The 144,179-nt window shown below is 35.1% G+C and overlaps 5 protein-coding genes across 5 annotated transcripts in view; 3 read left to right on the forward strand and 2 right to left on the reverse strand.

Moving 5' to 3' along the window:
• Nucleotides 1-48,622: 48,622 nt before the first annotated feature.
• Nucleotides 48,623-50,464, reverse strand: LOC132561844 (carnosine synthase 1-like). The gene is made up of 2 exons (XM_060226551.1): nt 50,330-50,464; nt 48,623-49,840 (listed from the first exon to the last, which is right to left on the reverse strand). Exons 1-2 carry the CDS (start codon nt 50,462-50,464, stop codon nt 48,623-48,625), a joined length of 1,353 nt encoding a protein of 450 aa, XP_060082534.1.
• A 29,707-nt stretch (nt 50,465-80,171) lies between these two features.
• Nucleotides 80,172-87,134, forward strand: LOC132561845 (histidine N-alpha-methyltransferase-like). The gene is made up of 6 exons (XM_060226553.1): nt 80,172-80,253; nt 82,285-82,475; nt 82,760-82,898; nt 83,958-84,060; nt 84,786-84,889; nt 87,112-87,134. Exons 1-6 carry the CDS (start codon nt 80,172-80,174, stop codon nt 87,132-87,134), a joined length of 642 nt encoding a protein of 213 aa, XP_060082536.1.
• A 284-nt stretch (nt 87,135-87,418) lies between these two features.
• LOC132561846 (uncharacterized) lies at nt 87,419-94,253 on the forward strand. Its single transcript, XM_060226554.1, has 3 exons — nt 87,419-87,484; nt 92,105-92,281; nt 94,057-94,253. Exons 1-3 carry the CDS (start codon nt 87,469-87,471, stop codon nt 94,251-94,253), a joined length of 390 nt encoding a protein of 129 aa, XP_060082537.1. The 5' UTR covers nt 87,419-87,468.
• Nucleotides 94,254-102,030: 7,777 nt separating this feature from the next.
• LOC132561847 (uncharacterized) lies at nt 102,031-102,495 on the forward strand. Its single transcript, XM_060226555.1, has one exon. The coding sequence runs from the start codon at nt 102,031-102,033 to the stop codon at nt 102,493-102,495; it is 465 nt and encodes a 154-aa protein (XP_060082538.1).
• Nucleotides 102,496-142,111: 39,616 nt separating this feature from the next.
• Nucleotides 142,112-144,179, reverse strand: part of LOC132561848 (uncharacterized) — a gene marked incomplete at its 3' end in the record, with an annotated part of 2,182 nt that continues 114 nt past the window's right edge. The window contains exons 2-5 of the mRNA XM_060226556.1: nt 143,646-143,832; nt 143,051-143,308; nt 142,626-142,797; nt 142,112-142,178 (exon numbers count right to left, since the gene is read on the reverse strand). Of these exons, the coding sequence (XP_060082539.1) occupies nt 142,112-142,178; nt 142,626-142,797; nt 143,051-143,308; nt 143,646-143,832 (684 nt within the window). The remainder of the gene's footprint in view (nt 142,179-142,625; nt 142,798-143,050; nt 143,309-143,645; nt 143,833-144,179) is intronic.

Genomic DNA, 144,179 nt, shown 5'->3' on the forward strand with positions numbered 1-144,179 from the left:
CTTTCATCACTCTGGAAACAAGGAGCCATTATCTCCTCTGATATAAATTTCCGAATTTGCAAAAACGTGGGCCTCATGAACCCTTCCTGGCCAACCTATATCTATCTCTCTAAAGATACAGCTGTGGTCGCAAACACCCTGCAAAATCAAGGAGTAAAACCCTTTCCTGATCAAGTAGTCTCCATGGGAATGCTTAAGAGCTATGATGGGAATATGCGTACCATCAATCGTCCCACCACAGTTTGGGAATCTCCATTATTCCTCATGTCCCTTGATGACTTTCTTCAACTTTTCTCCTTCTGGAAAACACACATATTCTTTGAGCAGATGTCCTATAATGGCCTCGCAAATTTGATGTACGCAATCATGCACGGTAAATTTCGCAACACCAAAGATTTCCAATCGTCCGATATTCTGCTGAAGACGCTAACCTGCCGCGGCCAAAGCATTTTCCAATTTTTCACAAAATTTTAAGAATGTTTCCTTTTTCATTCGAAAATTATCACACCAATCTTCATCCTTAAAGTCATTAAGTACGGTACAGAATCCATGTATTTCTAAACAAGAAAAAATATTTTAACGAATTTGCCTACTTCCCTTTATCAGGCTTCACCACTTCCATCTTACGGGGCTAAGATCCATCATTTATATACATATACATAAAAAAAAATCATGTTCATCTAAATATGTTTTAGGTAAACTTGTGACAACACTCAACATCTCAAAACCGATTATAAAGAATTTACTATTTTACCCCTATTTTACCTTACCCAATCCGCTCCAATAGTTGATTAAAAAGTGATTTTCCTTTATCAATTCTTAAGACTATATATGGACAATGTATATATTCCTACAGAAGGAGTGGGAGTTTAAGGCATTTGTTCAATTTCCGCTGTTGGGTCATCTGCAACAGAGGGATGAGACCAACCTTTTACACAGAACTTAGTATGTGTCTACCTTTATCATTTTAACAATTTTGATGTAAAGTTCTTAACACGAAGAGGACGGATCTTTTTCGAATTCCATAGTAAGGTTAAACTTGTTCACTTGCCGTAGGTTTTTTATTTGATAGTAATAACATAATGATGGCTGACCGGGGACTATATTAGCAATGACTTTCGTTATTCCAAGCACATAGCCAATATTATCAAATTTTAAGATGTAGTCTTCCTTTGTCATTATTCTTGGGAAATACTGATCGACTCTTCTTTAGATTTCAGTTTCACCTATACTAAACATATAAGCATACAAAAAATTAAATAAATAACCTGATTTTCAGGTCAACGTCTCATGGTGACCTGTTCTTATACCCTTCATCTGGCGTCGCGTGTCGTGCGTCCGTAAACAATTTCAACTCCTCAAAAAACCCTGATCCAATTTCAATAAAATTTTGCAGTAAACTTTCCCGGCCTATGATGAACCACAATTGTGAAATATACAGTTCCTTATCCCTAGGGGCCTGCGGGGCGTGCCAAAAGGTGTCAAATTGTTTTCTTCTCAAGACAAAGATATGGTAGAATCAAATACTCTTTATGAAATAAGCATCTTAAGGTTTTTATTACCAAAATTGTGAATGTCATGGCCCTACGATCTCATATTTCCACGTAAGGAGAGGGTAAAGTTCACTTTAGTTAAGATAGGAATCCTACATTTTTGAGCATAGTTTGTTCGATTTCCATAGGGAATATTTCAAACTTGGTTAGGATTATGAGTGAATGGTGACGGCCTGATGGTATGCCCATTTTGATCCTGACTGGCCCACGGGGGCTGATGGGCGGGGCCAAAAGGGGTCAAATTAAAAATCTTCTCAAAACCCAGATATGGTATAATCAAATGCTGTTCATAAATGGAAGTATCTAAAAGTGCTTATGTTACCAAAGTGAGTCTCGCATTCCTTCCTCGGAAGGAATATATATTTTTTTTTTCAATTATTGTAATTTTCATAGGAAAAAATCATTTTTAAGCATAGCGTTTGATTGGATGAATGCATTGACACTTTCTAAAGACAGTGTCTCTATTTCTGTTTCATGACACATGGTAACTATCCTTTAAACTTTATAACCAATATTGCTTATCTCAGGTGACCGTCAAGGTCACCAGATTTCTTGTTTATATGTATGCGTGTCCCTTTCCATAAACAAGTAGCGTAGACTAGAGTCTAGATAAAACATCAAAGTAGGATGAAGTGTAGTTCAAAGTGGTTTACCATGAAAGTGGATATATATCGCACATTAATCATACATTAATGAAAAGTGTTAAGATAGAGTTTGGAGAAATTGTTGTTTTGATGGAGGTCAAGGGTCAAGACTACTACCCGAGTATAGAATCCCTGTATCAAGAAGTATATGAAAAAGGACCCCATAAACTAGTAGCAATAATCGTAAAGCATTAAGAACTGGCCTAGTAAGTCATTCTTGTAGCTCAATATGGCCTACATTTCATCAAGGAAAGACCGCTTTCTCAAGGTGGATCCATATCCTAAGTAGGAAATTCCAGTGACAAGTAGTGCAGGAAACAGACCCTAAACAAGCCTATTCTTTGATGTTAGTCAACTGTCAAAAGACTGATCAGTGACCTGTTATGCTACGCGTCACCATGCCTCACAAAGGAAAACTTCTACCCCTATTATATGCGTGAAAGATCCTAAATAATCTAGCAGACGGCAGGACGGAGCATCAAAGGAAAACATTGTTCCATGACCCCTTGGTTCAGGATAAGAGGAAACTTGAATTCTATTTTTCATGCATTTGTCTAGAAGGCAGCTCAAATATGTGCACTAAATTGTCTGAAAATGTATGCCAACTGAAGGTGAAAATACTACATTCCGGTTCGATAATCTTCGTTATGAAATAGTAATTATGCAGCGTGAACGTGACATGCATATTCATGGGGCGAATATGCGATATAGCAAATCCTTTGGCAATATTTTTTTTTTTCTAAACTAGACACCTGTTAGATATAGTATTTGTTTACTATTCTTTCTTTTTTTATTACACAAGCTTAAAATCAGCAATCGACACTGAACGAAATTTAAAACCATTTGTGTGTCCTTGCGGTTTGAAATAAGTATTACAAGCTTAAATGTAAAACATCAGCTGGAATCTTAAACTTGTTGTGTTGTATATAATCAAAGGGTCATATACAACACTTTTTTGTGGTAATTTGATTTTTTTCTCTTTCAAACAATTTCACAGTACATTGTTAAACACAAATGATAAATAGGGAAGCAGACTTATATCATTGTTTTGGTAATTAAGAAGAGTATATCAACATTTTGTGTGTGATGTACATCCCGACAGAAGCAGAGCTCGTGCAGCCGTTCCACACCGTTAGGTAAACCTTTAAGCAATTGGTTAGATATATTTATTTGATTTCAATTATTTTTATTAGATGCTAAAGGAGACGTGCATAACCAAAACGATATAAATTAACTGATAGTTTAACAAGTTAGTGAAAATTTGCAGATTACAATACCATATTTTGAATAGTGATTCACTCCGCCAAACATTTAATCGTAACAGTTTTGAAAAAAAAAAATCACTCTACAGTTATCGTGTTTAATTTTACATTTGTATTGAAAGGTGATTGGCCCATGTTCCCTTTATACCTTAATGATAGCAAGAAGAGGAACATTTTAAACATTGTTAGCTACATTAGTATATATCAACATGGCGTGTATCAGACATCTATCAATGTATCTCTTTTTTAATATCCATTGGTAGCCACAAAACCTTTACAGACTATTTACTTCTCGTAAGTGCTCATATTTTTAATGTGCGTTAGTGTATTGTATGCTCATAGAAATGACGCATCACCTTGGTCGGCTATTGTTCCGTGTGCAATTGACAACACAAATATTTTTTTACTTGTGAACAGATTAAGATTGAGAAGATAACATTACTGAGCTTTCAGATTTGCTGCAGTGTTTAGTGATATATAAATAAGTTATTATGGCATTATCCTTTTTCAACCACATCAACATACATCTGGTTCCTGTTTACTACCAATCGGGTAAAACAATGCAATACAATAAATATGAATTAAATATAAAATAAAAACCACAAAACAAATAAATAAGTTTGGTAACATAATATGTTTATGGTATAAAACACACATATGTAAATGTAAAATTCAATCCGGCATATCTAGTCAATAAAGGAAGCACCATCGTACAATATCAGAAGTGAAATCAACTTCAGCGCACGGATATTCTATAATAGACCAGACACCAGGATATTATACAACCATGGCTTGTTGTAACAAAGTGATCTGTTCACAAACATCTCTCTGTCTTCGATACCTGCAGAGTAAATACTTTCTTCGAATCTGTTCTGATTAAAGGTTTTGCGGAGTTAATCTGTTCAAAATAGGGTATTGTAATTTTTTACTAATTTGTTAAAATATCAATAAAATTACATCATTTTTATTACGAAAGTCTCCTTCAGCATCGATTAAATAAACGCAACCAACAACTGTTTAACAGTTTATTCAATTCAGTGTGAGACTTACTTCTGTTATTTGGCGGACAAGGCTGTATCTCAACAGTTTTCTGTTAACACAAAACTAGAGTTAGATATCCGTTCATGTCGGTGTGGAACATTTGCACGAGCTCTGCTTCGGTAGGGATGTACGTCGCATACAAAGTGTTGATATACTCTTCCTAATCGTAATGAAAAGATATCAGCTGTGAAATTCTTTTTAAAAAAAGGATCACATTACCAAAAAAGTGTTACATATGACCACTTGATTATATACCACATAACGAATTCGACTTCCAGACTGGAACTATTCCAGTTGACGGTTTACATTTAAACTTGTAATGCTTTTATTCAATCTGGCGCAGAATTGATTTTATATTTCGCTTTGCAATTGTTCGGCGTCGATTGTCGATTTTTAACTTGTGTGATAAAAATATGTAGGACAAAAATTAAACAGACAATAAAATAATTAGATGGCAAAATTATTTATAATATTGAATAATCACCTCAAGAATATGCATGATAATTTTACGCTGTATAACTACTATTTCATTACGACGGTGGAGGAACCAGGATGTAGTATTTTAAAATTCAGTTGATATACATTTTCAATGTTACCTCATTGATTTTTCCAGTTTGCTGAGACTCTTTCCAGATACCGGAGAAAATGTGGTACGAATCCTCTCCCGCGTGCTCGTTACGGCGGCCATTTTCGTCAGTCAGAAAATGAATCACAGCTAAGTATCCCCCAATAAAAGAATATTGTACCATAGTAAACAATAATAAATTTAAGTAAGATATAATAATTATTATTATTGAAAGGATTAATTTGCACTGAGATTCTGACATTTCCTTCTTTAGCACGACACCACAAAAGCTGTTTCTAATCAATCTGTCATTGTTGTCGGAATGACTCCAGTTCATCGTTGTTACAATCATCCTGGAATACCCCGTCATGGATATCACAGGGTCTTGAAAGTAGTCATGAAAAAGAGAACTAATGACTCGGACTTGTTTTATAGTATCGAACTTGAGAGTAAAGTCGGACAGTGTATCAATCACGGTATATGAATGTATGCGTGTTTCTATACTTCTGAGTCATCAATTACAACATGCAGTTAATGTATGTTTTGTTTGACTAACAAGGATGCAATTTTATGCTCGTTTTATTTTTCCTCATGGTCCGTTGCTGTATACCTTATTATCATTTGAGAAAAGGACATTACTTACTTGGATTGACAGTGGTTTACATGTCGGTTGTCATGAATGAAGGAAAATACGCTTGATTTTCAGGAATATCTGGTTTTATTATCCTTGTATTTTTCATGAGTCTCCGTGTATTTTTTTCCTCTGCTTATATTTTGTCCTTGTTTATGGCATTTTTTAACAATTCTGACAATAATACTTAAAAGGTATATCGATTTAAAGTAAGCTTTTGATAAAAGTAGAATGTAAAGTACAGATACGGGTACTTGATGCAGGACAAATCTTTTGTTTCATATCTGAAGTGGTATGTACGATGTAACAATGTTAAAAGAAGATTGTAATAGTCGATCAAACTGTACTAGATTGATGTCATGTTCGCCGTGATTGTTAAATCTCTGCATGATTTTGTAGTCGTTTCAGCTGATTACAAATGTCATGAAAAAGGATCTTGTGCTTTATGTTGCGAAATTAATTCAGTATGCAAGAATTTACATAAGGTACGATTCAGTACACAATTCTAATTTGATACAGTAAAGATAAAGTAATAAATTTAACTCAAATCATCATACTTTTTTCAAGTATCATGAGTAATGACGTTAGATATCAAAGAAATAAAGATAACTTATCGAAATATAGTGCATTGCCCTATATATTAAGAAACGGTTAATTGGCAAGATAAAGTTACACTTTACTTCAAAATACGTATGATTTAACAATAATCTTATGACAAGGAGAATGACATGGCATAACAGGCATGATCGGTTATCAATAATTTTATATGTTCAAGATAAATGTGTATAAACGTGTTGACGAATAAATGTTGATACGATTCAGTACACAATTCTAATTTGATACAGTAAAGATAAAGTAATAAATTAAACTCAAGTCATGATGCTTTTTCAACGTATCATGAGTAACGATCTTAGATATCAATGAAATAAAGATAACTTATCGAAATATAGTGCATTTCCCCATATATCAAGAAACGGTTAATTGGCAAGATAAAGTTACACTTCACTTCAAAATACGTATGATTCAACAATAACATGGCAAAACAGGCATCGGTTATCAATAAAGAACTGTCTAATTTGTTATGCTAAAGACAGATGTGTAGAAACGTGTTTAAGAATAAATGTTTATACTATTTTTGCACCGATGCACGTATTCAGTATAACAAACTATAAATTATATGCACTTACCTATCACAGTTTCCATGAGTTCCAGTGAAACGCCTCCGTCAGCAGCGCCGAACTCTGCTATACTTATCGTTCTGGACTAACCATACTCTGATTTCATCAGATTATCTTGTAAAATGTGATATAACAAAATTGGAAATTACCAGACAGTTGCGTCTTTTATGATATACATGATGTGTATATTATTATAAATATACATATATTTATTGAAATCTTCGGAATAAATTATCTTATTTTTTGTTAAAATAAAATCCTTATTTAGAGTAATACCGAGTTGTACTAACAAATCTTTTTCTTTGGAGTGTGTCACTCAAAATTATTTCTCAGCGATCACATATATGCTCAGTTGGTTTTGCCCACGACGTACTAAGATTTCTAAACATTGATAATTGATCAATCATCATCCATGGTCTTCGGTTATATTATGTGACATAACATAGTTCATTATATTAATGCCTCTACTAGGATTCCAACTCGGTACCCCTGGATTACTATTTTGACGCTTAGCCGATCGAACTAAAGAAATGTTTTATCTATTTTGACGTCCTGCTATCCAACGAACATTTGTTTGTTAAGATTCAGTTCCAATATTACACCATACCGTCGATACTAATATATGTGTGTGGCAGAGACAGCCTGTCCGGGTTTTTCAGATGATATATATATATATATATATATATTATTAATAAACAGTATATTCTGCATTGTAATTAAATTGTAATAGCATGATAATAATGCTGATTGTGCAGTATCGTGGTGTCTAGTACTGTCCTGTGTTATTGTCCAGCTGTCAGCTGTGTAGTGTCATGTGCTTCTGTTTATGTTTGTGTTCTGTGACCTTTACCTGTGTGCTAGTCATGTGACCCTTCCCCTACCTGTCCCACTGCACATGCTGGGCATGAGCATTGGACAGGGGTATCGCAGTGCTGACTGGATAACAGACACCAGGCAGGAGGCCAAGCCATTGATCATCATAGCCATCGTATCATATACATTGTATTCAAGAACACTGTCACAATGATGGAGTTTTCATCTATTTCTGAATAAATATGTATGAACTGAACCTGGCTGAGTTGGTGTCGTAGCGTCCTCTGCCCCAAATCCCATCCCCGTTTCATTGGCGCCCAACGTGGGGCAGAGGCGCTGAAATTTCCTTGAGACGAAATTCACCTACTATTCGACAAAAAGTGTATCATTCAGAAGTGAGTATAATCCTGCAGCACCAACCCTACATCCATAGGTGGAACATTTGTCCAGACAACGCCCCAATATTGTGCGCGCTGTCGTACAACGACTCGGTCACCCGTGACCTGTGAACTGTGTGTTTACATTAGTACCTGTCTACACGTGAGCCACACACAGTACCGGAAGACTACGTCACACCGGAAGTAAATCCAACGAATCGAAAGCAGAATTTCGCTTTGTGAGTAGAGTGTTGTAAACATTGGATTCCAGCAGAGACTCTATTTGTAATTGTTACAGAATATTATAGCTTGGTTTATTACTTAACGGTGACATTGATAATAGTGACTGTAATATATGTATTGAATTTATAGCAACTATTAATTCCTAGATCAGAAAGTTAGAATTTTATGTTGTCGTATTTTCAGGTACTGGTATTTAGCCTATACCGTTAGTACTGTACAGCTATGGGTTTGTAACCTGTTGGTGATTATCAGGCTGGTGTTATATAGGGAAAGTCAGCACATTTCTTTCCTTTTCCCCTAACCATTCATTTATTACTCACAGCCCTTACTATATGTTTACATGTTCAATGTTATATGTTTGTGTTTATTTGTCAGTGTTGAGTGTTATTTGGCTAAGTGTTTAAAGTCATTTTGTTGCAGGTAACTAAACAATTAGTTTATATTGCCAGCAGGAGACTACGCCCAGTCCTGAGACTTGGTATATTGTCCGAACAAGCTTAACTGTTAACTCTACTTTGTAGTCCCAACCCTTGTGCCCCAAACCCACAGTCCAAGGGGAGGTAACTCACTATTGAGGATTGCCCCTCTGGGACCAGGGCAGATAATTTGTGAAAAGATTTGCTTAACTTTTGTGTTTTTGTCATTATTTTTGTTCATTTTGTGATTATTTGACTTATTTTGCAGCAAACTTGACTTGGTTTGGGTCATCTTGTGGCCATTTATTCATGTTTATTTAAGATTTTCCAAATTTTGTCATTATTTTACACTTATTGCTCACCATGGCTCAGGGTGGAGTGAAACAAGATATGGAGGAAACTGAACCTAAGGATCCAGAGTCAGATATTATGAAGGAGTTCTTTGAAAAACTTGGAGTGAAACCAAAGACTAGTAGTAAGGAAGAGTTGGAGTCCTGGATGGCCAACTATGTAAAACAACAAGGTCTACTAGCAGATGAGGAACCTGTACCCTCAGCCAGTGAGGATGATGGATCATACGAGGATCCCAGTGAAGTCCGTCCTCCTGTGCAAGTCCACTTGTCTCGTAAACCTTGGATAGCTAGGTTTACTGGAGCTGACAAGGAAGGTTACGCAGTTTGGCGACACCAACTCCTTAGCCTTGTCCAAGAAAATCATAAGGATCAGGACATCATGGAAGCTTTACGTTCATCTCTCCAAGGTAAAGCCGCGAGTGTCTTCTCCCGGATTAAGGCAGGTGTTCCCATCAAGGACATTCTAAAGAAAATGGACAGTGCATTCGGTGAAATTGATAGCGAGTCCGACCTACTTGCCGAATTTTATGGAGCCAGACAGCGTAAAGACGAGTCTGTTGCTGATTGGGGTTGCAGACTAGAGGGAGTACTTGATTCTGTATAGAAGCAGTGTAACATACCTCACACTCCAGACAAGATGCTGCGAAATATGTTGTGGACTGGACTCCGGCAGGATCTTAAAGATGTATCGGGGTACCTGGTGAATCAAATCAAGAATTTTGATGATCTTCGCATAGCCCTGAGGCGCATTGAGAAGCAACATAATTTACCCTCATCAAGCGTGGATGTACCGAAGGAGTCGTCAGGAAAGAAGCCTGTTCCAGTTAAGTCTGTCCAAGAGGATACCATTACAAAGTTGGAGGCTATGGTCCAGCAGCTCACTGTCGATATGGCCGAGTTGAAGAAGAAAAACTCCAAGCCTGCACGTGAGAGACAGCGAGGAAATCGTTACGACCGACCCTCCAACAACAGGTATAACAACAACAGTAGACAGAGTAACAACCTACGAAGGGGAAACAACAATGGTGGTGGAGCCCAGCGTTATGATAACAGCCATAGAGGGAACCAGGAACAGCAGGAGGAACCCATATGTTGGCGATGCGGACAGGTTGGACACCTCCAGTATGGATGTCACGTTAATGTGGACCATGTACGTCGACCCCAGGATTTTTGAGGAGGGCCTATGAGAAGGGACACTCGGTAGGCCTGTATCGACAACATAGTCCCAATAACTGGTTGGCAATGCTAACGAGACCACTGTTTTTGTGGAAAATATTGCTGTTCCAGCCCTGTTGGACACCGGATCATGTGTATCAACTGTCAGCACAGGGTTTTACCGAGCTAATTTATCTCACCTGGATATTAAGCCATTGGATTGTTTATTAAACATCGAGTGTGCTGATGGAAATTCCTTACCGTATGAAGGATTTATTGAAGTGGATCTTTCCTGGGATGGACAGCCAAATGGAATAACCACACCTTGCCTCATGTTGTTAGTCCCTGACAGCGGGTATAATTCCAGAGTTCCAGTCCTGTTAGGCACCAACGTGCTGAGCAGAATTATGTCCAATTTCCAGACAAAGTACGGAGCCCGCTTCATGCAGATATGTAACTTGAATACGCCATCATTTATCGCGTTTCGTTGCATGACTTTAAGAGAACTGCGGATGGCACGTCATCATCATCGATTAGGACTTGTCAAGAATGCTGAACGTCACAGTGTCACCATGCATCCTAATAGGCAGGTCACCATTACAGGATATGTGGGTAAACACCAGCCGTATCCCCATTCCTGCGCCTTGTTGCAAGCTTGCAAGGACTCGGCATTGGAGCCTGATCACAACATTGCACCGACAGTCATAAACTACAGATACAGAGGGATAGGACCAGTGCAGGTAAGTATCGCCAATGTGTCCCCACATACAGTCACCGTGGCACCTGGAGCTGTCTTGTGTGAAGTTCAACCCGTCAATATTGAACGACTGGAGCACCCGATGGATTCGAGCCCGTGTTCCTCAACTTTGTCAAATGTGGAAATAGCTCATGATAATCTCACCGATGAGGAGTATCAGCAAGGCACCAAGTTGATCGAGTATTTTGATGACATCTTCTCACACGGTGACACGGACATCGGACACAGCACTGCGGTCAAGCATTATATAGAGCTGGCTGATCCAGCACCATTTAAGCAGAAGCATAGACGAATACCCCCCGGCCTCTATGATGAAGTAAGAACTCATCGTCAGACGCTACTGAATAGTGGTATCATTAGGAGGTCTCACAGTCCTTGGGCATCAGCTGTGGTATTAGCCAGGAAGAAAGACAAATCACTCAGGATGTGCATCGACTACAGAGAGTTGAATAAGCGGTCTATACGTGATTCATACGCACTATCCAGAGTGGAGGAGATCTTCGATTGCTTAGCTGGTTCCCGATACTTTTCGATTATCGACATGAAAAGTGGTTATCACCAGGTGGAGGTCGCCGAAAAACACAAGGAGAGAACCGCCTTTACCATCGGCCCACTGGGGATTTATGAGTTCAACCGGCTACCGTTTGGCCTCACAAATAGTTCAGACACCTACCACAGACTTATGGAGGACATTCTAGGAGATTATAACTTGAATATATGTCTCATTTACCTCGACGATGTAATCATTTTCTCGAGGACATACCAGGCACATCTTGAGAGACTAGAGAAGGTATTTGAGAGGATCCGAGAGAGTGGACTGAAGCTTTCACCTAAGAAGTGCAAGTTCTTTAAAGAAGAGGTAGTATATGTAGGACATTCTGTATCAGCAGCTGGTATTAAGCCCGACCCAGCAAAGACAGAGGTGATTAGAACTTGGCCCACACCATCAACACCAGAAGATGTCCAGCGCTTCCTAGGATTTGCTGGCTACTATAGGAAGTTTGTGCAGGGTTTCTCGAAGATTGCGAGGCCACTCTCAGAGTTGATGCCAGTACCAAAACATAAGAAATCCAAGAAGACAAAGAGGAATCAGAACTCTGTGCAGAAGGCCTGGGAATGGGGTGATAGACAGGAATCGGCATTTCAGACCTTAAAGCAGTTGCTTACATCACCACCTATCTTGGGATATGCTGACTACAGTCAACCCTTTGAACTACATACAGATGCATCTTGCGATGGGCTAGGCGCTGTTCTCTACCAGGAGCAGGAAGGGAGGAAGAAGGTCATAACCTATGCCAGTAGAGGTCTCACCAAGGCTGAGAGAAACTACCCTGCACATCGTCTGGAGTTCTTGGCCTTGAAGTGGGCTGTCTCCGAGAAGTTCCGCGGTTATTTGTATGAAGCCCAGAAATTTACAGTCTTGACCGATAACAATCCCTTGACATATGTCCTTTCATCAGCCAAGTTGGATGCCACAGGTCACCGTTGGTTAGCCGCGCTAGCCGCTTACAACTTTGACATCCAGTATAGGCCTGGGATCAACAACAGAGATGCTGACACCTTGTCTCGTTCACCATTGACAGATTCTCGGCCCAGCCTGGAGCACATCTCCGAGGACACCATCAAAGCCATATGTGGATCCATCACTTCAGAACCCATGGTTAACAGCTGTAGCCTGTCCAGTAATGCTGTGGATATCCTGGCAACCTCAGATGAGCATGGCCTGTCTGAGCTTGGCTTCCGCGACTGGCGTAAGCGACAAGAACAGGATCTGATATTAGCACCCTGGATGACAGCCGTGAGGAGAGGGGTCAGACCAAAATGGAAGGATATTCCTCAGACACCAGAGAATGCAGCCCTATTGAAGAACTTTTCATGTCTTCAGTTTAGGCGAGGAGTTCTACACCGCGTCACGATTGTAGATGGTGTGCAGCGTACGCAGCTTGTTCTCCCAAGTAGCTACCAGCAGCGAGCACTTCGGGAGCTGCACTCAGATGCCGGACACCCAGGGAGAGATAGGACTATCAGTTTAGTCAGGGGCCGGTTTTATTGGCCGAATATGTTTACCTGCATAGACAGATGGATAAAGAAATGCCCGAGATGTATCCGGAGGAAAACACCAGTGGATAGAGCCCTCATGGTTAGCATTACATCCAGACAACCCTTGGAACTAGTCTGCATGGACTATTTGACACTAGAGACATCTGTCGGAGGATACCAGCACGTTCTTGTGATAACCGACCATTTCTCACGATACGCACAGGCATTTCCCACCAGGAATCAAACGGCCAAAACCACAGCGGACATCCTATTCAGGAATTTTATGGTCCACTATGGATTTCCCCGGAGACTCCATTCCGACCAGGGCGCGAACTTTGTGGGCAAAGTCATATCGGAGCTTTGTACACTAGCAGGGACTGAGAAGTCAAGGACCTCACCTTACCACCCAATGGGCAACGGTATGACGGAGCGCTTCAACCGCACCCTCTTGGACATGTTAGGCTTCTTGGATGAATATACGAAAAAGGACTGGAAGGCGTACCTGGCACCCCTCGTCCATGCATATAACTGCACCAGACATGAGAGTTCGGGATACACACCATACTTTTTGATGTTTGGAAGAGACCCGAGACTCCCCATAGATGTAGCATTTGACCTGCAGAGGGATGACTCTGATGCAGTTGTACCGATGACAAAGTACGCGAGAGACCTGAAGGATCGTCTGAGACAGTCTTATGAAGCAGCTGCTACAGCCTCACGCAGGACGCAAGGAAATCAGAAGAGCCACTACGACTTGAAAAGCAGAGGAGCATCCATCCAAGAAGGTGATAGAGTTCTAGTCCTGAAATTAACATTTGAGGGGAAACACAAGATCGAAGACAGGTGGGAGGATATTGCTTATCAAGTTATTAGACAACCGAACAGAGACATTCCAGTTTTTGTTGTGGAGAACGAGGCTGATGGTCGTCGGAGGACCCTCCATAGGAATAATCTGCTTCCGATTGGATATCTCCCGACAGAGGATTCAAAGGAAGATCCTAGGCAAAAGCCAAGACCAAAGCCGAGACCACAACCAAGATCTGGACAAAATCCAACACCAGCACCACAGAACACAAACAATAGAGAAGTCTACCACGGAAAATCAAGATGAAGATGAAGATGATGAGAATGAGGATGAGGATATCATCGCATTGGAGGTGACCCCGGTTAAAGAACTTCTCTCGGTGGAGAAGTCTTCATCAGACAGGGGGGAGAATGATAGTGAAGTACTGGTACCAGAAGATCAGCCCGGTGGTGACGACCCCGTGGAAGCTACTGAGGTTGTAGAGAATGAGATTGTCATTCAGACCAATGAGGGAGAGCCGGATTTGGATCCAGCAGGGAGGCCAGACTCTCCTGAAATTGTGTCGAGACCCAGAAGAAACCGCCAACCACCAGCATGGATGAGGACCAACGAGTATGCTTTGGTTCAGCAGGTTGTTGAACCCGAGTGGAAGCAGAAGGCGGCATTCCTGGAGCGGTTGATGAGTGGTGGTAGCTTGGTTAGCAGGGAAACTCTGGACAGAGTAACCAATTGTCTGTTGGATGTCTTGTCAGGTAAACCCAACAGATGATTTATTGGTATTAATAGTTTTTCACTTCTATTTCAGAATCCAGTTGAATTCCGGGACGTCATTCAACCTCGAGGGGGTGCATGTGGCAGAGACAGCCTGTCCGGGTTTTTCAGATGATGATATATATATATATATATATATATATTATTAATAAACAGTATATTTTGCATTGTAATTAAATTGTAATAACATGATAATAATGATAATTGTGCAGTATCGTGGTGTCTAGTACTGTCCTGTGTTATTGTCCAGCTGTCAGCTGTGTAGTGTCATGTGCTTCTGTTTATGTTTGTGTTCTGTGACCTTTACCTGTGTGCTAGTCATGTGACCCTTTCCCTACCTGTCCCACTGCTGGTCATGTGACTCTTTCCCTACCTGTCCCACTGCACATGCTGGGCATGAGCCTTGGACAGGGGTATCGCAGTACTGACTGGATAACAGACACCAGGCAGGAGGCCAAGCCATTGATCATCATAGCTATCGTATCATATACATTGTATTCAAGAACACTGTCACAATGATGGAGTTTTCATCTATTTCTGAATAAATATGTATGAACTGAACCTGGCTGAGTTGGTGTCATAGCGTCCTCTGCCCCAAATCCCATCCCCGTTTCATGTGTGTATCTGTGTGTGTATGTGTGTGTGTGTGTGTGTGTGTGTGTGTGTGTGTGTGTGTGAGCGCGTGTGCGTGTGTTTGTCTGCGTAAAGATATAGTAAATGCTAAAAACATGGTATTGTATGTATATATAATGTATAGTAATATATACCCTTCCTTTCAAACAGGTTTCAAATTTTACACAGTTACTGTCGAACAAATAACATTAACACACTTTTTTTCCATATGCATTTTTGAATATTACATGTCATGTGTCACGTTATAAAATTTTGTCCTACTTACCTACACATTGCAGTATTTGTTTGATCGCAGTCCGTACAACTTTTCTACTATTCTCCATTCCAGATGAGTAGCCATGCTTCCCATTGTATACCACTCCTTGCAGCTCAGTTAAACGTCATGTCTGCTTAATTCAAAACCCCTTCAACACAAATATATTAGAAATACCACTAATAGTTAATAGAACGTCTATGTATTAATCGACGACGAAAATCTGACCAGAATGTTTCATGTTGATTCACTCAAAAGTCCCGATAACTATAATGTCTTAGGTGGATCGAATGGCATGCTATGTCTGTTTGGTAAATTTCACTTTTACAGTAGTCGTTGTTTTCCACCATGATGGCTTTCTGTGTCACCGCTGTGTTTGTAGAACTCTAGGAACATATTTACTGAAATACTGACTAAAATGGGCTATTGCATTATACACCACATATTGTGCAATTTAAATTTGTAAATTTATGTAGTATGTTCCAGATTTTCGTATCATGAGTTTTAAGATTGAATGACATATGCTGGTGAATGACACTTTTCAATAGCTTTTAAAACAAAAATAGAATCGACATACCAAATGAGGAATCGAACTGTTTCATACAGCTGTTTTATCCTGATATACTAAGAATTAAAAGAAACGAACATTCAACTTAATGAAAAATAAGATAACCTTATATGCTTATATGTGAAATGGATTATTTTAAATCAAATATTTGCCCATCTTTATTCAAATTCTTAGACAATTTTAACAAATGATGACTTCTTAGGCCACCCTGAATTAGGGTACGCAAAATATAAATACTAGCCGTTATCAAACCGATACCTTATAATGTGTATGCCCTCCGCAAAAAAAAAACTACACCATCCCAAAATTCTGTGTGACTAGGGATCGTTATTTTGGTTAAGATATAATATCGACGATCGATTGGGTTGAAAGTCCCTACAACGAAACCAACATAGCTTTCAATCAATCTGTATGATAAGCGTGACGATTTCTCTAATGTGAATATTCCATTTCTGGATAGCGATAGGCGGGAGGAGGTCGTCAATGAATTAGAAGCTTGCTTTTCCAGACAGTCTGGTCTTATTCTCTTTGTACTTTTTCAGGAGTCACTGTGTAAATATATCATAGTTTACCCTACTTTTTTAAATTTGAGTTTGTATTATATGTTGACATATCGGTATTTTTCCAAGAAAGCTGCGTGACCTCACCGACACTAAAAATGTCCTTTTTCTCATCTCAGTCATTACAAGATATGTATCACTAATGTGCACTGGAATTATGACTAAATGTTTCCGTGTCTTCAATTGTTCCTACAACTGCATAATTATATTATAAAACGAAACGTGTTGTTCAACTATACAACATTGAAAATAAATACAAACAGTTATTATAGTATACTTCCAAACAGACAAATCATACATGGCTATTATACAATCTCATTGCAATTCTTTATATCAACAGTCCCCTGTGTTTTTTGTTATTTTCGAAATCTAATTTCTAATAATTTCAATTGGAAACAAGACTGATATTTAAGAATGTACTGGTAACGTATATGTCTATTACGAATTGGAAAAATAAAACAACTTTGTACTCGCTGTTGAAAGGAGTAAATGCCCTGCTCGCGATGTAAACTAAAACAGATAATCTTCTGAAAACATGCCCCAGGGAAAGAACAATTAAACAGATATTAAGTTCGTGATTAAAACAGTTTGTCCAATATTGTTTCTTACTACCCGATGATTAGTACCCTTAAGCGCAATGTGCGAACAGAAATGATCTTGTCAAACATTGAAGAACAAAGGGATAAAATGTCGTCCGATATTGTTTTACTTTCTTTCCTCTCCAATCTGCGTATTTTGAAGTATCAGTCGTTGTCGTCCTTGATGAATGAGAACGGTTGTGAAATTACATAAATGCAAACACTGCTGAAACCTGAATCAATTTGAACGTTTCCTTGCCGCTTTTACCTGAAAACATTCATAATTTGATCACGGCCCTGAAATTTGACACCAAATATTAAATGTGGATTCAGCGACATTACTTTTTAAAACATGCAAATTGCAGAAAAACAAACATTTCATGTAATCAGGGGTTGAATTTTCCCTCTTGAGATATTTTAATTTCGTCTTATTTTAAGTCTTATCATCACTCGCATATACATATCTTGTTTCAGACTAAATACAATTCGTTAGTATATAATGTCACTTGTACACGTACAATGAACATCTCAGTCCCCAGCACGGTAACGTATATTTATCTACTAGAAGCTCTCGTGATCATGGATTAGATATCTTTACGGGTAGTAAACGTGTGTGTTATATCTTTTTTCAAATATTCTCAAAGGGCAATTGGAAGATGTAACAATTTTGAAGACTGATCGGAAATGGTAGCTACACCGCCAACATGAAGAGCATGAATGGGCCTAAACAGAAGAAATGCTACATACACCCTTAAATCATTACGGAATGCAATTTTGTTACCGGTCTATTGATGTCATTCCATCTGCCACATCGTTTTTTACCGTAATTTTACCGCCGCAAATGTCCGTTCAAATGTTGCACCAATCACACCAAAACCACGAGCCATAATGGACAAAGTTGATGCTTCTTTTTTGTAAAAAATAATAAAGTGAATTAAGATGGTAATTCTTGGAGAGGGTTACCGTGATTTAGAAAATGCAAGTATATCGTCCCCTAGGGACCAAAGCGTGAGGTATGTCATGGGGAATTTTAGAAGAAGGTTTTACGATTCCTCTCCGCTTATATACTAATTACCTGGTAGTTATTAGATTGCGTAAATTCCACTGACGTATAAAATACATATTGAGATAAACTTTAAATACGCAAATGTACTTTGATTCTCCAGCAATACAGTCTGCCTGTTAAAATCGCCAAATTTACAGAAATAGTTGTGTAGAGTAATTTATATGAATAAAGGTACAGTGGCAACTTGGAGCCAAGGTGCGAACCCATTATGGAATATTGAAAAATTTGTTTTAAACTTTTACTCGGCAATTCAAATCTGAGTCAAATTTTACATGAAAAAACCATGAGAGGTTATCTATATAAATGTAGGTATGGTGAAGATTAAGGACAAAAGAATTAAGCCTTGCACTTCTCCTTCCAACGCAAGATGACATTTCAAATGTCAAATGGAGTCAAATGGAGGAGGATAATGATGATTATTTATATGGGCGATATAGAGACCAGTAGGAGCGCTCTGTATATTACAGGTACATGTAGTTCAGTCCGACAGCACAATATATTCCCGATATATTGTACAAAAGACACAAATGTAATATTTCAATATAAATGATGTATAACCAGATAAGGAAATAGACAACTTCGAACAGCTGTTTCACCATTACATGACTAGTCTGTGATTCCATGAATGATAAATATTGAATAATTCCAAAAGAGATATGCCATGACGACAAAGCATTTTAACAGATGACGATTTCATATGCATAATATTATAGACAGAATTTATCAGAATAGTAATGTCCTTCAATAGCACATATATGTAACACCAATCCTCTCGAACATTAGTATCTTAGTATTAGTATGTTAGTCGATGTTGTTTGCACAAATAGGCATTTAAGGCCAATTATTTATAGGCAAATATATAGCGCCCTTTGTGTGCCAAACATGATAAAAAGTATTTGTTTTTAGGGAAAATGCTACAAAACTATTTTGTTCATGTTTTAAAGAAAGCGTAACATGAACTTTGTGATAATAAAGCGTTTTATATCATGCAATGCAAAGCAAGAAGTCACAGTTTTAAATATAACTGGAACAGGAGATAAACAATTCAATGATTCTGAGAAAGAACAGGCTCGTTTTACATTAAGCGAAATCACATCTTCCTATTGAAGTCCAATCGTAATTATGTGAAAAAAAAATTCAAAACAATATAAAATAGCTTGCCTAAAATTATTTGCAAAGTAATTTAAATTGAATAACAATACTGTTATGCATCTTTTTAAAGATAACGAAACATGCAAAGGGGGAAACTTGCTTTGGATTGACGTTTTGATAAAGATATTTATACCTCCAACTTAAGGTTAAGATCTTTTCCTGTGAAGTGATGTGAACAAAAACATGATGACCAAGGACACCACAGCTTGTGAAGAAAGATGAACTGTTATTCTGTGCGCTTCAGCAATATGGTAGTTTTGATTCAAACTCTTCATACGGATCACGTCTTCATCAACACCAACGTTCTGCCCTTCGGATTGTGAGTTTCTTTTCTGATAATTCTAAAACACTTGGTACACATCCCATATTCGTAATCGTCAGTAAAGTTATTGTGATCTGCTTTATAAGCTTCAAGAAACCAGTTGTGTTCGTGATGTTTTTATATGTCCAACAGATGTCTTTGGCTTTATTGTCTCTCCTGAAGACGGTTGTGCAACCTGCACTTACACATTTACCGTCTGAGTTAGAAATGTAGAAAGTAATGTCAAAAAGAACAATTAATGATATTTGGGTATATAATGTATTGCTGAAAGTTCGGTATAGTAAGTATAATATTTGACAGGTAAATTCATCCAAGAACATGTCGGCATTACTTGTATGCGTGCTAGGGTATATTATTTATTAAAAAAAAAGGCTTATTCCGAAGTGAAGGTTTGGAGTGTAAAAGGGTGTTCTGTTCTGTGCATTATCGTTCACCAAGTCATCTTCTGCATATCATTGTTACTACCAATGTGTGATCACCATATCAATGTCACCACCATTGTGTGATTGCCATATTCTTGTCAAAACCATTGTATCATCACCATGCCATTGCCACCATCATTCAATAATCACCATATCATTGGGCATGCCATCTTTATAAACATAATTCACAAAACTTTAACGGTGGTGTTTGACATCCACTACGCCCATATCAATCATCTTTTATCAAAATCGAGTAATATCTCAATTTTGATCAATGAGAAGCCACCTTTTGCATTAGCATGTTTGTCATGTCAATTAAAATATGCGTTTCCATAGTAACTGGGAAACACCTAATGTATTACTCATTTGATTAGTTGATCATAACCATATAATTGATAAACTGTGTTGAATGACCAAGGAGTAATGGTCATTTACAATTTCCAGAGTAACCAAAATTTCATGGAAACAGTTGTAAGCACAATCACATTTCGTCCTTTATAGTTATATAAAGTTTCATTGGAATCGATTAACCGGGTTACTAGAGTTCAGCAAACAGTATTTGCAGACAGAAACATCACTTGACTCTGCGACAGAACCCGGTGATATTCATTATCAGTTACTAAAACATCTACCAGAGTCATCATAAGCAAAACTTCTTGATATCTTTAATTATATTTTTAGATCAAGTAATGTCATGGAGAATGGCAACTGTGATTCCTATCCCTAAACAGGGTAAATATACAACAGATCCCTCCAGTTACCGCCCAATATCACTTACGAGTTGCGTTTGTAAAACTATAGAGCGTATGATAAATTCAAGATAAATTTGGTTTCTGGAACCCAATCGCATAATATCACCCCTACAAAGCGGATTTAGATCTATGCGAGGTACCAACGATCATTTGGTTAGTCATGAAACCTTTGTGTGTGAGGCTTTCCTAAAGAAGGAGCACTTGGTTGTTGATTTCTTCGATTTTGAAAAGGCTTACGGCACAAAGTGGAAATACGGCATAATAAAAGTTCTGCACGATAGAGGTATTCGAGGTAATATACCAAATTTTATTTCAAATTTTCTATCAGATAGAGTATTTCAAATCCGGAATAGAACGACCCTTTCCGATTTTCCTCAGCAGGAAATGGGAGTACCACAAGGTAGCATTCTCTAGCTTACTTTTTTACTTAAAATTAACAGTATTGTCAAAACATTACCCCATCAATGGAGGGCACTCTTTAAGTCGATAGCTTCATTCCATAATATCGATCAAAGCATATGAATGCCATCGAAAGACAACTACAACAATGTTTGAATCAACTACAAATTTTACAATTAAAACAGATTGTATGCATTTTTGCCAAATTCGGAAACAACACAGCGATCAAATCCGTCTCTCCGTGGTTTATCCATTCCGATTGTTGAGCAAACCAAATTATATTCGACAGGAAATTGTCGTTCCTTCCACATATCAAATACCTTAAAGCCAAATGCCTTAATGTACTGAATATTCTCAAGGAGGTGTCACACTGGTTTGGGAGATGACAGAAAGTATTGCTATGGCGTTATAGATCTCTTATTAGATCAAAATCTGATTACGGTTCTATTGTGTATGGTTATTATTAATATTATCATTATTGTTGCATTATTAACGGCCCGGCAACACATAAAAGATCATTAGGGACATCAACTTTTAAAACAAACCGCGACCCAAAGGGTAAATAAAATCAACCATACCAAAAAGGTAAAAGACAAATGCTAAACATCTTAAATGGTTATATTAACTCAAAATAATGGAATAGTACGTCATAGTATATTATGTAGATCGACATCTTTCAGGTAATGTACACTTTTACAAAAAGAGTTTTTTTTTAAGATGTAACGTTAGAATAAAAAACATTCTCGAGTAGACAGAAGGTTAATGCAGACCAATAAAAAAAATTAACGGTGTTTAATGGTCCATCACATCCTATGCACCGAGGATTATCTTCGCCTTTCAACATATATGACAGTGTAAGGTATATATGATCGATCTGAAGACGGGCAAGGACAACAGCGTCTCGGTGGTTGTCTCTATAGCATGGAGACTATTCACCGAAAATGGGTTTTACAGAGTGCAATTTGTTATTTGTATATTGTTTCCATTCCTCCTGCCACAGAGCTGTTAAAATTTGTTTCTTTTGTGTTTGTTTTGTTTTTATTTTTGTTTTTTGTTTTTGTTTTTGCGCTAATATCGCAACATTGCCAAAATTGATACATATACAGGACCAGGCAATTGGTGACTTAAAAGTGGAATATTGTGTGTAAATGACATTGTCTGATCGAAGTCCGACTTCCCGTGTTCTAACAATAATAATGGAATTATTGTTTCATTATCAATCAATGACAATGAGATAATCTTTTTGTTATAACTGCTACTTCAATTAATTGCATTTCCGTAAGATAAAAACTAAACTTGGGATATTTTCTTTTCATTTTAAGCAACAATTTTACTCTGTTTTCTAAGCATTTTCATTGTGCACAATGAGTTCTTTGCACTACCTGTCGATGAGGAAAGGGGAAACATGATATTGCATACATATACTGACAAATATTTTCATTGCATGAATCGAAAGACGCTTATCCATTTGGGTCATCTGGTTTTTTGTTTCTACATACATACTGCAATAATAATATCGTAGTGTCATGCAGACATCTTTATGTGCGCTAAACATGGTAATATCTGTAGGAATCCTCAACAAATCGCCCTGCTTTCCTCTGTTGACATAAAGACAAAATACAAACATGTTAAAATTATCATTTTGAAAACTCACGTTCGATCAAATTAGGTCAAAATATGAACGGAGATGCCTGGAAAACAATAGAATGAAAAATACCAGGCTCCCCGAAAGAGAAAGCGTCATCTACTGTATCACGTTTATGTAAAGCTTTGTTAATTCTGGTAGTAGTATCACCTTCTCAAACCAGAACGATGTAAACAACAACGGATACATCAGGAAACCTAACAAGTACTAATTGTGTTTATATCGTATAAATAATATAATAAATGAATATATCTTTTTGACAAAATATCGCCATTGTCTTTATTATTATAAGTAAGAAAATTGTGAGAATTATGATACTGGAAAGCAGCACTGCGATATCGAACCTACTATATGTAAATTCGATAGACATTTCTTAATACACAAGAAACGATTCTATTTTAAAGCTTGGCTTGAAGCATTAAAGAAATGTATTATTCATGTTCAAAGATAACAATGCTTTCAAAACAGTGTAACTTAAAATTAATCTATCTCAACTTAGAGAATCGAAAAAAAAAAAAAAAAATCACATGACTCTCCAACAGAACCTGATGATATTCACTATCAGTTCCTAAAACATCTACTATCTTGTCATTATAAAAAAAAACTTCTTGATATTTTTAATTATATTTTTTTAATCGGGAAATGTCCAAAAGTCATGGAAAATAGCAACTGTAATTCCTATCCAAACACAGGGTAAAGCCATGACAGACCCCTCCAGGTACCGCCTAATATCACTGAAGAGTTCCGTTTGTAAAACTCTAGAGCAGATGATAAATTCAAGATTAATTTGGTATCTAGAATACAATCACATAATATCACTTCTACAAAGCGGAATTGGATCTCAGCGATGTAACAACGATCCTTTGGTTAGACTAGTAACCTTTGTGCGCAAGGTTTTTCTAATGAACCGAATTGGAAAAGGCTTATGACAAAACGTGGAAATTTGCCATAATGAAAGATCTCCACGATATCGTACTGGTTGGAGTGCTGATAGAAAAGTTTTGCTTAGACTTTATAGAGCTCCTATTAGATCATAATTAGACTACGACTTCATTGTGAATGGATCTGCCAGAAGAAGGTTTTACGATTCCTCTCCGCTTATATACTAATTACCTGGTAGTTATTAGATTGCGTAAATTCCACTGACGTATAAAATACATATTGAGATAAACATTAAATACGCAAATGTACTTTGATTCTCCAGCAATACAGTCTGCCTGTTAAAATCGCCAAATTTACAGAAATAGTTCTGTGTAGAGTAATTTATATGAATAAAGGTACAGTGGCAACTTGGAGCCAAGGTGCGAACCCATTATGGAAAATTTAAAAATTTGTTTTAAACTTTTACTCGACAATTCAAATCTGAGTCAAATTTTACATGAAAAAACCATGAGAGGTTATCTATATAAATGTAGGTATGGTGAAGATTAAGAACAAAAGAATTAAGCCTTGCACTTCTCCTTCCTACGCAGGATGACATTTCAAATATCAAATGGAGTCAAATGGAGGAGGATAATGATGATTATTTATATGGGCAAAAGACACAAATGTAATATTTCAATACAAATGATGTATAACCAGATAAGGAAATAGACAACTTCGAACAGCTGTTTCACCATTACATGACTAGTCTGTGATTCCATGAATGATAAATATTGAATAATTCCAAAAGAGATATGCCATGACGACAAAGCATTTTAACAGATGAAGATTTCATATGCATAATATTATAGACAGAATTTATCAGAATAGTAATGTCCTTCAATAGCACATATATGTAACACCAATCCTCTCGAACATTAGTATCTTAGTATTAGTATGTTAGTCGATGTTGTTTGCACAAATAGGCATTTAAGACCAATTATTTATAGGCAAATATATAGCGCCCTTTGTGTGCCAAACATGATAAAAAGTATTTGTTTTTAGGGAAAATGCTACAAAACTATTTTGTTCATGTTTTAAAGAAAGCGTAACATGAACTTTATGATAATAAAGCGTTTTCTATCATGCAATGCAAGGCAAGAAGTCACAGTTTTAAATATAACTGGAACAGGAGATAAACAATTCAATGATTCTGAGAAAGAACAGGCTCGTTTTACATTAAGCGAAATCACATCTTCCTATTGAAGTCCAATCGTAATTATGTGAAAAAAAAATTCAAAACATTATAAAATAGTTTGCTTAAAATTACTAATTAGGAGTCTTTTGCAAAGTAATTTAAATTGAATAACAATACTGTTATGCATCTTTTTAAAGATAACGAAACATGCAAAGGGGGGAAATTTGCTTTGGATTGACGTTTTGATAAAGATATTTATACCTCCAACTTAAGGTTAAGATCTTTTCCTGTGAAGTGATGTGAACAAAAACATGATGACCAAGGACACCACAGCTTGTGAAGAAAGATGAACTGGTATTCTGTGCGCTTCAGCAATATGGTAGTTTTGATTCAAACTCTTCATACGGATCACGTCTTCATCAACACCAACGTTCTGCCCTTCGGATTGTGAGTTTCTTTTCTGATAATTCTAAAACACTTGGCACACATCCCATATTCGTAATCGTCAGTGAAGTTATTGTGATCTGCTTTATAAGCTTCAAGAAACCAGTTGTGTTCGTGATGTTTTTATATGTCCAACAGATGTCTTTGGCTTTATTGTCTCTCCTGAAGACGGTCGTGCAACCTGCACTTACACATTTACCGTCTTAGTTAAAAATGTAGAAAGTAATGTCAAAAGAACAATTAATGCTATTTGGGTATATAATGTATTGCTGAAAGATCGGTATAGTAACTATAATATTTGACAGGTAAATCCGTTCAAGAACATGTCGGCATTACTTGTATGCGTGCTAGGGTATATTATTTATTTAAAAAAAGGCTTATTCCGAAGTGAAGGTTTGGAGTGTAAAAGGGTGTTCTGTTCTGTGCACTATCGTTCACCAAGTCATCTTCTGCATATCATTGTTACTACCAATGTGTCATCACCATATCATCGTCACTACCATTGTGTGATCACCATATCAATGTCACCACCATTGTGATTGCCATATTCTTGTCAAAACCATTGTATCATCACCATGCCATTGTCACCATCATTCAATAATCACCATATCATTGGGGATGCCATCTTTATAAACATAATTCACAAAACTTTAACGGTGGTGTTTGACATTCACTACATATCAATTCTTTTATGTGTGTCGAGTAATGTCAATTTTGATCAATGAGAAGTGTGTGTGTGTGTGTGTAGTGACCATCATATCACATAATCACCATATCAAAATCGGTGGTGTTTGGGCCCATATATGCCATCTTTATAAACATAATTCACAAAACTTTAACGGTGGTGTTTGACATTCACTCAATTTTGATCAATGAGAAGCCACCTGTTGCCTTAGCATGTTTGTCATGTCAATTAAAATATGCGTTTCCATAGTAACTGGGAAACACCTAATGTATTACTCATTTAATTAGTTGATCATAACCACATAATTGATAAACTGTGTTGAATGACCAAGGAGTAATGGTCATTTACAATTTCCAGAGTAACCAAAATTTCATGGAAACAGTTGTAAGCACAATCACATTTCGTCCTTTATAGTTATATGAAGTTTCATTGGAATCGATTAACCTGGTTAGTAGAGTTCAGCAAACAGTATTTGCAGACAGAAACATCACTTGACTCTGCAACAGAACCCGGTGATATTCATTATCAGTTCCTAAAACATCTACCAGAGTCATCATAAGCAAAACTTCTTGATATCTTTAATTATATTTTTAGATCAAGTAATGTCATGGAGAATGGCAACTGTGATTCCTATTCCTAAACAGGGTAAATATACAACAGATCCCTCCAGTTACCGCCCAATATCACTTACGAGTTGCGTTTGTAAAACTATAGAGCGTATGATAAATTCAAGATAAATTTGGTTTCTGGAATCCAATCGCATAATATCACCCCTACAAAGCGGATTTAGATCTATGCGAGGTACCAACGATCATTTGGTTAGTCATGAAACCTTTGTGCGTGAGGCTTTCCTAAAGAAGGAGCACTTGGTTGTTGATTTCTTCGATTTTGAAAAGGCTTACGGCACAAAGTGGAAATACGGCATAATAAAAGTTCTGCACGATAGAGGTATTCGAGGTAATATACCAAATTTTATTTCAAATTTTCTATCAGATAGAGTATTTCAAATCCGGAATAGAACGACCCTTTCCGATTTTCCTCAGCAGGAAATGGGAGTACCACAAGGTAGCATTCTCTAGCTTACTTTTTTACTTAAAATTAACAGTATTGTCAAAACATTACCCCATCAATGGAGGGCACTCTTTAAGTCGATAGCTTCATTCCATAATATCGATCAAAGCATATGAATGCCATCGAAAGACAACTACAACAATGTTTGAATCAACTACAAATTTTACAATTAAAACAGATTGTATGCATTTTTGCCAAATTCGGAAACAACACAGCGATCAAATCCGTCTCTCCGTGGTTTATCCATTCCGATTGTTGAGCAAACCAAATTATATTCGACAGGAAATTGTCGTTCCTTCCACATATCAAATACCTTAAAGCCAAATGCCTTAAGGTACTGAATATTCTCAAGGAGGTGTCACACTGGTTTGGGAGATGACAGAAAGTATTGCTATGGCTTTATAGATCTCTTATTAGATCAAAATCTGATTACGGTTCTATTGTGTATGGTTATTATTAATATTATCATTATTGTTGCATTATTAACGGCCCGGCAACACATAAAAGATCATTAGGGACATCAACTTGTAAAACAAACAGCGACCCAAAGGGTAAATAAAATCAACCATACCAAAAAGGTAAAAGACAAATGCTAAACATCTTAAATGGTTATATTAACTCAAAATAATGGAATAGTACGTCATAGTATATTATGTAGATCGACGTCTTTCAGGTAATGTACACTTTTACAAAAAGAGTTTTTTTTTAAGATGTAACGTTAGAATAAAAAACATTCTCGAGTAGACAGAAGGTTAATGCAGACCAATAAAAAAAATTAACGGTGTTTAATGGTCCATCACATCCTATGCACCGAGGATTATCTTCGCCTTTCAACATATATGACAGTGTAAGGTATATATGATCGATCTGAAGACGGGCAAGGACAACAGCGTCTCGGTGGTTGTCTCTATAGCATGGAGACTATTCACCGAAAATGGGTTTTACAGAGTGCAATTTGTTATTTGTATATTGTTTCCATTCCTCCTGCCACAGAGCTGTTAAAATTTGTTTCTTTTGTGTTTGTTTTGTTTTTATTTTTGTTTTTTGTTTTTGTTTTTGCGCTAATATCGCAACATTGCCAAAATTGATACATATACAGGACCAGGCAAGTGGTGACTTAAAAGTGGAATATTGTGTGTAAATGACATTGTCTGATCGAAGTCCGACTTCCCGTGTTCTAACAATAATAATGGAATTATTGTTTCATTATCAATCAATGACAATGAGATAATCTTTTTGTTATAACTGCTACTTCAATTAATTGCATTTCCGTAAGATAAAAACTAAACTTGGGATATTTTCTTTTCATTTTAAGCAACAATTTTACTCTGTTTTCTAAGCATTTTCATTATGCACAATGAGTTCTTTGCACTACCTGTCGATGAGGAAAGGGGAAACATGATATTGCATACATATACTGACAAATATTTTCATTGCATGAATCGAAAGACGCTTATCCATTTGGGTCATCTGGTTTTTTGTTTCTACATACATACTGCAATAATAATATCGTAGTGTCATGCAGACATCTTTATGTGCGCTAAACATGGTAATATCTGTAGGAATCCTCAACAAATCGCCCTGCTTTCCTCTGTTGACATAAAGACAAAATACAAACATGTTAAAATTATCATTTTGAAAACTCACGTTCGATCAAATTAGGTCAAAATATGAACGGAGATGCCTGGAAAACAATAGAATGAAAAATACCAGGCTCCCCGAAAGAGAAAGCGTCATCTACTGTATCACGTTTATGTAAAGCTTTGTTAATTCTGGTAGTAGTATCACCTTCTCAAACCAGAACGATGTAAACAACAACGGATACATCAGGAAACCTAACAAGTACTAATTGTGTTTATATCATATAAATAATATAATAAATGAATATATCTTTTTGACAAAATATCGCCATTGTCTTTATTATTATAAGTAAGAAAATTGTGAGAATTATGATACTGGAAAGCAGCACTGCGATATCGAACCTACTATATGTAAATTCGATAGACATTTCTTAATACACAAGAAACGATTCTATTTTAACAAGTAAAGCTTGGCTTGAAGCATTAAAGAAATGTATTATTCATGTTCAAAGATAACAATGCTTTCAAAACAGTGTAACTTAAAATTAATCTATCTCAACTTAGAGAATCGAAGAAAAAAAATCACATGACTCTCCAACAGAACCTGATGATATTCACTATCAGTTCCTAAAACATCTACTATCTTGTCATTATAAAAAAAAACTTCTTGATATTTTTAATTATATTTTTTAATCGGGAAATGTCCAAAAGTCATGGAAAATAGCAACTGTAATTCCTATCCAAACACAGGGTAAAGCCATGACAGACCCCTCCAGGTACCGCCTAATATCACTGAAGAGTTCCGTTTGTAAAACTCTAGAGCAGATGATAAATTCAAGATTAATTTGGTATCTAGAATACAATCACATAATATCACTTCTACAAAGCGGAATTGGATCTCAGCGATGTAACAACGATCCTTTGGTTAGACTAGTAACCTTTGTGCGCAAGGTTTTTCTAATGAACCGAATTGGAAAAGGCTTATGACAAAACGTGGAAATTTGCCATAATGAAAGATCTCCACGATATCGTACTGGTTGGAGTGCTGATAGAAAAGTTTTGCTTAGACTTTATAGAGCTCCTATTAGATCATAATTAGACTACGATTTCATTGTGAATGGATCTGCCAGAAGAAGGTTTTACGATTCCTCTCCGCTTATATACTAATTACCTGGTAGTTATTAGATTGCGTAAATTCCACTGACGTATAAAATACATATTGAGATAAACATTAAATACGCAAATGTACTTTGATTCTCCAGCAATACAGTCTGCCTGTTAAAATCGCCAAATTTACAGAAATAGTTCTGTGTAGAGTAATTTATATGAATAAAGGTACAGTGGCAACTTGGAGCCAAGGTGCGAACCCATTATGGAAAATTTAAAAATTTGTTTTAAACTTTTACTCGACAATTCAAATCTGAGTCAAATTTTACATGAAAAAACCATGAGAGGTTATCTATATAAATGTAGGTATGGTGAAGATTAAGAACAAAAGAATTAAGCCTTGCACTTCTCCTTCCTACGCAGGATGACATTTCAAATATCAAATGGAGTCAAATGGAGGAGGATAATGATGATTATTTATATGGGCAAAAGACACAAATGTAATATTTCAATACAAATGATGTATAACCAGATAAGGAAATAGACAACTTCGAACAGCTGTTTCACCATTACATGACTAGTCTGTGATTCCATGAATGATAAATATTGAATAATTCCAAAAGAAATATGCCATGACGACAAAGCATTTTAACAGATGAAGATTTCATATGCATAATATTATAGACAGAATTTATCAGAATAGTAATGTCCTTCAATAGCACATATATGTAACACCAATCCTCTCGAACATTAGTATCTTAGTATTAGTATGTTAGTCGATGTTGTTTGCACAAATAGGCATTTAAGACCAATTATTTATAGGCAAATATATAGCGCCCTTTGTGTGCCAAACATGATAAAAAGTATTTGTTTTTAGGGAAAATGCTACAAAACTATTTTGTTCGTGTTTTAAAGAAAGCGTAACATGAACTTTATGATAATAAAGCGTTTTCTATCATGCAATGCAAGGCAAGAAGTCACAGTTTTAAATATAACTGGAACAGGAGATAAACAATTCAATGATTCTGAGAAAGAACAGGCTCGTTTTACATTAAGCGAAATCACATCTTCCTATTGAAGTCCAATCGTAATTATGTGAAAAAAAAATTCAAAACATTATAAAATAGTTTGCTTAAAATTACTAATTAGGAGTCTTTTGCAAAGTAATTTAAATTGAATAACAATACTGTTATGCATCTTTTTAAAGATAACGAAACATGCAAAGGGGGAAAATTTGCTTTGGATTGACGTTTTGATAAAGATATTTATACCTCCAACTTAAGGTTAAGATCTTTTCCTGTGAAGTGATGTGAACAAAAACATGATGACCAAGGACACCACAGCTTGTGAAGAAAGATGAACTGGTATTCTGTGCGCTTCAGCAATATGGTAGTTTTGATTCAAACTCTTCATACGGATCACGTCTTCATCAACACCAACGTTCTGCCCTTCGGATTGTGAGTTTCTTTTCTGATAATTCTAAAACACTTGGCACACATCCCATATTCGTAATCGTCAGTGAAGTTATTGTGATCTGCTTTATAAGCTTCAAGAAACCAGTTGTGTTCGTGATGTTTTTATATGCCCAACAGATGTCTTTGGCTTTATTGTCTCTCCTGAAGAAGGTTGTGCAACCTGCACTTACACATTTACCGTCTTAGTTAGAAATGTAGAAAGTAATGTCAAAAGAACAATTAATGCTATTTGGGTATATAATGTATTGCTGAAAGATCGGTATAGTAACTATAATATTTGACAGGTAAATTCATTCAAGAACATGTCGGCATTACTTGTATGCGTGCTAGGGTATATTATTTATTTAAAAAAAGGCTTATTCCGAAGTGAAGGTTTGGAGTGTAAAAGGGTGTTCTGTTCTGTGCACTATCGTTCACCAAGTCATCTTCTGCATATCATTGTTACTACCAATGTGTCATCACCATATCATCGTCACTACCATTGTGTGATCACCATATCAATGTCACCACCATTGTGATTGCCATATTCTTGTCAAAACCATTGTATCATCACCATGCCATTGCCACCATCATTCAATAATCACCATATCATTGGGGATGCCATCTTTATAAACATAATTCACAAAACTTTAACGGTGGTGTTTGACATTCACTCAATTTTGATCAATGAGAAGCCACCTGTTGCCTTAGCATGTTTGTCATGTCAATTAAAATATGCGTTTCCATAGTAACTGGGAAACACCTAATGTATTACTCATTTAATTAGTTGATCATAACCACATAATTGATAAACTGTGTTGAATGACCAAGGAGTAATGGTCATTTACAATTTCCAGAGTAACCAAAATTTCATGGAAACAGTTGTAAGCACAATCACATTTCGTCCTTTATAGTTATATGAAGTTTCATTGGAATCGATTAACCTGGTTAGTAGAGTTCAGCAAACAGTATTTGCAGACAGAAACATCACTTGACTCTGCAACAGAACCCGGTGATATTCATTATCAGTTACTAAAACATCTACCAGAGTCATCATAAGCAAAACTTCTTGATATCTTTAATTATATTTTTAGATCAAGTAATGTCATGGAGAATGGCAACTGTGATTCCTATTCCTAAACAGGGTAAATATACAACAGATCCCTCCAGTTACCGCCCAATATCACTTACGAGTTGCGTTTGTAAAACTATAGAGCGTATGATAAGTTCAAGATAAATTTGGTTTCTGGAATCCAATCGCATAATATCACCCCTACAAAGCGGATTTAGATCTATGCGAGGTACCAACGATCATTTGGTTAGTCATGAAACCTTTGTGCGTGAGGCTTTCCTAAAGAAGGAGCACTTGGTTGTTGATTTCTTCGATTTTGAAAAGGCTTACGGCACAAAGTGGAAATACGGCATAATAAAAGTTCTGCACGATAGAGGTATTCGAGGTAATATACCAAATTTTATTTCAAATTTTCTATCAGATAGAGTATTTCAAATCCGGAATAGAACGACCCTTTCCGATTTTCCTCAGCAGGAAATGGGAGTACCACAAGGTAGCATTCTCTAGCTTACTTTTTTACTTAAAATTAACAGTATTGTCAAAACATTACCCCATCAATGGAGGGCACTCTTTAAGTCGATAGCTTCATTCCATAATATCGATCAAAGCATATGAATGCCATCGAAAGACAACTACAACAATGTTTGAATCAACTACAAATTTTACAATTAAAACAGATTGTATGCATTTTTGCCAAATTCGGAAACAACACAGCGATCAAATCCGTCTCTCCGTGGTTTATCCATTCCGATTGTTGAGCAAACCAAATTATATTCGACAGGAAATTGTCGTTCCTTCCACATATCAAATACCTTAAAGCCAAATGCCTTAAGGTACTGAATATTCTCAAGGAGGTGTCACACTGGTTTGGGAGATGACAGAAAGTATTGCTATGGCTTTATAGATCTCTTATTAGATCAAAATCTGATTACGGTTCTATTGTGTATGGTTATTATTAATATTATCATTATTGTTGCATTATTAACGGCACGGCAACACATAAAAGATCATTAGGGACATCAACTTGTAAAACAAACAGCGACCCAAAGGGTAAATAAAATCAACCATACCAAAAAGGTAAAAGACAAATGCTAAACATCTTAAATGGTTATATTAACTCAAAATAATGGAATAGTACGTCATAGTATATTATGTAGATCGACATCTTTCAGGTAATGTACACTTTTACAAAAAGAGTTTTTTTTTAAGATGTAACGTTAGAATAAAAAACATTCTCGAGTAGACAGAAGGTTAATGCAGACCAATAAAAAAAATTAACGGTGTTTAATGGTCCATCACATCCTATGCACCGAGGATTATCTTCGCCTTTCAACATATATGACAGTGTAAGGTATATATGATCGATCTGAAGACGGGCAAGGACAACAGCGTCTCGGTGGTTGTCTCTATAGCATGGAGACTATTCACCGAAAATGGGTTTTACAGAGTGCAATTTGTTATTTGTATATTGTTTCCATTCCTCCTGCCACAGAGCTGTTAAAATTTGTTTCTTTTGTGTTTGTTTTGTTTTTATTTTTGTTTTTTGTTTTTGTTTTTGCGCTAATATCGCAACATTGCCAAAATTGATACATATACAGGACCAGGCAATTGGTGACTTAAAAGTGGAATATTGTGTGTAAATGACATTGTCTGATCGAAGTCCGACTTCCCGTGTTCTAACAATAATAATGGAATTATTGTTTCATTATCAATCAATGACAATGAGATAATCTTTTTGTTATAACTGCTACTTCAATTAATTGCATTTCCGTAAGATAAAAACTAAACTTGGGATATTTTCTTTTCATTTTAAGCAACAATTTTACTCTGTTTTCTAAGCATTTTCATTGTGCACAATGAGTTCTTTGCACTACCTGTCGATGAGGAAAGGGGAAACATGATATTGCATACATATACTGACAAATATTTTCATTGCATGAATCGAAAGACGCTTATCCATTTGGGTCATCTGGTTTTTTGTTTCTACATACATACTGCAATAATAATATCGTAGTGTCATGCAGACATCTTTATGTGCGCTAAACATGGTAATATCTGTAGGAATCCTCAACAAATCGCCCTGCTTTCCTCTGTTGACATAAAGACAAAATACAAACATGTTAAAATTATCATTTTGAAAACTCACGTTCGATCAAATTAGGTCAAAATATGAACGGAGATGCCTGGAAAACAATAGAATGAAAAATACCAGGCTCCCCGAAAGAGAAAGCGTCATCTACTGTATCACGTTTATGTAAAGCTTTGTTAATTCTGGTAGTAGTATCACCTTCTCAAACCAGAACGATGTAAACAACAACGGATACATCAGGAAACCTAACAAGTACTAATTGTGTTTATATCGTATAAATAATATAATAAATGAATATATCTTTTTGACAAAATATCGCCATTGTCTTTATTATTATAAGTAAGAAAATTGTGAGAATTATGATACTGGAAAGCAGCACTGCGATATCGAACCTACTATATGTAAATTCGATAGACATTTCTTAATACACAAGAAACGATTCTATTTTAACAAGTAAAGCTTGGCTTGAAGCATTAAAGAAATGTATTATTCATGTTCAAAGATAACAATGCTTTCAAAACAGTGTAACTTAAAATTAATCTATCTCAACTTAGAGAATCGAAAAAAAAAAAAATCACATGACTCTCCAACAGAACCTGATGATATTCACTATCAGTTCCTAAAACATCTACTATCTTGTCATTATAAAAAAAAACTTCTTGATATTTTTAATTATATTTTTTAATCGGGAAATGTCCAAAAGTCATGGAAAATAGCAACTGTAATTCCTATCCAAACACAGGGTAAAGCCATGACAGACCCCTCCAGGTACCGCCTAATATCACTGAAGAGTTCCGTTTGTAAAACTCTAGAGCAGATGATAAATTCAAGATTAATTTGGTATCTAGAATACAATCACATAATATCACTTCTACAAAGCGGAATTGGATCTCAGCGATGTAACAACGATCCTTTGGTTAGACTAGTAACCTTTGTGCGCAAGGTTTTTCTAATGAACCGAATTGGAAAAGGCTTATGACAAAACGTGGAAATTTGCCATAATGAAAGATCTCCACGATATCGTACTGGTTGGAGTGCTGATAGAAAAGTTTTGCTTAGACTTTATAGAGCTCCTATTAGATCATAATTAGACTACGATTTCATTGTGAATGGATCTGCCAGAAGAAGGTTTTACGATTCCTCTCCGCTTATATACTAATTACCTGGTAGTTATTAGATTGCGTAAATTCCACTGACGTATAAAATACATATTGAGATAAACATTAAATACGCAAATGTACTTTGATTCTCCAGCAATACAGTCTGCCTGTTAAAATCGCCAAATTTACAGAAATAGTTCTGTGTAGAGTAATTTATATGAATAAAGGTACAGTGGCAACTTGGAGCCAAGGTGCGAACCCATTATGGAAAATTTAAAAATTTGTTTTAAACTTTTACTCGACAATTCAAATCTGAGTCAAATTTTACATGAAAAAACCATGAGAGGTTATCTATATAAATGTAGGTATGGTGAAGATTAAGAACAAAAGAATTAAGCCTTGCACTTCTCCTTCCTACGCAGGATGACATTTCAAATATCAAATGGAGTCAAATGGAGGAGGATAATGATGATTATTTATATGGGCAAAAGACACAAATGTAATATTTCAATACAAATGATGTATAACCAGATAAGGAAATAGACAACTTCGAACAGCTGTTTCACCATTACATGACTAGTCTGTGATTCCATGAATGATAAATATTGAATAATTCCAAAAGAGATATGCCATGACGACAAAGCATTTTAACAGATGAAGATTTCATATGCATAATATTATAGACAGAATTTATCAGAATAGTAATGTCCTTCAATAGCACATATATGTAACACCAATCCTCTCGAACATTAGTATCTTAGTATTAGTATGTTAGTCGATGTTGTTTGCACAAATAGGCATTTAAGACCAATTATTTATAGGCAAATATATAGCGCCCTTTGTGTGCCAAACATGATAAAAAGTATTTGTTTTTAGGGAAAATGCTACAAAATTATTTTGTTCTTGTTTTAAAGAAAGCGTAACATGAACTTTATGATAATAAAGCGTTTTATATCATGCAATGCAAAGCAAGAAGTCACAGTTTTAAATATAACTGGAACAGGAGATAAACAATTCAATGATTCTGAGAAAGAACAGGCTCGTTTTACATTAAGCGAAATCACATCTTCCTATTGAAGTCCAATCGTAATTATGTGAAAAAAAAATTCAAAACATTATAAAATAGTTTGCTTAAAAAAATTAGTCTTTTGCAAAGTAATTTAAATTGAATAACAATACTGTTATGCATCTTTTTAAAGATAACGAAACATGCAAAGGGGGGAAATTTGCTTTGGATTGACGTTTTGATAAAGATATTTATACCTCCAACTTAAGGTTAAGATCTTTTCCTGTGAAGTGATGTGAACAAAAACATGATGACCAAGGACACCACAGCTTGTGAAGAAAGATGAACTGTTATTCTGTGCGCTTCAGCAATATGGTAGTTTTGATTTAAACTCTTCATACGGATCACGTCTTCATCAACACCAACGTTCTGCCCTTCGGATTGTGAGTTTCTTTTCTGATAATTCTAAAACACTTGGTACACATCCCATATTCGTAATCGTCAGTAAAGTTATTGTGATCTGCTTTATAAGCTTCAAGAAACCAGTTGTGTTCGTGATGTTTTTATATGTCCAACAGATGTCTTTGGCTTTATTGTCTCTCCTGAAGACGGTCGTGCAACCTGCACTTACACATTTACCGTCTTAGTTAAAAATGTAGAAAGTAATGTCAAAAGAACAATTAATGCTATTTGGGTATATAATGTATTGCTGAAAGATCGGTATAGTAACTATAATATTTGACAGGTAAATCCGTTCAAGAACATGTCGGCATTACTTGTATGCGTGCTAGGGTATATTATTTATTTAAAAAAAGGCTTATTCCGAAGTGAAGGTTTGGAGTGTAAAAGGGTGTTCTGTTCTGTGCATTATCGTTCACCAAGTCATCTTCTGCATATCATTGTTACTACCAATGTGTGATCACCATATCAATGTCACCACCATTGTGTAATTGCCATATTCTTGTCAAAACCATTGTATCATCACCATGCCATTGCCACCATCATTCAATAATCACCATATCATTGGGCATGCCATCTTTATAAACATAATTCACAAAACTTTAACGGTGGTGTTTGACATCCACTACGCCCATATCAATCATTCAAAATCGAGTAATATCTCAATTTTGATCAATGAGAAGCCACCTTTTGCCTTAGCATGTTTGTCATGTCAATTAAAATATGCGTTTCCATAGTAACTGGGAAACACCTAATGTATTACTCATTTGATTAGTTGATCATAACCATATAATTGATAAACTGTGTTGAATGACCAAGGAGTAATGGTCATTTACAATTTCCAGAGTAACCAAAATTTCATGGAAACAGTTGTAAGCACAATCACATTTCGTCCTTTATAGTTATATAAAGTTTCATTGGAATCGATTAACCGGGTTACTAGAGTTCAGCAAACAGTATTTGCAGACAGAAACAGCACTTGACTCTGCAACAGAACCCGGTGATATTCATTATCAGTTCCTAAAACATCTACCAGAGTCATCATAAGCAAAACTTCTTGATATCTTTAATTATATTTTTAGATCAAGTAATGTCCCAAAATCATGGAGAATGGCAACTGTGATTCCTATCCCTAAACAGGGTAAATATACAACAGATCCCTCCAGTTACCGCCCAATATCACTTACGAGTTGCGTTTGTAAAACTATAGAGCGGATGATAAATTCAAGATAAATTTGGTTTCTGGAATCCAATCGCATAATATCACCCCTACAAAGCGGATTTAGATCTATGCGAGGTACCAACGATCATTTGGTTAGTCATGAAACCTTTGTGTGTGAGGCTTTCCTAAAGAAGGAGCACTTGGTTGTTGATTTCTTCGATTTTGAAAAGGCTTACGACACAAAGTGGAAATACGGCATAATAAAAATTCTGCACGATAGAGGTATTCGAGGTAATATACCAAATTTTATTTCAAATTTTCTATCAGATAGAGTATTTCAAATCCGGAATAGAACGACCCTTTCCGATTTTCCTCAGCAGGAAATGGGAGTACCACAAGGCAGCATTCTCTAGCTTACTTTTTTACTTAAAATTAACAGTATTGTCAAAACATTACCCCCATCAATGGAGGGCACTCTTTTAAGTCGATAGCTTCATTCCATAATATCGATCAAAGCATATGAATGTCATCGAAAGACAACTACAACAATGTTTGAATCGACTACAAATTTTACAATTAAAACAGATTGTATGCATTTTTGCCAAATTCGGAAACAACACAGCGATCAAATCCGTCTCTCCGTGGTTTATCCATTCCGATTGTTGAGCAAACCAAATTATATTCGACAGGAAATTGTCGTTCCTTCCGCATATCAAATACCATAAAGCCAAATGCCTTAAGGTACTGAATATACTCAAGGAGGTTTCACACTGGTTTGGGAGATGACAGAAAGTATTGCTATGGCTTTATAGATCTCTTATTAGATCAAAATCTGATTACGGTTCTATTGTGTATGGTTATTATTAATATTATCATTATTGTTGCATTATTAACGGCCTGGCAACACATAAAAGATCATTAGGGACATCAACTTGTAAAACAAACAGCGACCAAAAGGGGAAATAAAATCAAACATACCAAAAAGGTAAAAGACAAATGCTAAACACCTTAAATGGTTATATTAACACAAAATAATGAAATGGTACGTCATAGTATATTATGTAGATCGACATCTTTCAGGTAATGTACACTTTTACAAAAAGAGTTTTTTTTAAGATGTAACGTTAGAATAAAAAACATTCTCGAGTAGACAGAAGGTTAATGCAGACCAATAAAACAAATTAACGGTGTTTAATGGTCCATCACATCCTATGCACCGAGGATTATCTTCGCCTTTCAACATATATGACAGTGTAAGGTATATATGATCGATCTGAAGACGGGCAAGGACAACAGCGTCTCGGTGGTTGTCTCTATAGCATGGAGACTATTCACCGAAAATGGGTTTTACAGAGTGCAATTTGTTATTTGTATATTGTTTCCATTCCTCCTGCCACAGAGCCGTTAAAATTTGTTTCTTTTGTGTTTGTTTTGTTTTTGTTTTTGTTTTTTTGTTTTTTTGTTGTTTTTTTTTTTTTGCGCTGATATCGCAACATTGCCAAAATTAATACATATACAGGACCAGGCAAGTGGTGACTTAATAGTGAAATATTGTGTGTAAATGACATTGTCTGATCGAAGTCCGACCTCCCGTGTGCTAACAATAATAATGGAATTATTGTTTCATTATCAATCAATGACAATGAGATAATCTTTTTGTTATAACTGCTACTTCAATTAATTGCATTTCCGTAAGATAAAAACTAAACTTGGGATATTTTCTTTTCATTTTAAGCAACAATTTTACTCTGTTTTCTAAGCATTTTCATTATGCACAATGAGTTCTTTGTACTACCTGTCGATGAGGAAAGGGGAAACATGATATTGCATACATATACTGACAAATATTTTCATTGCATGAATCGAAAGACGCTTATCCATTTGGGTCATCTGGTTTTTTGTTTCTACATACATACTGCAATAATAATATCGTAGTGTCATGCAGACATCTTTATGTGCGCTAAACATGGTAATATCTGTAGGAATCCTCAACAAATCGCCCTGCTTTCCTCTGTTGACATAAAGACAAAATACAAACATGTTAAAATTATCATTTTGAAAACTCAAGTTCGATCAAATTAGGTCAAAATATGAACGGAGATGCCTGGAAAACAATAGAATGAAAAATACCAGGCTCCCCGAAAGAGAAAGCGTCATCTACTGTATCACGTTCATGTAAAGCTTTGTTAATTCTGGTAGTAGTATCACCTTCTCAAACCAGAACGATGTAAACAACAACGGATACATCAGGAAACCTAACAAGTACTAATTGTGTTTATATCGTATAAATAATATAATAAATAAATATATTTTTTTGACAAAATATCGCCATTGTCTTTATTATTATAAGTAAGTAAATTGTGAGAATTATGATACTGGAAAGCAGCACTGCGATATCGAACCTACTATATGTAAATTCGATAGACATTTCTTAATACACAAGAAACGATTCTATTTTAACAAGTAAAGCTTGGCTTGAAGCATTAAAGAAATGTAATATTCATGTTCAAAGATAACAATGCTTTCAAAACAGTGTAACTTAAAATTAATCTATCTCAACTTAGAGAATCGAAAAAAAAATCACATGACTCTGCAACAGAACCTGATGATATTCACTATCAGTTCCTAAAACATCTACTATCTAGTCATTATAAAAAAAACTTCTTGATATTTTTAATTATATTTTTTAATCGGGAAATGTCCAAAAGTCATGGAAAATAGCAACTGTAATTCCTATCCAAACACAGGGTAAAGCCATGACAGAACCCTCCAGGTACCGCCTAATATCACTGAAGAGTTCCGTTTGTAAAACTCTAGAGCAGATGATAAATTCAAGATTAATTTGGTATCTAGAATACAATCACATAATATCACTTCTACAAAGCGGAATTGGATCTCAGCGATGTACCAACGATCCTTTGGTTAGACTAGTAACCTTTGTGCGCAAGGTTTTTCTAATGAACCGAATTGGAAAAGGCTTATGACAAAACGTGGAAATTTGCCATAATGAAAGATCTCCACGATATCGTACTGGTTGGAGTGCTGATAGAAAAGTTTTGCTTAGACTTTAGAGAGCTCCTATTAGATCAAAATTAGACTACGATTTCATTGTGAATGGATCTGCTAGACCTTCCTATCTTAAATTATCAGACACTGTTCATCACCAGGGCTCTAACAGCTTTTAAGACCACACCTACATCAAGCTTCTATGTAGAGGCTAACGAACCATCACTATATAGCCGTGAAAATAAATTAGCGTTGCAGTACACGATTCAGCTAAAAATCAGATCTATCAAATCCTGCCTTCTCACTCGTGTTGTCATATACAACATTGTTTCAAAACCAACTAAAGATCATTCCACCCTTTGATATTCGGATTTCCACCTTTTTTTTTTTAACAAAACGCAAATATTGATTTTGACCAATTTCAGTAATTCGGAACGTTAGAAATTCCACACTGGCTCCTGAATTTTAAAACACAATATTGTCCAGTACCTTCAGGTATCTGTCGTTTTGTTTACCGTGTTCTGTGATAGGAATCATTGTTGACTTTTTCCATGACTTAAAAATCTAAAAATATAATCAAATTATCAAAATGTTTCTCTTATGTTTTAAGAACTGATAGTGAATATCGTCCTGTTGCAGACTCATGTGAATTTTGAGATTTGAATTATGCCATGATCATCAAACATGGCAGGACCACAGTGATTAATATAAAGGGCGATATAGTGACCAGTAGGAGCCAAGGGTCACGGCTAGTTGAGGAAGATTTGGATAGTATTCTCTCTCATATATATAATATAAACTGGCAATCACTTCCAAAAGAATGTTTTATTATTAACGTTTATTTTTGACATTTGATATTTTGTGAAGAACATTTACAATTTCTGTGTATTTTGGTCAAATGAACAATTGGGTTCACTTCCATCTTTCATTGTGGTCATTTTAATTAACATAACTGATCTGTGCATGATAGGAAATTGGAAATACCAAATTGCATTATCAACGGCTTGGAAACTGCATATTCATGAATCACTGACTACTGAACACATTTTTAAAGATAATAAAATTGCATATCACCAGCTGTAAAGGGAAGTCAAAACGTATATACCTATAGTCAAGGTGTGGGTTTGAATTAGTCTATCCCTTCTTGTTTTCTTTTCAGCGCGCGTACAGATAATTGAAAAGCAAAAGCAAAACCTACAGTGATCTTCATATCCCGATCCCTTGTAACAGAGAAAACATGGAAAATAAAATAGTCTAAGTATTGATAATGATATAACACACATGGGCATTAGAATTGTAAAAAGTTTGAAAGACATCGGTTGGACAGTTTTTTTGAGGTATTTCCATCGTATCTCTTGCCGATTGTTTCCTTAACGTTGAAAACGTGTGACTTTTGTATGCATAATTGCATATATATAATCTATCACGATAATAATTTCCTTTAATAGCACAAACCTGTAAGATCAATCATCTGGAACCATAGTATCTTAATGTTGGTCGATGTTGTTTGCACCGAAAGAGTAGAATTCAATCAAAATTTTGAGAGAAAAATGGGGTTTAGAAATGGCCATAGAAGCAAATACAACAGCATGTATGTGCTATTGTAGCCTCTGCAGGTACACAGAGACATTTTATCCATAAAATGGACGGTTTTACCGCGAATTCGTTTAATCATATCCCATACCTTTTTGGTGAATGTAATTTATACCAAGAACATCAAAAGGAGAGAACAAATATAGTCCCGAATATTGTACAAGACATACCAAAGTAATATTCATTTCAATATAAATAATGTAGAATCATATATGGAAATAAAAAAAATACTTCAAACAGCTGTTTCACCATTTTTTGATTCCATGAATAATGGATATTGAATAATTTAAAAATGAAATGTGCAATATCGACAAGACAGTTTCATATGCATAATTTCACATTTGAAATTTATCAGAGTAATAATTCATCTCCTTGAATGGGACATTCATGTAAAAGCAATCCTCTCAAACCTTAGTAGCTTAATGCGGATCGATGTTGTTTGCACCGAAAGAGTAAAATTAAAGTAAAATGTTGAGACAAAAGTTGGATTTCAAATTGGCCAAAGAAGCATATACAATAGTTTATGTTTGCTTTTGGTAGTCGTACATTTGCAAATAGGCATTAAAGACCAAACATAAACAGAAATATAGTGGCCTTTACAAACCAAAAAATGCACAGTTTGTTTAGATAATGTTACCATATCATATAATTAAACATGAAAATGTTGATAATACCATATTTAAATTCATAAAGATGTCATGGATTTTGAGAAAGCGCAATGATTAGGCGAATCTCGTCAAGATATTTTAAAATATATATGCAATGAGGATACAATTTTTAACTTACATCAAGCCCTCTTCCCACAAAATACATAACACACCTAAAATGTACATACAATGACGTACATCTATATATGTTTATTTATGTGAGAATAGGTAGCGATTAGATCTAAATGCATGTATAAAGATGTTGAGTTGGTGAATCTCTCCCGATACATCAGTCAGCCTCTGTTCCATTCGTCCCGTTCATATTATCTTTCTTTGATTTGATTTCTTCTTCCTTTCACGGACCTCCCAACAACCCTCTCCCCTTGGTACCGTTTAGTACTATCCACCACTCTATCCAAGGTAGAAGAGTATTCACGAAATGATTGAAAATAAACCTATCCGAAAATCAATAATATTGTAGTATATAGCCTTTTCATTATAGTAATAGATAATGGCTATGATGATATCATATTAACATAAATTGCCAAGGCATAAAAAGTGGATTATTGGTTCATCGTATGTATTATACCTGTTCGTTTTATAACATTTCAAACTACAGAATGATCTAATATATAGATATTTTGATAAGAACAAAAACTTTTGCCGACTGCAGTCAAAGTATGAATGTAATTGTGTGTCAATTTAGATATGAAGTATTTTTCTTTCATCATTCACGGTTCAGACGTAGAAATCAGCTCATAAACCAAAATATCACTCACGACCAGTTTTTTTTTTAAAAACACAAGATGTGTTTATGAGACACTATGCCTGTGGCTGCAATTTATTTGTGAAACACGTATGTCATCATTGTGCTTTAGTTAACTTCTTGTGGCTTTATGTGGCTTTATATTTCTATATTTATATCTTTTATAAAGTGATAGCCAAGTCGTACTTCCCGACTTTAAATTTTGTGATTTGTGGCGATACTTCATGCATTTAGTTAAAATCTAGCCATAAATCCCAATCCCTTTCGTCTTAAGGCTTCCTCAAACCAATTTCTGCTATATATGTTGTTTCCCAAGAGAGGAGGCAGTCAGTTTATATAGAACTGGTTATTGAATTAATATAATATTTCTGTCCTCTTTTCGTCCATACTGTTAAGACTTTCTACTGCACACATCCCCTGTCTAAGTCATCATGAGATTTGTACATTTGTGTTTTGTTAACAAACTTAAAGAACTACTGTTCGAATATAAAAGTGATTTTCGAGGCAGTTTGATTTAACGGTAATTATTCGATCGCGGATGTAGCAAAAAATCAATCCTCAGTGATTATTTAGATGATATTGATACGTGGTATCAAGATCTCTTCACGCTCTTGTGATTTTTGTCCTACTTATTGCTGATGACGTATATTCAAGATTAATACTTTTCGTTTGTACACCCTTTTGCAATAGTATATGCTTACGTTAAACGCCTCACGCAGTGGCGAGTGGTGTGTCTCGGGCAATAAAGTTCACCCGAATACGGTTAAACACGTGACAGGTCCAGATCCATACTAGCTTGGGCGCCCGTTTTAACACACTTAGTCTTTACATTTTGTTGAAAAATGAGAGTAATACATATGAAATGGACATTAAACAGATTAACGAGATTTATGAATTCACAGTACCTTTCTCGATTTCAATTAATAATGTTGTATTTGTTTTACGTTCTGTGTGTGATGTAATTTAGGTAATATTGTTGCCCCAAAAGAGAAATGAATGTGACAAATTCAATTGTCTGTACGGTTGTGTTTACTTCATATATGTTTTCATATAAGCATCTAACGGACATTTGTGTCTGTTAGCATACAATGGGTGTACCTACTCAGAGGCAACTGTGGACGCAATTTCAATAGCAATCAAAATATAAAAATCACACAAAAGTTTAATACCTATATCTAGCAACATGCAAAACATCAATTTGATTGATCGACCGAAAAGTATTTCAATGCACCGTTGAAGTTAACGTTAATCATGATAATAGAGTACACAAAACCGGAGGAGTAAAGCTTACGAATATAGGCAATACTTATAATTTGTAAGTTCAGTACGTTATAATAAAGTAATAAGTATTTGAAAAATTAAAGTAGAACCCTCAGCCATTCTTTAGAAAGTTATCAGGCTTTGCGAAGAAGACGCAATTCTACATAAGAACCTGCATTTTCCCATAGCAATTAAGAAATATACTGATGACGAAATAATGAAAATAAACGGGTTTCTGGTTGACAACATTTTCGTCGAGTTTCGTGGTAACAGTTTCAAATTCAAATTATCATTTTCGAAATCTTTTTTTTAACTGATGAGTAGACTGTTTGATGCTAAACATATACAAAATGCGAGAAATATTTGATTCAGTCTCTTGGCATTTCATTGAGGAAGTATTTTTTTAACCTTTCGAGTATTTCGAAAAGTGTTCTGCCATAAATCAGGACGATAACGTTTTTTTTTTTTTTTTTTTGTTTTGCTATCAGTATTCAACGCCAAGATGAAACGATTGCCGCATATCTCTTAACACTTTTTGCTTAAGTACCTGTAACAAAAATAAGAAATGACTATATTTGGAGAATTAAGGCAGAAATTATTAATTTTACCTTCAGCTTTTATGCCATATCCCCCAGCTCGGAATGTTCCCATAAATGATTTTAATTTGATGTCCATATCCATCTTTTTTATATAGAAATCTACTTAATCATGCATTTTCATGTTTTTAATGGCATAACAAACAAGAAATTTCCAAAAAAGAGAGGAGTTCGTAATATCAAACGCTAAGTCGATTAAACCTTACGACCACAGAGCACTTGTCCATATGTCAGTTGCTTATATTGAGAGAAAAAAAAAACGATTACATTGAACACGCCAATATTCGAATAAAATATTTCATCTTTTTAAGAAACATTACCATACAGCTCCGTCGTTTTATTTAAAAATGTTCAAATCAATTATTTTCGCCGGCCTCTGTTGTTGTCTCGTTGGTGTTAGACCTTCTGACACTCAAGGCAATATATATGGTTTACCTTTGGTAGGTAAGTCGGTGACTTGTAATGTATATCCTACTGGCGTATCCAGATGACCTCCTAAACCAGTCGCCTGGAAATAAATGTTTTTTTTTTTTTTTTTTGTCGACTATTGGCATTTTTCACCGTCAATGATTTTGCTGCGTGAATGTTAGTGCAAATTTATTGATGTGGGACTGAAAATGCTTTAGCTCTGATCTGATGAATATTGTTGATCTTTTTGTTATTCAACTCATTTGTGATGTCATTAAGTCCTGACAGTTTCTCTGATATATGGCCCTTACATGAATGACACGTTCGCAAACACTTTTTTTCTGGTAATCATAAAGTAGATATGGAGAGATTAATCAGATGTTATATAGAGGTAGTACATAAAAAACATTTTAGGAAAAACTATCATAGACATGAAAGCTATCAAATTTATTTTATTGTTTTAGTACTTTTATCCACAGAAAAATTTATGACGACTATATCATTATTATTGTAAGTATGGTATGCCTTTAATACAAATTATATATTTGGAAATGTTTACCTTGATTATCATTTTTATCACATGCATGATGCCATTACCTTCTGTCAAACATATATATATATATGAATTCAATGTTAAATTTAGACATGTCTATGTGTCATAATGAAAATAAGTATATAAAGTATTAATAGATAGCTGATAGTTGATAGACATGCTTTTGTAAGACTTTATAGAGCTCTCATTAGATCAAAATTCCCTTGTGACCATAAATCAAGCAAAAAGCAAGTTAAAGCCAAATTCATGATATAGTATCAATGTATATATGAATATATCTTCGATATTTCTATTGGTAAGATTGCAGAACAGAAAGATAGTGTGAATGGATAACAGCTCTAATTACTTTGTTTCTTTGAATATATTCAGGGGCGAGGTAGATAGCTCGCGCTACTGCCGAGAATATTGAGGCGTTGTTCGGTAGCCGGCACCCATATGTTTCATCTTGTGTAACCATGGCCGAAGCAAACTTATCATTATTTTTTGAACCATCATTATATCAATGTAGAAATGTTTTATATTTCATCTGCAATTTCGTGAAAGATGAACGAATGGTGTAACTGTCTGTGTCTGTTTTAACCATTTCATGAAGAGGAAAGTCAACTCCAGGTGAATTCAAGAGCCAGGGTGGACTTTCTATCGTTCCATTTGAATGAATTTGGCCAATATCAATAAAAAGCAGGATTTGAAGAATTTGACTTTAGCTGAAAGGTGTATTGCAAAGCCAATTGATTTGGACGGCTATATAGTGATGGCTCGTAAGTTTCTACATATAGCCTTGCTGTAGGTGCGGTCTTAAAAGCTCCGAGAGTGGGCCTGAGGCTTTGGTGATGGACAGTGTCCCATAATTTTAAATATGAAGGTCTAGCAGATCCATACACGATGGAACCGTAGTCTAATTAATTTTGATTTAATAAGAGCTCTATACTGTCATAGCAAGGACAACTTCGTCTCGATGGTTGCCTAGAGAGCCGCGATTGCGTTTCTTTCAAATAGACATTAGGATTTATGTATTATTCTCTCTATTATCATCCAATTCCATAACGATAAAATATTGAATAAAATCAGATCTTATTTTGACATCTTCAGAAATCATGACTATATCGGGAATAACATAATGAATATTGTCGGATGAAAAAAACACGTTGCTTAATCATTGTTTTAGAGTATGTGACTGACTTACGTATGATCATGAAATAATCTAGAACAAAAATAATAAACACTTCTCATTAAGAAAAAAAAAATCAAGAAAAGTCATATTCACTCTGATGCATTGACAGCATTTAATACATTTTTTACAATGATCATTTTGCTAGTAATTCTCCGAATGATATCTTCTAGCTATCTGCAGGACAGTTATCTGTTTTGCTTCGGCTTAAATGTTATCGATTGACGTTGCTTTACAGAATGCGTATATATCATTCTGCATTTTGTTTGTCCGTCACACTGATGTTAGGTCTATCTATAATAATTACGCTTAATTGATGTTTTGACAGAAGTCTAAAGCATTTTTTTTTCCATTTTATCTCCATGTCTTGAAAAGAATTCACATCACACTTTTGTTGGAGCAAAATCTGAAAGATATGTCGGTACATGAAAAAGAGTGGTATTTATATCAAGTAAGTCGCAAATATCAAGCAGTGATGATTTAGCACTAACTAAGTCCGGTTTTACAACTGCAATATTGCATATAGCAACTGCATTTTTGGTGGGAATGCTTTTACTTTCAACAAATTTCTCGCCAAAGAAATGAACTTGTCTCGACTGAATCAACTGATCAACTTTTGCTCCAAACTCTTTGTAGCAAAGTAACTTTTCATGCACAGGCAATGCACACGTTACTCCCATCATGTGAACGGTTGTTTCAACTGTCGGAATAGGAGGTCTAATGCCTGCAGCAATCACGACAACATACCAAAGTAGGTCGAATCCGTAGCAGATATGCATCCAATTCCGTATATAATCTCCACCCATACGTCCGTTTATCTCGATCAGTTTTGGACCCACTGATGTCAACTTCATCTCAACATTAAACACTCCGTTCCGCAAACCGATATCTATGCAGCAGTCCGATGCTGCTGTCCTCAGTTTTGAGATATCGGACGGGGAAAGGCATGACGGCATGGACATTGATGTTTCAACGAAGGACCCAGGCATTGTCGGACCATTATCTGAAACAATTGCAGCAAGGACCTCCCCTTGATAAATGATAACCTCGATGTCATGTTCAGTGCCATCAAAATATTCCATCAACATGATTGAATGTCCATCTTTGAGTGTATTTTCAAGCTTTTGGTACACATCTTCATATTCTTCTTTGTTCCAAAACATCATTACTCCCTTTCCATTTGCTCCATGTTCTGGTTTACAGACCGCTGGAAATCCAATAGTTTGTATAGCCGATTGCAACGTGTTTTCGCTGTTTATCACTGTGCTCCTGCCTGTATAATTGTACGTCAAGGGAAAATTGTAGTAGCCATCGGTTTGTTGGCGCAGATAACTATGTGTTCTACTTTTATCCCGAACATTCGTTGCCCCAGGTACGCCAACACCTCCACTCAATGTCAGTTTCTCGCACAAATAAGCAGTCAATGGTCCACATTCATCTGTGAAAGTGCAGCATCCATCTATGTTCAAGTTGAGATCTAACAATATATTGATGATTTCCTCGGCATGAATTTCATCCAAGCTATGATCACTGAAATCGTATTGGATGCACTTGAATGCATCTTGAGAAAAGGTGACTGATTCTGATACGACAAGAACAAGCTGAAACAAGACAAAAAGACGCAATTTGTATTAATAGAATCACTTAAAATCACCGGAATAATGGAAAGACTTGATTAATACGGATGAACAAATCTTAGAAACAAGAAGATCCCAGTATTAAACTTTTTATAGAGACATTTTAGAATGAAAATTTACCAAGAAACCGATATGTTTCATTGTTTTGTCCAGCACAGGAGGCAAAATATGTGCATCAGGAAATAATTTCGCAGTTTGTTAATATTTTTTTTCTGAATAATAGACACTCCCTGTTATTTTCCCAACAACCTTTTCCAAAACAAACTATTATCCTTCATTATAGTGTAATGATATGGCACTTGGATATTACCAGAGAGAAGACAAAAGTACTAAGTTTTCATTTCATTTCATTCAAGACTACCAGTATTATAGTAAAGTGAAGGACCTTAACAGGAAAACGTCAAAAGGAGTACATTAGCAAAAATATTATAAATAAATATTTGTCAGACTTACTTTGATGCCATAATTCTTCAGGGTTGATCGAATCCAGACCCAACTTATTTGATCATTCCCAACAACCAGTATTGTTTTATTCTCCATTAAAGATCTTGCTGACGCCGGCAAAGTGTCTGCTTCTAACACATACATGATGTCAACATAAAGTGTAAAATAATTTTGCCTGAAAATATCAACAGAAAAAAATAATTAGTATTATTTCATTCCGAACGGTCCGTCAAAACAAAATGTCAGTGATCCAAACGGAATTAACATTTAACAAACCAAAACGTAAAAGACTAATGCTAAAACTCTTAAATGCCTATATTAACACAAAAATAGTGTTATTATTAAATTATCAACACAATAAAATATCATTAGGGTCATTAAATGGTAACACACAGTGATCCAAAAGGAAATAAGATTAAACAAACTAAAGGGTAAAAGACAAATGTTAAAAACCTAAAATGGATATGTTAACACAAAATATTAAAATCGTATGCCAGAGTCTGTTATATAAACCAACATATTTCAGGTAATGTAGAATTTTATTCATTTTAACAGTTACAAAAACGGTTTTTCAGACATGTCATTTTTATGAAAAAAAACATTCTCGAGTAGACAGATGATCAATGCAGTCCAATAAGAAAAGGTTAAATCGCTCACCACATCCTATGCACAGAGGATTATCTTCACCTTTCAACATATACGAATTTGTAATGTTTGTATGGGCCATCTGAAGACGGGAATGGTCTTATAAAAATCATTCATCCCGTTTGGGGTGAGATAGGGGTATCTCAACCCGAGGGAGTTATTAAGTTGTCAAACACGAGGCTTGCCGAGGGGGAGTATGAATATTTTTCTCTTCCCCTGTTCTCTCGCTGAGTGTAAAGACGAAATATAATATTTGTAAACAAAAACACGTGGACAGCGTATGAATATGTAGCAACGAGACAGTCACAACCGCGACACGCATTATTGTGATATCCCGCACAAAATATAATTTCCATCAACGTAACAGTTAAGCATAAAAAGGCGTAATGTTCATTACAGACAACCAATTTGGATGTGAATGTATTGATCAGGTGGCTTCAATATATATACACAAACTCAACACAGATTATCTAATCGATCTTTTGGAATAACGTAATTTGTATGTCACGTGATCCATGTCACTTGTGTTCATTGGCTATCGGTGTTAAAAATACCTCATTGCATTGAACACCCTTTGAAGATAGTGAATGATAAAGCATTTGTGTCACACAGGGAACGCTGTTGTGTTTATTGTTTTGATGATTCTGTGAGGTGAGTGAATTCGAACTTGGCGGCTGCGTGTCATACGTTCCGATTGGCATTGAAGAATTTTTAATAACTCCCTGCTTGCCAATGGATCCAATTATAACCAAATCACCTATTTTGAACATAAGTTGTTTTTTTCAAGTAAGTTTCCCAAGTATATTTCCGTAGGGAAAGCAGACGAACAAGTGTGCGTGTGTAACCTTGTTATAGCCTAATTAAATTACCTAATTTTATTATCTTTGTACCATCAGTATATAGATGTAGAAATGTTTTATATTTCAACTGCAATTTCGAGAAGGATGAACAAAAAGTGTAACTGACTGTGTCTGTTTTTACCATTTCATGAAGGGGAAAGTCAAAACCAGGTGAATTCAAGAGCCAGGGTGGAATTTCTTCGCTCCAAATGAATGAATTTGGTCAATATCAATATATGTCTTTTGTATAACAATGGAAAGTCGAATACCGAATGACAGAATAGGTTTTGGTTTGTTTTGAAACAAGGTTTTATATTTGGGTCAAAGTCAAGGAAAAAAGAGGATTTGAAGGATTTGACTTAAGCTGAATGGTATATTGCAAAGTCAATTCATTTCGACGGCTATATAATAATAGTTCGTTAGCCTCTACATATAGGCTTGTTTTAGGTGTGGTCTTAAAAGCTGCGATAGCGAGCCTGAGACATTGGTGATGAACAATGTCCAATAACTATAAATGAAGGTTAGCAGATCCATACACGATGGAACCGTAGTCTAATTTCGGTCTAATAAGAGCTCTATATAGTCATAGCAAAACTTCCCAATCAGTGTGGGGCACCTAATGCTTTAGTTTGCTCAACAACCGGAAGGGTACACCACAGAAAGACAGATTTGGATGGTCGTGTTGTTTCCGAATTTGACAAAAATGCATACAAACTGTTTTTGATTGTGAACATTTAAAACCATTTCCACCTGCCCAAATTTGTAGTCGATTGAAGCATTGCAGTAGTTGTCTTTCGATGGTATTCATATGCTTAGATCGATAGCATATTATGAAGTCATCTACATAAAGAGCTCCGTCTATTGAAGGGGATAATGTTTTGGCAAAGCTGTTAATTCCAAAATGTGTTAAAATTGCAGACTTCTGGTATACCCATTTCATGCCGATGAACATCGGAAAGGGTCATTCCATTCCGGATTTGATAGAATTGGTAGAATACCTTTAATATCTATGTCATGCAGATCATTCACTATGCCGTATTTCCACGTTGTGTCGAAAGCCTTTACCAAAGACCAAGTGCTCCTCGAAAAGTCTCATGCAAGTTTCAAGTCTAACCAAATGATACTTGGTACCTCGCTTAGATCTAAAACCACTCTGTAGTGGTGATATTACGTGATTGGATTCCAGATACCAAATTAATTTTGAATTTATCATCCGCTCTAGAGTGATATTGGGCAGTAACAAAATGAATCTGTAGCATCGTTGGACAATGATAGTAAGTTCTATACATGAATGTGTTAACGACTGAACAGAAGCTTATATAGCTATCTCATGACTTTATTTGATGATGTGACCACATGAAAACATTGGACAAAACCTGCTGAAGTATTAAAATAAAACACATGAATTCATTTAAAAAAAAAAACTTTTTGTATAAGTAGCAAAGTTTCGCCTTATCAAGTGTCTAAAATTAGAAATTGAACATATATAAACATGTATTTGAATATCTTGTTATTTAATTTTCTTCACGTAATCTGCATATTTTGATCCCCGATTCTTGCATCAGTTTTCATGTATACGAGATCGATGGAATTTTCACTTTGTAGTTTTACACATTTCCATTTAAAATAGGAATAGCCCACTCATGAATGAAGTTAAAACGTTATGCGTGGAGAATTACTATCAATTAATCCTTCATACAAACGAAATATGTAAGGTTTGATAAGGATATTTCAGTTTCATGACTGTATTCATTGTGCTTGAAAAGTCTCTATCTTTCGGTTTGCAGATATGGCTTTATTTCGTGCAGGCACGAGATAAAAATATTCCTATCATAGGTCAAGTAAATAGACAGTAGGTGTGTCCATTACTAAACATCACAAAGTGGTTTCTGAATAATTGTTAGGTACAAACTATATTGACATAAATTAATGTAAGTTACACTGTAAATCGGACCTACTGCTATAATTTGGTAAACACGTATAATTGTTTTATGCATTGTTGGATAAATCAATAAATTTTTTGTTGAAAAGAAACGTAGCTTTAAAACACCTCCAAATACCAATTTAGATACGGAAGGGCAAGTTGATAAAGGGATATCAGAGCAGTGAATTCAAATCCACCCACACCGAAAAGATATATCAGAAGATAGTATAAGTCAAACAAGTGATATGAATCAGCTAAAGAATGTGTCCTATACGCATGGTAGCTTTACTACCTCGGTTCAGTTGAGACTTTCAATATCTTTCGAGTAGGGAAACTGTATGTTTTTCTAACAAATACCAGGCAATGAAAAAGCATATCGTGCCGCAAAGGATGCTTATCGCTGCCACCAGTTATTTCTAAAATTCATTTTACTGATTTGAACTCATTTACCAAACTATTTTAACAGCTCTGTGGCAGAAGGAATAGAACCACTTCGGGTGGGCCATACATACATTATGCATACATGTGGAAAGGCGAATATAACCCTCGGTGCATAGAATATGATGAGCCATTCAACATTTAACATTTTTATTCGACTGCATAGACTTTCTGTCTATTCGAGAATTTCTTATCGTAACATTACAAGTCTAACCAAAGACCCTTTTTGAAACTGTTGAGATTAATGAAATTCTAGGTTATCTGAAATATGTTGGGCTGTACTAATCATCTTATATTATAGGTGATCATTCCCTCCGCTCACTTAATTTGACAGCCGACTGGTCACCTGTGTAAACCTGACCCAAAAATCTGATTTAAACTTAAACGATAGCTTCGAGTAACATGGTGTGATTTAATCTCAACACGTATGTATTATTGTACAGGCCAGTTCATGTGTAATATTAAATGAGCTGTGCCTAAAAGCGAGCATAAATTAAACATGTTCGTTTTAAACTGACTGTTAAATTTCCTAGGCAATCTGTCACTTTCTCAAGACACAAATCATATCCATCATATACATAGAACAGAAAACAAATACAAAGTTGTCAATCTAAATCGAGAATGGCGGTGGAAATTTAAGTATACCGATAATCCCTTCAACATCAATCTAGTCATGTTTTTTACTTTAAATACTAAGCATACACGTGATCGAAACGAAAGCTATTGCACGTCACATTGCGAGCGAAGTAGTCTACCGCTACATCTCGACCACATTCTAAACGAGGAAATGTTTAATTAAAAGGACGAAAATTCATTTTTTTTAAATGTTAAATGTATGTGTAGCTACAAAAAAGGTAATGTCATTAAAAACTCACAAGCTAAATGCCAATATATATTTATCTATATGAAAAAATATATTTTTGAATAAAGGTCAAATAGTCTCAAGTCGTCAACTCGCCCAAAGAATAACCGCCTCATGAAACTGACGATTTCTACTTCCGGATTAAAGTTAATCAACGGCAACAATCTTAATAAGGAAAGCTGACGTAGTTACTATATGAAAAGTGCAATATATTGGGCAAGTAAGTTTATTTGGAACAATGTCCTTAAAAAAATAGGGGAGGGGGTAGATGGGTGATATTAAGCTAGTTGCCTTAGTGGTAGATTGAGATGTATCGGCTGCTAGGAATGATTGACAGGACCTTTATGTTTTAGCAAGATAATCTCGCATTCATGCCGATTGGATAGCAGGTTTGGAGTTGGTTGATCCAGTGTCGTCACTGACTAATATATCTTTATATACGTAACTTCGTTCTACAATTCATGATTTACATGCTCCAATAGATAATCACATCAGACATAAACAAACAAGCCATCAATAGAAAACGTGAAATCAATCATTTTCCCGCCCAAATGCTGCTGTCCTGTTCTAGGGAATAATGAAATAATCATTTATGTGTGTCTCAGATTGTATCGACATATAGTAAATAGTAACTGGTAAGAACTGCATCTTTTTGTTTGTGCTAATATCTGTGTAATTGTAGCTACAAACATCGTTGGAAGTCAGGAATATTACAATACATTAATGTTTGTCAGGAATACTATCTCAGCCTGAATAAAACATAACCAGACAGTTGAGTCGTGACATCGGTTGTTTAACCAAAGAGGAAGAGATTTCCTCAGTTTATTTGTGACTCTGTTATGGTACCATACAGGTTTACATAAGGAAACTGATAGTGTGTCGCAGATATGTATTTAAATGAGGTAACCTTCTGCGCCTTGACCATAAATACTAAGTAACTGCAAACGAAAAAAAAACAAGATTCCATATGGCAAGAAACCTGCATTCAGTTGAAAAAAAACATATGTCGAACGCAAGATGCAAAGAGTTGTGAAATGCTGCTGTTAAAATGGATAAGGAAATTACATTTTGAGGAGAACAACCCATATTAATGGCAAATATTATACACCGCAAATATAGGAGAATTGAAGAGAGATGTCATTCTACAGTCTTACCCACAAGTAATATTAATGCAAAAAGAGTAGGTACTCTATACATATGATAGCTAACTTACCTATACAGTTGATGTACGCGCACACGATCCGTCGACCAGAATGGCTTTACCTGCTATACTCGTAAATACGGTTTTATGCTTCTTGGATATGCTATAATAGCTTTAAAGCTGTAGCAAATGAAATCGGCCGCGTTATGAGTTATTTGTCATGATATATATGAGAAATGCAGTTTTCTGATTTGTCGGTTTTTCTCAATGATAATGAAGACCATCTAGCTCCACCTACTTATTATGATTGGATGAGTCGACAACAACATCCCCACTCTGTGGCAAGCCGTCTAGAAATTATGTTTAATAAGAATGATGTATATGTTTACACATTTGCGTGGTGTGGTGATGACTACCATAGAATGATCTAAACAAAACTGAATACAACATAGAATATTCAAATATGTTCACAAACAATAAACAACAGATTTAATTCGGACAGGAATTTTCACTTTGTAGTTTTACACATTTCCATTTAGAATAGGATTAGCCCACTCATGAATGAAGTTTAGTAAAACGTTATGAGTAGAAATTTACTATCAATTAATCCTTCATACAAACGAAATATGTAAGGTTTGATAGGAATATTTTAGTTTCATGACTGTATTCATTGAGCTTGAAAAGTCTCTTTCGGTTTGCAGATAGGGCTTTATTTCGTAACGGCACGGGACTCAAATATTCCTTTTACAGCTCAAGTAAATAGAGAGTAGGTGTGTCCATCACTTAACATCGCTACATGGTTTCTGAATAATTGTTAGGTACAAACCATATTGACGTATATCAATGTAATTTACACTGTGTAATTCGGACCTACTGCTATAATTTGGTAAACACGTATAATTGTTTTATGCATTGGTGGATAAATCAATGACGTTTTTGTTGAAAAGAAACGTGGCTTTAAAACACCTCCAAATACCAATTTAGATACGGCAGGGCAAGTTGATAAAGGGATATCAGAGCAGTGAATTCAAATCCACCCACACCGAAAAGATATATCAGAGGATAGTATAAGTCAAACAAGTGATATGAAACAGCTAAAGAATGTGTTGAGACTTTCAATATCTTTTGAGCAGGGAATATGTATATTTTTCTAATAAAGACAACTTGTATGTCCTCTGGGTATTTTATCATATTTACACATCAGTGTTGAATGTTGAATACGATATTATTAAGCTTGATATTGATAATATAGAAAATAATATCAGCTTATTTCAAAAGTAAATGATGATTTTAATTATACGCAAAGAACCCGAGTAAATGAATCGTTTTTTTAGTATCTGGTGTATCGGAATTAAAAACATAAAAAAAAATGATAACGGAGACCCCGGGATTTCACTCCATTGGGTTCTCGGGTTAGCTTCATTGTCAAGTAAACATACATTTGAAAACGTTTTCTGCTCCATTTTAAACGTACCGCTTCTGTACCATATCCTTTGCATATCCATAACATTTCGTTTGCTAAATCTTAAGGATCGTACTATTTTATGTAAAAAAAAAAAATATATATCCTTATATATCAATCAGTATCCAAACACGATATGTCAATATTGCGACTTCATTATATCTAACATGGATTGATACGATGCCAATTATTTGAAGTAAATGTGTTTAAATGACTGTATATACATGTCTGAATATCTGAGTCACCACAATATCAATACATGTACCCTTTCAACATTGTTCCATATCCGTGGACGGTTAGTTATTTCTTTGCATTCACCCGAGACGATCAATCCATGTGAGCCATGTACCTGTACAATATACATGCCCCGGGGCATCTTGGCTTTTTCATCTGTTCACCTGAAATTTGTATAAGATTATTATTTACAGGTAAAACCCATCCCACTTCTCGCTGTGAATCACCTTTGTATGACACGAATAGAACGACCTGATGTAGGATGTGGTAACGCCACTAATTAAATGACTAAATAATTTTTATATGGACCCAGATTTTAGAATTACGAAGAAATTGTTTTGCAGCTTTAAGTCTATAATGATAAGCATAGCGATAGCCATATCTTATTTTTAAATCGGTTGTTGACCATTGTTATTACCTCGCAAATATTCGTTTAAATGTTACACTAAAGTATCAGAAGTACAACTCGCGACACAATAACTGCGACGTCCCAAAGTTCAAAACACAAGGTTGTTCCTTGCAAATAAAATCGTAGAGTAAATTAGTTGTATTATCAAGTTCATACGAACGGACAGGCGTGCAATCTGACGATTCCAGCATAATAATGCACATTATGTTGGTACTTACTTAGAATTAGTGACAAACCATCGAAGATTTTTAAGCTGTGATTTATTTGTTGGTAATGCCATCAAAGCTTATCACTATGTTCCGCTGCAATACTCAAAGCACAGTATACTTTTTTAATGATTAGAGTCCCTTCACATGTGATTTGTTGTCAAGGTCATATGAACCGATAGGCGAGCAAGCTGATGCATCTGGTTTGTAAGAGCATATTAAAGTATATGGTGATCACTTACGAATAGTAAATAACTGGTCAGAGTTGTGTGACATGAATTATTATAACATTCTAAACGGCCCTTCAAAACGTCAAACGATAAAACACAGCGATCAAAAAAAAAGGGGGGGGGGGGGAAATAACATCAAACAAACTAAAGGGTAAAACACAAATGCTAATAAAACTTAAATGGTTATATTATCACAAAAAATAAAACGGTAAGTCATAGTCTACAATATAGACCAACATCTTTAAGATCAATGTTATACACGTCAGGAGTTATCGACAGTAAATGGAAGGATCTGTTCTGACTCGCTTCCAGTTCCGCAAAATATTTTAACACGGAAACTTTTTGTATGATGTTGATGACTTGTAACTTAATTTCACTTTTTACAACAGTAAACATGCTCAACGAAATTCTTCTTTAGGTGGTACCCGTGTTATCAGTAAAGTTGAGGTTCTGTAGTGACCAAACCTACACACGTTTAGTTAGCCGTATGCTGATTAACCATCTTATATTATGGGTGATCATTTCCCTCCGCTCACTTTATTTGACAGCAGACTGGTCACCTGTGTAAACCAGGGCCAAACACCCTATTGAAAAGATAGCTTCGAGGTCGCATGGTGTGATTTAATCTCAACATATATATATATATCATTGTATAGGCCCACTCATATCTAAAATTAAATGAGCAGTACCTAAACGCGAACATAAGTTGAACGACATGTACATTTTCAACTGTCGTATTTTCGAGAAAATCTGTCTCTTTATCAAGACATAAATATATCATAAATCAGATCACCATTTCATATACACAAAACATTAAAAATGCAAAGTCATCAATCTAAATCGAGATTGGCGTTGTAAATCTAGGTGACCCGATAATCCCTTCAGCCGATGGACGCCGAAGGCCCTTTATAGGGGAAAAAAACCACCCGAAGTTGTTGTATGCAAGATGGTGATTACAATATCAAGTGTTTTACATAAATCAAGACATGTTTTTCACTCTAGATACTAAACATATATGTCATAATTTGCACGGGAAGTAGTCTACCGGTACACCTCGGCCACATCTAAATGAGGGCATGTTTAATTAAAAAACGATTTTTTAAAATGTTAAATGTATGTGTAATTAAAATAAAAAGTAATTTGATCAAAAAAAAAAAAAAAAAAAAACACTAGCTAAATTCAAAAATATATATCTATATAAAATATATTTTTGAATATGGTCTAATATTAGATATCTAACGTAGATTCCGCACGGCCTATCCGCGACTGTTGACGCAACGTTTCTGCAGCGCCGCCATCTTGGGAAGGTATTGCCGCTAACGCCAAATCATAGCTACACAGTGGCCCTCGTGCTAGAAATCCCACTAAAATGTGTAGCTCGGTCACTAGTTCTATGCTGTAATACTCAAAATGGAGTTATCGAGAATCAAAATTAAAGAAAAAATAACCAACACACAAAACCATGTTTTTACAGTATAACAGAATAAGCATCAAATTAAGATATCAATGGGTTTTGCCTAAATCACTAAATATCCGCTTTTCAGTAAGACCATTTTCATCGAATTTATTCTGTCAGTTTAGCTTGCAGTAAACATATCATCATTAATGACATGTCAAAGGCATGCTGAAAGTGATTTAATTAGAAAAAAAAACTTTATTATTATACAAGACAGCTCTTTATGAATTTCATATGGCGGTTGATTCGAGAAGAGAAATGTACAATCAACCCAGACAACTGTGATTTAGAGGTAGAATGCAGCAACGGTGACTCGGCAGATAAGATGAGTTCTGCCCAAGTGATATTCAGAGCGAAGCGGGATAACTCGTTTATACTACGTAAGTATATGTGTTGAGCTCGTTAGATATTTCAGTAAAAAGTACTCGAGAAATTATGAAGTATTTAAAGGATTGTGTGTTTTCAATAGTCCTTTCAATTTAGCTCTACTCTGGTACAAAATGACAAGAGTATCGTCTTGAAAATAGAAATATTATATCTCATACTGCAGATCCAAACCTTTAAGTAAACTTCATCATACAACTTTCTGGGAGCATTCTGAAACTCACTAGTGACTTAAAGGCCTTAAATTGGAAACGAATATGCGACTTAAGACAGATCCAATGTGACAGAAAGGAATATCAAGGTGTTGATGGAAAGGTGTACTAGCTTCAGAATTCATTGTAATTTTCATTTAATTGATAACAACAACGTCAAGTACATTTGAATATCTAAACCGTCTACCTATCGAAATGAAGTAAAACGTGGCATGTTGGTAACGACAAACCTAGGGGATTAACATTTTATAAGTAGTGATAAATTGCTTCTGCTTTTCAGAATGCTTCCATTTACGGTAGTTCCGTATGCTACAACTACATTAGGTATCACAGTGAACATGGCGAAGGACGAAACCTTGTATCACGATGCAGATCTGATAACCAGATTGGTCGGTGTTGATATATTGAATTAAGGTATTATCTGTAATATGTTGTTAACTCTTACCGCATGATACGTACGAGTTCCATACCGGGTGTACTTTAATCTCGCTCCCGCAAGTTAGTGCCAAAACATGGTTTATTACGCATTATAGTTTTAGAACATGTCTTTATTATATTGTTGACATTTTCCTCATCGCGGAGAACTGGTATTATATCGAGGTTGTTCCGGGAATTTTCTGCCTTTCTAGTTAAACTGTTTTCTACATGAGAATGTACAGTGAATTGATATCACATAGGACACCAGTTGGCCATCGTAGGATATCATATCCCCTGTCATAAAAAGCCAGTGTTAATTCATATAGAACAATGTTACGCTATTTATTGGAAATAAAATTGCATGATGATATATTGTAACTCTGTCAAATGCAAACGTGCACACATATACGCTATGTACGCTATCAGTACTTTTGTCAAGTGTTTACCATATGTCAGCGGATCAAGAGATGGTATTCAGTTGTAAATATTTCACAGACGCTTGTCCTATTTGTAATCAATATGAAGTCTTTTTGTTGTTGCTGAGCTAAAACATCCTGAAGGAATGTCTATATAAATAGCTTAATAACCGTGTTAATGTGCAAAACTGATTTATTTTAGACATATCTTATTGTTATTTTGGAATATCAAAAGGATTGGAAAGCAAGTTTTCTAAGTGATAAGTGACCTCTTCCCACATACAGATATTCGATTATGTAATAATAGGCACACGATTAAACACTTGAATGTGAAATATAAAGAGATTAGACAATCAATTTATTATGTTTAATACCACATATATTTTCATTATGAATTTATTACAGAGAGATCTATCAAGTCTACCCAACCTTTCCAGGACATGATATACAACTTTCACAGTTTCTGTTTTGTCATTTTATGTGATATTGGGATCATCTTAACAAAGCATGTCCGTATTTGTATCCCAGTCGTACCTGCTAATTTTCCGTTAAGTGCATTTCGGAAATCATCATACAAATGACAAGTAAAAAGAAATGATAAGAATCACCACCGGGATATCCACATTGACACTCAGCAGATATAATCAAGAGCCGGTGCCATTAAAAATTGATAACAATTATGGGGCTGCATAAATTGGATATGATATTCAACATACTTCTTCTGGTGTCACTTTCAATCTGCTACAAAATCAGCTCTTATAAAAAGATGATTCAAATATGTGAGATAGGAACCTTGAAAAAAACATTTATCATTTTCTTTTGAATTATCCCAAAGAGAATAACATCATTTTCTCGGATTAACACCATATTTCAGATGTTGACAGAAATAAAATGGTTATTATGTTTTTCTCTGTGGTTTTGTCATGTCTATTTTAACAGCATATCACTGCGTGGACATTGGTTTATTTCTAAACATATGTCAATAATTGTGTTCTGAAATGATGTCTGATGAACATATATAAATCTAACTGTGGAATTTATGTCTGATGATATAATACTAAATTTAAAGACATGTGCCTTAATGAGCAATTAAAAGTTAAATGGGTAGGGGAGAGATTTTCTCTAAAAGTACAAGTGTAATATGATAATAATCTAAGTGTTTCTTTCAAAATGTAGTAAGCTTAATTTATAGTTATAGTTACAGTTTTATCTTTATACTCGTATCTGCTCTGATACTAGGAGTGTCGAGGTCTAGATTCTTATTTTTGAGAAGAAAAGTGTATAATTACATTTAAGTTTGAAAACTATACTTCTTTCTGTGCTTTCGCAAAGCCGAAACAATATTTAAAACCTTCTTTTATTTTTTTCACGAAATTGAACAAATCTCACAATATATTCAAGACACTCGTACTATAAACCAGATTCAGTGGCAAGAGTATAAGAATATGTTTTTCTCCGTCTGTCAGATTTTGTATTGTCAGGATAAAGGAAGGTAGATAAAGGTTTAAGATATTGCTCTTTTTCGCGTCTGTATACAATTATATATCCGTTTGTAAACTCGATGAAACAGCCATTTATCAAACATTTTAAACAGTTCAGTGGCAGTAGGATTGTAATCATTATACCGATAGTATATTGTTCTCGTTAAAACCTATCATCGGTGAATGATCTCTACACTAAAAAGAAAATCACCGAGTCGAAGTTTTCCTTGCCCGTCTTCGGATAGGACATGTATACCTTACACATTGATATATGTTGAAAGGCGAAGATAACCCTCGGTGCATAGCATGTGATGAGCTATTCACCGTTAAACATTTTTTTTTTATTGGACTGCATTGACCTTCTGGCTCGAGAGTTTTTCATCGTAACGTTTTAAGTCTAAAGACCAATTTTGAAACTTTTTGGTCAATATTATAGACTGTGACTTACTAATTTGATTTGGCTTAGAAAATAGAAAATTTACTTCAAAAATCCTACCAAACTTACATTTAGATGATGGGAAAATTATTACCAGTCAAGAAGATATTTTGATTAAAGTTAACAAGTTTTATGAAAGCTTGTATAGTTCTGATAGTGACTTAGATGATGTGAATTTGCACGAACTTTTGGATCCATTTGAGGTCAAAACATGAGAAATAATAAAAGTCCTAGTATTGATGGTTTTACAGTTGAGTTCCTCAAGTGTTTTTGGAAGTATTTACGTAATTTTATTGTTCGGTCTATAAGTTTTGGTTATCATACTGCTAGTTTATCTATTTCTCAAAGACGAGGTATTATTACATGTATCCCTAATGGAGATAAACCCAGACATTTTATAAAAAAATGGAGGCCAATTTCTCTGTGAAGTGTAATCTATAAAATAACATCAGGTACTATAGCTGGTAGACTTAAAACCGTTCTAGATAGACTAATAGACAGAGATCAGACAGGGTTTTTAGCGGGACGGTATATAGGAGAAAACACTAGACTTGTTTATGATGTTATGCAATATGCAGAAGAAAATGCAATTCCAAGCATGTTTTTAATGATAGACTTTGAAAAAGCGTTTGATTCGGTCTCTTGGAATTTTATTGAAAATGTATTACATGTTTTTGTTTTGTTTTGGAAACAGTATAATTAATTGGTTTAAAGTTTTACATATTAATGTTAGTGCTACCATTGATCAGGGAGGGATCTTATCTTCATTTTTTCCTATAAAAAGAGGTTGTCGTCAAGGTGATCCAATTGCGCCATATGTTTTCATTCTCTGTGCAGAAATTTTAGCCATTAGAGTAAGACATAACTATAAAATCAAAGGTATTGATATTAATAACTGTCCCATTCTTCTGTCGCAGTATGCCGATGATACATTACTTGCACTTGATGGTAACAAATTATCACTGCAAGAATCAATCAAAGAGCATAATTCCTATGCAAGAATGTCAGGATTGAAAATAAATATTTCAAAAACTCAGATAGTTTGGATAGGTAGTAAGAAATATAGCACTGAGAAATTTCTTCCAGAACTAAATTTACAATGGGGTAAAAATCACTTTACACTTCTTGGGATTGTATTCCATGTTAACTTGCACAATATACTCAAATTAAACTTTGATAAGAAACTAACAAAACTCAAATCACTCATTATTACATGAAAAAGAAGAATTTTAACACCAATAGGTAAAATTAACATAATCAAATAAATACTTATTTCACAAGTTAATCACTTATTCATTGCACTGCCAAATCCAGATGACAAATTTCTTTCAGAACTAAACTCCATGTTATATGAGTTTTAATGGGATAGTAAAAGAGATAAAATTAGAAGGGATATTGTAATTCAGGATTACATTAATGGTGGAATCAAAATGGTAAATGGTAAAGCATTGATAGATCCACTTAAATTAAGTTGGATCAGAAGGATTTTTCAAATTTGTCAAAATGGCAAGCTATTTTTAAAACATATGTAAATGTAGATTTATTAGCTAACTGTGGAACAGACTATATGTAAAAATAAATGTAAAAATAAATTTTGGATTGATGTTTTAAAAGCATGTCAAAATTTGCATGCTGCTAGTGATGGGAATATAGATAACAACGAAGTTTACTTGAAAACCCCTTTATGGTACAACAATAAAATAACTATAGACAGAAAATCAGCATTCATCAGAATGGTATGACAGAGGAGTTATGATAATAGATGATCTAATAAAAGAAGTCTAGTGGATTTTATACTTTCCATGAATTCACTCAAGTATATCAGGTACAGACTAGTTCTCTTCAATATCATAGTGTTCTTTCTGCAATCAAGAAATATAACTCTAATCTTATTTTTCCATGTTCAAAAATTTAAAAACAATATAGTACCTTCAGGTCAGAAAAAATGGAGTAACACTTTTAATATAAGTAATTCCACTTGGCATCAGATATTCAAACTTCCTTTTCTGATCACTAAAAATACTAAACTTCAATGGTTTCAGTGTAGAATTAATCATCATATTCTGACTACAAATTATTTCCTGTTCGAAGCACGTCTTGTGTAATCTCCTTTGTGTATACTTTGTAATTCTGAAACTGAAACAATTATTCACATATTATGGAAATGTCAGGAGGTCCAAAATCTCCTCGCCTGTTTTGAAAGGTTGTGAGATATTCTTACTATTCCTTTTAATTTTAACATAGAATCTTATCTCTTTGGATTTCTTACGCAAAATTTGAATAAAAGTAAGATTGCTAATGAAATACTTCTTATCATTAAACATTATATTTACAAAATGCGATGTCTTCATAAATCTTTGAATGTAAATGCATTAGTGAACACAATTAAGGATAACTATACTGTTCAGAAGTATACAGCGGTAAGTAAAGGTGATGCTGTTACAGAAAGATTCAATAAGGAAAGGAAAAAATGGGAAAAACTTGTTAGTCTATAATTTGTATATGTTCTATGATTATGATTAAATATAGATAGCACTTGACATTCATTTTTATCTTATCTATTTTTCTCTCAATCCCCCTGGCCTTGAGAAATGTTACCCCCCCCCTAAATTTGTATTCCTGTTCGTCATGTGTGTTTTTTCCGAGAACAATAGATCCCCTTTGATTCGATGAGAACAATAATCCTTTCTTAGATATTTGAATAATAAATGTATTGGTTTGCATCATCATTACCTTTAAAATGTGTTCAGATAATATCAAATAGAAGAACGAACATTTTCCCATGAACTGAATAATGTTCATATCAGTGTTTACCGCTTATTTCATTTTGTTCGTTTTACACAGAACATGAAAAAACATTGATCAAGTGAGCTTACGGTTTATGCTTCATTTCATTTGTCCAACTTTTATTTATAACTTAAGATATCAACTGCAGGATATTCTACTCTATACTGTGATGTCGTGTACTTTAAATATAACAACACAACAATTAAGCACTTATAAAGCCGCTTCTGTGTCAGGAACATCATAAAATCACTTGCCGTAGCTATCCCGACTGTTCACTAAACTCGAAATTTCAGTATTAAATAACAGCAAAAGACTATAAATATTTTCTGTGCTCTTCCACTCTTGAAATGGGCTTTTTTCACATAAACCATTTCCATAAGGTAACCTGAGACGCAAAGAGAGCAAGTTGCTATTGAGACCTTGGTCAATTCAAGTAAGTAATTTCACGTTCAGAAATAAGAACAAAACATAAAGCGACAAAACCAACTTGATAATTAATTAACATCAAACACGTCCAGTTTTTATATCGCACAAAGGAACACATTTCTATATGAGATCAATATGTCGATCATTATTAACAATAAAATGCTAATCACAGAGGCTTAAATATTACATACAATTGCTAATGCTACTTTTGATCAAGATTGGAACTTATCTCTAGGTGATCCTATTGCACCGTATATCTTTATTCTATATGCTGAAAGTGTTAAATTAACGAAAAGAAATATTTTGGTATTGATAAGTGTCCGATATCTGTGCCCCCATATGCTGATGGTACACAAATTATACTTTTTTTCAAACGAAAATCGAAGCTCTAAGTAATTTTAAAAGCATTTGTAATGAAAGATTTGGTAATATAGTGACGAACGGATTATATACGGTTTACTTAACAAGAGACCCACAGGACGAACCCTCACTCATATGGCTGTTTGCTTCATTAAATCTAATGATGCTATTCCAACAGTTGAAAAAATATCTTCGATAGTTTGCTCAATGTCCCGCGTTTAACCTCGCATCTCCTGCTCCAGTGGGCCAAGGCTAATCCGTTATACAAAATCGTTTACCCTTTACCAAATAAAGCACAAAATTTGGACACATTCCAACTATCCCCATATCAGAAATATAATCTCAAAGAATTTGCTCAAGCACATCATTAGAGGCGTTTAATAAATTAAATCATAATTCAGTCTATTCCTAACATAAACTTGCAATCCCTATTTATCCCATGAACTTCACAGTATTTGTGATAAAGTCAACGCATGTTTGTTAATGCTGCTCCCTGAAGTTACGCTGATTTTGGTAAGTTTTTGCAAAGTTACATATTCCGAATCGATGACGTCACGATATTTACGACGCGGCCATGTTCATGAACAGGTTGTAAAATCATATCTTAACCTTGTCTATGTTTATGTTAATATAGTTAAGTTCTGATAGTGAGTATCCCGAGAGTAACTTATTTTATCTTTGCAACAATTTTGTTGTTGCCATGTTGTTTTTAGAGCATATACAGGTTGAGTTAATACTTTAGATGGATATTATACACTTGTGTCTAGAAAAAAGTAGAAATCTGTTATCAATGTTTTTACAATATTATGGATGGAATACATCAAATTTACTGTCGAATAAGAGAATATTTTTGTTTATTTTAATGTATGTATACACCGCAAGTCAATGACAAGATCATCTGTATAGTACGTTCATTTTCCAACAATATCTTGCCTTTCATTAGGCACTTGGATAGTTACCGACGTAAGGTGTAGACCGGCATATGTGTATAAAACGAATCTCTGGAAAGAACAGCCGATTGTGGATTTTGCGGGTTGACCTTTAGTAAGTACCTGGATTATACAATACATTGCGAAGAACAAGGACAGCAAGTAAGATTTTTATATTGATATTCCAGCTTTTTAAAATGCAAAACTACATTTTTTCTATTCATATTGTATTTTGTGTGGTCCCGGTTCAAAAATTCCTAAACTAGGTTTCTACTCTTAGTTTACATGGACAGATGGTCATATCAAAATGACTTTTATAATGCATGATGTTGTCGTCACAAATTATTAAAAGAGGTTATGTTTTGCTATTATCAGTTTCTAAAACATTATGCGTACACACTATAAAAGATCTATGTTGGGTTATCTAAACATGTGTTTATAAACTACATTGCTTAATGACGCATCTTTATATATAACGATATACCATATCAGGTACCAGGTCATGTGAAATGTCCGTTTGTTTTGTTTCAGTCATCTAATCAAAACGCAAGTATACTGTTAGTGAATTAAAATTCAAACATCAGACATTTATTTGCACTGCATACTATGTTGTCTCAATTTTGAACAAAAAACAACAAGAGGAGCATTATTAAGGAATTCATACGCTGTATATAGACCTTCAAATGTAGTATGAAAAAAAAGTTGTTACAAAGTAAAACATATACTACATTATTCATTTGGGCTTGGTTTTCACTGTATAGCAGCCTGGTCGTTTTATAAAACACTAGGAAAACAAAAAAAATATCGACAGGACAGAAAAGTTTAGTTTCAAATTTAGTCGCCTTAAAACGTAAAATAATGAGAACTGCTTGTACTATTCCTATAAGCAACCTGCAAGAACTAATCATGACATTGGTTTCATTCTGGTTGCTGATTTTCATAATTTCCTCAGTATTATCTTGTAAAAATATTTAACGAGTCCATTACTAATATACTTGCGTAATATAAACAAGTTCTACAGTTTTACTCTGAATTTCAGTTAGACAGAACTCATTATATCTAGAGTTCTTCTTTGATAAACTCCACCTTTAGATCAAACGTGTCTGGGTTGCTCGTACATTTCTCTTCTAGGATCAGGTGCCATATGAAGTTCATAGGGGAGCTAAATATCAATCTAAGGACTGATGAAATTTTTGGCCAATAAACAAAATTTGTGTATAGTGATCTGGCTATAATGACAACCATAATATCTGAAGAAAAAACCTGCATGCGAATAATGATTTTCCATATTATTCTTGTGTAATTTTTGGTTATTTGGACAACTCAGGAACCTGGGAAGAGTAGGCGGTCCAAAACTGTGTTTACAGGAGGATGGATGGACAATATCACATACACCCTCCATTCTCCAATTAACCTTCATCGCGAGGCTTATAATTGCATTGTTCCTAACTAACTAACTGAATGTCAACAAAACAATACAATAAACATTCAGAATACCATGTTTACTATATAATGTCCGTCAATAATACAGTTCCGGTATCTGATGCAAATCAACATATACTTATAAGCAAAGCGGTGTTTTCATATTTCAAGGTTAAGTTTAGGTAATCAATTTCATCACTATCTTCCAATCATACACCTGAAGTTGTTAATGTTTGCATATCAGAAATTTAAAGAAAAAAATAGAACGTTTTTTTTATCGCTTTATTTAATGACATTTTTTTTTCAATGTAGACTATGTAAGCTATCATCAGCATGCTTGGAATTAATCAGTGAACAATATTTACTTCAATACTTAGAATCTACATGTTATTTTTAATTTGATAATAAGGATATATGCACACAAATCAAAACACAATGATAAAATGCATTGAGTTTATTAGTCGCTTTGACGGCAACCTTTCATAAAATCGAAATAGATGATTTGAAGAACACTTGGAATCATGATGAAAAATGTCAAACTTTCAATATTGTTACTATTTTTGAAATATGGTTTTACAAAGTGAACAATAAAAATAAGATCTAGAGTATATATTGCTTTTCGGTACAGTGCTTAATATCATTTAGAAGTCTCTGTTTTTTTCGATATAAGACTTTCTCCTATTAATTGTTTTAATTGATATAATTCGATTTGCAAATGTACCGAATAATTTTGTAAATGCGATGTTATGAAGTCGAACTAAGGGACAACTGTTTTCATAATTTGTCTTCGCTTATCCGCTATTGGTAAACAAATAATTAGTCTGTGTATCATTAGTTTTCTCTTTAATATCGTTAAACAATCTCTCATTACCAGATTCCTTTTTTCCAATCCTAATGTAAATCCATCGGATACAGGGATTTTACATTTTATATTTTGAATTATGTGAAGCTTCAAAATTTCCTTCCAATGATACTGTATTTTAGGTTTTAGGATATCATGATTAAACAATATAAATTATGTCAAGGTCAAATGGATCACGTGTGTTAAAATTGACAATCATTTTGCGTTTTAGGTCATCGTTTCCCTTTCTTAAATGTAGGGCTTCCAAATATGTTGATATCAAGTGAACGAATGCGTTCTATCAGTTTAGAATGTGGTATGGTGGTGTACAGTGTAAAGGAATAAATGTTCGTTTTTGGAGAGAATGTTCAGAATTGGTAAAGTGCTCTAAGATATTAAAAAATCCACATACTAATACTTGTACTTATTGAGTAAACCAGATCACAAGATTTGATAGTACTATGAATTGTGGTTAGTAGTTCTGACTTTATAACAGCTACTACATCATCACCTTATTTGTCAAAGATCCATCAATATTCTATGCTAAATAATTTTAAAAGAACTATATGATATTGTTAAATATGCAACGTCGACAAGATATGTCAACACATCAGACATATTATTTCCATATAATTTATAATTATAATATCCTTTATTGGAGCATACATGTATCATTAATCATATTATCTCAATGTTGTTTGGTGTTGGTTTACCATGAGGAGTGAAATTTAGGTAAGCAGATGCAGCGAACTTATGTAATATTTATCCAATGGTGACATATTTCCCAGGTTTGATATTCCATCATCGATTGTTTTTGCTATAAACATTTAGCAAACGTCAAGAAACCTGAAGCAATTATACATAATATCCAATTATACCAAAGAATCCGATATAGTCATAATAAATTAGATTAATTTATGTTAAGGTGACGCGTATCAGAAAATTATTCAGAAAGTACATATTAATGTTTAATTTTTACCACAATGACAGTGGCTATTTGCTCTTATTTTAACGTACGTTGGTATGCTTTCATAAAGATGCTGGTATCAGTTATATCGGCTGCCTGCACATAACAACTCCTTATCGCATTTATGTCACATGATTTATAACCATTTGCTGATCCCGTATATAAATAATAAATTGATAATAAGGTGTTCAATGTCCCGGTAGCGCTTATCTGGTGTATATATATATAAAGACCAAATACCATGGCACTAGGCGATTTAGTTCATGAGAAGAGGTTTCGATCTTTAAAAACTGAATTGCGAATTGCATTATTTTATCCTGACAAATAAAATGTCAAACCTATGTTACTTTAAAATGCATTATTCTGCCTCTAATCTTAAATCAATGAAAGTCCTACTGCTGAGCATATAATGCGGCGATTTAATATTTCTGGTAGATAGATGCCGGATTCTAATTTCATCAAACAAGTTGCAATGCATACAAGCAGGTAAAATAAAGTCCGATGTATGCTTTATTTACATTTTTGCATGTTCCGATAGCATATCCAAAGCAACAACAATGGTATTGTGCTGATTTCACGATAATGTATAAAAAGGCCTAGCTAGTCTCTACCTAGAGTTTTCCCAACATTGCAATTTGGAAATTCTCGTCAGGTGATTCCCCCTTTCCATATAGCAGTCCGAATAACTCAATCCTAGTTTACGATGTTTGCTACACTGGCCTGTGTTTTAAAGTAGTGGGAAGGGTGAATTGTTTATGTTCGGTAACTATAAACATAATCACTGATAACAGCATTAAGAGTGGTTTGCGTAAATCTCTTTGGTACCCTATTGGTGAAAAAGGAATTTTCATTATGTACATGTACATATTATACATGTGATATTTTGTAAAACAAAACTGTTGTTGTAATAATCGGTGTTAAGTTACGTAATGATAATGTCTGGGTTATCCAGTGTTATTGATCGCTAATAATATTATAGCGCACCGTAAAGTTAGTAGCATGTAGAAGGTGCGTGCTGCTCCTGTTGCGTTGTGGTAAAAAAGAATCGTCCATTTCGATGTATGCTACTGTTAGTGAAGTTATAATTGATTTACTTGTTGGTTTAGGGTTTTTACCGTGTGCAATATCAAGTCAATTGAGTGATAATCAAGTTGATGTTGTTTGTCAGCCGGATCCTTTAACTTACACGGTTACACAAGCAAAAACTATATTGCATTTTTTCGTTATAGTATCTACTTTGACAAATAGTGACTTGGCCCCTTTGGTTAAATCTTGCTCGCTTTTCGCACGCTGAGCTTCGTTGTTGTACACTAGGGCGCGTTTTCGTTTTGGCAGCCAGCGCCCTATTCTTGTTGCGTCACGCTCTTGTGTTATAACATATATCGGTCTTCGGATTTCATTGAGACAGGCTGTTGCGAACGTGAAGTGTGAATCGTCCATGATATGTTGTCAAACCATGTGATTCCAGATCTGGTAAAACATCCCTAAACCCTTGATCAACAACGGCGTCGTCATCTTTTTCCAGCCAGTAGAGACCATCGTTATAGTGCTTTACTGTAATACCAATGTAGTGAGTTGTGATGAAAAAAATTCCTTTACTTTCACATGCGCCTTGAATGTCGAAAAAGGGGGTTTAGCCGGATCAATAACAACACAAACGTGAAATCGAAAGTTAACCGGGCACATTTGTGTAATTATGTAGGATGTTTTTTTTTTTTTTTTTTTTGCTGGTTGTTAAAGCTATCACCATTTGAAAATGCAGATACAAACAGGGACAAAGAAGACAACATACTTTAAGATACAGGCAATATACAATACACATACATATTACAACAATTCTCTAATATCTCACAACGCATGCCTTCACTTTCGTCCAACAGATCTACTCTTACTTATTTATGTTCTTCCATACGTACTTCAAATTATCTTTAGGTACAAACACTTAGTTGACTTAGACTATGTCTGAAAATAGACTACCAAAACTTCCATTGGATGGTAGAGCCAGTCGTAATAACCACATATGAAATGATATAGATTAACACATGAACAAAAGGAAAACTTGAAAGTTTTCATCAACTTTAACGGTGTGCATATACTTGAACATACACAGAATTACTTTTGGATAATACACATGAACATTTATATTTTGCATATTTCGTCGTCAAAGTAAACCATTTGGATATTTTTTTGATAATGAATTGAGGCGATCCAATGTAATTCGTAAACATTGGTTCGTTACACGTGTCGTAGAACAGGATTTGAAATATTTTTTACAGGATGACTTGAATTGCTGCATATACACTTTTAATTCTTACATGCATATAGTAAACGTTACATTTAGGATGAAGATTTTGGGTGTTAACAGTTATGTGACAGCACTAAGGTAACAGTTTTTAGACTTTAATAGTGACTACCCCAAGATTTACAATATGCAATTGTTACGTTACGGAATTAATGCACAGCAAACGAAAACCAACAGCTAGGTTAAATTCAACAATTTGATGATAAATAAATTCTATGCAGTAAAGTTACAAATATTGTGATGGTGTGCAGAGCTAGCTACTAATTAATCAAAAGTCTGAACTTATGTGCATGTACCAAGTCAAAAGAATATTTTTAAAATACAAAGATTTTTAACGCAAACATTTTGTACAGTATATTCATGTCCGGTGTCCCATGGATGTCACGTGACAACTAAGCATGCAACTAACGGCGATTTATTGGGCTGGATGCAGACCCACAGTCTAAAGTTGACAGGTTATAGGGTTTCAGTGACAGGTATCATATTAACCAGTTTTGGGGTTATGAACAGCAGAGCGTGGACTGTCTCATCAAACTTGGTGAAATGGACTTTTTCTCCATTATGTTCACGGATAACGATCCTTCCATCTGATGTCCAGGTACCTGATAAGGCTTTTTGTTTTTGCTAGAAACATTGCTTTAGTAAACAGTAATGATCTAGTTTTAGTGAGAGCTTTGTTGATGTATAGCTTGTTCACTTGAGAGTTTGAACTCTGTCTTAGGTGAACTATTTGAAGGCACTGAATCATCAATAGCATCATTGAGAGTGGTGGTGTCTTTACGGAAGAGTGGAAATCCGGCCTGATAAACTGCCGGTCTGTTGCGGTAAGATATAAACCTCACAATTATGTCGAGAGGGTTTTTTATTTTATTTCTTGGACCTACTCTGTGGCTACGACTGTCCTCGTCAGTACTCTCATTCTCTTCTTCAGAAATTTGAGATAGTTACGACGAGAGGTTTGCTCCATATCGTCAATCCTAGATTGTAAGTGGTTAATTTTGTAACACAGGGCAGTGATCCCGAGTCTTGCGAAAAGTGTCTCTTTAAACAGCGCCATTCTGGCACATGAATTCACCTGATGTTGACTTCATGAAATGGTTAAATCAGACACAGACAGTTACACCTCTAGTTTATCCTTCTCGAACTTGCAGTTAGAATATGAAACATTTCACATTTATATAGTAATGGTTCAAAAGATAATAAGGTTGCTGCTGCCATGGTTACATAAGATGAAACATATGGATACCGGCTACCGAACAACGCCTCAATATTCTCCGCAGAAGCGCGAGCTATCTACCTCACCCTTGAATACATTCAAAGAAACAAAGTAATGAGAACTGTTATCAATTCAGACCCTCTTTCTATTCTACATACTCTTAGCAATAGAAATATCGAAAATATTTTAGTTCATAATACCTTAATACTATATTATGAACTTACTCTTAACTTTCGTATTGTGTTTTGCTGGGTTCCTTGGCACATGGGAAAACCAGGCAATGAAAAAAGCAGTTCGTTCCGCAACGGAAGCTTTATCGCTACCACCTGTTGTTTTTAAACTGCATTTAACCAATTTCAAACCAAGTTTAAAAGCTCAGTGGCAGGAGGATTGGAATACTTATACCAATACCGAATTTATCTCCGTTAAACCTGTTACCGGTGAATTGTTTCCAGGCTATAGAGACAACCACCGGGACGAAGTTGTCCTTGCCTGTCGTCGGTTGGGTCATACATACTTTACACATTCATATATGTTGAAAGGCGAAGCTAGTCATTGGTGCCTAGGATGTGAAGAGCCATTCACCGTTAGACGATTTTTTATTTGACTGCAGTGACCTTGTGTCTACTCGAGAACGTTTTTTATCGTAACAGTACCTGTCTAAAATCCCTTTTTGAAACTGTTGAGATTTGTAAAATTCTACATTACCTGAAAGATGTTGGTCTATATAATAAACCATGACATTAACATTAACATACCAATTGAAGATTTTTAACATTTGTCTTTTACCTTTTGGTTTGTTTAATTTTGTTTCCTTTTGGATCGCTGTTTGTTTTACCATTTGATGGCCCTAATAACCTTTTATGTGTTGACGGGCCGTTAAGAATGTAATAATAATAATAATAATAATTTACAAAGAAAATCATGCCAAACCTTCGAGATGTTAATTTCAACAATCAACTAGTCAAAACATCTTCAGACCACAAGCATCTTGGTTAAGTATTTAGTAGGGATAGCAAATAGAATAAGCACATAGATTTTATGTATAAAAAAACAAACGAAAAAAATAGTATTCTGAGACTTTTAAACATGAATTGGACATAAATTCCATTTCAATATGACATTGATCCCATATTAGGCCAATTTTAGAATATGCTGATATTGTCTGGGATAACTGTCCAGCCGATACTAAAACTCTATTAGAATCTATAAATCTTGAGGCTGCATGGTTAATACCTGGGTTACACAGAGGTACCTCACGTGAAAAACTATATTCAGAGCTAGATTGGATGTCCTTAGATTACAATAGGAGAAACATAGAATGATCTTAATGTACAAAATCTTAAAGAAACACCTGAATACGTAGTTGATATCCAACTATTTTGTAACAATTATGAAGAGTCAATGTATCAACTTCGAAATAATAGAATCTTTATTGAACCTATTGATCTGTGAACTATGTGGAGAGTTTCTTTCCAAACAAGATATCTGAATTTTGATAAAAAAAATTAATATCATAAATGATATTCACTCTGTACGGCACTTTGAAAAAAACTCTGTTTAGGACATATCCTCCATCTTGTAATAATAACATATTTTTCAGAAAAGGAGGACCAAGAAAATGAAATATCATTCTCTGTCAGCAAAGGAATTCAGCCAGCTCTCTAAATCATAATTTTCATTAAGACCATCTTTTTTACTGCCATAGATATATTAACCCTAGACAATGTTTATTACAAACTCTAAACAACCATAATCATAACCACTATGAACTAAACTATGACTGCCCAATCTGTACGTCTCACATCAATAAATCATTGCTTGATGATGTAGTATGAGACAGAAAGGCTTTAATGTCTAATGTTTGATATACACTGGCAATATTGAAAGTTTAGAACAACTCTAAAACTAAGACAAAATATAATTGGAAAAAAATTATATCCTTCCATATTTAATTCAACTTTTTATCAATCATGAGATGAATGCTGGTTATTAGTTATTTACTTTTTACAAATTTTCCCGTTATTATTTGTGTGTAAGAAAACAACAGTTCTCTATATTGGTTTATTATTGTACGTGACCCGCTGTATGCCGAAGACAGCGCTATTGTCGCCCACAGTGAGCATAATATGTGTTGACGGGTCGTTAAGTGTGTAACAATGATGATAATGATAATCCATGTTTGCAATGTATAGAATATCTGTTTGCTCTTGCTGAAGTTGAATTCACTTCTGATATTGCATGGTGGTGCTTCCTTTATTGACTAGTTCTACCGGATTGAATACTACATTTGCATATGCGTGTTTTATACCATATACCTATTGTATGATCAAAGTTATTTGGCTATATGATAGTAAGAGGAACGTTTTAGATATTGTTAGTTACATTAGAATACGGTTTCAGTTACATGCATGTCCTGTCTGTATCATATCATCAAAAATAATATCTATAAATTATGCATTGCTTGCAATAAAATCAGCTGTGCTTATCTTTGAGAGGATAACAATCACGACTGAAACAATTCATTATTTGCTACAGCTGTATAAATACGATATACAATGAACATAAATGTTGTCAGTATTAGTAAAACTTGCATAGCCGTTCTGCTTGACAAATCAGGTGTGGTTTCAACTGAATTGAGGTTTGTTAAATATCATGTTAGAGGGTACATATTTTGTGTTTTTGTTGAATTCACGTCACTTTGTATAATTCTGTTAAATATAGGAATGCTCATGCAAAAAAAAAAAAATAATAATAATAATAATTCGCTATTCTGATATCCCTTCTCCATCAACCAGTTCTGCCATATTTGATTTTACATTGGTATTTACACAACAATACCCAAAACACGAATATCATACATCCTATCTGAATAAGACATTGCCATTTGCATTAATTTTTTCATAAACTACATTCTTATATTAAGTTATGGCCATATAAATTCTTACTGGCTATTAACAACTCGGCAAACCCTTTTCGTCACAACTGTAACCTTATAATATGTCTAGATAGTATATAGACTCTATCAATATAACAGGCAAAGTCGTTCTGGTCGACGGGTGGGCTACGGTATGAACTAAGGTAAGTTATATGTCATTTATATAGGGTATCAACTGCGTCTTTCACTGAATACATATCACTTGTGTTCATTTGAACAGTTCTTAAAGACTGTAGGTTGCTACAGACTGAATTCTCGACATTTGCTAACTATGTCGCCATTAAAGTCTTATCGGTAGTTTTGAAGAGCCAATATTAAACAAGAGGCCAAGGGCCTCGTAGCTCTCTAGACGTTGTTTTACAGATGTACTTATTTGTATGCACTTGAAAGTGCAATCTTCGTGTCTCGTTTACCCGAGAAATATAACAAAACAACGCTTCTTTCCATCTTGCGTTCGGTGTAATGTCTATAGATACTTGCATCGATCTCAAACTTTGATCACCGCTGCATAAATTATGATGCATATGCCAGAGTCAAGTTGTATAAAATCGTATATATACTTTTCTGGTGATATAGAATCTTGATTTCTTCCATTTTATACGTATGCAGTCTCTTAGTATCTATGGCCCAGGCGAAAATTCATATATCAATGCGACTTAACATCATCCTGATTTGAAACGGTACTGGTATAATCAAATATAATGATTTTATCAAAAATAAAATGTTGCAGTTCCAATCAATAATGAGTTAATATACTAGCGTAAAATAGAAAATGTGCATGAGTATAATAAGCAATAACTTAATAGGCATACAAGAAAACTTCAAAGGATTTTAAATTTTTTATCTTACCTTTATTTAACACCAGTTCAATTGATTTGATGATTGCACCAGCAGCGTCTTAGATAGAGATCAGTTTCAACAGACGTTCTCTAAACAAAGTTTAGCTCATTCGCACCTTGCATGTCCCTGTAGCTCTTATCTGGTATATCTATACCATTCAAATATCACGACACTAGGCATTTAAGTTCATGAGAAGAGGTCGTCTAAATGGTTTTACAAATTTAATTAGTGTGACTTTGAATGTAAGTCAATGTCATTTCTTTCACAAACTTCTATTGAATAAATTTCAAGTGACTTCAAAACCGGTAAAATATATTTTAACAATTTGAACATACTTATCTTATAATTTGCCATAATCATTGAGATTCAAATTTTTTGTTTTTGTTTTTCTTGCCAAATACGGCTATATTTTCCAGTTTTGTGTAGTACCAAAGAACATTTAGTATTTTGTATCTGTTTTGAAATTAAATTCAGTAGGTATAACTTAATATGATGTTTTCTGCACTAGAAATCTATCCTCTAAAGACCAACTGGCAGTTAAGTTTGTATTATAAAGACTTAACAATGATTAAATAGTCAGTATTACTGACAACATGTTATCGTCATTTCACTTTTCTTCGTTTATCATTAATGATAACAATAATTGATATAAATTAGTTATTCAAACTAATAATTCATAAATGAGGCCAGAAATGATAACCTTGTCCGGCACCTGAATGTGCAAGTATGTTAATTTACTGAGATATATAAAGGTAATACTATTAAATATTCATACCATTTTTGTTAAGTATCTATAGACAAAGTTACACTGATGTCAAACATTCTGTATTAAATTCATATTCCTGCAAATATCCCATCAAGTTTACTAATAATCATGCTAGACGTGTACATAGGTCGTGGATGCAAAACCAGGTTGAAAGATTCATCTCAAGGAGCCCGAGCTCTGGTAACACATGTTTATCTACCCCAGTATAACTTGCTGCACCAGCAGCTGACTGCTGAGAACATTAGCATCAGTAGAATGTGGAAAGTGCTACAAGCGGTACCTCAAGCAAACACCATTGCAGTCTGAATTATATGAAACCTCTGGTATGAGCACTCCAGATGACCTGGCGAATGATGCAGATGATGCTTACACTGATTTTATGTCATCCAACCAACTACCACAAATCTCTGTTTTTATGGTGGCAATTCACATAAAAGATGTGCCATATGTAGAAAAGAGGGCACTGGGCTATGCACTAAACCCAGCGTGCCAGGGCAAACTTTATAGTTTTCCATTTTTTATTGTGTCCCCCTGATGCTCGTGACAACACCTTCACTGAAGGTCAGGGTCATGTAACGATGAAACACACAGCGACCCTAAAGGAAATAACAGTTAACAATCCAAAACGAAAAAGATAAATGCTTAAAGCGTACCCTGAGTGTGATTTTATTTTATAATGTTATAATGTTAAGAATGCCGTAAAAGTAATAACAACGAAAACCCCGTCAAAATCCGTCGCCCCAGTGTCGAGTTATTAAAGCTCAAAGTTGTCGATTTTCACCTGTCCGCTCAGACATCATTAGCATAATCGTCAATTCCGCGGAATCGAGGCTCTTCTACTCGTGACGTCCTAAGTTCAACAGAAATGGCAGCCAACATGAATGACAGTGACAAAGACACCGCAACTGATAGCGATTTGAACATGAGTTTTGTGGAGTCTGATTATGGTGTGGATGATATTTTTGAAGACGGAATCCAGCCCTACCGAACTGAACCGGAGTTATCAAGACGATTTATCCAGTGAGGAGGAAAATAACCCTTCGGAAAGTGACGATCGCTTGGGCAACATAGATTGGCACGTACTTTGCTGGGCCTCACCAGCAGTCGTGAATGCATGCATCGAACAGTGAATCGTCGTTTCAAAGAAACGAAATAAAATTGGATGCGTTTTTGGACTAATTTTACTATCTTTAAGTCTGGATCAACAATTTCTGACGTCGATAAATCGCGATTGTGCAAGACTATGCATACATTCACGAGGTTTCGGTAATTTTCGTACGGACGAATTTTCGTCCGGGGGAATTTTCGTAGCACTATGGATATATATAGATAGGGTGTCAACAACCAATTATAACACCCTCCGCTGTGTTGGTAATAAAATGTTATGTTTTAAAGGTTTATACAATGATTTGATTGGTTTTTAACCAAGTACCTGTATGCGTCTGTTGTTAGCCGAAAGGCGTGTCGCCTCACAGGTGTCACCATTGTTTCTACAAGCCACAGAGGCGCTAATTACATAGCCTGGCACAGGTGTGATTATGAGTTTAGATGACATATATACACTGTGAACTGTTTACAAATCAAGACTGGTGATCTTATTGTTATTTTTACAATCGCAAAATTGAAAACAAAACAAAACAATGATCATATTAACAATCTTTAATAATTAACTAAAACAACGTCGTCTGCTGGAAGGTATAAAACCCATATACACCTTATATACACAACATACACACCTTATACACGCATAACTTATTCTATAAATTCTAATATTCTATACTATATAATAGTAGTACGAAAATTCTCGGGACGAATATTCCCGAGACCAATTCACGACTTGGCCTACACCGTGTATTAGGCGTTCACGATTACGAAGGAATAATATTCCAATGACCGCCCAAGCCATAGGCTAGCCTATCAATTTTGTGTTTAGTTGTAAAATTAATAACAAAAATATCAAACTAACAAATATACTTTCAATTAATCAACAGTTTTATTTATCGACGGCATGCATCGACACCCCATCCGTGTTAGTGATAGGACAACCGCACGCTGCACACCGCTTCCTTCCTCGATAGGAAGCCATTTCAGCTAATTTAAGCGCTAATTACCGACCCCTCGTTCACTACCTTAAATATTTCGAGTTGTGAAGTTCTTTCACGTAAATAAACAAAGAAATTACTCCGGAAAATCCCAAAATAGAACACAATTACATATAGCACAGTAACGGCAATATGGTTGCATCAGCAAAAGCGTTGAACTTATGACGTCACAGGTTTGGGTGCCCGAAAACGAGGTCAAAGTCTTTCAGCCAAAGGTGTGTTGTCGGCAATGTGTATTTTATGTGCAGAACTATTTTTTAAAGTCAACATAGCTGACCTCTCAGGGTGCACTTTAAAATCAAAAATGGGTATATTAACATAAAATATTATATCGACCAACATATTTCAGTTAACCTAGAATTTTACAAATCTCAACGATGTCAACAAGGATTTTTAGACATGTAATGTTACGATAATAACATTCTCGAGTAGACAGAAGGTCAGTGCAATCCAATAAAAATGTTTAACGGTGAATGGCTCATCACATTCTATGCACCGAGGAATATCTTCGCCTTTCAACATATATGAATGTGCAAGGTATGTGTGACCCATCCGAATACGGGCAAGGACAACTTCGTCTCCTTGGTTGTCTCTATGGTCTGGAGACCATTGACCAATAACAGGTTTTACGGAGTGAAATTCGATATTGGTATATGTATTTCATTCCTGTTGCCACTGAACATAAAATTTGTTTAATGAATGGTTTAAAATCAGTAAAATGAAGTTTAAAAAACAACAGGTGGTAGCGATAAAGAATTCAACCTGCATGCACAATAACACTGAGAGTAAAAGCGTAATAACATTATTGTTTAGTATGCACTTTTCTTCATTAGCACATTTTCTTGTGAGGTGAAAATGTGTATATGTGTTATACAGGTAGTAGAATGGGAGAAACTCCGCAAAAAGGTGTCTTGGTGGCAGGACTAATGTCAAAACCTAAGTACATACCTACTTGGTACAACTACGACAAAACTGGATCGGAACTCCAAAATCAGTGTACAACGAAAAACGCTGGCAAGAACTATTTCACAAGATGCCAAATGTCTATTCTACAGGCCCATATCCAGGTAAGGAAAGGAAATACAAAAACAATACTTCTTTAAAGCTACAAGTTATAGTTATTTTATATGGTAATATGGGCAAGCTTTGTCGTTTTTTCATGTAAACTCGGTGCCGACAGCACCAAAAAAATGGGTCTTACAAGTGGATGAAGGATTTCATCCCCGTGCAGTCAATATGTGTATTTTTTGAAACATGCATTACAACTGCTTGTATTCCTTTATTAGAAATAGGATATTTCATACTCTGTTACATCCATTTTATATTTTCTTCTTTCTTTTTTTATTTGAAGGATATCATCCCTCGACCTGCAAATGAATTAATATTGGTTGACATCGGAAGCGGTAATTGTTCCAAATCGAAGATTTGTATAGATGAACTGATTGAAAGGCAAGGAAAATGTTCCTTTTATCCAGTGGATATTTCAAAAGGTAAGTGGAAATGTCCTCGTCTCCAAACAGCTTTTAACAAATCTTCAATACCCTCTTCTAGAAAATATTTTTAATAAGCACATGAGCACATTTGATTGTTTCCACTTTGTACACCACCTTCTTTGTCCAGAACTGAAAGAGCATCCTCGTTCTCATGTTATTAAAGCTTTATTCTCTAAGAAAGGGGACTGACTGTACACATAGTTGAATGTGAAATTACATCAAAGTAGAAATATACGCAGGACAAGATCTTAAATAATAATAGTCTCCGGTTGACAAAGTCTTCTTTGCATTTGGTGGTAAGATTTTCCTAAAGGCCTCTCGATGGAAATTAGTCGTGCCCCCTGTTGGTTGATGTGTTTTTTTCTTTTCATACGATGACAATTATGTAGAAAGTGTTATCAAAACAAGTAACAAGATTCAAGAACATGCTATTGTATACCATATTGTCACTTGAGAATTTCACATTACATACTTGGATTTTAGGTGTCGTCGAAATAGATCTGTACATCTTTTCATGTTTTCGGTATTTTTTGTTTTATGTAAATTATTTAAAAAGAACAAGCTATACCTCGTGCGATATTTTAAAGATGCAAAACGCCTATGTGATTCATAACTTATCATGAACTTCTATACCAAAGACTAACGAACCATCACTATATAGCCGTCGCAATACACCATTCAGCTTATGACAAATCCTTCAAATCATGTTTTTCCACTTGTATTTCACCCAAAATATCAAACATTCTTTGAAAACAAACCAAAGACCATTACACCAATTTCCGCTCTTTTACAAAACACAAAATGTTGATGTTGACCAAATTTGGAACGATAAAAATTCCACCCTGGCTCTTGAATTCACCTTAAGTTGACTTTTCACTTCATGAAATGACTCAAGCAAACAAAGCAGCTGCTTTACATTAAGTATTAATCACGGTATTTTCATCATTGAAAGTTTAAATTTGTCTTAAATCAAACTTTTATTAACATTCTATGCGCAACGATGGTCCTGATTAAGTGAACAACACTCGAAGTGTAACTTTTGTGTTCATTTTTAAGAATTCCTTCTGCAATCAGTGTCGAAACTTTCGAATGAATACGGTGCCGCTGTTAATATAACACCCATACCAAAAGACTTCGAACAAGGAATAGAACAACTGAGGTAAGTACTGAGATGTTATTTGACATTTAGGTTACTGGTTTCGTTCGCCGTACGCAAACATTTAGATTTTAACATTTCTAGTTTCGCTCGTGTTAAGTTAATCGAAAATTGATTATAATTAAATAAGACTAATATATCGTTTATCCGCTCATGAAATAGCTAGCGAGGCTCTCTTGTTTTTTTTTTTTTTTTTTTCGTTTTTGCACTTGAGGAAATGGTATAGAGTCTAACCAAGCCCCTTTGGCACTCGAAAGGAAGAAGCTATTTCAGAATATTTGGTAGAATCTGTATAGGTTATAGGGAGAAGTTGGATTTTTCGCAATAAACACAATTTTGTGGATTCTCCTCCCCATTTGGAGTTAGTAATTTATGATATTTTTTAGACATCCAACAGTTTAGAAAGAGGTCAATGAAGATTAGAATATGATACGGTCGATGGACGAACTATCACATAAAAATTCAAGCATTTTATCACAAATAAGGCAGGCATATTATTAAAATTACTTCCCGCGATATTACATAAACTGCCGATGCATATCAGGTATGGAATGTTTAGGTATGTTTAGGTATGGAATTCGCCCCATTTGTTTCGGCGACACTAGTTTGACCGATAGAGCATAGGGCATCAAACGTCAAACGAAAATCATATTTTTTCGTTGACGTGTCAATTATGTTCATTAAAACAAATACTTTTCATTCATAGTATTTTTTAACATTTTTTTCAGGAACGTTGAAGGTCCAAAACTCGTCCTATTTCTCAGCACGTTAATGATAATGTCATATGATGATCAGGTGAATATACTCAGGAAGATATCAACAATATTGACAGGTAAGATATTATCTTGGAAATATCTATAAAACGCATGGGACGTTCGAAATATTTGACAAAAGTTATCGCAACAACTGTGCAACATACCTACCTATACCTAAAAAATGGAAATATCACAAAAAGTATATTTTGGTCATATTGCCAAGAGTGCATGGATATGATGTCGATATTTTGTAAAAAGAATTCTACTGATTTAATATGATGCACCGATCTCATTTATTCCAATATGAATAGCATAAACAATTGACTAGATCAAGAAATTACGCCATGATGATTACTGTATTTTTTTTAAGTGGCCGTTATTAAATGAAGAAATGTGAATACAATATTCATGCAGTTAAGTGCATTATATTATGATACAAAAATATTATCTATGTAATTGTCGTTAGTGTTAGTCGGATGTGTTTGACATTTTATTGTTTTTTCTTTAACGTTTCTTAAACGTTAATGTGGGACACCATTTAAACAAATCAACAGATGGTGGGCTTTTCAATCGCCGAACGTCCTTGGTCCGTCCTCCATCTGTCAGTAAACATTTTTTTATTTGCCTTTTTCCTTAGTTATTACTACTTAACTTGGGACTGATCAGAATATCAAAATAGCCGACAGACGTTCATCTTGAATTTTTGCAATGACGTTTGTTATTGTTAAGTACTTGATGTTTCTCTTCATTTCCATTCGTGGTGCCTTGTTGTGCCGATTTAATTTTAGGACCGATCAGGAAAAAGAAATGGCAGAAAATTGGGCATCTTCTATTTCTTGTGGTAAAGTTATCGCTATTTCTTTTAAAGGACCCGTAATTGAACTGAGATATATTGCGCCATACTCAACAAATGAGAGAAATGACAGCTTTCAAATTTTACATTTATAATAATTTACAGAAATGATTATGTAAAATATACAAAATTACATACACATGAATCTCTCTCACACGACGGACTCACGCTCATAACAATGTATCACAATGATGGTATCTAAATTATATCACCCTTACTAAACCCTGCTATATTTTTAAGTGTAATATAGCACTATCACAAAGTCTACCAAATCCTAATCTGAGCTCCACTGGTACGAAACCCCGCACAATATTGTCAGTACAGTTCTCCTGGTCCTCCAATGAGTTGATTCCTAACGTTCCCAAGTGACTCACACACATACCACTTCCACCTGACAGATATCTAAGCGCTGCATGACACTGTTTCTCATATATATAATGAGAGGCATCGCTTAAATCAACCTCACCGAAGCTTTCTCGTAGATAGGGTCATAACGTGTCATAACCGAAGCACAACGGCCACAATACACTGCTGGACCTCCATAATGTCCATGAACAACAATGCGGTATATATAATATCTTCACATTCCTGCAAAGACTCAAGTCTGTACAATACCTACTGCCAGGTAACTAGACAATCACGTGTCCTTGAAGGTATACACATATATGCATATAATTGTTTAGGGTTTCAATATATTTCACCGTCGGCTCAGCTCATAGCGATATGAATATGGACCGGGACATGGAGCTACAGTATACAGATAATGATCCCTACAAGTGTATGTCCTCAACATTATGATTAAGTATTATTACAAAATCACTATTGTTCTTCCATACAGTAATGTCTAATTTTATGCTACATAACAATACACATCACTACACTCGATATCACATACTCTTATCCTGTTCCCTTAACACAATCAACAACCACTATGCGCAATCTTATACACATATGCACATTCAATTGTTCATTAGCACACCATATACGTGAAATAAACACATTCAAACTTACCGTGGCTGTATTTCACGCTCCAGAACACCTTCTTGATTTTAACATTAACCCATGAAGTTGTCTGCCCGATTACCTTTCTCCTCATGTATTACTCATGCGCGAACACCTCCAAAAAGTGAAGAACAATATTTTCTATGTAGGTTCCTGTTTGCCCCTGGATGTGGCAGTTTCATTTTGGGACTGATAAAGAAATCAGAATGGCTGAAAGGCGAGGCCATCTTAAATTTTCACTTTGCAAGATTGTTATCGCAATTTCTTGAAATTTCATGTGTAGGTTCCCCCCCCCCCCCTCCAACCTTATTTGTGCCCATTCGATTTTGAGACTGTCAAAAACAAACAAATAAATTTGTAGACAGGCGACATTCTTGGATTTAGCCTAGTAGAGTCTGTTTTCGCTATTTCATAAGAACTAAATGGATATCTCTCAAATTTCAGGTTTCCGTGGTTGTGAACTGTGAAAACTACATTGCTCGCTGTCGTATCAATTATTATTCCAGACCAATAATGATCTATGTATATTTTTTCCATCGAAGCTTAATGTAAATTGTTACATTTTCTTCAATATGAAGATGTTAACGGACAACAAACGGCAAGAAAGGACATAAATCAGAAGCGGTCACTGAATTGACATTTTACATTGAAATATTCCATTATTTTTTTTATCTATGGGTGTTTTATTACTTATCATAAATATTATTTTCTAACAAACAAACGAATCAATTACTATTTTATGCAGACGAATGTCGACTAGTATTCAGTGCTGACACCACCCAAGATGGAAACACTATCTTAATGGCATACAAAACAGGTATGTTTCCATCAACCTTCAATTTCCAGCCATTGATAAAGGCAATGAAATCAGAAGATGGCTTTGGTTTACTGAAAATCAAAACACGTGAGCCGCCGACGTCATAACTCGACCGATTCGTCAAACATCAATATGAAAAAATGGCTCATACTGGTGCTTTCCTTCCGTGATGAACAAACTAATAAAGACATAGATGGACTGCTATATATTGACTAGGCTTCCAAGAAAAAAAATCTTGTGGATATCATAAGAAACTTTAATTGTACTTATAAGTCTATGTGACATGACGTCAACAATTTGTAAATATACTTTAAATACTATAAGGTTTATTACCGTAACGCGCTTTATACCTCGTTTGAACAGTTGTATATAGGATTGGCGGCTGACAAACATGAGGGCAATATGTCATTTTAATCTTTAAAGCGCTTCTGACTAATCGTTTTTTTTTATTCGATAACGAGTTTGAGTCAGCAGAGTCGGCTGGAGTATATTTACAATATATTAATGAATATTTATATTATTGATAATTAATTATTAGTTAATTGTCCTATCAAGCCAGGACCAGTGTGTGACTAAAGCATACGCGGATATTCGATTCTTAGGCCTTCATGGCGTCATATCAGGAGTTCTCTTCGCCAGGGTCAAGGTCAGCAGTTAGGCCAGGGTCAGCGACTTGCTTGGAGTTCACAGTAAACGAATCGATATGTACCATCTTGGTTGTGTAATGGGCAAGCTATTTAACCCAATTAGCATGTTACAGTCCGAGTTTCGCTTAAGTTCTTAAGCAGCGAAGATACTAGCTACTATAAAGGGAATCATGCTTTAAAATTACTATAGCTGTTCCCGGGTCGATCAACCCAGTAAAAGCAAAACAATAAAAAAACGACATCGAGGTCTTCCGTTGATGTATAGTGTACCAAAAAAATATCATTATCACATTAGTATGTATTAGAAGACACTAAGACGTTAAAAACACCATGTGGACCACATTTATAGTCGTTTTTACAATATATGTAAGATTCCTGAAATATGTCACTTATACAAAACTTACTTAAGATTTTGTTCATAAAATACGTATGATATGGAAAACTCAACTACAACAATGTCTGAATCGACTCCAAATTTGGGCAGACGAAAATGGATTTAAAAATTTCGCAATAAAAAAAGTTTGTATGCATTTTTGTCATATGCATAGACAACATCACGATCCAAATATATTTCTTTGTTTCGCTGTTGTTGAGCAAACCAAATTCTTAGGAAATTGTCGTTCCTTCCACTTCGGGCTCTGAATATTTCAAACGTGGTGACCTACTCTGGTTTTGGAGCTGATGGACAGACTTTGTAGAACTCTAAATAGATCAGAATTAGACTGCGGCTTCATTTTGTAAGGATCTGCTAGACCTTCATATTTCAAATGATTAACACTTTTCATCACTAGGGTGTGAGGCTAGCTCTCCAAGTTTTTCAGAACACACCTCTTTGTAGAGGCAAGCGAACTATATATTAATATAAAGCCGTCGAAATAAGTTTGCTCTGCAATAAACCACTCAGCTAATCAAGTCAAATCCTTCAATTTCTGCTTTTTGCAATTTTGTTTGGCCCAAAATATATATACATATATATATATATAAAGTGTTTCAAAACAAACCAAAGACCATTCCTCCATTCGGTATTCGAATTTCAGCTCTTTTGCAGAACACAAATATCTATATTGACCAAATTCGGTCATTTCACTACATGAACGTGTTAAATCAGACCATGGCAGTTGCACCTTTTTTTCATCCTTCTCGAAATTGCAGTTAAAATATGCATATAAAATATTTCTACATTGATATATTTATGGTTCGAAAGATGATAGGGTTATCTCCGACATGGTTACACAAGATAAAGCCAATGGGTGCCGGCTACCGAACAACGCCTCAATATTCTTGGCAGAAGCGCGAGCTATCTACTTCGCGCTTGAACATATTCAAACAAAGTAATGATAGCTGTTATATACTAAAAGGATAAAGAAACGCAGGGTGAACTTTAAACCAGAAACTAAGTATAATATCGGGCTTCATTTAAAAAGAAAGTTTGTATACTTACAGATAAATTAAAGCTTAAAAATTTCCAAAGTCTGTATTTTGCATCTGACGATTGGTTTAGAGGTACTACCGATTAAATTAAATGGACCAATATGATTTTGAAATTGAAATTGAACTGAGTCATCAATATCTTGTGTGTCCGCCGTTTGCTGTGGTCACGGCCCTTATTCTTCTGGACATAGAGTTCATGAGAGCGTTAATCCGTCTTATGGGGATGTTGTCCCACTCGTCAATCAGAGCTCTGGTCAACTGCTCTCGAGTAGCAGGGAGTGGCTAGCGCTTTTGAACCTTTATATCCAACTTGTCCAAAAGATGCTCGATCGGGGACAAATCAGGGCTATATGGCGGCCAATATAGTGATTGAATGTTGTTGGCCAGAAAGACTTGGCAAATCCTTCCTACGTGTGGTCTAGCATTATCTTGCTAGAGGGTTAGATTATGCTGCTGTAAGAAAGGGATAACATGGCGTCGGAGGATCTCATCTCTATACTTAACTGCTGTTAGATTACCATAAGTAACAACAAATTGTTATTTTAACCCGTGTGAGATTCCTCCCCACACCAATACTGAACCGCCCCCAAACCTATCCCTCTTTACAACGCAAGCGTCCGTAAAACGTTCGACAGAATCGAAACTCGTCCGTGAAGAAAACTTGTCTCCACTGCCTCAGTGGAAACCGTCGTGGAGCATGTGCAGCAACCCAGGCCATACGACGCTGACGTAAAGCAGGGGTAAGGTGTTGACCTACGTAGGGGCGACGTGCTCTTACACCAACTTCTCGTAATCGATTCCTTACAGTTTTTGAACTTATAGGACGCCCATGATTTCCACGAACATTAAGTGCACTCTCAACGGCAGTAAGACACCGATTACGCACATGGGAGACGGCGATATAGCGATCGGCCAATCGCCCAGTTTCCCGAAGACGTCTTACCAGACGTTCTATGGTGGATACATTAACATCAAAGTGCCTAGAAACCTGATTTTGCAGCTGTCCTTGCATCAGCATCTGAATGGCCTGACCCCTCTGAACTTCTGTGAGTCGTGCCATTCTTAAAACAAATCCAAATCTCAATTAATTTTAGGGAAGCAGTTGGTCTGTATAAAGACTAACGAAAAGTGACTTGACCAACGCTGCATGAGACCAGAACAACACGGTGTACGAGATTCTTGTTTTTTCCTTCCTCCATTTACCAGAGCTTCGCACTGTACCGTGACTAAATTTTCATTACATGACAAGGTGTTATATGACCTAATTACTCAATCCACAAAGTTTCACTTTATTTGGAGAACGCGTTTTCAAAATATCGGAATAAATATTACCCTGCGTTTCTTTATCCTATCAGTATATATTCAACCCTCTCTCTCTGTAATACAAAGGCTTAGTGATAGAAATATCGAAAATATTTTCATTCGTAAGACATTAATACTATATCATGAACTTGCCTTAACATTTAGTATTATATTTTCTGTATTCCTTGGCACATGGGAATACCAGCCCATGGAATATCATGCCGCAAAGGCAGATTTATCACTACCATCTGTTGTTTTCAAACTTTATTGCACTGATTTTAGCTCAATTAACAGCAGGCATTGACGTTTGTTTGTAAGAGGCCATGATATATTTTGCATCCTTCCTGATGGTAATGTTGAACTGACTGAAATCGACATGACAATGCTGAATGTATACCACAAGTGGTAACATTATACTGAATAATCAACGAAGCTGGTTTCACCCTAGCAATGTAGAGGATTACTAGCAAAAAGTAGTAGCAACGTGTTTTCAATGGTCACTGACATGAGTTGGCCAAAGACATAACCCAAACGTCTTTTTTTTCAAATGGTCAAAGGCTCACGTAAAGGTCAAAATTGAAGCAGTGTCCATGGGAGACATTAAGGAAAACTGGTTATCATAAAGGACTATGCCAAATTTACTCACCTCTTATGATCTTGGAATGATGTCTACTGTGACGGTTATTACGCCCTGCCTGAAGGGCAATGGATTTTGTTAAAAATATTGTATCACGCGCTGAGAGTTTAAATTTTTTGATAATTTGGTAATTATTTAGAACCATGCTATGAACTTAAAGGAAAGCATAACTACCATCTTTTTATTATTACTTATGTAAAGACTTCGTGTATGTTCTAACAAGTTCATCTGCAACGTTTATGAATTCAATCATTACACATATAACTACATCAAATCTAAATGCAGGGTCACCTTATAGAAATTCAAATGAACGAACATATAAAGCTTCAATATATTCATTAAGACGGATAGAAGTAATCACAAGTGTGTAAAAACGGCAAAACGCAAAGCATTATGTCAATTGTTCATTTGCTGTGCAGTTTGCGTGATTGTCATAATCACTCTATAACACGCCCCAAACGCTTTGTTTTAAATACACATTTTATTTACCTGTTTGGTTTTTCTCACGAACTCTTTCTAGATTCAACAGAATATAAAACAAAGTTAAAACTATTGGTTTTGTACATCTAGTATATTTACTTTAAACATATATTGCATCCATAGCTATAGCACAGACGTTCTTACGGAATGCCATTGTACGCCTGAATAAAGAGGAAGGTAGTGAGATCGACATGGATATGCTGGATCTTGTAGTTGATTTTACATTGGACACCAAGCCTGACAGCACGAGTTATGTAAACGTATACCTCCAGTCGAAACAAGCTGCCAAATGGCCAGTTCGTAAGTAATAGCCTTTCATATATCATCAATATCTATATCATAACGTACAATTCTGTATACATCAGTTTGTTATTACATTTGGTTGTAGAAGGTAAATACAGATGATATCAAGACACTTTTGATGGAAAACCCGACCCATATGTCAACGTGATCACACAGGAGGCATTGATACACTATATAAAAAATTAGGTCTATGTTCATGATTGCCATAACAAATACATGTTGCTGTGTTCTCATCGTTGATTCTCTATACCGTACATAACAAATAACCCGACCTCGATATTAAACAGTGTTAATACATTTCAGCTTTTATCACCAGCGCAACATGTTCCCCGACTTAATAGATTTGTAATTAAAATGATTCATGACCGTATTTAGAAGCAATTACAGGAACGAGGGGGACTGCTAAGTCTCTCACAACTCTGATCAAGATTTTAAAAAATCTAATTGATCACAGTACATTTGTGTATTTTGTGGTATATGATCTGTTTACCATCTCGTGACACTATTATCGACCCAAGTTTACATAATATTTCAGTATCTCGTTCACGTCGTATGTCAGGGCTAGAATATGTTATGTGGCTGATGAAGGCGACTGTGCATACACCGAAACGTCACACGCAAATCTATTACAGTAACTAGTGTTCCTATCGCTTTTCCTATCTCCTATCCTTTAAATAGAAAACAGTTTGATTTTCAACTTAAAAACGCAATTCCTCCTGAATGCATGAGTGGATTTCAAACGAATTTTCTGTTAATTTCATAGAAAACTTGGCTAAAAATTCTGCTTTAAAACCCTATTTTTCCTCAAAAATTGGACTCCTTCTGAACACACTTAATGGGTTTCAAACTACTTTTGTTTGAAACATATTCGTTGTTAAACAATCATTTCCCCGATACTGCTACGGAATAAGTAACACAAAGCATTGTTACAAAACTACTTTTTAAAATATAGTCACATAGGGACGTCGGTATCATTCAGGAATATGACGGAACCTCTTGTAGGGAAAAATAGTATAATCATTACATTCTTAACGGCCCGTCAACACATAAAAGGTCATTGGGGCTATCAAACGGTAAACCACACAGCGATCCAAAAAGAAATCACATTAAACAAACCGAAAAATAGAAGACAAATGTTAAAAATCTTAAATGGGTAAGTTAACACATGAATGAAATAGTGCGTAGTAGCCTATTATATAGACCAACATCTTTCAGGTAACCTAGAATGCTTCATATTTGAACTGCAATTTCGAGAAGGATCAACGAAAGGTGAAACTGTCTGTGTCTTCATGTGAATTCATGAGCCAGGGTGGAATTTCTATCGTTCCAAATGACATCAATATGTGTGTTTTGTAAAAGAGCGGAAATTCGAATGCTAAATGATGGGATAGTGTTTGGCTTGCCTTGAAAGAAGGCTTTATATTTTGGATCAAATACAGGTGAAAAAGCAGGATTTGAAGGATTTAGCCTTAGCTGAATGGTGTATTGCAAAGCCAATTAATTTCGACGGCTATATAGTTATGGTATAGGGGAAATAAGTTTAAAGTGTGTTGCCATTTCTATTTTTTCTTGCTAAAGTCTGTTTTCTTTTCAAACGGATTTGATTTCTGATGATCGTTAATTTCCTTGCAGCTCTTGTTCATTATTTTTATAATGGTATCGGTCTATTAACAAAAATGTCATTATTGCAAAGAAAGGGTGGACAAACATACAAGTATGCGATATTTTTTAACCAATCGGAAAAAAATAAATACTTTTGTCTTCCTTTCCAGCTGGTCTAGGCATCGACCTGGTACTGGAGAAGGGAGAGAGACTTTATCTACACGAAGGTGATGGATATAGCTACAAGCATACTCTTGAACAACTAAGAAATATTATACAGAAAGCTGGACTCCGTCTGGAGAAATATTGGACTGATGAACAGCAAAACGCCATTTTCTGTCGATGCAGCACTGATAATGTCAATTAATCAGGTTACTCCTGAAGGATGGTGATGCATTTGTTGCCTTGTTAGGTACTGCTCGCAAAAATATCATTAAAAGCGTGTTGTACACCAAGACATTTGAATAGAACTGATCATTAAGCATGTAGAATAAAACTTCCAGGAAAACAAAAGGAGGTGAAATTTAGATACTTGAGGTAATTACTGATTTCGATTCCTGTTTATTGATTATTACTGGCTAAAAATTAACGTAACCATGCACTTTAAATTCCGGGTGCGACATAAACCGGGAAAACGTATTGTAGCATCAATGAAGTAATATATAGTGTTTATAGTACGAATTTACACAATCAGATTAAATACATGCGTGCAGATACCGGGGTTTACAATCTGGATGTGAATATATAACATGTTTGTAGATCTACATGTATATTTAAGTTAACTTGAATATGATTAACTTAATTTATACAATTCGTAATTAAGTTTGTACTACAATTAATATTAGTTCATATTATAAATTACATGACCTTTTGTGTTGAATGGCCGTTACGACTGTAATGATATTAATGATATATATTTGAGTCTTAGAAACAGGGAATTATCTAACACATACCAGACTGCATGTATGTCATCAGACTGATCCTGGGGTATATTTATGTATTGTTTTGTCAATCATCTATTGCGTTATAGGTATCTCCCACCACACTCGCACAAACCCGCATACACACGCTTGTATTAACTGGAACATTCATTACAATTCGGTAATCTTAAAATAATATTTAAGCCCGGACTTATATCTATGAAATGCACCGTCCATTAAACGTTATTTCAATGTTACAACGTAACAAGTCATGACATTGTTGTTTTTGCTCTATAAAGTCTTAGCAATACTATCAGCTCTCCAAGCAATGCGATGTCGTGGAGATCTTTCATTATGATGAATTCCCATGTGTCGTTAACCTTTTCCGAATTGCTCCTTTAGCAAGAAGTTAATATGTTTGACAAGTGAATAATGGTACACTATAAAAGAAAGTCAAGGTCATACATTAACAATAGACCCCTGGATCATGACATTATATATTAAGTTACGAAATATTGTAAAATGCAAAAATAGAACGCAAGGAACACGTCAACACTTGGGACACTGGCCGTAACGAGGGAGATAAAATATCAAGAATGAACTCCGTTCCTGTGTTAACTGGTCAAACATACCTTTGTGTTGTTTCCATCACGGTAAGCAGATGTTGATTGTCATTATATATTCATCTATATATTAAGAGAAATGTTTATCTTTGAATTTTCTTCTGTTGCATTTTGTAAATGAGATATTTTTTAAACTAAAATATATCCATTACAGGTATTATTTACCATTGATTTCTGTTTAAATACACCCTTAAGCAAATATATCAATTATTAAAATTTCCTTTTTTGACGTCTTTTGAAGCCTTTTTCTTAAGTACCATTTTCAATAAAATGACCTGGTTCATCTTTCGAAAATTAAAATATTTTATCATCGCCATATTCAATGGGATTTGTGAAATAGATACTATTAGCGTACATAATTAAATGTTTTGAACGAATGTATCCTTGGTGAAATTCGAGGAAATGATTACTTGTTAGATCGACTTATGAAATGATATATACGTGTTCATACTTGACAGCTGCTGCTGAAGATTATGGGATATTTTGTTGTCCTCTTGATGTTGGTTTTGTATCTTGTTGTACAAAACTTACTTAGTACTTCAACGACAGGGTAATGGATCCACATTTCTAAGACAATGAACCAGCAGGTGGATATTTCATATTCACCAATTTTAGACAACGAATCATGTAGATATATCATTAATATGTCATTTACAAACTGATTCATGGCCTAATTCTAAACTACAATATGTTCTGAAAAGTGATATAATTGTTATGAAGTAATTTCCATTCAGTTTACATTATACTTTCTAATAAACATCTGGTTTGGAATGTTTTCATAAATGATTCAAGAAGGAATGAATTAAATCACAGAATCTCATCATCATTCATTTCAAGATTCAAGTTTAATATACAACAGATGTACAGCTTGTTAAATTTTTGGCATCAAATGATAAACAATTCAATATGTTTTCTTGTCTTTTTATTCATCATTCCACGTTTAATAATAAAACATGTATCATATTAAATACCGATATGTTGCGAGGGTGCAATATACATGACAACTTACAGGAGTACATTCGAACAACCGAAATGCGAATGAGACCGAAAGACCATTGCGCTTATCTCTTATACTACAATTTATAAATCACATAGCAGATTTCTACCAAATTTGGTCAGAAGTATCTTTGGAGGATAGTATTATTATTATTATTATTATTACTATATTAACGGCCAATCACCACATAAAAGGCCATTAGAGTCATCAACTTGTAAAACATAGAGCGATTCAAAAACGTTCTCTTTTTTTAGTTATCAACTGACATTTAAATATAAAGGAGGTCCTGATTACTGTTATGTAGTTTGCTAGATTAAAAGACCACCAGGTATTTTCACTTGAATGACTCTGACTAACTTTCAAGGTCACAATAACCAAGTGTTTGATATCCAAAATGAATGAGATACTAATGATAGCTAGTGTACATCCCCATTTCTTTCGGTCGTGCTTATTTTCCTCTGGGTAAGTATTTATATTCAGGCAATTGATTTCAATGACAAGATATGATAGGAGGAAACAGGTGTATGGTGCAGTTAAGTTCTCCGTTTTGCTCTATTATATCAGATCATAAATCCGTAGTATTAACTAATTGCACATATTTTGTATACTTTTAGTGATAGCAGGAGGTATACACTACTAGTGGATTTTTTTGTCGGTGGTGCATGAGGTTTGCCATAATACACAATTGTTAATACATACACATGTTCATAATGATACTTTAATAGTATCGAAGATATGAAAATTACGAAATGTATTGAATATTGGGCTAGATTGTTGTTTTCGCCTCCTAACGAAATGGTAGTATCAGTTGAATTCATTGTTTGGTTCTTCTTGTGTAAAAAAATGTATGAAAGATGCTTTTTACTTGTTTCTTTTGTTCAATCTGGAGAATTTGTATGGAAATTATAAAAAAAATGCTGACCTATGTGAAAACATATACTTAGAAAAGATAGAAACAGAACTAGAGACCACGGGGATACAATGTATGAAATTGGATGAGTATCTCTTAATAAAGTGCAGTATTAAACGTCAATCGTGTTACAAGTACAAGTCGTTTTGCAAACAGGTGGGAATGTTTTTGCCTGGTCGGTACATCCAAACGTCGCTGTGGTCTTGAGAACAAGGATCATGAGAACAGAGCAAACTGCTTGAATCAGCGAAGTTCAAATAAGATAATTCTTTTCCAAGAATCTGTCGATAGGCCTAAAGCCTTCTAATCTACATGATGGGTCATCTGTTTTTGGGATCGTATCGCTTCCTGTTATAATTGAAATATCACTCACAAATGTAGCTCGACGATTATTTTTTTTCCAATGCATCACATTTGCCGTCGAAAAGAGGATTGCTCCACCGGTTGTACAAAGTCCGCCAAAATAAAACCCACCACTGGTAGTATTAGTGATATCTGTGATGTAACCTGTAGTTTAATATGGAAAACACCTATAAATGCCTGCATTTAGCCAGTTACATACATTGTAACATACAACAAATACGTTGAAAGAGATCATTAACATAGGCAGTGTGTTTGATATAAAGGTTGCATAAGATATAGCATATATTTCATAGTGTATATTCTTCTCTTTTATTATTACCGTGCTATCGAATCTATTTCATTGAATAAACAAATGATAGAATATAATGACAACATGTGTTTAAGATACCTGTAATTATGGGACCAACACATGACCCAAATCCTTGGAAAAGCAGCAGTATCCCAAAAGCATTGACTATATTCTCCACGCCAGTGATATCGACAAGAATGATAGATTTTGCCGCAAGGACGGATCCCATCAAATATCCGTATGTTCCGCACAGTATAAACATTACAGTGAACGTAGAAGCGGCAGCAGGAAGAGTGCATAATGTGATTCCAACAGAGAACAGTATTACGTTATACACAAAGATTTTATATCGTGCCAGAAATCGCATATCGAAAATCGCCCCTGAACACATCCGACCTATTCCGACACAAAATATTGTTGCAGAAACAACATAGATAGAATCTCTTTCATCCATGCCGCCCTCTCTTCCAAACAACAAAATTAATGCAAATACCGATTGGCTTGAAACAGAAAAAAGGGCAACAACAATACTATAAGATAAGAATCTATAATCCATCATTAACGTTTTAATGTTTGAATAACTACAGCATCTCTTTAAACGGTGTGTTTTGTTGCAGCATTCTACATAATCTTGGTCTTTTTTGAAAGAACGTTCTGGATTTGATGTTTGCGGACTTTTTCTGAAAATAATCAAATAGAAATATAAACAAAATATCTCATTTACTATAGCTAAAATAATTAAACAAACGAAGCGAATATATACAACATGACGATGATACAGGAAAACTTATTGGTACTAGAAAGCCTGTTCATTTGCTCGTTAGTTTGCCTGATGGTTCTGTTGTTGCATACCATGCTGTCATTTGAAAACATATCATTATTTACATTGGGGTGTCGACGATGAATCAGAAGATGTTTACTCTTCCGGAACACATGGTTTATACTCCTTTCACTGTTTTTAGGAGTCTGCAAATAAAAACTGTTTTGTTCCTATTTTGCTCTAGTTTATTGTATGTGAGTTTGGATTAGGAGTATGTTACATGTTAGTGTTTTCGTTTTTTTTATCATGAATAACACAGGCACATTAGATGCCAGTGTCCTATTCTATGGGAAAATCATCATTTATGCATTGCTAAAGGAATTTCTAACTAATGAGGTCAATGATGAAGCACCTTTTGCTCTTTGTGTCGATCAGAAGAGGTCTGAAGAGTAATCCACACACAATGATATTTAGAACTACCCCTGATAGTATTAGAAAGGCTCCGAGAAATCCGTAACACTCGAACAGAAAATTGATTGCAGCAGGAAAAATAAATGATCCGAATCCCCAACCCGCTATACCATTGGCCAATCCACGTCTTTTGTCAAAGTACTGATTCACGATGATAACGCTAGAAGAATGGGTGAGGCACATACCAATTCCTACAAAATTAAAAAAAAAAAAAAAAAACATTTTTATTAGTGTCGGCATATAAATAGTTATTGTGTAACGCATCGCTCTTCGTCGTCTGTTGCACTCGCTGAATTCCTTAAAATAAATACCAACAATATCATTGTATAACATATAATGTATAATCGGGATGATGCCGTGACATCAATAGAATTTCATTGACTTGGATAGGGAAAGCAATGAGGATATAATCTTACAACAAATACACACCAATCAAACGGAAACGGAAAAACATAAAGCTAAAGAACAACCTGTTTAGACCTGAATACACTTTCCAGGACAACCAAGTGAACCTTTCTTGCATTGCAGACTCAGTCTCCACAGTGCATCATGCGATATATATGATATATACACACACATATATATATATATATATATGTGTGTGTGTGTGTGTGTGTGTGTGTGTGTGTGTGTGTGTGTGTGTGTGTGTAGATATCAGATATGTACATACTGCACAATTGGCCCGAGGTTTTCACTTTTCCCGTTTGGAAGGGGAAAACATTATGATATCTTTTTATAGGAAAACTAGATATTTGAGCATTATTTGCTTAATTTCCATTGAAAATATTTCCAAATAAAATGAAAAGTGAACGGGGACTGCTTGATTGTGTGCCCATTTTGATCCTGATTGACCTCCAGGGGCTGATGGGCGGTGTCAAACGGGGTTTAATTGACTCAAATTTCAAAAATCTTCTCAACACCAATATATGGTATGGCAAATGCTCTTCATGAATGGGGGCATCTTAAGGTCCTTTAATTACCACAATGAGTCTCACATTTCTTCCTGGGGAGAAAAATGTAATTAAGACCTTTATGTAATTTTCATAGAAAAAAATGCATTTTTGGGCATAACGTTGCTGATTCCCCACCGGAAATAACAGTGGGAAATAACTCCATAAGAATTATCAGTATAGGGTGACAGCTTTGATGGTTGCAGGTAATGAACAATGTCTAATAATTTGAGATATGAAGGTCTAGCAGAGCCATACATAACGGAACTGTAGTCTAATCTTGATCTAACTAGAGCTCTATAAAGTCTTAGCAAAACTTTCCTATCGCCTCATCAAGCAGTGTGAGACAAAACCTTTAGAATATTCAGTGCCTTGAGGAAGTTGGAACGACAATTCCATGTCAAATATCACAGTCAAAGATTGTTTCCGCATCTGACAAACACGTATAAAAACTGTTTTTGATTTTAAACTGCCCCAATTTAAAAGCTGTGTTTCGATCGCATTCATAATTTTAATTCCAAAAAGTGTAGCCGACAGAATGCTGCCATGAGGTACACCCATTTCCTGCTGATGAACATCGGAAAGGGTCGTTCTATTCCGTTCTATTTCGTAAGCCATTTCCAAATCGAAGAAAACAGCAACCAAGTGATCCTTCTTTAGAAAAAACCTCATTTACAAAAGTCTAACCAAATGACCCGTGGTACTTCGTTTAGATCTAAAACCGCTTTGTTTGGGGTGATATTTTGTTATTAGATTCCAAATTCCAAATTAATATTGAATTAACCATCCGCCCTTGAGTTTTACAAATGCAACTAGTGAGTGATATAAGGTGGTCACTGGAGGTATAAGTAGTAGCGTTACCCTGCTTGGGGATAGGAATGACAGTTGTCTTTTCTCGTGACTTTGAGACAATATCCGATCGAAAAATATCTAAAATTTCAAGTAGTTTTTTACTAATGATGACCCTGGTTGATGTTTTATGAACTAATGTGAATATCTACATGTCCTGTTGCAGAGATGTGTTTTCAACGATTCCAGAAGTTCAAATATTGAGAAAGGTTGATGATGAGTATTATTGTTTTCGGAAGGGAATTTCAACTTTTTTTTTTTTTTTTTTTTTTTTTTTGCACTCGGAGAACAAGATACTGATTTCAGCAATGTTTACAATGTGTTTTATGTGTTTTCCCTCCAGACTTGTACACTCACACTTTTTCATACCAATTTCCATTCAACGATTTTTTAGAAGTACGCATAGACTCGCTCATACATCCATTCCTTATCAGTATATTTATAGCAGTCTTATTTTGTTTTTAAATCAATTACGCGTCTGCGAAAAGGTTGTACCTGTCATAATCTATGTATTGTGTTTACATTTATCAACATTCAAGGTATCTATTTTTTAATTAAGCAAATGAACACTCTTGCTCATTCATAGACTCGCTCATACTTGCTTTCCTTATCAGCACATTCACTGCAGCCTTGTTTTGTTTTTCAATCGACTCAACAAAAAACTTAAACTATATATATTTCTATATTTGTTTCACTTTGACAAGATAGCATGACATACTAACGGAAAAAAGAAACTGTGCATCACTAAAATTTAATTATCTCGGAAACTACCGAACATTTCTCAATAAAATTTCATGGGCATATTTATTGTGTCATACCACACGCTATCACGTCATTAGGTCACCTACCGCACGTGCATTTTGCGACCTACCCTGGTAATTTGACCAACATCTAATTGGAAGGCAGTACACCTGTCAGTGAATACCTATCGTTATTTTTGTGTCAATATCCCTCTGTGGGTACCATATGAACCAAAAAACATCCTAGTTTCAAGAAAAAGCGATTTCTGATAATGCCACGGTTGACGGAAAATGAGCGTTTGCGGATAATCGGCATGCTTGAGGCAGGAATGACCCAAAATGACATCGCACAGCGTTTCAATGTCCATAGGAATACCATACAGTCTTTAGCAAGACGTTATCGGCAATATGGAATCACTCGGGATAGACCGCGTTCAGGACGTCCGCGTGTGACGTCACATCAACAGGACAATTACATACGGTTAACGCACCTAAGGAATCGTTTCCAAACGGCCAGTTTAACGTCTAGGAACATTCCTGGACTAAGAAATATCCACCCAAGAACCGTCCGTAACCGACTGAGAGAACACGGAATCCGGCCGCGACGCCCCGCCATACGTCCTGTATTGCAGCAACGTCATCGCCAAGCAAGATTAGCGTGGTGCCGTAGGCATATCCGATACACCCAACGTGAATGGACGGGTATTTTATTCACGGACGAGTCGAGATTTCACTAAGACAGCAGTGACGGCCGTAACAGAGTGTATCGCCGTGTTGGAGAACGATTCCAAGATGCCTGTGTCGTAGAACGACGTTCTTTTGGTGGTGGCAGTGTTATGGTCTGGGGAGGGATCACTTCCCATCGCAGAACTCCTCTTGTGTTAGTCCAAGGTAATTTGACCGGGATTCAATACAGAGATGCTATCATTCGACAACATGTTGTGCCCTTCATACGTGCCCAACAACGTTTCACTCAATTCTTTCTGTTCATACGCTTCATTTAAAGATTCGGTAAATATATGTCCAATCTTATCCCAAAACGTCTGATAAAATTCTACATTTAATCCGTCCATTCCTGGGCTTTTATTTAATTTCATCTAATGTACAGCATTTGTACTTTCTTCCAAAGTAATATACCCATCACATTTTATACTCTCAATTTCTGTTAGCTTAGCTTCTATTTCAGTATTATTCATATACTCATCAATGTCATTTATATTTGGGTTAGCAGACTGATACAATTTTTCATAGAAAACGTGTTCACCTTGTTCTAACCACTTTTCTCTTGCCCTTATCTGTGCCCCTATTGCTTTCTGGTCGTATAAATGCTCTGTTTCAAAAGCAACTATCTCATTTGTTTCTTTCAAAGATATATTACTTTTGCCATTCAAAAAACCCAGTTTATTTTCTAATCTGTTAATAGTAGACTTTCTTTCATGAGACTTTTTTCTACAAAATTCTATTGTTTTATTTTGTATGATTGCTTTGCAATAGTCCCAAGTCTGTCTTTTATTTAAATGTCTTTTTTAGTTTCTTCCAATGTTTGTTCTATACATTGTTGCATGTGTTTGATATAATCTTTGTCTTCCAAAATACTGTTATTTAATTTCCAAATTCCTGGCCCAGATTTATTACTAGTTTCTAATAATATTTTCATTGATATAGCTTGGTGGTCAATTTCAACTTAGTTTTTTTTTTCTCGAGTGATCTTAATTTTTTTTAAATTGTTTGGAATGATCATTTTTTGACGACTTTTTTTTCAGAAAAGCATAGCCTAAAGCATTTGCAAAAAGAACCATCGATGTGGCTAATGTTTCATTTGTTTTCAGATATCCGATTGTTTGAATGATGTTTTACCGCTGATTAGATAATCATATCCAATACCTTTTTTGGTGGATGTATCGGAATTTAATTTGGATATATAAGGAACCCAAAAACATTTGTTAATGTAAACGTATACTACGATGGGTTTTTACCCTAATGATTTAATAGTTTTTTTTATCGCATGTGGTTTTCCTATTTCTAAAAGCTTTATCACAATATTCATTAATCCAAGATTTTTATTGTGTTTTCTTTTTGACTTTGTTAAACATTCTTCGGCTATCTCATGAAGTTCAGTAGTAAATTAATCTGTTGGGTCTTCTAAATTCAGGAAATCGTGGTGTTGAGACTTTTTTTTACTGAGACGTCCAACTTGACTCTAACCAGATTTATATAATATCTAATGTGATACATGATCGTTCTCTGTGAATCAACAATTCCTTAGATATATTAGAAAGTTGTTGCTTCAACAGAGATCGTCATGTATCGTCCATTCGAAATCGAGTAACAACGATAGGCGACATGGAAGTTTAATCAAGGTGCAAGAATATTTCGAATGAGGGATGCCAATAAGTTTGGAAATTTATTACTGTAAAGACAAAGGTTATTTTCAAATATACATTTTAAATTTTTCGTTCTACTGTCATTTTTGTCGACCATTATAGTAAGGATCATATCATATTGCAGAGAGTGATTGTGTTGGGTTCAAAATATTCATTTTAATCAGATTGAAATCAGTGCAAAAAGTAAAGAATTGAATACTGTGCTTACCTCCGAGTAATGAAAAACTGAAGATGAAAAACATAAAATCATTGGCGAAAGCAGTCCAAGCGAGGCTCAATCCTAAAACTAGACCTCCAGCTATTGAAACAGAGCGACATGAAAATCTGTTGATGAGAATAGCGCTCATCGGACCTACAAAATCAACACAGTGGCAATTATATGCTGAATAATAATCGTAGTAATAGAATGCGTCCTTTCGCGTCACAGGTGAGAGAACATGATGTATTAACGTTTTTATGAAATATTATAAAAGCAATGCCAACTATATACATATAAAGTTCTTGTGATAGAACGACAAGGAAAGCATGTTAATTTAGTTTGATTTTACCGTGAAATAAAGACTTAATATGGGGAAAATACAGATAGTGTGCTCTAACGGCTGAATAGCACTATCTTTCCAACGAAAACGGTTTTGTTGAAATATAATGAATTTAATTCGAAATACGAATATCATAAACCTGTAATGTACCTAATAAAGTCCGCAGTACACCTGGAAGAGTACACATCCAAAGGGTGAGAGCAGGTGATTGATGATACTTTTCTTCAAACTTCAGGTAGAAAACCCCAGAGGATGATTGTAAACCAGCTAAAAAAATCTATAATATATTTAATACCGGTTCGACAAGGAATGTCTTTGCACTTTCCGTCTTCTCAAACATTATGAACAAAGTAAACGTTGGACCTCACTATCATTATGTATCAGTTTAAACGAGATCAGATGTAAGATTAATGAATACAATATTTTACATTTTTTAACCGAAAGACGATCAAATAACGACCCTTCTTACTTTAATTTCAGTATGATAAACTATCATATTAATAAAGGAAAAGTCTGCCTGACCTGATAATTCGAATTCGAATAATCTTTGTTTTATGATCTGTGTCACATAAGTTGATATTGGAATGCAGTTACCTGCTACGTTCTGAAATGTTTTCTTGACATTAAGTGTTTGGAACTGAATGTTAACCGAACGAACATTAAGTACTTACATAATAATATACGGGTTATCAAACTACCTACGACGACTATCCAACCCCAGCCACCGTCAGGGGGAGATAATGCAATCCTTCCCTTGTTATGTTGCGATGTTTCAGAAGAGGTGCTATCCATGGTGATAACGTTGTCTCTTTTTGAACTTGATTTTCCCTGGAGTGACGTTTCCATCTCTATTGCATACATGTTTCTTCCCTCAAAATTAATGTAAAATAATGTGGCATTCTTTCTTCCCTATTCATCATTGATACTAACATTTCATTTAACTATCTTCTAGTTCACCTCGTCCAATAGACCGCTTTCTTGAAGTTGATAGCAGTCATAAATAGCTGACTGAATTTCGACTGAGCTGAAGATACATGGGAGAAAGAAAACCAATTTCACAAAAATAGACCACCGAGAACTACCGGACCCCACCAGGCCCTATAAGAGAAAATAATCAACTCATTTGTAGGAATAATTTATTTTAACCCGAAGTATCTTTGAGGAATGTTAGAACCAGAATTGTACAATTATAGGGCCTGACCCATGGTATTTCCCCCCTTTGTTCTCTTTAAGTGATACACTTTTGTCAAAATGTGGTTTGCAGCATCCTAAGGTGAAGATGAATTTCGTTTCAATGTTAGATATGCTTTACAGTAAACGGGGGCTGAGTGGATATTGAGAGGGGGAGGGCTCTGATTAGCACCAAATTCGATCAGACGCATCCTTGGGTGGGGAAATTAACCAATTCTTCATCTTCCTTATTTCTTTTCTTCTCTAGAAATGACATGATTATGTCACAATATATGCGCCCAAAATAATAAAGTAATACAACTTTAAATTTAGACTGACTATACATGCGCATGTTAGGAAACAAACAAACTGTAAAAACGATCACCTGCAGTGGGGAAGGAATACAAACCTTAATATATTGAATGTATGCTTATGGACCATATAGTTGATGAGGTTAATTATATCAACTATGTTTTTATCTCTACTGAGGATGAATCTAAGACAATATTATCACCATAATCACAACATTGGAATACTTGTATGCTGACCATGGGATCATTCTCCTCAAGTTTGTATCAGGATCACAAAGCTTAACAACTATAATAAATAAACACTATTAATTCGTTATCCAAGCTTCCTTTTTTCGTTGTTTAAAATATTACATTTTGTTTTTAATGTCACTTTAAAATAGTATAAATCACTTTTTTCTGATTGATTTCAAAATTAGTCATATATTTGGATCACTGGGGCACACATTATAAGCCATAAAAAGGCATAATCAAAGGTAGAAGCCTGTCAGCCATTTTGCTTTTCTAATCATTACCAAAACCATAACAGCACAGCTATAAAGGTAAAGGAACCTTCATACGGGAGTTTAGAAAGCTTCATCGAAAGAAAGAGTGACAGCAATCTTTAATCAGTCGATGGTTGTGCGTAATTTGTTTAGTCTTGTACTTTTCTTATGTTTTCTGTAACAGGAAAAACACTTTCAAGCGATGCCTTTTTCATTATTTATTCATTCAGAGTAACGTTAATATGAAATGTATCTTACTGCATCATCAAACAAAAAAACTAGTTTTATCGTTATTACGATCTATAAGCGCTTTGTCAGTAAGGGGAGTGTACACGCAGCGAAGTGAAGTTGACTGTTATTGTTATAACATGTTTTGTTGTTTTGATGAATAAGAAATGAAAGGAGAAAGTAGAAATATATATTTTTCTGTTTAAAAACATGAAATTATGTTGTTTGTACCACGGTTGAATATATTAGCCCAATATTGTTCAACCGTAATAAACGTCAGGAAACTGATATCGTCAACTGTATTTTGACACTTTGCTTGATTCGAAATATTATTTCACGGTCCTTTTTATTTCGAGATAGCTAGTTTCAAATGTATGTGTGTAGATTAGTGAAAGTCACTTTGGCCACCGAACTTACCTATATCTTTACACTTTCATTCCGAGGAATACATCATTATAACAAAACATAATCTTACCTGTGGTCGTGTCACGGACTCCTTTGATACTTATTGTTACATTCAAGTTCTTGCATGTTAGTTATGTCGCCTTTGGTGTTTCGACCACAGCAATTTAGAACAATATTCAAAAACAGATAAAACATGGATGCTCATTATAGTTTTAAAAATACATTATAATAATATGAAATCGGCAGTTATTACTTCGATGTCGAAAAGGGAAATTTACATCTGGACAATTATTCATGTATGACATGTTTTCTCTAGTCCAAGAATGACTTTACATAAATTTATTAGCTTATATAACTTTTCACTATGTATGTATGACTATACATTAATGCGCCGACCGTTCTTCTGTCCGTGATTGACTTTTCATTTCAGTTGAAATCCTGTCAATAATCGGGACAGCAAACTGTTGGATAAATAATTTAAAAAGTTGTTAAAATGTTTGACCTTTGTCACTTAAAATGTCATAGGGGTTCAATGTGTTAAAATGTCCTTTCAATAACTGGCGACCATATTAGGTTAGTGACATGCTAAGATGAAGGAGTGATACGTTGAAGGTCGATCAAGTTTGTTCAAATGATTGCCTTTGACTAACTTCCAAGGCCAAAGCGGTCCAGGGTACTCTAATCTTCAAAACGTGTTCTCATTTATAAGGGTCGGTTTCCTGATTTATGATCTCCTATCAAGCTAAGATGAAGGACCGTCAAGTTTGTTGAAATCAAGGTTACAAGGACAAGTTGTTAAAGGGACTTAACCGTCACCATGTGCTTTACCAATTTTGTTGCCGTGTTTGTTATAGAAATATTCGTATAAAGTAAGATAACTTGAACTTAATTGTAAACGCAATGTACATATCAATTCCAATCTCATGCTCAAAATATTCCATTCTCAAACATGTAGCTTTCTGACAGAAATTATTATAAATGAACCCTTCCCTAAAGTGAAATTTGAAATACAAACGTTGTTAAATTAATCAGTTAAGTACCGCTTAAAGCAAAATAAATATATTACATATGCAAACTACAATAAACTAAACTTTTCATTGAAAGTTGGGGTCAACTTATGTGGGAATTTAACATTAGCATCGGCCCCCGATTTGGAATTTCAAAATATGATAACCATAAACAGATATGGGTATCAGGCTTCTTCAACACAGTAATCGCGACCACCACCATCACCATCAAAACACAATCACAAAACCCAATTTCCATGAACATCTGCTCCAAGTACACAAAAAGTTAAAATTCAGCCTAAGCAGAAAAATCAAATATCTTATGATAGAAGGAAAAAAAGGTATGACGACCCATTTCACACTTTCAACAAATTCGGCTCTCTGGAGGATATGGGGTACCAGGTAGCTACTACCAGATCCTCCGAGATCTCTATTGATTCTGTCAAACCACCTTAGGTTAAGACAATAGTCCAGCTAATTATCAATTGTCGTCCATTTGTCTCTATTTTCATTAGTTATAATGGATACAATAATCCAATGGAATTGTAGAGGTCTTCGTTCCAATATTGATGATAGTCTTCGACTGTCTCAAGAATATAATCCTAGTGTAATCTGACTCTAAAAAATCGCTCACCAGAGCTGAGACAAAAAACAATTTCAGAAACTATTCATTGTTTAATTGCTCCGGTCATGTTGGGAACAATGCAATCGGTTGAGTTGCTATCCTGGTCGAAAACCAAGTCCTTCACAGAAACATACCATTAAATACAGACTTCCAGGCAACTGTTGTTAGTGTTGCGCTCCATTGAATGCTAAAAGTATGCTCCATCTATCTCCCTCCAAACTCTGACTGTACAAGCAACCAACTAGACGAACTCCTATCGCAACTGCCTTACCCTTCCATACTTTTGGGTGACTTTAATGGTCATAACAACCTTTGGGGTTTACCCAACACTAATGACAGAGGAACAAAAATTGAAAAAAAATATATTGGAAAATAACATTTGTCTTCACAATAATAAATCTCCAACATATTGGCATCCCTCTTCCAGGACATTCTCGCACCTTGATTTAACTTTATGTCACCCATCGATTTCGAATGGAAGGTACATGACGATCTCTGTGGACGCGACCACATTTCGATATTTCTAAGGAATTGTGGATCCACAGAGAGTGATCATGTACCCCATTGGAAATTATATAACGCAGATTGGAGTAAATTTGAACATCTCAGTACCAAAATTCTCAAAACCATTGATTTCCAGAATTTAGAAGACCCGATAGTATCCTTTACTAGTGAACTTCTTGAAATAGCCAAAGAATGTATACCCAAGTCCAAAAGAAAACGTAATGAAACACCTTGGGTTTATGAAGATTATGATAAAGCTATTCGAGATAGGAAACCCGCTTTAAGGCAACTCAAAAACCCTACAAACAATAGCTTAAACAACTACAAAATTATTCGGGCCAATTTAAATTCCAATACAGCCACTAAAAAGTTATGGGATATGATTAAACGAATCAGTGGTAAAACATAATTCAAAACAATGGGACATCATAAAACTAATGGAAAGTTAGCCACATAGAAATTTGATATTGCAAATGTATGAGGAAATGTTTTTTTCCAAAAATAATCATTCCGAAAAATGAAACAAAATTAAGACCACGCGTGAAAAAAATAAATTGAAATTCTCTTCCGAAAACAATGAAACTTACAATCAACCTTTCTCAATGTTAGAACTTCGAGACTGGCTGAAAAAATCAAATGACTCTGTAACATGACCCGATGATATTCACTATCAGTTCCTAAAACATCTACCAGAGTCATCATTAGAAAAACTTCTAGATATTTTTAACTATGTTTTTAGATCGGGAAATGTCCCAATGTCATGGAAAATAGCAACTGTGATTCCTATCCCAAAAAAGGGTAATGATACAACAGACCCCTCCAGTTACCGCTCAATATCACTTACGCGTTGCGTTTGTAAAACTCTAGAGCGAATGACAAATTCAAGATTAATTTGATTCTGGAATCAAATCGCATAAATCACCCCTACAAAGCGGTTTTAGATCTAAGCGAGGTACCAACGATCACTTTGTTTGACTTGAAACCTTTGTGCGTGAGGTTTTTTCTAAAGAAGGAGCACTTGGTTGCTGTTTTCTTCGATTTGGAAAAGGCTTACGACACGATGTGGAAATACGACATAGCAAAAGATCTGCACGATATAGGTATTACAGTTAATCTACCAATTTTTATTTCAAATTTTATATCAGAGTATTTCAAGTCAAGAATGGAACGACCGTTTCCGAAGTTCATCAGCAGGAAATGGGTTACCACATGGTAGCATTCGTTCGGTTACACTTTTTGGACTTAAAATTAACAGTATTGTCAAAACATTATTCCTTTCCATGGGAGGCGCTCTTTATGTCGATGACTTCATCATATGCTATCGATCTAAGCATATGAATACCATCGAAAGACAACTAAAACAATGTTTGAATCGAATTTGGGCAGATGAAAATGGTTTTAAATTTGCACAATCAAAAACAGTTTGTATGCATTTTTGTCGAATTCGGAAACAACACGACGATCCAAATCTGTCTCTCTTTGGTTCACCCATTCCGGTTGTTGAGCAAACGAAATTCTTAGGTGTAATATTCGACAGGAAATTGTCGTTCCTTCCACACATTAAATATGTTAAAGACAAATGCCTTAAGGCACTGAATATTCTAAAGGTTGTGTCCCACACTGATTGGAGAGCTGATAGAAAAGTTTTGCTAAGACTATATAGAGCCCTTAGTAGATCAAAAGTGGACTACAGTTCCATCGTGTCTGGATCTGCTAGACCTTCAAATTTAAAATCATTAGACACTGTTCATCACCAAGGTCTCAGGCTCGCTCTCGGAGCTTTTAAGACCACACCTACAGCAAGCCTCTATGTAGAGGCTAACGAACCATCACTATATAGCCGTCGAAATAAATTGGTTTTGCAATACACCATTCAGCTAAGGTCAAATTCTTCAATTCCTGCTTTTCCCGAAAAAAATTTAAAAACCTTGTTTCAAGCCAAACTAAAAACAATTTCATCATTTGGTATTCGAATTTTCGCTCTTTTGATGTTAACCAAATCCAGTTATTTGAAACGATAGAAATTCCACCCTGGTTCATGAATTCACCTGAAATTGACTTTTCCCTTCATGAAGTGGTTAAATCAGACAGACAGTTACACCTTTCGTTCATCCTTCTCGAAATTGCAGTTAAAATATGAAACATTTATACATTTTATACTGATGGTTCAAAAGATAACGATAAGGTTGCTGCGGCCATGGTTACACAGGATGAAACCTACGGATGCCGGCTACCGAACAACGCCTCAATATTTTCGACAGGAGCGCGAGCTATTTACTTCGCCTTTGAATATATTCAAAGGAGCAAAGTAATGACAGCTGTTATTCATTCAGACTCTAGTACTTTTCTACAAACTCTTGGCAATAGAGTATCGAAATTATTTGCATTCGTGATACCTTAATACTACATCATCAACTTGCTTTTAACTTGGTTCCTGGGCACATGGGAATACCCGGCAATGAAAAGGCAGATCGTGCCGCAAAGGAAGTTTTATCGCTACCACCTGTTGTTTTTAAACTTCATTTTACCGCTTTTAAACCATTTATTAAACAAATTTTAAAAGCTCAGTGGCGAGAATATCTATACCAATAACAAATTGCACTCCGTTAAACCTGTTATCGGTGAATGGTCTCCAGGCTACAAAGACGAGACGATGTTGTCCTTGCCCGTCTTCGGATGGGTCATACATACCTTACACATTCATATATGTTGAAAGGCGAAGATAATCCTTGGTACATAGGATGTGATGAGCCATTCGCCGTTAAACATTCTTTATTGGACATTGGACTGCAGTGGCCTTCTGTCTACTCGATAATGTTTTTATCGTAATATTTCATGTCAAAATTCCTTTTTGAAACTGTTGAGGTCTGTAAAATTCTACATTACCTGCAAGATGTTGGTCTACATAATAGACTATGACGTACCATTTTAATCTTTTGCGTTAACATACCCATTTAAGATTTTTAACATTTGCCTTTTACCTTTTGGTTTGTTTAATGTTATTTCCTTTTGGATCGTTGTGTTTTACCGTTTGGTGGCCCTGATGACCTTTCCTGTGTTGAAGGACCGTTAAGAATATAGTAATAATAACAATACATTTGTGCACGAAGATCTGAAGGAATTTTATAATACTTAGTGTTGTTGGGTGCTACTTAAGTAACAAGTGAAAAACTATAGAACTGTGAAGGCTGTTTCCAGATTCCGTTAATGTACAATGTAAGTATTGGCAATTCCCATTTATTGTTGTGAAGGGATCATTATTTCATTAAAAATTTACACTTCAGAAAACTTTGATTTTATACAAAACGGTACATGAATTCATTTATTAGTCGCTAAACACGCTGGAAAACTCTAAACATTACCAGTTTGATAGCGATATTTTATTTTAAGTCGTGTTAACAATACTTAAACTGCTTTTAATTCAGATTGCTTTTTAAACAGGTTTTTATTAGTACAGTCAAGCTTGTTAAAATATTGCTTGGCTCGAAAAACATGGCTATTGTTACTAATTTATTATACATTAAAGTGCTCTTAAAAATCAATTTAATTGTAATTAAACGTCAATGAAAATTGTAATTCATTTTCCTTGATTTCTTACAGCATCTCCAGAGATTGGTTTGCCTTAATTGGGAACCATTTTAATTGCACCTGAATGCAAAAATAGGCGGTTGGGTGAAATAAAAAGGGGAAAAAAACTGAACACTTCGGATGATCAGCCAATGGATCACCCGTCTTACCGAGATAAAGGCCAAATTCATGTATGATGGAAGATCATGCGAGATTGCTTGAGAATAAAGCGCAAACCACATAACCGCACCTCTACGACAGGATCCTTTCTTCCAGTTTTAACAGGACGCAACCCACGACAGGCAGGTTGCCTCTTTTAATATACTTGCAGTAGGCACAGCGAAAACATTGAAAAGTTACTTCATCATATTAACATATCTAACTCCTGTGGATGTAGGTTAATCATCAAAACAATTTCGGCCTGCATGCATCTCAGTTTGCTACAATATCCAGGATCAGTTTCCAGGAATATATTCAAATATTTTATGCTACCGCATGTACACATGTAGATACATGAAAATAACCAACAACCGCATAAATGATTAGTCATTATAACTACTAATAATCATACTGGACCTCCTTGTATAACACCAGGTTGAGTGACAAAGGTATCCTAACATAATCACAAATATTTGTTACATGAAAATTGTAAATGAAAATATTTGAATAAAAGCCTGAAGCACATAACGTCCGTTATTTCGATACAACATATGTTATATTGGCAAAAATGTAAGCATATTGAAAACTTTTTACGTATATATGCCCTGTGAAATATGTTTAAGCAATGTAAACATGATTAATGCATAATTTGCCATAATCATGAAGATTTGATTTTCGTTGTTTTTTGTGCCAAATACTGCTATATTTTCCTGTTTTGTGAAGTACCAAAGCACATTAAGTATTTTGTATTTGTTTTAAAATCAAAATCAGTATGTATAACTTAACATGATGTTTTCTGCACTAGAAATATATCCTCTAAAGAACAACTGACTGTTTAGTTTGTATTATAAAAAACCTAATGATTTAATAATCAGTATTACTGATAACATGTTATCGTCGTTCCACTTTTCTTCGTTTATCATTAAACATAACAATACTGGATACGAATTAGTTAAATATTCTAATTAATTAGTGAGGCCAGAAATGATAACCTTGTCTGACACCTGAATGTGCAAGTATGTTAATTTCCTGAAACATATAAATGTATTACTATAAAGTATTCATACCATAGTATCTATAGATAATTGCAAAGACATGTATTAAATTCAAATTACTGCTAAACTAAAATCAAGTTTACTAATAATCCTGCCAGACGTGTGCATAGGTCGTGATTGCAAAACCAGGTTCAAAGATATATCTCAATAAGCCCGAGCTCAAGTAAGACATGTATATGCACCCCAGCATAACTGGCTGCATCAGCTGCTGACTGCCGAGATCATTAGCATAACAGAAGAAAGTATATTATGTGGAAAGTGCTACAAGTGGTACCCCAAGCAAAGGTAACTGCGGTCTGAATTGTATGAACCTTCTGGTATGAGCACTCCAGATGACCTGCAGAATGATGCAGATGATGCTTACACTGATTTCATGTCATCCAACCAACTTCCACTAATCTGTGTTGAGAAATTATTTTTATGGTGCCAATTCAGATTAAAGATGTTTTATATGTGGAAATTTACTCCAATCGGTTTTATATAATTTCCAATGTGGAACATGATCACTCTCAGTGGATCCACAATTCCTTAGAAATACTGGAAAATGGTCGCTTCCACAGAGATCGTCATGCACCGTCCATTCGAAATCGAGTTACAAAGATGGTTGACATAAAGTTAAATCAAGGTGCGAGAATCATGACATTTGATTTGTTCATAAAGTCAGAGTTTGGAGCGAGATAGTTTGAGCATACTGTTTGCTTTCTTTGGAACGTAACACTAACAACAGTTGCCTGGAGGTCTGTATTTAATGGTATGCTTCTGTGAAGGACTTGGTTGTCGACCAGGATAGCAACGCTACCGGTTGCTTTGTTGCCAACAGGACCGAAGCAATTAAACAATGAATAGTTTCTGAAATTGATATTTGTTTCGGCTCTGGTGAGCGTTTCTTGGAATTTCATCAATATTTGAACGAAGAGCTCTACAATTCAATTGGAATATAACTAATTAAAATAGAGATAAGTGGGGACCATTGATGATTAGCTAGACTATTTATTTAACCTACGGTGGTTTGACAGCTTTAATAGAGATCTTGGAGGATCTGAAAGTAGCTACCTGGTACTCCATAGCCTCCAGAATGCCGAATTTGTTGAAGGTGTGAATGGTGTCGTCAGACCCTTTTTGCCTGCAATCTGAGGAAATTTGAATTTTCGGCTTTGGTTGGTTTTTCACTTTGAGTGCTGGGAGCAGGTTTGATGGTGATTGAGGGTTCTGATTCTGTTTTGATGGTGATTGTGGTGGTCGCGATGAAGAATTCTTTGATGCAGCAGGTCGAAGGCCAGAAAGATTGTCGCACGCCATGTCAGTCTGTGTACCTGCATCACATGTCTGTGTAGCAGAATCACGGGTCTCCACGGTCGTAATACCAACCTTTGCACGACTGGAATAGGATGGATCCGACACAGATACTTCGAAAATCTTTCTTGCTTCGGGGAAAGTGATGCCAGACCGCGGTGTTCTTAAACACTATTTGGAGTACCGCATGTTGATATGATTGTTTTTTCTATAACAAAAGGTGAAACGGGTGACATTGGTTTATCCTTTTCCAACGATCGTATTACGATAAATTGGTTGAAATCATGGTCATCTTCTGAGTCTGATGATGAAGGACGAGGTCGTTTATTTTGGTTTTTTGTCCCCATAGTTAGGTGTATGTATTTTCATTACCCATGCTCCTCACCCACCTCGAAGCCCAACAAGAGAACAGGTTTAATGGTACGGATCTCCGGTACACGAGTGCCAGGGATACACTGGAATTATACTTGAAAAAAATAGAACTCTCTCTATTGGCCCTTAATCCGTCGCCTTCTGGGATACAGCTGTAAAATAAAAGCTACAGAAATAGATGGGTATATGGTTGAGTGAAATAAAAAGGAAAAACATGACACTAAGGACATTGATTATCACAATGACCACCCGTCTTACCGAGATGTATTGGGGGAAGGCCATGCAAGATTGCTTGAGAATAAAACGCAAACCGCATAACCGCCCCTCAACCATCAGGATCCTTTCCCCCAGTACAAACGGGACGCAACCCAAGGCCGAAAGGTTGCCCCTTTTAGTGGAATTTTTCCAGTAGGACACAGTGGGTATATTCTAATCCCTATCCACAGTGACTGCACCAATGTAAGGATAAGCTTATTGCCCATTTTATCAATTATGAAAGTATTCACGGTACTTAAGGTCTGGATTCTCCTGAACATTATAAAGGCTTTAAAACTTGGTTATTAGGTTTGTTTGATCTTGATATCGTCTCCAGAAATCTATCCGATTGGCTTAGTACAATTTAATACCTTTTCCAACTATGTTTCATTAATTTCACACAAACACTGCTACATGCATCATATGATTGTTAAACATCTTGGAGGTCCAGATGCAGGGTTTGGGCTAGGGCACTTCTTCCAACTTCCAGAAGTTAAGCTCCATCTTTTAACTTGTACACGACCTACTGGTACTGCTTTGAGGGTCGTTGTCACTTGTGCTGGTAGGAAGCTTCTGTTTTCGTTTTGATCTCACATGTTGACTTCCTTTTGAAAGTGATTCCCAATGTTGTTCCCTTGCGTGCTTTTTCATTCTTTTGTTTTTCTTAGATGTTTTGATAAATGGTTGCGGTCAATATTCCGCTGAATGACATGTTTGACCAATGATTTACCAAAGTACAAAATGCTATTGACCGCTTGTGGCAGCTCATGCTCACTTTCACCGACTTCACAATCACTTCACAATAAATGTTGTCTTTTTTCCCGATATAACTCCCTTTCCCTTGACCTCAACATCTCTATAGCGTCGTCACTTTTACTACTACACGTAGTAGTAGATGCATGCATTGATTCATTATATGTTGATGGTTCTGGGCTCGATATCGCCGTGCTAGCTCCTTGATCATGCTGAGGTGCTCTTGTAGTTGCTGCACATCATGCAAGTTGGCGACCATTGCCCTTGGTGTTTGCTGTATCCTTGGCTAACATTAATTCTGATTCGTATTTTCATACTCTGAATCTGTCCGTTTCTGAAAAGATCATTGATATCTGCTGCCACATTTCCCAAGTTTCGCTTCAGTGATTCACAGATAGTTATATATCAAGTCGCTTTAAGGTTATGAATACAACAATTGCCTTCAGGTTGCTATATGAAATGTCAATAATCACATCACCGTCTTTCAATACAGAAATCCAGTACTGGTTCAACTATTTTCAAAATGTAGTACTAGTTAGACAATTTTTTTTTTCATTTTCTTTACCCAAAGTTCACTATATTATATTTTATTATTATAATATGTTTCTCTATATTAGATATTTCTTTTTCCCTTATGTACAGGCAGAGCACTGTGGAGTTCAATGTTAACCATGGACTCTCGATGTTCATATAAGATTATTTGGGTGATAATGTGTAATTGTTAGGTCAGTCCTCAAGCGTGGATGATACAGACCGTGGCTGTGATACTGATTTGGAAGATGATACGTTTTCTTCTGATTTAGTTCTATTTCTGATTAGTGTTGTGTGTATGACAAAATGCTATACATGTGATTGGCAAGAAAATATGTACCAAACACAAGTATGACATTTCTGAATTGGTCGTGCTTGTGTAATATCCGACACTGAATAAAAGTTATTCAGAAGAAAAAGAAACTGATTGACCCATTCCTCATCACGAAAAAGAGATATTAATGTCTGCCCAAACGAGGGGGAAGATTTTTCAAAGTTGCAGCCGATAGATGGATTCTAAGACAAAATCTCATTTATATACCGATTGGATCGGGAATTTACCAATTATTCATAATGATCAATTGTTTATCTATTTCAAAGCAGCAATTCAATTATTTTAGATTAATCTTTATTTTCACCCGATCGATCAGGATTAGAACAATATTTTTTTAGAGTACGATATGTAATGCACTATTTCTGTGTAGATCTTTTTTAAGGTCATTTATGTCCCATGTAAATTAAAGTAGTGTGTAGCATATTTGTAGTAAGCTACGTATTGTTCGGTTTTTACTACAGAGAAAATATGTTTTGTCAGTAACGTGAATGTGAATGTTACTGAGTGTTGTTCGTAAGTGTGTTTGCTTTAGAGTGCGTTCTAATACGTGTTTTACCAAGTAACGTAATTTGCTATTTGTGTTGTTTTGTGGATTTTGAAAGCTATGAGTGTACTTTGAATAAATATGGAATGACATCGTCTGATTCAGTAAGTGGTTGAAGAAAAAATACCCTAAATTCCGACTGTGCTACAGTGACATTAAATTAAAAGAACAACATGATCTCATCGAAAGCGCACTGCCGTTAATTGTAAACGACCACTAAAGACCATCTGATTGCAAAACGAGAATCCTGATTAGAGAGCATGAACCTCCAACGTCTCGTAGGGAGATTTCTGAGAACATGTACCGTCAATCATCTCATATGACGAGCCCGACATCCACATCTCGTTCAGTCATGACCTCTTCTCGTGGCGTTGAGACGTAACACTAACCGACTTATAGTCGATTTGTGAACTCCGAAGTAAGTACAGACCTGTTGTTGAGTGCAAACAAATGAGCATTGCGAGATACCGTCCTCTACCAAGCTAGAAAAGCCGTGGCATATTTGTGAAAAAAATATGTTTTAATGGAAAAGAACGCTTGTATTTTGTACAGTCACTGTATGATTTTAATTTAGTCTCACCTAATGTAGGTAAGTTTTCGGTAACGAATGAAAGATTTTTTCAACTTTCACGTCAGAAACACTGGTGGCGGATGAATGTTGCATTATTCATCTCCTTATTGGGATTATTAATGACATATCTGATATTACGGTATACAGATAGTGAAAGATGGTGAGGGGGACACCTTTTCCTAAATGTTTGGTGTATTTTGTACAGAAATAACTTTGATTCGCAGCGTTTTTTTCTTAATTATGCTTTAAAAATTGGTTCAAAAGAAACCATTAGTAACGTTGTATTATGTACCTTATCATTGTCGGAACAAAAAATGCAGGAATCAAGTTCTTTCAAATCTGTTCAAATGAAATTCTGGATGAGAGTTGAACGATACAGACCCTTTGGGCCTCTTGTTATTTTGATCGGCGAGCTCTTGGCAGTATACTTTTCAAATCATAAATGTAACTTATAGACTATTAGAATTATTGATCCGTATTGCGATGCACGTTTACCATTTTTTTTTTTTTAAATTACGCTATACCGCAGATGTTTATGAATAAACAGATATATTAAAAGATGTCGCATGTGTCTGTAAAATTCAGTAGATAAATTTGATAGCACGAAGTGTGTTACAATTATACTATATTAGCTCATTAGTATTCAGTACGTGAGTTTTGAACAGTTTTCCTCCGCATATTGCAAATTTTCTCAGTGGATGTGTTTCCTGTCAATACGTGGCAATGATAACGTCTATTATTCTGTCTGTGTGGACTGTCAGATTGTCGTGTATCAGTTGATGTTGTCAAGCATGGTGAATTCCTGTATTATGCTGTCAATAAAGATTTTGTGGCAAATAAACCTGTTGAGGAAGATATCTGGTCCGTCGTATCTTTTTAAAGTCTTGGTAAAGTAACTTTGATTGTTTTATACTGTATTACATCTTTCTATCCAAACATGTTAACCATTAGAAGGGCTGGACCTACCTTTAACACAGAACTGAATTCCTTTCATGATCAAATTGATCTTATTCCTTCCAGGAAGAATGATTGATCTCCGTCACCAGCGGATGCTCAAGACCAAATTTGGACAGATTTTGTTTTTGCATACTTGGTCCCTCCCTATCAAACATTAATTAAATGTCTTAAATACGTTTCAAAAACAAAACGTATCACATAAATGTATAGATATCATGATTTTTTTTAAAAAACGAATAAGTACACACAAGAGATTACGTGAAATGACTTGACATTATTGACAGAATATTCACGTTACTTTCAGCAATTAAAAAACATCATGACAATACGAACATGGCACCTACTCATAATCCAGATTCAAATTCAATAGAATATAACCAAAAGAAGATTTACAGGGAAACTTCTGAAAAGGTACATGGATAATAAAAACCACATGGTCCTAAAAGTAAGCGTCTTCTGCTTCATTAACGACACCCGCCATCTAAAATTGGTCGCTCCAGGTAAGTAGGGTATACAATAACATATCTAACAGAAAGCTAAACACGTCCAGCTTCGAAAAACACAACGAAATAAAATATTTCTCAATGAGATCGCGATGGCGACCATAAACTGTCTCCATAAATTTAATCAACTATCATCGTCTGAACCCCTGTTGCATGAGTATGTCGGTCAAGTGGCGACTACTTGAACGAAAATAATGATACTGGGAACAGGCCGTTGAATATTGAATCAATTATATAAATACCATAGGTTGTGTATGTATGGATATTGTATCCAGAAATTAAAAATCAACGATAAGTATATTGCAGAAAGCTGTCCATATTGGTTTCTTTATAGGAAAAGATCAAGATATACAGCTCATATAGAAGAGTCTTTCGTTGATTGGATTTCCAATTCTGTTTGACATAAACGATGAACGTGGTCAACAAATATCTTGTTATTTAAAGACAAGACGCCATCAAAATTCCTGGTGTGAAAAAGAAATAATTAACTCAGGTGTGGGCAAAGGGTCTCCGAGAACATATACGTGACAGATGGTTTATTAACATTGTTAGTCGAAAAGAGTAATGTGATTAGTGACAATGGTTAGTGGAAAAAGAGCAAAATGGCAAGCACTCCTGGCTGATCCTGGTACGCCAGATAAGTGTTTCTGATCCTAAAAATATTCACCATTAGGAAAAATGATATCGACATTAAAGTCAAAGATTAAAGTCCGTCCTGTAATCGCAAGTCAGACACAAATTGCAAAAGCAGGAGACGTTTTGATCTGATGTTGCAACATTGGTTTCAGTTTAACACTTTCCCCTACTAACTCTGTTAATTATTCGTTGTGTATAGCTTGTGCATGGAACGATGTGAGATTGTACAAAACCTCGCAAGTGTATAACACATTTTAAAACAAATTCAGATACAATAGAATATAATTGAATATATCTGACAACGTTAAAGCAACGTCATGTACATAGTTATTCTGAACTGTGTTTGTGTTCGAATGTAAAACTGTTTTATGGTAGTATAACAATTTATGATTTTTTGTCTTTTAGTTCGTTTGATGTTATTGGTTCACTGTATATTTCATCGTTTGATGGCCCTAATGACCTTTTATGTAATGACAGGCCTGTTAATCCGTAACTATTTGTAGCCGTGTACCCAAAGACTGGTGTCGTTTTGTAAGTTTAAGCATGTAATCATAATAACGTTATGATAGGTTACCAGATTACAAATATTTCTTACGACAAACCCCTTGGTACTCCTGGATCAATCCACTTGAATAGTGTCACGTTTCAAATGACAACAAAGCATACAGCAACGACACCATCAAGTATACAAACAAGCATCACGTCCAACCTTATATCGCATTATTTTTTCTCTTGAGAGTTCAAAGCCTTTGAGTAATACTCCGTATTAATATAAACTATTTGGGTTGGATTGTGTCTAACCCTTTTCCATTTGCTCTCGTTTTATTATCTTTACTTTTAAGCATTACGTAAGCTTTTTAAATGGATTATTATAAAGCATATACACCTACCGAAGTAATTCTAACTGTCAGGGAATGCTGGTGTCCAGTGGAAAATTTCTTCTTGTTGTAAGGGCGAGCTTAGGCTATTCACAAGACAAGTTCTTATGAAATTATGTATCAAAATCTTATGTATTTGTAAATCTGGTGGGAAGAAGAAAAAACAAATACAATGATGTATAATATTGTTCTTAACGTTGCTCAAAAGTATTAAGATGTATTTTTGATTCATCTAAATAATCGTATAATCATTACCTTTCCACAAAGTTCAGTTGTCATTAATTGGAACACATGTGAATAGGAATCTTCCATGCCATTTTACATTTTGTCTGACAAACTGACAGTGCCCGTATCTTTAAAAAATAGTTTTTAATCCAAAATCATAAGGAATTAACGATATGTAATTATCTCATCTTTTATACTGCTCGATATTGTTAAACACTTGCTTTTTAACATTTATATTAATTTTAAAAAGTAAACAGGGAAATATACAACACGTATGGAGCCGCAATGACTACAAATGACTTTACGAAAATATTAACAATGTATCCCACTTATTTCAGTGGTAAAATAAAAACTCACCATTTGTTGCCGATTATATGAAATGCCTAACATCAGTATCAAATGGGTTTCTCTACTAACAATATTCCATAACTTGAATGGTATTACGTACATGTATAATCAACATTTACAATGAATTTTCAAAAATACCTGCTAACAGGACCGAAGCGATTAAACAATGAATATTTTCTTGGAGTACACTAGGATTATGTTCTTGAGACAGTGGAAGAATTTCATCAGTACTGGATCGAAGACCTCTACAATTCCATTGGATTATTGTATCAATTATAACTAATGTAGCGCCGAGTATTTTCGTTGTTTACATCCGTGGCATATGTTGTCGCGTGACTGTTTATTTTCGTTTTGTGGTGTCATGAGATTCGTAGTCACGTGATCGTCTTGTCCTATTTTCGTTTTACCTGTAATGAGTGTGTTGTTTGTGACGTATTTTGCATGAATTGTCCATCATTTGTGCTGACTTAACAAGTTTTACTGACCCTTATATGGTAAGAGACACGTTCTCCACGCTGATTTTTCGCGCCTTAATCTTTTCTTTCTTTCTGTCTTGTCTTTGTCTCGGCACTCCCCAGCTTGCCGAGGACCTGTTCACATCTACATCTATTTGTCTCTCCTCGCTGTGCGGCTATTAATCCGTATCTATTTCCCTATAACTCTGTGTAAGTGGATGATGTAATGTATTAAAGTTGTAAATAATTGCTAATAATTAAAATCTAATTATTATGCTTGATTAAAGTTAATACCTTAGCTCTAGAGTCCTATAGATTTATTTTTGATACTTATAAAATAACAGCTAAAAGTAGTCGTTATTTCCTAAATATTTCTTTATTATATTCCTAAGTCTAATATTAGCTATGACCCTAATATTATTCTAAAATGTCAGTGTAATTATCTTTATTCGTAATATTTCCAAGCTTGTCAGGCCGCCTAGAAAGTCGGTTGAAATTGCGTCAAGTATCGTCCTAATAGTAATGTGTATTGAAATGAAGGTCATGTGCGTTCGTGTGTGATTTGTACTGGTATGTTATTTTAGTTATTATTTTACAAGGATTTTATTTCCCGGATGAATAAACGTTGCCAAGAACTAAACGGGTCTTAGTTGTCTTGTCGCTCCTGGCAAAAGAACCCTAGACGGATTGTTACACTAACAAAAAAATAAAAATAGAGATTAGTGGGGGACCGTTGATAATTAGACTGCTTATTTAACCTAAGGTCAATAGAGATATTGGAGGATCTGGAAGTAGATATTGGGTGCTCCATATCCTTCAGAGAGCCGAATTTGTTGAAGTTGTGATTTGGGTCGTCAGATCCTTCTCTCCTTCTCTCTGAGGAACTTGCAATTTTCTGCTTTGGCTGATTTTTCACTGGGAGCAGGTTTTCGGGGTTCTGTTTGTGTTTTGACGGTAATGGTGGTGGTCGCGATGACTGTCTTGAAGAAGTCTTTGATGCAGCAGGCCGAAGACCAGAAAGATTGTCAAACGCCATGACAGTCTTGAATATGCTCGATGCCTTCCACCACAGCTTGCAAAGTGGGCTCGATCATCACAAGCACCACCTGCCGGCCCATCTCCGTGGCCTGCAACTCTACATTTCGAACCAACTTTCTGTTTTTTATAGTTATCGGAATGATGACCAAATTTTTGACAACCAAAGCATAGCAGTGGATTTGGGATATAAACATTTACACCAACACTTCCGAAGCCAACCTTTACATGTTTTGGTATTTTTTTTCTGACGAAAGCCCATCGTTCTATACGCTAACACAAAAATTGTCTTGGAGATCTTGTGTATCCAAATTAATTCCAATATATCCATCAAAAAGGTATGGGATACGATTAAACGAATCAGTGGTAAAACATTATTCAAAACAATGGGACATCTGAAAACTAAGGGGGTATTAGCCTCATAGAAATTTGATATTGCAAATGCTTTCTTCTGTCAACAATTGAACTTTCAATCAACCTTTCTCAATTGAAAAAATCACATGACTCTTGATATTTTAATTATATTTTTTAGATCGGGTAATGTCCCAAACACATTGAAACTGTGATTCCTATCCCCAAACAGGGTAGACACACGGCCGATCCTCCCAGTTTCTGCCCAGTATCACTCACGAGTTGCGTTTATAAAACTCTACAACGGATGATGAATTCAAGATTAATTGGTATCTGGAATTTAATCGCATAATATCACCCCTACAAACAGGTTTTAGATCTAAAATCATTTGGTTAGACTTGAAACTTTGTACGTGAGGCTTTACTAAAGAGGGTGCACTTGGTTGCTGTTTTCTTCGATTTGGAAAAGTATTACGACACAACGTAGAAATACGGCATCATGAAACATCTGCACGAAATAGGTATTAAAGGTAATCTAACAATTTTTATTTCAAATTTTCCATCGAACAGAGTACCTTAAGTCCAGAATGGTCGACTCTTTCCAATGTCCATCAGCAGGAAATGGGTGTACCACAAGGCAGCATTCTTTCGGTTACACTTTGTGGACTTAAAATTGACAGTATTGTCAAAACATTATTCCTTTCAATGGAGGGCGCTATATATGTCGATGTCTTCATCATATGCTCTCGATCTAAGTATATAAATACCATCGAAAGACAACTAAAGCAATGTTTGAATCGACAACAAATTTGGGCAGATGAAAATGGTTTTAAATTTGCACAATCAAAAACAGTTTCTATGCATTTTTGTCGAATTCGGAAACAACACGACGATCACAATCCGTCTCTATGTGGTGTACCCATTCCGGTTGTTGAGCAAACGAAATTCTTAGGTGTAATATTCGACAGGAAATTGTCGTTCCTTCCACATAAAAAATACCTTAAAGCCAAATGCCTCAAGGCACTGAATATTCTAAAGTTGTGTCCCACTCTAATTGGGAAGCTGATAGGAAAGTTTTGCTACGACTCTATAGAGCTTTTATTAGATCAAAATTATACCACGGTTCCATCGTGTATGGATCTGCTAATACATTTTATTAGGTCATCAGACCAACAGGGTTGGCTGAAGAGCTACAAAGTTTGTCCACTTTGACCTGCTGTCTGTGTAGTGCATCTGTAAAGCACACGGTGTCACAATTGCAGAAACTGTCTTAATGAACCAACTAATTTCTTCTAGGTAAGTTGCAACGTCATCGTCAAACAGTCTCAATGTTATATGGACAACCACTGAGACGAAGTAACTGATAAAAATGAAGTCAGGATTGTTAACGACACCAACCACTGTCGTTGTGAAGACTAGGAATTGGTATTTTCCCTTACGGTAATCCGTACGTAGATACCAATGACCGTACGTATAAACAGAGTAAAGACTCGCACTCATTGATTTGCAATACTTTCAACACTTTAACGGAACATCCTTATCTTTAACAATATTTACCTAGAAGTTTCCGAAAGATGAAGATAGTCCCGAACAGAAACATAATTTACATATTTCAGTTGAAGCGAAATAACCTTTATTCGGCTAATGTCATCCCTGTGTATCTACTTTACCAGTAAAGAAAGAAAATTGGAAAACATGTGAACCTACAGGCATCCACCTAAGGATACAGATAAAACAAAATCCCGTTAAGGTGTTATAAGTAGATAATAACACTTACAGTCGAACCCGATTTTATTGAAATCCTCGGGGAATGAAAAAAATACTCGAAATTAACCGGGTTTTAAATTAACCGATATAAGCCTTTTCTAGCACTCAGGTTTATCATACATTTATGATGAAACAAAGCGTTTTTCTACAATTTTATATCTCGTTAGTGGTCTGCTTAAATACGTTCAGAGTTTTCATCATTTGTCAGCTGTTTACGATTCTTGCTGAACGAAGCAATTGTAAAACACCTGTGACTCTCTTCTAAATTCAAAGTTAAACTAACAGTTGTTCAAATAACAAACACAGTTCATTGATAAATACTCAAGATTGTTTTTCGTTTGTGGCATATTTTTCAAATGGAGACCATTCAGCGATATCAGGTTTTACGGAGTGTAATTTGTTATTGGTATATGTACTTCATTCCTCCTGCCACTGAATTTTAATGATTGTTTAATATATGATTTAAAATCGGTAAAATAATGTTTAAAAACAACAGGTGGAAGCTTCCTTTGCGGCACGATCTGCTTTTTCATTGCCTGGTATTCCCATGTGCCTTGGAACCCAGCAAAAAGGAATACGAGAGTTAAAAGCAAGTTCATGATAAAGTATTAAACCATTTTCAATGTCTATGCTTACATACGCAATGTTACATTGCTTAAAAGAGAGGTAAAAAATCAAAACTTACTCGTTATAGAGACACAACTAATCGTTATTTGGCTTTAAAGTAATCTTTTTATATTATCATCATAACCATCCACAACGAATATTAAGTGCGACTGTACCAATATGTAGACATAATCGTAATCCAAACGCAAATTCTGTACAACTAGTGCAAAATAAAAATCATAAGAAAGATTCACACGGGGACACATGAGAAAGCACATTGACAATAAAACCAGATGTTTTGGATGAGTGAGCGTCTGATGCTTAATCGACGACACTCGCCTTGTTAAAACCTTGCTCAATCTAAGTAAGTAATGTCACATTCACAAATGAGAACAAGGTATGAACTAACGGAGCCAACCGTCAAACTAACGAGCTTGAAAGTATGTGCGATCTGTGAGCCATGAAATGTTACAAATAACTGATCAGGATAGATCAAGTGACAGGAATCGACAAACATACGGAACGAAGGACTCAGAGTGATCAATTCAGACAGGGATCAGCCGGAGGAGAATATATGGCGAGATGGCTACTACGCCTAGCTGCTTTATCACAAGGCAAATTATGTTTCAATATCAAAATTCTTTAGACAAAGAATTAATGAATATTTACTCTTAAGCTCGATATGAAAATATATAAGCAACTTTTAATATGCACTTGCTACATGTTGTCCTGTTATCATTACGTATGCCAACCTGTTACCGTTACTGATAAATAAACATTTTATGAATTAACTTAATTTATTCTTTAAAAAATGTGAAAGAAGCTTTTCAAACTCTTGATGGCCCGGATGGAAGTGTGCAAGAGGTCCTTCTGTGGGAAGAATCTGGAGTACCCGGGGAGAACCCATGTGGTCGGGCATGTGGTCCCATGCACGGTTAGGTGGATGGCGCATGCGTTACCACTGCTCCATCCGATCACACTATGGACACTTTGGACAGTGAAGTGTCTTAATAATGACAGCGTGTTTTTACATTGAAAACGTCTAAGCACTCTTTACAGCCATAAAGTACACTGAATTGTCTTTGCAAAACAATGGAATATGACCTTATAGCATGCAGATAACAACAATACCGACATGTAAACATAACTATAAGCTAGGGTATATTAACAAAATAGAATTCCACGAAATTTCCTAAAAAGTAAAATGAGAACAAGACCAGATGTTCCGGAAGAGTAAGAGCCTTTAAAGAAAATCTAAAGCGAGGCCAGCAGACTGGTCGGCCTTCCGCCAGGTTGTATAATAAGTATGATGATTTTGATATTCCTGTTTTTGTTTTCCATCTCTGGGTGGTGGCAAACATGCTTCCTCCGTGACTTGTTTGTATGTCGTGGTTGGTTCGATGTTCAAGGACTTGCTCCGCGTGGCACGTTTTCAATGCAAGATATCGATCGCTGACGGATAGACTCGCGGCACAGAGCTTCCAAAGTTGTAGGCAATGTGAGAGTTTTATGGTCTTGCCGATAATCTCCTATTGAAGTATGCTTTTATTCGTGTGGGAAATGACGAGAAATGTGTTGAAACTGTTCCATGATAAAACATGCATAACCACAATACATTGCTGAGTATATATGAATATTAGTTTTCCTGATCAGTAATATTTGTAAATCTTAAAAAGGAAACATTCATGAAAAAAAAAGATATATGCACTAATTTATGGAATGTAACTCTGTGTTACGAATGACATTTTTGAAAGATGATAGTGATACGTTTTCTCGCTTGGAGCAATGTCTTATTGTAGAGCTAAAATTGATAGATAAATCTAGCCAGTCATAGGCAAACTAGTTTAATGTGGATTGTGTTAAAAATGTTCTGCAACAAAGGGAGGAAATGTTATTTGGCCCACATGCTTTTGCTTGCGAGTTTGACAATACGTTATATTGGCAATTTTCATGGTCACGAAGGTCGCATTTTTTAAAACCTTCGAACAACTACTCTAAATTAGTTATGACTTTTTTCAATAATTTATTACTGCATTTATAGAAATATTGAATATCAGATCAGCGATGTAGCCCATTGGGCTTCCTGCTTATAAAAACAAGTGACAGCTCACAAAGATTTTCACAGAGAACAGCTCTGGAAACAATTCCTCCGAAATGTGTTTGTCTTTCTTTCATTATCATTACAGATAATGAAAGTCATTGATTCAACTTATATTTTCGTTAGTCAACGGAAACCTCTACAAACTTTTCAAGTGTTCTTTTTTTCATATTTCACAAACCCATGACTTTGTTAAAATAATATATATGTTATGCGGCTATTTTCAAATTGAATCCATACAAACTTTCGTAGTTTATTCTTTGATTCATTCTGATGTTGCCCTAGTTTTAGTGAATTTGTGTTTATATTATTTCTGTCTCTCATATTTGTTGTTTCTGGTTGTTTCCACTTCCCACTTGTTCATGTGTATTTCACATATTTATCATCATGCCCATTGCTTACTTCAGTCTTCACTCTGTGCTGGTGTGAGGTGGATTGTTGAGATTATCTCGTTTCTGGTTCCCCGGGAGTCCCGAACTCAGCCTTGTCCTCGTCGTCTCCCGTTTATGATAAACCAGTGTAGTCGCCTGTATATGACCGTTGAAAAGGAATCACTGGGATATCTTGCCCCTCATGCAGATGCGTGGTGTAATGACCAATTTGATAAAAGGCGACAAAGTCTGGTGAGTATTGAGCATAATTATTTAATAAAAGAGATTGTTCATTTGACCATGCAATAATAACCATATTTAGATGTATATACATAATGTTCTTTGTAAATCCTTAAATCGTTTCTGATTGATTAGTATACGTTTCTAACCCTGAATTATAATGTAACACGGTCAATGAAAGTGAACGGCAAGCTTAAACGTATGAGACTTGTGAGGGTAAATGATTAGTTACATGAAACTGCATTTAAAAATAATGTAAAATTGTCTGCTCTATATCATTGACCAAAATGTCCGGATTAGCATCAGTTTTAATAATCCACCTTTTTATTTGACTGACCATAAAATGTATTAATGAATTTTATAGTTTTTTTGGTTTACAATTGTCAACTTTACTCTTGATGAGTGTCGCTTTATCTCACAATGTAACAATATATATCATGTATCAGCTTCATTTCATTTATAACTCATTATCAAATTGTGATGCTAATGTTGTAATTGGACCTCTTCATTGTGAGAATGTCGATCTTATGTTGTGTGTCATATATCCACTTTTGTGTCGGTGTAGGTAACATTTGCTGACTTAAAACAAGATAGTTGGTGTGGTGGTTCAACAATGTAGGAACCGCAGTGTAACTCGGAATGATGTCCGTACCTTCTACGTGTTGTATAGTACCGACAGTGAGATCTTTGAATACGTGCAATCAGCGGGTGTCACACAGGTAATAATAGTACTTATATACATCCTTTATGCCCATTGTTATTGTCTTAATATATACTAGTATTCTCTTAAACATAACAAAAGGATGAATGTGCCACATGAAAACTGTAAGACATGGGCTACTTTTGAAAAGAAGGTAAAATTTATAACATGTCATTTCATGTCTCGATATATCATCTGAATTGTATATCGATTATTTTTTGTACCTTCTCAATTTTTTTTTTTTTTTTCATAACTGCTAAAGTATTTCAGAAATTGCAAGCGGTAGGAGCCATGTATATGTCAAGAACAAGATAACGTACTTTATAGCCATTGTTCGCTTGTTTCCCGTAATGAAACTACAGGAAATTGTGAAACTCTAGTATCAATACTAACAACACAAGTTAAACGAGAAACTCAGTTAATTTTAATGTTCACTGAAAGCTTTAGGACAGGTTTATTTTTCTTTTCATAAACGATAAGAATTGATCGTAAAACTCGCTTAACTGCACCCGACCATAGTGCAGTGTCTATATTTATACACTAATCATTCATGGACTGGACGTAATTGAGAAAATCCAGCAATGATTTTTGCTCGTAAATTATTAATTCATATACATTTTGTATTTCGATCAATTTAAAAACAAATCGGCGCACGGTTTTTTCTGATACCACAGAAAGCTTATAAAGTATACTTTTCCAGGTTTCTTCCAATTAAATCCGTCTAAAATGCTCCATAAAATGACAGCGTCTTGGTTTTACTATTATCATACAAGGTGAGAAAATACGTAAATTCTCCCCTCTTTCTATAAGGAATACAGAAGTCGCCTGTCCAAACCCCTCCCCTACCGACGTAATGTCCAAACATGAAAATCAGGGGACAACAATTAATTCAGTCTTAATTTCCTCTACAAAAGTAATGGTTCTTTCATTTCAACCACATCTGTTGTGTTACAAAGGTATTGGACAATCGATATTTCCTACAATACTAGAGAAATATTCATTACGTTTGATTGCCAAAGGGGGATAACTTCCATAAATTTTATGAGCAATCCAGATTACTTAAAGTTCATTAGCCAGTCATTGATTTCGATCTTCTTTGTAAAAGAGTAGCTTTTAATCCAGTTTTAAAGCCTAATGAATTGTTATGTCGTGCCTCATCTGTACGGATATATGATCCGATTAGTTGTAAAAATGAAGAGCTAAAAGAAGATGGACTAAAATTTGTTAAATATTAAATAATAAGGTGAATAAAATCGGTGGGATTAAAAAAAATACTCAAATATCTACAATTTAACAACGGAATTGATATTGTATGAATAGAAACTCCCAATCCATTCCAACCTATCCCCATCGTGTCGGCATCGTATGCCGCTACCGTACATATACAATGACATATGTTTTAAGTATCCGTATTCCATGGTATATAAACAATGTGCTTCTTTGTTTTAAAACGTTCTATGGTCCAAAAGATGCTGTGGAGAACTCAATGCAAGAAGTCCGCCTGTCGTGGCTTAGTACATACTTATAAGAGTCTTGACCACAGCTGATCCAGCACATGTGCCATGCCTCAGGTTTGATGTGATCGGATGTACACATGGTATGGACTAGTCGAATGGTTCACTTTAATGGTTTTCAGAACATGTCCTTTTATTCGTCTTTACAGTAGAAAGATTGTAATCGTTTTCTATTTACGTAATTTACAAATACCCAGAATATATCTTCCTAAGGCATAGTTTAGTGAGATGTTTATTTACGGTATGATGTTACAGAAGACACGTCAGTGAATAGGACCTTTTGATAAAAACTAAGACTTAAATACAGCAGGGCCAAGTTGTAAAGTCAGCTACACCGTACAGCTGTTTCTTCCTTTGAGGACGCATGCGTGATGGTAAGGGCTTAAAGTTTGAAGCTTGACCCTAGTAAAGCCCTTTTTATTTTGAGACTGGCCATGAAATGTAAAAGACAGTATAGAGGCAATCTGGGATTTGACATTATAAGTTTGTCATCGATATCTCATGAAATGCGCTTGATGGATCCTTCTTAAAATCATATGTAAGTTTCCTTTAGTAGTTGGTAGTGCCTTTTGAACTTTGTTTAGATTTTGAATACGATGTTGGTTATAGATAGTTATGTTTTAAGTCAAACATGTAGACTTTCTCTGTCCACAGTAGACAATAATGGAGATTGCTGATTGAATTTGACAGTTAAAGTGAATTAATCACGATTTCTGAAGAAATACTCCATGTGATGTGTTTCCTTGATCTCCTTATACAAACGTTAAATTTTGGGAGACATCAGAAAAATGAATTTACAATCGGATGCCACCCTAAATTTGGAAATCTAAGCTTATTACTGATACTTCATAAATTTTCTATGTCGGTTCCCAGTGGTCCTTCGTTTTGCCAGATCATTTTTGGGACCGATGGATTAACAAATGGGGGGTAAATGGAGGGTAGAATGTGAAAATCAGCTAAAGATCTTGGAGTATGCAGTGTCCAATGTCACCATGACGTTTCATGTCGTTCTATCTACTACAGTGACACCTCCAAACAATGCAATTTTTACAAAGTCAACAGATATACTAAGCAACAGCAAGAAGTCGAGCAGGCTATTTCGGACAAGAACGAATTATATTACTTTGACATGAGTGAGTATTGAATAACAGTTGAACTCTAAGTATACCATTTAATAACATTTAAACTGAAATAAAAGAGGGAACAAAATCGTGTTAAAATAATTGGAAAAAGTATGAACAAAATATCATATCAAATGATATGAGAAAATCAAAAACAAGAAAATACAGCATGTCAACATAATGAAAATCCAAACTCAAATTTAATAATACTAGGGCAAAATGTTAACAAAAGAAAGATTAACTCGGAGACCGATGGAAAAGTTCATGCTGACAAGGAATTCCGGTAGAGTAATTCTTTTGTACTTCATCGACGATATCCCAAATGTTAAATTTTGGTAAATCCATGAGAGTAATCTCACGTTCACATATTAGAACAAGATATTCCACAATTGAACCAACGGGCAAACTAACGAGCATCGAAACAAAACACGTCCAACTTCATAATAGAACATTACCAAAAACAAAATTTAATAAAGGACAGATATGTTTCTTTCAAACTAAATGTTGCTTAAAATGATGAATAGGTAATAGTGAAAAAATATCATAAAATGCTTGTTCGACGATAGAAATATGTTTGTCTTCGGACTTTGGATTATTAATTTCGCAAAATATATACAACTTATCAACATTCTTTTTTCAGATATTGGCATGCATCTGTTTTAAAATACCAAAAATGTTTTAACTCCAAAAGTGATGATAACTTGAAACCAAAACCATATATGTTGGTGACACATTCTATGTTGTTATATTTTATTGCTCTCTCGTGTATCGTTTGAATTAAAACTTACTTTATACATAAAATAGACATAAAAAGTATTTAAGATGCTAACACACTGAACCCAGTAACCAAACAGAAAGTTTACACATTTAGTTTTGCTTCATTTAATCTTGCTTTCTTTTATTATATATAGGATGTTTCACTAAAATATGTTTACTGATATCGACTTTTGGTGAAACAATATTTTCCTTTGTCTCGTTCAACAATGTTATTTGAAACTGTAAGTAAAACATTAATAGAAAATGTTTTCACTGAATGCTCCAGCACTTGTAGACCTGTATATGACAACTGACTCGACAACAAGACTGAATTACAAGGTCATCTACCGGAAGTTCAACAGGACAGACACCGTGACAGCTTGTGCCGACTTCGAGATGAGACTCGTAGTGGTTAACATCGTAGAGAAATTCGACCTTCTGCAGAGGGTCAAGTCGGCCAGTCTGATCCACGGTAAAGAACTATCATATGCAATGTCGTCATAAATTTTTAATTTCAAATATTCATGCTTTCAGATCAAGGTAATTTGATGTGAAAAATGACATTTCATCAATACAAATGCATTTTTTTTTTCAAAAAACTTAGTTTTAATGTACCGAACTTGATTGGTGATATTTAGGAGAAAACGGCTAAGATATGCCAAACAAAAACAACTTTTTAAGTTTGAAAACCGAAATGAAAAAGTTTTCAAAATTGAGACTGAGAAACTGTTTATTATAGCATGTTCTCGTAACAATATCAAAAATCTTAACTTTAAAATTCAACGGTGATTCGAAAATATGTGTTTCAAACAGAACAAATACCCTTAAGGAGGTATGTAGTAGACGTAGAGAGAAAGTGGCTGACCGGAGGAGACCCGCCTCAGCCTTTCAGTGGGAATATGGTGACTTGGAATGCTGCAGAGTCAGCTTACGGAGATTGCATTACCGTCGTTAGAGGTGAACTGCAGAGAGACCCGTGTTCTTCGAATCATTTTTGCGAACAATGATTGGAATCACTCTTTCTGACACTTAGGTAGCAGTACGCAGTTCCGCAGTGTGGCCACGGGTGAAATTTGGTAATTTAGATATCCCCATTATAAAGGTTTTAATTAAAATTGATGAAATTAATCTAAAATGTGTCTTGTTATGTTGAAGCGGATAATGTGGGGCTTCATTTGATCAGAATGATATCTCAGCTTTGTTTTGTAGATCACCATTTGGGCAGTCTCGAATCTGTATCTACTCACCATAAACTAGCTTTACATGAAGTGATTTTTGTTTATAGTGTTTTCACGTGGTCATGTCTTGAAGGATTTCCGAGTTGGAATTTCCTGAAATGCAAGGAGTTTGTTACCATGACTGTGTTGATGATATTAAGACAGGTGTTCAGAAATAAACTTCTTATTTAGAATTGAAGTGTTAGGTTGGAATAAGCAGTATTTTTGCATTATTCGCTGTTTTTAATTTGGAAACAATGGCAATCACATGTCTGAAAACTACATAAGTTTTATCTGTCTATTTTCAATGTAATTGTAATGTAATATATATATATATATATATGTGTGTGTGTGTGTGTGTGTGTGTGTGTGTGTGTGTGTGTGTAATGATGTATTTTTCATTATCAAAGCGCTATACTTGTATGTCTAAAACATGACCAATACATTCAAATGCAAATAAACTGTTTTTCTGCTGCCTTTACTAATTTCGCCTTAAAAAGTAATAAAGCAATTACATAGCACTAATTAGTGTTGAATCAACATAGTAGTGGGGAACTAACTCTGGCCTCACTGAAAATATTCTATGTTTAAATTTACTTCAACGTTTAATAAATAAAGTATGTATAACAGTCCTGTATGTATTGCGTAACCGACATGCCTCCCCAAATCCGACTAAATCTATGATATATATATATTTTTTTATTCTTTCTAAACTACTGTTCAAATTTAATGTCCCACTTTCTCAACACGGCCTCATTTAGATGAGTGTTTGCTGCTGTAAAGACTGCTTTTGGTTCTTGGTTCAGTATACAAAGGGAGACAATCCATAAAATGTTTATAGCTAAACAATATAAAACCAACATATTACCAACTCATATACAATGTCAGTCAAGAAGATCTGTGGTAGGAAGTAAAAGGTAATGATGGAAAATAAAGATACATGTATACATAATTTACTGCAGGAATTTAACTTAAATAAAAAAATTATAGGTCGATGTACATATAAAACAATGTATATGTATTCCTAAGTTGTAGAAATTTTGAGATAAAACCCAAGATAGTTGATTTCTGTGTGAGACAGAATTTTCTTTTTTCCTTTCAGTTATAATAACTTGATTTATTCCATTAAGATATATATAAATAAATCTATACCAATAATTTTATACTTCATATTATAGAAATTCGTCCAATTTACTCATTTTTTATCCCACTCGGAACAATATCTCTGTCATACCGTCCGTGCTTCTGTCCATCTTCTTCTGCCTGAAACATTGCTTATCATCCATGTTCACAAGATATGGTTTTCTTGTCCCTGTGTTCAATGTCGTACTAATAACAAATGTATTCATTAAAGGTATTTTAAATACACGTTACAGATCGATGGTGTTTCAGGTTAAAACAATCAGTTCTTCGATAGATGAGGATGTTGCCGGCCACAACTGTTGATAATACAGATTAACGTGCTGATCTGGGTTTCCATAAGACGTTGTATAATGATATTCCATGTTATTTTATTACCTTGTAAAAGTGAATCTCTCAGTAAATATCAAACAGTTCTGGAAACAAAGTTGTTAAAATGTGTCTTTTTTTAATGAAATCTATTTCATGAATCAGTTAATGTGTTTACTTGTCAGATAAAAAAAATCGAACAGATTAATTTTCGAATCGTTAACGTTTCTGGTTATAACCATCTGGTTGTGGATTTAATAACTTAATGTTACGATGTATATTTTATGATATTATAGGAGACATAGGAATCAGGATACTGTCAAATAGACACTTTGTTATAATAAACCACGTTTGTGTTACGTTAGTAAATGTCAAAATATCTGGTTTGTTAAAATGAATAGAAAGAAATTGCCTAATGATTAATCATATCCAGTAGTCCAGTTGTCCAAATGTGATACGATTCGATATCAAACGATAGATGAGAGCTTGTGAAATGCTGTTTGAAATATAAGTTAAATGATATATTAACACAGACGTATTTCATATTGGAGTCGATTGCTGACGGTGATGACAGCTACCTGCTGTCAAGGTTTTACTCTGCTGTCAGAAAGTTTTTCTCTTCATGCTAATTTGTTCGAAGTGTGTGGTATCGTTTTCACACACTTTACAATAAAAGGTCATTCCGATCTGTACAGTTGATGTTAACCTCCGCTTGCATCTTTAGTTAGTCTGTCACCCATACAGATATTTTTGCTCAACGCCATAAAACAATACTGTATCAATAATCAAACTCTAATTGATGATCATTTTGTCCTACCCATAAACGAAGCGATAATTTTTAATTGCAAACACAGTGTACACAAAGGAACCAACAGGCAAACTAATGAGCAACAAACACGTCTAGCTGGATATGATTACTATGAAGATCTTAATACTTCACCGTAATTGTCATCAACCAGCATCTATTGAATTCCTGTGTCACGAGTTTTTCCGTCAGTTGACGATTTCCTGATCGGAAATTGTGATGATGGGTATAAGCATTTAAATCCCAAATGAACTTCAGCCTGTAAACACAATAGGGTTGGAGTTGCTATTCTAGAAATTGAGCATCAACAGTATGGAATCACTTAGTTCCCATAGGCTCATGTATTCAAATAGTCTGCCCTCAGTATCTTTCTCAGCACAAAGTGTTTATTCGATGCTCGAGGACTGTGGTGCTATAACAAAACATCGTTTCTTCTTGCTTTTTAAAAGTTGTTGTTAAAGTTGTAGTGATGAACCAGGCCATTGTAGTACAGATGAAGTCCACGCTTGTGTAAAGTTTTGGTGTATTTTATTGTGATGTAGTTCTAAGGACTGAACCTCAGGGTCCAGCCCCTCCTGGGTGACCGTTGAATAGACAACCCGAAGTATCTACTGCCCAAGTATCGACTGAGAGTGACCAAGCTCTCTGCTGTATTTATACCACGGTCTTATATTATTCAACATCTTGACTGATAAAGACAAGTGACCAGAATAATTACTTAATGGTCTTAAACTCTACATAACCGGTATTAAACTCTACATGACCAACACGCATATATATCATGTCTGAATATATAAACACAGGTGTTGACGTTTGAGATATAAGGGTATTTTGACCACAGGGTATATGTAACAATATGATGTAATATTTAAAGGTCCATGCAATACTCAAAGGTCAGCTGAACTCTATAATAATTTAAAGGTCAGTTCAAGATTAATTCTTAAAATGGTTCATTGCAAACGGGCGATAAAAGTACGGTACCGTAGCTGTATAATTGTAAACAAGAAACGGTGCTACAACTTTAGATCTTTTTTCAATAATGTAAACTGTTGTTGGTAGAATGAAAGATGTAAAAGATGTTGCAATTACCTTACAATGTATTTGTTTCAGAATGATAGAAATTTGCGAATAATACGGACGTAATATGAATATAATTTGTTATCTGATAGTATAAGATTTTAGTGGATTCATTGCCGAAAAGAAAAACCACGTCCATTTATTGTTCACATATAATATATATATAATGATTATCTATACACTATGACTGGTCATACTTGACACTGTATACAAACTACAGTTAATGTCGAGAGTATATAGATATTCAGTACCTATTACCTATGTTTCTGAACTTTGAAAGATGAGAAAGGTGAGAATCTCTAAAAGTCCATATATCGCAGTGTGAAGATCTCCCCAAAGTAAACATTTCTCTATGCGAAGATCTCATAAAGTAAAGACATATCCGAGTGGGAATCTTTCAAAACAAAGATCTCTCAGTGTGCAGATATCTCAAAACAAAATCTGTCAGAGTGATGTAGCCAAGTGAGAACGTATCAAAGTAAAGACTTCTCAGAGTGAAGATCTCTCACAGAAAAGATATCTCCATGTGAAAATCTCTCAAAGTAAAGACATATCCGAGTAGAAATCTTTAAGTAAAGGCCTTTTTCTGAGTGAGAATCTCTCATAGAAAATACCTATCCGATTGAAGATCTCTCAAAGTAAACATCTCTCTATGTGAAGATCTGTCAAATTTCAGACATTTCCAACTGCGAATCTCTCAGAGAAAAGATCTCTCCGAGCGAAGATCTCTCAAATGACAATCTCTCAAAAAAGAGATATCTCGGAGTGAAGATCTTTAAACGTTAAGATCTCTCAAAGTCAAGATTTCTGAGAGTGAAGATCTCTCAAAGAAAAGAACTATCTGAGGGAAGATTTCTCAAAGTAAAGATATCTCGCGGGGTCGCGACTTGGTAAAAGTGTTTGTGAGAACGGAACATAGAATCTAACTTTGTAAAGTGATTTTTTTCAGTCTGTTTGTGTAAAGTTGCGTTTCTCTGGGTTACTAAAGTATTGAGGTCAAGAGTCAAATGGCTCACGGACTATTTACCCACAAATATTTAGTATTCAGAGATAATATCAGTTTGTTAAATTTTTGGACGTGATATATATATTTTTTACAGAAACGATTCAGGAGACGTACATCGACGACCATTTTAATACATACGTATTCTTTAGTTAGGGGTAGTACGTTGTCAATATTCAATTAAGATGTTATTATACTCGGCAGCGTGAGGAACATGATATTAGACGATTACGTGGTCACGGGTTAATATAAATATAATAAGATAAAAACTATTATCCTACCAATAACCATACATTAAGTACACTGTACCATCGATAGCATTGGGAACACTATGTCATGCTCTTTGGCACGCACAGCTGCACCCTATATGACAGAGTGAATATGCTAGCAATTAATTTTCTCCTGGTTGCAATAGCACTGACGTTATGGCTCTGTTTATAAAAAAGGAGATATCACGTCATATTACTAACTTTGAATAACCACGAAATAAACGGCGCTGGTCGTCGATGCAGCCCAAGGCGTTTACTACTCAGGAACAGCGCCTCACCACGAGTGTATATGATCCTCCTTGTTTAGTCCACATATATTTTAGGTTTTATCAAAATCTAGTTTGAATTGATATATCAACATGTCGACATATTCGTTATTGTTTTGTTTCACTAGGCAAATGATTTGCGGGTGGACCGTTTTGTCCCCGAAAACAGTCACTACTGAGTAACATTTTTAAGTAGCTGAAGATAATTAATGTGGACATAATAAATCGGCGGCCAGTATGGAATTACTACTAAGTGAATTGCATCACTACAGGATTAATATTGTGCTCATTGATCATTCAAATAATATCATATTTTCCTTATTATTTTTGAACTTTTATTGCAAGAATTGGACTCCTCGGCACCACTATAACCCGGTGAAATCAATTTTACTGATTGCATTTATTCAACCTCTCCTACTACCTTGAAATCCTTAGCTTTGATCCTCTGAAATGTAAAAAGCTAAAAGAGGAACCTGAATGCTGATAGGTTCGATTTTCAATGGATTTGCTGTTGTATAAGAACAAAAATGCCGAAAACCGCATCGAAATTCGACCATCCGTTTCCGAGATATATCCGTCTAAACGCGCCGATTCACACCTGCTTCGAGATGTTAATCAAGCAAGCGATCAAATTACCCTGATTTACATCCGGGTATTGGTGACGTCACAAGTGGAAGCGCGTCGAGGGAAAATCACAAAATTCAACATGGACGGTACTGACTACTCCGACAATGATTCGTACTCTACTGATGGCGCTCTTCGTTTGTCTTGCGAATCATCGCCTTTCGAAGATTCAGACAACGATGTAGTTGACGAGACATCACATTGTGGGGTTCTTCCGTACCAGTTTGAATCATATGAAGACGACGTAGAAGACAGCGAGAACGAAGATGAAACTGTTGATAGCCAAGCTGACCGCATTGGTAACACCGACTGGTAAGAATGTAAACATATAGCTTATGGTAGTATCTTATTTTATACCTGAAGTTAGACCATAGAGTCAACAGTTTTGATATCAAATTATCTATGATATTATGTATAAACAAATATAGGTTGTAGACCATGTGCAATAGCACCAATAGGTCTTCTCGAGCTCGATCAAATGATACTCTGAATACACATGACACTTGTCTAGACAGTAACATAATCTTTCTTAAATGCATGATTATATCTCCAGGAGGGTTTTAAAGCATCATAATCATTACTGGAATGAAGAAAAAAGGTTAAAAATTGCTATCCTATGTCCACGATGACAGAATCTGTTTGCTGCAGAGAAATCAACCAAGTTAACGACATCAGGAGAGAGGTCCCAAACGTTAATTGTGTCATCGACCATCCAGGTTTTGAACCAGTCTGTCTCAATGTCCATGTATTGAGGGCCGCATACTTTGCATATAGACAGCAGTATGGGGAAGAAATGGAAGACACTCCAGAGTAAGTATTTGTTTACAGGAATGTTTACAAAGTCTTTACTGTCCCAAACAAACGCTTTTACAAAATTCAAGTCAGATAAGTTTCATTAAATAATTGTGATTTAGAATCTCTACAAGGAATTCTGATTTTTTTGCAGGAAAAAACAACTTGAAAGCTTTTACAAATTTTAATTGCCCAGCATAAAATTTCATTTTGTAAATGATATATATTCGTGTAAAATTGAATTTCTTGCGCTGTGGTGTTATTTAAAATTCCTACATTATTTTACATTATTTTACAGCCGACGTAGGTATGTTGCCTACAGACAACTGGTCAGGTGGTGCTTTGGTTATTTGGGCAGGAAAGTGAGGGTTCTAATTCCATCCTGTGTTGTCAGCAAAGTACGGAGCAACTTCCCAGCTGAAGATGATGAATATACTGGCTTCCAGCATGCAGCATGAAAATTCTTGGGATAAATGACAAAAGTCTCTGTGATATTTCGTATATTTATTTAAAATCGTAATAAATATTTTTTTGTATTCTTTTGCTGTTCTATGTAATATTTTCTTTTTACAACAAAATTCAACAGGCAAAAAATTCAAAAAACAAATGTAAGCGACATAGATATGTGGATTTCAGAAAAAAATTAGCATCATAAATCAAAGTGGTACGTTTGTACCGGCAGGGTAAGTATTCACTTCAAAAATTAAGTTCAAAAGTTCATAGAAAATCTTGAATGCATTCCTGCTATGGCATCCGACATATCTGGGTGAAGAAAGTCATGACACAACGGTGGAGGAACTGTGGGTGGAATAGGAATTCGTTGCTTTGCTAGTGAAGATCTTTCTGCCATGCTCATGACAACTTCTGTAAGATTTTCCACGTAATCTGAAAGAAAAAATGCAAGTTTCATGATTCATATTTTAACTGTACATTCGATTTCTACATTTACAGAAAAGTTACAATTACCTAAAAACATTCAAATGACACATTCTGTTGATTAAGTGTGCGCTTAAATGTCTGGCAGGTCACGATAGGCAGCTTAAGATAATATACTGAAACTTATATACGAGAAGCAAATGTATTAATACTAAAAATTCAAATCCTATACATAAAACTTACCAAAGGTGCTATGAACTTTGACTTTCCTGACGATATGTTCTCCTTTTTTATATTTGGGAAATTCCAAGCGGTAACGCAACACACCGTCTTTATCGACTTCTTGTAATTTGGAGCGGTTTTCATTAAAGTGAAGGGCTGCTAACTGCAACCTGTAGTGAAATATAATGGAAAAGATATAAGTTGATTATATGTTCCATTGCATCGCATTTACTGTGTAAATTAAACTTCATGCAGTATAGGTAAGTCATGGTATACATCAAATGTCATTAACATACTCCAAATTCAAAGCCAAGTTATACTTCCAAAGTGAATCTTTACCAAGAGCTGTGTAAAAAATGCGAGTTGTAGGCATTGAATCTAGCACAAAGTATAAGTGTAAATAATCTACAAAGTTAGATGACCATAGCTTAATTGTGGAAAAGGTAATACTAGGAATTTTAACACAAAAAGGCTAATATACCAAGTCTATATTCCCTTAAAAACTAAGGAGCTCACAAATCTTAAATTTCATGGTATTTGGAAATCTCTTTATAATTGGATCCTTTCTTCTCTGACACACACACATACATATCAATATACAAGTATCACTTACATACCTACATATCATCCCATGGTATGAAAACCCAATCATTTTTGGTGCAAAATGATTTATGACAGAATGGTATGCCTCTATGCTGGAAGTCTGTTGTCCTGTGGACAACATAGGAATGTCTTTCTTCATCTGATTGGAGAGAATGACATCATCTAGTCTTTCACTAACCTTGGTTGCTGTAAAGAGAGTTCAAGAATTGTAACAGGAAATAACTAGTTACTTTTCACTTTGTTGATTTTCATTTCAAAATTATGATTAATTTATGGACTGAAATTTTCAATAATTAATGTTTCTTCTATGGTCATGGTTTATTTTCACAAAACATGTCCATAGAATTTGTGTCCATTATTCGTTTGACCCAACACATTTTCCCTACCATTGTTATGCAAGTTGAAGTTAATTTCTGAAATAACTGGTATTGTCAAATACCTGGTTTAATCCATTTCTTCTGCCTTTCTCTACCGGACAGGTCACCATGACAACACTTCTCAAACAGAGATCCATGACCTTCATGTATGTTTTGTACATGGTTTGCTACACTCTGCCACTTTTCCATCATTAGGGAAAGATCTGCAGACGGAGTTGATGCAGCTACCCAATAAAGGTGGTTGCTGATACTCTTTATCCAAGGTGTTAAGGCATCACAATCTTTATCCTTGGATATTGCTGTCAGTTTTTTCTTTAATCCTAGTAATAAAAAAACATGTCAAAATTAGTGAGAAATATTCAACTATCAAACCATTATGCAGTTGTCTACAGTCAAACCTGCTTTGGAGCATACCTTTGTATGATGGATAGATTGATTAAACCCACCCGGTGCAGTTTGCAATGTAGCTGACCTCTATACTAAGGACAACTGTCTATAAAGGACAGTTTTCCTCTAAACCTGGGTCTTCATAAACAATTTTAACTATCTAAAAATGACTTACATATCAAACTTAAATTACACTTAGAATACGAGTACTTCAACAACAAGAGTGTTATATGAAATACATATGAAAAGTATTTTTTGTTGAAAACTTACCCTTTGCTACATGCCAGATATCTACACAGTGTTTTGTTTTAGGCATATTTTCCCTGACCCATTTCAAAATTTGTACATGACGATCTGTAACAATCTTCTGTATAGTAATTCCAGCATCATTGAAGGTCCTCACACTTCTGATCAACCCTTCTTTTTCCATGTGGTAGCTACTTTTGACTTCGTTACTCTAAAAATAGAATGTGTGAAATTGATAAATGAATTGAATGTAAAGGCAAGGGATTTATTTGATTTTTTCCCAACACTTCCAAAAGGATTCACCTGTGAAAAGACAAGGCTGTCTTACAGCCACTAGGGAAAAGACAGTTTAAACATGCTATGATGTCACAAAAGCTGCCAAATGCCACACAATTTCATTCACAAAAAAATTATTATACCAACACTGAAACAAGGTTTTCAGCGTCATGAGTGTGGGAGAAAAAAAATCAATTGTAGGGTTGAAAAGTGAACAAAAAATATCAACCATCAGGTGGAGATTTTTCTGTCTACGTTACACTCCCATGATGGAATCATATG

The sequence above is a fragment of the Ylistrum balloti genome, unplaced genomic scaffold (assembly GCF_031769215.1).
Source record: "Ylistrum balloti isolate Yb309-2 unplaced genomic scaffold, AGI_CSIRO_Ybal_v1 Utg371290, whole genome shotgun sequence".
Classification (NCBI taxonomy): domain Eukaryota; kingdom Metazoa; phylum Mollusca; class Bivalvia; order Pectinida; family Pectinidae; genus Ylistrum; species Ylistrum balloti.

What these genes read in the sequence shown, in the direction of transcription:
- LOC132561845 (XM_060226553.1), top strand. Translation starts at nt 80,172, where the DNA reads ATGGCAGCCAACATGAATGACAGTGACAAAGACACCGCAACTGATAGC. An exon ending in TTCTACAGGCCCATATCCAG is followed by an intron (nt 82,476 to 82,759) that starts GTAAGGAAAGGA and finishes TTTTATTTGAAG; the next exon opens with GATATCATCCCTCGACCTGC. An exon ending in GATATCAACAATATTGACAG is followed by an intron (nt 84,890 to 87,111) that starts GTAAGATATTAT and finishes CTCAAATTTCAG; the next exon opens with GTTTCCGTGGTTGTGAACTG.
- LOC132561847 (XM_060226555.1), top strand. Translation starts at nt 102,031, where the DNA reads ATGCCACGGTTGACGGAAAATGAGCGTTTGCGGATAATCGGCATGCTT.
- LOC132561846 (XM_060226554.1), top strand. An exon ending in AGCTGCCAAATGGCCAGTTC is followed by an intron (nt 92,282 to 94,056) that starts GTAAGTAATAGC and finishes CTTCCTTTCCAG; the next exon opens with CTGGTCTAGGCATCGACCTG.
- LOC132561844 (XM_060226551.1), bottom strand. Translation starts at nt 50,464, where the DNA reads ATGTATGTGTTAGAAGCAGACACTTTGCCGGCGTCAGCAAGATCTTTA. An exon ending in TGAAGAATTATGGCATCAAA is followed by an intron (nt 49,841 to 50,329) that starts GTAAGTCTGACA and finishes GTCTTGTTTCAG; the next exon opens with CTTGTTCTTGTCGTATCAGA.